General features: G+C 41.2%; 11 protein-coding genes across 17 annotated transcripts; 7 read left to right on the forward strand and 4 right to left on the reverse strand.

Annotated features, from left to right (window-relative positions):
- Positions 1-20,323: 20,323 nt before the first annotated feature.
- Positions 20,324-26,785, reverse strand: snai1a (snail family zinc finger 1a). Its single transcript, XM_034121927.1, has 4 exons — positions 26,641-26,785; positions 23,936-24,379; positions 22,917-23,429; positions 20,324-21,818 (listed from the first exon to the last, which is right to left on the reverse strand). The coding sequence occupies exons 2-4, from the start codon at positions 24,009-24,011 to the stop codon at positions 21,634-21,636; spliced, it is 774 nt and encodes a 257-aa protein (XP_033977818.1). The 5' UTR covers positions 24,012-24,379; positions 26,641-26,785; the 3' UTR covers positions 20,324-21,633.
- Positions 26,786-29,721: 2,936 nt separating this feature from the next.
- On the forward strand, positions 29,722-36,343 carry LOC117475582 (glutathione hydrolase 7-like). The gene is made up of 15 exons (XM_034121875.1): positions 29,722-29,904; positions 30,091-30,299; positions 31,648-31,799; positions 31,883-32,000; positions 32,876-32,943; positions 33,026-33,099; positions 33,202-33,383; positions 33,855-33,942; positions 34,029-34,156; positions 34,264-34,346; positions 34,752-34,895; positions 35,011-35,128; positions 35,634-35,771; positions 35,992-36,067; positions 36,150-36,343. The coding sequence occupies exons 1-15, from the start codon at positions 29,775-29,777 to the stop codon at positions 36,293-36,295; spliced, it is 1,854 nt and encodes a 617-aa protein (XP_033977766.1). The 5' UTR covers positions 29,722-29,774; the 3' UTR covers positions 36,296-36,343.
- A 1,258-nt stretch (positions 36,344-37,601) lies between these two features.
- On the forward strand, positions 37,602-47,771 carry cyldb (cylindromatosis (turban tumor syndrome), b). Of its 3 annotated transcripts, none has more exons than XM_034121622.1 (14): positions 37,602-37,732; positions 39,571-40,072; positions 40,603-40,732; positions 41,121-41,368; positions 41,445-41,613; positions 42,679-42,811; positions 42,979-43,083; positions 43,339-43,418; positions 43,530-43,596; positions 44,553-44,685; positions 44,775-44,883; positions 44,980-45,098; positions 45,594-45,792; positions 46,810-47,771. In XM_034121622.1, exons 2-14 carry the CDS (start codon positions 39,638-39,640, stop codon positions 47,019-47,021), a joined length of 2,139 nt encoding a protein of 712 aa, XP_033977513.1. In that variant the 5' UTR covers positions 37,602-37,732; positions 39,571-39,637; the 3' UTR covers positions 47,022-47,771. The 3 variants fall into 3 exon arrangements, with proteins under 3 accessions (XP_033977513.1, XP_033977514.1, XP_033977512.1); XM_034121623.1 differs by having other exon boundaries at positions 37,615-37,736; XM_034121621.1 differs by lacking the exon at positions 37,602-37,732 and adding an exon at positions 39,349-39,440.
- Positions 47,772-49,856: 2,085 nt separating this feature from the next.
- top1l (DNA topoisomerase I, like) lies at positions 49,857-62,817 on the forward strand. The gene is made up of 21 exons (XM_034121629.1): positions 49,857-49,996; positions 50,475-50,499; positions 52,668-52,752; positions 52,896-53,004; positions 53,887-53,939; positions 54,043-54,132; positions 54,243-54,315; positions 54,468-54,556; positions 54,700-54,815; positions 55,422-55,543; positions 55,635-55,757; positions 56,611-56,798; positions 56,876-57,020; positions 57,583-57,726; positions 57,900-58,085; positions 58,341-58,409; positions 58,548-58,662; positions 58,766-58,893; positions 59,562-59,656; positions 59,743-59,892; positions 61,482-62,817. Exons 1-21 carry the CDS (start codon positions 49,964-49,966, stop codon positions 61,582-61,584), a joined length of 2,241 nt encoding a protein of 746 aa, XP_033977520.1. The 5' UTR covers positions 49,857-49,963; the 3' UTR covers positions 61,585-62,817.
- A 1,169-nt stretch (positions 62,818-63,986) lies between these two features.
- On the reverse strand, positions 63,987-84,244 carry si:ch211-232b12.5 (zinc fingers and homeoboxes protein 3). 4 transcript variants are annotated; one of them, XM_034121626.1, is made up of 4 exons: positions 78,206-78,523; positions 74,180-74,268; positions 66,444-69,284; positions 63,987-65,509 (listed from the first exon to the last, which is right to left on the reverse strand). In XM_034121626.1, exons 3-4 carry the CDS (start codon positions 69,092-69,094, stop codon positions 65,476-65,478), a joined length of 2,685 nt encoding a protein of 894 aa, XP_033977517.1. In that variant the 5' UTR covers positions 69,095-69,284; positions 74,180-74,268; positions 78,206-78,523; the 3' UTR covers positions 63,987-65,475. The 4 variants fall into 4 exon arrangements, with proteins under 4 accessions (XP_033977517.1, XP_033977518.1, XP_033977519.1 ...); XM_034121627.1 differs by lacking the exons at positions 74,180-74,268; positions 78,206-78,523 and adding an exon at positions 84,106-84,244; XM_034121628.1 differs by lacking the exon at positions 74,180-74,268 and having other exon boundaries at positions 78,394-78,523.
- Positions 81,189-87,614, forward strand: fam83d (family with sequence similarity 83 member D). Its single transcript, XM_034121630.1, has 4 exons — positions 81,189-82,035; positions 84,127-84,294; positions 84,957-85,081; positions 86,132-87,614. The coding sequence occupies exons 1-4, from the start codon at positions 81,559-81,561 to the stop codon at positions 86,967-86,969; spliced, it is 1,608 nt and encodes a 535-aa protein (XP_033977521.1). The 5' UTR covers positions 81,189-81,558; the 3' UTR covers positions 86,970-87,614.
- Positions 87,615-109,048: 21,434 nt separating this feature from the next.
- On the reverse strand, positions 109,049-116,713 carry mafbb (v-maf avian musculoaponeurotic fibrosarcoma oncogene homolog Bb). Its single transcript, XM_034121632.1, has 2 exons — positions 116,663-116,713; positions 109,049-110,590 (listed from the first exon to the last, which is right to left on the reverse strand). The coding sequence occupies exons 1-2, from the start codon at positions 116,711-116,713 to the stop codon at positions 109,643-109,645; spliced, it is 999 nt and encodes a 332-aa protein (XP_033977523.1). The 3' UTR covers positions 109,049-109,642.
- On the forward strand, positions 114,445-117,337 carry si:dkeyp-97e7.9 (DEP domain-containing mTOR-interacting protein). Its single transcript, XM_034121631.1, has 9 exons — positions 114,445-114,527; positions 114,637-114,815; positions 115,146-115,269; positions 115,417-115,595; positions 115,782-115,979; positions 116,090-116,215; positions 116,322-116,392; positions 116,670-116,774; positions 116,890-117,337. The coding sequence occupies exons 1-9, from the start codon at positions 114,445-114,447 to the stop codon at positions 117,013-117,015; spliced, it is 1,191 nt and encodes a 396-aa protein (XP_033977522.1). The 3' UTR covers positions 117,016-117,337.
- Positions 117,338-117,488: 151 nt separating this feature from the next.
- Positions 117,489-122,756, forward strand: adnpa (activity-dependent neuroprotector homeobox a). Its single transcript, XM_034121624.1, has 4 exons — positions 117,489-118,300; positions 119,125-119,237; positions 119,451-119,543; positions 119,642-122,756. Exons 2-4 carry the CDS (start codon positions 119,130-119,132, stop codon positions 122,321-122,323), a joined length of 2,883 nt encoding a protein of 960 aa, XP_033977515.1. The 5' UTR covers positions 117,489-118,300; positions 119,125-119,129; the 3' UTR covers positions 122,324-122,756.
- Positions 122,757-123,750: 994 nt separating this feature from the next.
- Positions 123,751-127,216, forward strand: LOC117475611 (bcl-2-like protein 1). 2 transcript variants are annotated; one of them, XM_034121915.1, is made up of 3 exons: positions 123,751-123,896; positions 124,993-125,627; positions 126,594-127,216. In XM_034121915.1, exons 2-3 carry the CDS (start codon positions 125,112-125,114, stop codon positions 126,732-126,734), a joined length of 657 nt encoding a protein of 218 aa, XP_033977806.1. In that variant the 5' UTR covers positions 123,751-123,896; positions 124,993-125,111; the 3' UTR covers positions 126,735-127,216. The 2 variants fall into 2 exon arrangements, with proteins under 2 accessions (XP_033977806.1, XP_033977807.1); XM_034121916.1 differs by having other exon boundaries at positions 123,766-123,847.
- Positions 127,217-131,864: 4,648 nt separating this feature from the next.
- Positions 131,865-137,176, reverse strand: gata1a (GATA binding protein 1a). Its single transcript, XM_034121917.1, has 6 exons — positions 137,089-137,176; positions 134,789-135,028; positions 133,863-134,330; positions 133,236-133,381; positions 132,964-133,089; positions 131,865-132,498 (listed from the first exon to the last, which is right to left on the reverse strand). The coding sequence occupies exons 2-6, from the start codon at positions 134,997-134,999 to the stop codon at positions 132,214-132,216; spliced, it is 1,236 nt and encodes a 411-aa protein (XP_033977808.1). The 5' UTR covers positions 135,000-135,028; positions 137,089-137,176; the 3' UTR covers positions 131,865-132,213.
- Between the last annotated feature and the right edge of the window lie 4,185 nt (positions 137,177-141,361).

The following is a 141,361-nucleotide window of genomic DNA, read 5'->3' on the forward strand; positions in this document are numbered from 1 at the left end:
CTTGTTAAATAAATTAAGATCTGTTCATTTCATTGTTCTACAAATAAGTTATGATCAATGAATTAATTCTAATTTTAATGTTAACAGCCATATCAAGTCAGTAACAAAGTCAGCCTGTCATGACTTAAAAATAAAGCAACACTCGGAGGTTATATCACGGACTGGATCGAGAGAAATGACATGAGGTCTCTGCTCTGACCACCGGTTAGTTATTGAATTGATTTAAAGCGACTGCTGCCACATTTCTGACCTTCTTCGTCTCTCCTATGCACCCGGCAGGCCTCTGAGGTCACCTGGAAAATGTTTTCTGACTGTTCACAGACTCGGAACAAAACACGTTGAAGCTACTTTTAGTTATTATACAAAACAGCCAGAGGAACTTAGATTTGAACCTGTTTGTTTTTACAGGCGGAAGCTTTAACGTTCATGATTACATTTGAACAACAATTTCACTCTATTCTTATCACTATTTTCTCTAAACTTTTTATTTTCATAGAACAATTTAAAGTTTCCTTATATTGTGCACCCTGTTATTCTTTCAACCTGTGGCTTTTTAAATGTCTTTGTCTAGAAAGACGCATCTCTCTTATCTCCTTTCTCCTTTTATTGTATGACTTAAAGCACGTTGAGCTGCTACTGTGCAGTAAGTCTGCTCTATATATCAGCCTGGATTTTCTATCACTAGTTCTCACTCCTGCTTCACGTTTCAAACCAATTGAGAAACATTTCTGGTTAGACGAGTAAGGAACAAAATGTATCACACTTATTATTATTGAAACATATTACTCTATCTGATATCTTTTGTTGAGCTTAACACAAACTCTCCAATAAAATAAATATACCAATATACTTTTTTTATATAAAAATAAATGTTGCTGTAATTGCATAAACTGTTCTTTACGCACTCTCTGTTTTTTTATTTATCTTCATTGCTATTATTATTTTTCTTTCCCTTTTTGTAGAAAAGTTTAAGAGTCAATTATCGTAACATATTTATAATATATAATTTGTATCAAGATATTTTTCATTAAACCTGACACACACTTTAATGAAGGCAAATCAGTGCACATGTTCTAGTTACAGCAGCTTAGAATATGTTGCTGTAAAAAACCCCTAACCCTAATAAAAAGAGCTTTGTGCACTCTCAGTTTTTATCTTGTTCTTTTCATTTATTTATTTTACTTCCTTTTTTCCCTTTCTATTACAAGTTGTATGTAAGTTTGCTTGGTTGCTTATCAGAACAAACATTAAAGGTCCCCTATTATAATAATAACAATATAATCCCCTCTGTTTCAGCCCTGCTTCAAAAGTGCTGATTCTCTGTCTGTTACTTTAGATGAAAATAAGGAGCCCCTCCCCACGCCCCTCTGAGAGATATTTGGTTAAAAAGAACACAATGGTGCTCAAGGAGGAGATTCAGGTGATAAGGTGGGGGGGGGGGGGTTACCTTGGTTGGTGATTGGCTAATGGTTACACAAGCCAAAACATCGTTATGACATCATAAAGTGGCCAAAATCTGATCAGCTCATTTTCAGACAGGTTTTTATAGAAATGGATCAGGACAAAAAGAGAGAGAATCTTTTTTCCTGAAACTTTCAGAGTCTCTTTACACAGAGGGGACACATGTTGATGTAGAAGAGACATGAAGAAGTGGATTTTGCATAATAGGTCCCCTTTAAGACCCCTGTTTCTCTGTGCAGCAGTCACCTAAAAATGGGCGTTGGAGCAGCGTTTCATTTTGGATCAAAGCATTCATCGAGGGTGGATATTTCTGTAATCGCCTCGTGCCTGCCCACAATACCTTGCAGCAACTGTGCAGGCTCAGGTCTTAGGCACCGCTTCATCAGAGTGGAGACGGGCTGACGCGTGGCACCAACACACTCTAAAGCCCCAATTTACCCCCCCCCCACACCCCCCTGACATCCACACTACACTCAGAGAGTTAATCAGTCTTTTAGCGGGCTGCGTGGGGCTCTGATACCTCGGCTATTAGCCTCTGGCTCCAGACAATACCCCGGCTCTCTTTGTGTTTGAGTGGTGGTCTGGGTCGGGGGCCCGGCCCGCCCTGCCCTCAGAATGCATGGCAGCCCTCAGCTGTCTTTCTATTTCAGGAGCCGGAGGCATACCTCGGCCCAGCTGGGGCATCAGAGACAATGGGCGCATGCTGCCTTATCCAAACACAGGCCCGCAGACAATCTGACGCACTCCAGGATCCCAGAGAGCCCGCTGCAGCCCAATAAAGCCCAGCAAAGGGTTAACAAGGCTGCAGAGACACTTTACACATCGCTCAGGAGCCTTTTACTCACCGTGAAGAGGGAAGACACACTACTTTACATTTAGACAACGCTTTTATACAAAACAGCTCACAATTAGTGCAATAAACCATAACGATACAAACTCAGAACAACACAAATATGCAGGTATATAATCAATTCAACAATTAGTTGTGTGCTGGTGCATTAGTTCCAAAACAGGCTAAACCCTTTATGTGCTACTTTGTGTGTGTGTGTGCGTGTGTGTGTGTGTGTCTGTTGGCCAAGGTACAAGTGATGTACACAAATACATTCGTTATGTGATGTATATAACAGACAGGAACGAAGTGAAAAGTTTGTCCACCTTTTTATTTGTCGGCTAGAGTTGGGCAGCTTTTGAGACTGACACAGATTGTTCTGGGCTGATTGTTGGAGCAGGAGATAGAGAAATAGTCAGTAAATGACATGTACAGTAATAAAACTAGTAGTTTAATTACATTTAGAAGTAGCTTCCTGGTAGTCCAACTACATTCCCGTAGTGATTCAAGTAGTTACATTCTTTTTAATTTATTCGTGTTGACTGCAGAAACTGAACAATTTGGGCCTTAAATGAAATGAATAGTTTTTTGTATTGTTAATAAATTGCTAAAATAAATTAAATAATTAATTAATTATCCTGAGCAAATTTTCATTTTCATAGTAACTTGTCATATTATTATTGAATTGACTTTTCTTTATATATTTCTCATGAGCATTTCCTCTTATTTTAAATGTTGGTTACAGTTTTATATTTGCTTGTTTTGTATGCACCGTTATTACTTACTTATTATTATTATTCACCAAAGCATAATGCTATATGAGTAAAGCTACTTGTCTTTAACCCTGATTTTAATTCAGATTATTGCCAGATCTCAATTTGGGCTGATTTTGATCAGAGTTCAGAGTCAGCGCTGGTTTCTCCTCGGTCTGTGTGATTGAAAAGATTGAACTCTCAGTTTGATGTGCGACATGTGCTCGCTGTGTGTCCGAGCAGTTGCCACCGGTGACAGGTGACGAGAGGTGGGAATGATGTGTGTGTGTGTGTGTGGGGGGGGGGGGCTCTGCATGTGTGTATAGAGGAACTATAGGACGCCTGGAGTCTGTGTAAACTGTGAAAGAGCTGCCACGCGTCTCGCTGAAATGCCTCTCATTGTGACAGCAGCTCTGTCTAAACAGCAGTTCTGGTCAGAGGGGCTCTGCACCTGTACCCCTGACCCCCCCCCCCCCCCCCGCCGGGCCCAAAGTAAATTAGGTGGAGCTATGTGTGCCCTGACAGTCAGATTGTGTAGGTCACTAACTGAAGGACTTTCCAACAGGCAGACAGGCTTCCCTTCCAGATCTATTTAAAGTCCCACAGAGCAACATGGCTCCACGCTGGTTTCATAGGAGCTTCAACACCAGAGATTACAAAATAATCTGTGTGTGAACTGAACTGTTTACGGTAGTGACGGTCAGTTCCTACACACAGAGAAAAAGAGAAAACACTGTCAGTGATGTGATGGTTGATGGATGAACTGTCTTTTATCTTTTTAATATACACCCGGCATTTTGTCCTCATAGCATTGTGAAGCACCTTGAGATGACGATGTTTTTAAAGTGTGCTATATAAATGAAATGTATTATTATTATTATTATTATTATTATTATTATTATTACCCGACTGTCCGTCCTTTGAGAGGGATCCTCCTCTGTTGCTCTCCTCAAGGTTTCTTCCATTTTTCCCCGTTAACTGTGGGGTTTCTTTGGGGGTTTTTCTTGTCGGATGTGAGGGTCCAAGGACAGAGGGTGTCGTATTCTCTACAAATTGTGAAGTCCACTGAGACAAATGCACACATTTGGTTATATAAATACACTTTGATTGATTAACTCAACACAATCATTCCTATTTCCAAATCCACATATGGACAACATACATCAACACAAATATACTTTTTTTTGTTTCATAAAAGATTTAAAAAGCATCTTTGAAACAACAGCTTTAGTTACCATTTATATCACATTCGAAAATAAATGTACAGGTTATTTAATCCCCTAAAAAATACTACTACTTAAGAAAAAAGACTAAACATTGACAATGTAACACAGGTTTAATAAGACATATAAATAATTTATGTAAAGGAAGGTTTAAGTACAAAATTGTTTAATTTAATTAAAGTTAACAACTGTTTGCAGTGCAAAGTTAGTGTCAATGAAATATACCAATGACTTTTTAAAACTGCACACATGATGGCTTATTATGAATTTAGAGACTCTCAAACCGTTATAAATTGTTCCCTTTCAAATAAAAAGTACTAATTAATTTCAGGGTTTGTTAAATTGATATTTGTATAAGCAGCCCTTATATTCATTTAAGAAATACAGCCCTGAAGCCCATGTCCAGAGAGTAAGTACATGACATGTTCAGAAATGTGAATCCCATAGTCCCATTGCTCTCTGACTTAACATCAAACAATAATCAGTTTGAATAATAGCATTAATTAACAACAATAGAGACGATATTGGAAAAACATAATTCTGCCACAAAACAAATGTTTTCCTGGCCACAGAAATAGTGTTGAAAACTGAAACTGAATTAAAAGTATCATTTGATTAATTATTTTATGCAAATAAAACTATTATTAAGATAAGAATTGTTAATTTAAAAAATGTACACTGACAGCCTTTGGTCAAACACTAATTCATACATTTTCAAAAGATATTAATGTTCTGCTTTTTTCAAACCAAACAGAGAGAATGCTTTTTTAACAGCAAAATGCTTCTTCTTACATTTCAGTGAACATCTTTCCGTGTTGTCAGTTTTAGTTTGGAGGTGAAATCATGTTTTATCAACACACTGCACTTCAGAGGAGAGGAGTGTTTTGTGGGGACTGTACAGTTAGTGAATGTAGAGCCGACAGAAGAGAGGAATGATTTTTTAGTTCACTGCATGTGTTGGAGGGAGAGAGACCGAAGGACTTAAACAACGTGCTGGTCGTGAGGGTCGAGAAACCGTGGTACTTATATTCTTTGCATAAATGTACCGCCGGGATGTATTATCACTTAAACATAGCTTTCTCTGCTGCTGAATTATTAAATCCAAGCCCTAATTTTCCAGGAAACAGGTTGCTAACACTTTACGCACGTTTTATTTATTTTATTTAATGACATTTCGGGCCATTTCTAAACAGTCCTCGAGCCATGCATTTTATACTTCTGAGATTTGACACAAGGCCCTGACAAATGCAAACTAAAACTTCTGTAAAACTAAATGTGTAAAAGCTATAACCAAACATTTCTGAAAAGCTAACTCCAAACATTTTAGATAAAATCCAAACTAATGTGAAATGTAAAATAATTTAAATTTTCAAATGAATATAACCTACATACATATACAGACACTAGAAACGGGACTACTTCTCTGGGTCCACAAACAACAATAAATGCCGTAACCATATATATATTTTTAAAATGATATTGATGTCTATGCATTTATTTGATTGTTTGGTTGTTTGATGCCACCTAGCCTTACTCTACAGACCACAATGGAAATAGGTTTATTTATAGGTGACTTACTCTGAAGTGTTCTCATGTTTAAACAAACGTGACCTACGTTGTGGCTCATATTGAGACATGAATGTGGGGGGTCTGAAAAATATAAATGTTTGGGAATCCTGGTTTAAGGCGCCAACAGCTGACAGCTAGCAAAGGATTCTGGGTTTAAATCCAGCCAGGAGCGATCGCCATGTGTTCTTCCTTTTACTTCCTCACTTCATTTATTGATTTATTTTTTTGAGCCATTGAGAAAAAGTTTAAAGAGGCCATATTCTGCTTTTTGGGGTTTTCCTTTTCCTGTATTGTGTTATCTGGTGTTTGTGCATGTAAATGGTCTGCAAAGGCTAAAATCGCACAGTTTCCTCCAGATGGAGTTTCTCTCCCCCTACCCTGCCTAAAACGCCTCCATTGGACTCCCTTGTTTACTACCGTAACATAGTGACATCACTACGTCACACACACACTTATACAATACATTACAGCTTTATTTATAGAGCACTTTAAACCTCCAGACCAAAGTGCTGTACAGGCAAATAAACAAAACAAAACATACAAAAAGTAACACAGCTCAGCTCACACACCATAAAACAAGTACAAGTAAAAACAATAGACAATTTAAAAGCAATAAAAGCAACGCTCTAAAAGATGTTAATACGCTAAGGAGAAGAGGTGGGTTTTAAGAAGCGATTTAAAAGCAGGCGGCCTGTCTGATGTGCAGGGGCAGATCGTTGCTTCTATTCTGCTCGAACACATTGGACGTGATAGGCTAAGGGGCGGGACATCTCTGGGCTGTTGACCAATCACAACAGTGCCAGCCAGCTATCTAATCAGAGCAGACTGGGCTCTGGTTTCAGACAGAGGGTGAAAAGAGGTGCTGCAGCACAGGCAGTATGAGGAAAATAAAGAGCTTTTTGAACATTAAAGCCTGGAGACAAGTCAGAGTAGAGGCAGAACAAACAAATATGAACTGAAAGTTAGCATTATTTGTCCCCTTTAATCTACATGTAGTGTTGCTTTCATCAGATTTACTGCTTGGCCCTAGTTTTTTTCAGTACGTTTACCAGCAGAGGGCCTCAGCCTCCAGCCCACACCACAGGCCTCTCAGAGATCCTGCCAACATTTAACAGCTAGTCGCAGCTATGTGGGCCCCGGGATGTTGAGCAGTGAGAAGCTGCAGCAGCAGGTGAACACAGTCCTGAGGGAAAGCTCTCCTCTCCGAGACGCAACAGGAGGATCAGCTTGGCATTCGGAGACACTTCCCGGCATCGGGCCAGACACTCGGACAGCTGGCACTGAGTGTGTGTCTCAATCCTCCTCTTCTCTCACACTGCATTTAGCGCACAATACGACAGTGTGTAAGCAGTCTGTTGTCATCTGCTAATTGGCAGTATCAGAATAGTGTGAACATCAGAAGCTGCAGTCACAAGAGGAGTCTTCTAACCTGCGGCTGATGACAGGATATCTGAATGTGCCATACACACATTGCAGGCGTTTAGTAGAGAGGCAACTGAGGGAGTGATACAGGGCCGTATGTCAAATGTATGTCAGGGAAATTGACCTTTTGGGGAAACTGCTGAGCAATGCTACCCTCTGCTGCCACACAGTAATAATGACATGTACAAGTACCCCCTTCCTCTGAAATGTGCACTTTACATATTTGCCTCTATGATGACATTAGTGCAGATGAGCTTAGTGAGAAAACAACTCTGGTGATCCATTTTTTAAGTCTGAACACAAGTTGTTTTCCTTCCTGTGTCTATGTAAAAAAATGTTTTAAGATAATCTTCCCAAAAGATCCTAAAGTTCCTCCTTCCAATTGTATCTGTGAAACACGTGAAAAAAGATACTCATCCTATACCATTTTCTTTCTTTATTTCACAAGTTAAAGGGGACCTATCATGCAAAATGCACTTTTGTACGTCTTTTATACATGAATATGTGTCCCCGGTGTTCCAGGGAACTCACCAAGTGTCAGAAAACACAACCCTCTCTATTTTCCTCCATACCCAAATCTCTAAAAAAGGGGCTGCAACGGATCTGATACAGACTGATCCAGATTTGAACACTTCTATGTCGTCACAGAAGTTGCGCTACGGCTATTGGGCCAACTCTCCACCTATCAGAGGAATGTGGGGTTGGGCCACGGCCGGCCATTGCCGCTCGAAAGCGCTGGAGACGCTGTAGTACATATGCCAGGCCTGTAAGTGGCGCTGTAGTCTGCCACAAAAGCAGCGAAGAAGACTTCCCGCGCATGGTTACCATGGTTACCCTTCTGTTTATTCTCCGCTGTGGCTTTTTTTCTCCCTCCCCGAGGCAAGCGTTTGCTCCCGCTGCTTTAATTCAATGCAATCCCTCCCCGTCGAGGCAAGCACTGTAATTCTCTCCGGTTAGTCCACCAGCAGATGACAAACACCCACCTCTCCGCCTCTTCCAAGGAACAAGGGGACCGTGCGGCAGAGTTTCAGTTAGGTTTTTTTTTCGCCGGTCAAGATGTCCGTTAAAGTTTAAATCTTCCGGACAAAATTAGGAAAGTGCCGGTCAAAGGTCTTCTTTGTTATTTATTGAGCTTTAAAACAAATGAATAACGACTTTATATAATAATATAATAAAACACGGAGGACGGAGATCTCCCCCCTCCTCTGACAGCCCAGCAGCTGATCAGAGCACGCTCTCCTCTCCTGCAGGGGGGTGTGGTCAGCTGCAGCTCACAGAATCAGCCCCCTGCAAAAACAGTGCTGGAAAGAGCAAATGGAGCGAAATGAGGCATGGCTAAAATGCAGGATCTGTTTGGTATTTTGAAAAAAAAACTATATTTATATACTTTATATAGGTATGGCCCTACAATATATTGTTCAAATATAGCATGATAGGTGTCCTTTAAAATAGGTTTTTATCAAGTTTTGCTGTAATACTATGTTCAGCCACAAGAGGCTGCTGTGTACCACCCATGTACTACATACATCTCAAATCATTCATGTTTTCTATCAGGTGACTTTAATCTCAGCCTTACACTCTGCACACAAAGTACATACATTGTCAGAAAACATAACTTGCTAACATAAATGAATAACACTATGTTTTCACATGGCCTTAATTAATTAACACAGGAGAGAAAATGGACCACCAGAAGCTCAGGGTTTCCAAACATTAGTTTAAAATGTTCTGGCATTAGTTTATTTAAATGTATCATGTATTATGGTACACACACAATGCCCAGTATGCAGTGATGGTGCCCTTTCAGGTAGAGTGGAATTCATTGGAATCATTTCTCACATTATTTGGTCTTTGAGACATAATTTTGATTGAATATTAATGATCCCAAATATATTATCACGTATAATTATAGGTACAAATAGTCTTTATTAATTCATATTCTGAAATGATACATCCATTGTGTAGTAAAATAGAACAAGCCCCTCCTATCTTTAAAGTGTGTCATTAAAACATTTCTCATTTTAGTCTGTAATTCAGTAAAGTAAGTGTTTTACCTGTACTTTTTGTATATTTTGAATGCAGTACTTTCATTTGTAACAGTGTCTTCTACACTGTTGTATTACTTTAAAGGTGGGGTAGGTAATTTTGGAGAAACCAGCTCGAGTGCGCTAGAATTTGAAAATACACAACCGGAAAAAATGTGCCACTTCCTTACAGAGCCCCTCCTCCAACCCACACGAACGCGCACATGACCAATGAGGGCACGAGATAAGTTTGTGCACAGATGGAAGGCTGACAGGCAGGTAGGCCATCCAGTTATTTTAGCCGGGCCGGCTCAGATGATTGGTCGTGCTTTTTACAGTATTACGGCTTCCACAGATGAAATATTTTATGTATTTATTGTCAAAGCATTTCATATATTCATTGCTATCGGGATGTTAACAGCATTCCATGGAATATAACAAAAAGTGTTTCTGAAATAAATTACATACCCCACCTTTAAGATAGCTAGAGTAACACCATTGCCACAAACACACCAACACACAATTACTTTCTGCATCATCATGTGTTTATGCTGCAGAGCCTTCACCAGCAGAGGGAGCCCTGATCCTGTTTGTGATGTTTTGAATCTGTGCACATGTGGTCAGCTCAGTGTGAGAGGAAGCACAAAAGGAACCTTGTGAGTGAACTGCACCTTGCAAGCAGCTGGATTTACGACTTTCACAGAAACAAAAGATAAGTTACATTTATGAAAAGAAAACGTATAGTATATCAGCAGATTATAAACTAGTGTTGGGCTCATGTAGACCCTGATACACTTGCCATGTGTTCACTAATAGAATAAAGGTTATTCCACCTTACAGTCATTAACATGGTGTTTCTCAATGACAGGAAGGGGCTATCTCATAGGAAGTGGAAGTAGGAGCGTCCCTCTCTCTCTCCATCTCTCTCTCTCTCTCTCTCTCTCTCTCTCTCTCTCTCTCTCTCTCTCTCTCTCTCTCTCTCTCTCTCTCTCTCTCTCTCTCTCTCTTTCTCTCACACCCCCACAGTCGTCCACTTGCCTTCCCATCCTGTAGCTGTGAGCGGGTGAGTCAGGAACTCCCCCTCTCTGCAGGGCCATGGCTGCCTGCTAGTATTTTGGTAATCGTCATCCTCCCTGACCTGCTGGCCCGATCCTGGCGCCAGGAGTCTCCACGCCTCCCCTCCACCTCCCAGAGCCGACTACCCCCGACCCCTCGGATAATTCAGACCAGCTGTTGCAAGGTGCCTAGCCTGCTCCCACCCAGTATACTCACACTTGCCTCTTCCACAGTTTGTCTCAAGGAGGGAGGGAGAAATAAAAAAAAGACCTGGCTGAAGGCTTTTTTGGAGGCCTCTCAGTCTTTGCATGGGGTCTCACTAGTGCATAAAATAAATCCAAGTCAGTCACAGGCCTGGTTCCTGCTCTGCAACAAATCAGCACTGTGTCTGGATTTGATGTTGCAATATGGAAACACACAGAGAATCGTGCTGTGGCTGGGAGTCAAACACTGAAATGTGTTTTCCCAAGTTTCTTCACTAGTGTCACTGACCTGAATTTCTCCCATTCCTCGAACCGCTCGGCCTTAATGAGAAGAATGTGTGTCAATGCGAAATGAGAGTCCCGGACAGAATTTAGTTTTGTTTGAGATATGCCTCAGCCATCTCTTCATTGGAGTCACATGAGGAGCATGTGCATCCTCAGCGATCAAGTGATACTGTGAGGGGATCGAGATTTATTGCCAAGGAATGTTTGACAAGAAAAAAGCCTTGATTTGCCACAGATCCTCATTTCCCTCCTGTAGCGAATTTATGTAGGAAGCAGCAGTGGTGGAGAAAGTATTCAGATGCTTTACTTGAGTAAAAGTGCCAATACCTCATCGTAAAAATACTTGATTTCAAGTAAAAGTACTGCATCGAAGTAAAAGTACGATTCGGAAAATGTATTTACAGTTTTACGACTAAAAGTACTGCAGAAAACATTGCAGTAAGAAAATATTTTTTTATATTTTAAAGCAAAAGCAGAAAATCTTCAGATTTAAGAAGCTGAAACTGTGAAATATTCTAAACAAAAAACATATTATCAAACTGATATTTTTGTGTCATTTTCTGTTCATTTTAAGAGTTTTTCGTAAGTATTTTGTGTCAGAATCTGATTTTATAAAGTAAATCTGTGAAATAAACGTAGTGGAGTAAAAAGTACAACATTGCTCCCAAAATGTAGTAAAGTAGAAGTATAAAGTAGTATAAAATGAAAATACTTGGGTAAAGTACTTCAAATGTACACTTCAGTGCAGTACTTGTACTGTAATGTACTTAGTTACTTTCCACCACTGGGAAGCAGTGCACTTTCTTCCATTGTATACATGAGTGTTTTTGGCATTTGGGGTCTCTGTGTAAAGTAAGGTGCCTCTCTGTCTATGGTCTAACCGCAGTGGGACTGAGATGGAGGGGAACCCCAAGCTTTGATCCCGTCTCAACAACCCCAGCACTGCTGAGTAACGGCCCACAACTGAACCGTGTGTGTGTGTGTTTGACAGAGGTTTGGATTGTTTTTTTCACGGTGGTGGTGGTGGTGGTGCGGTTGCCTCGTCGAACAGCAGTGGATGGTTGTCAGAGGCCTGATAGAGGGGGTTGGGGGCAGTGGTACAAAGAGCTGTTCTGGTGAAGGAAAATAGTTCATGCTGCACTGGGATTTCCTGCCTGTGCCCTGGCTAGCCCCCCCCCCCCCCCCACTCCCTCTTCTGTCTACTCTGTTCTCGACGCCCTTCAGCAGTATGGAAACTGTTCGGACAATGTTTCAGCTGGAAGATGGTTGGAGTAATTGATTTAATGAAAAGGGCTGCAGGGATCGAGGGGCGAGAGATTGGGTGTTGATCCAGACTTTTGCAATTTGAGTTTCCATAATACCACCCCCTCCATTAATCTATCCAACTACAGGCGTGAGTGGATAGTTTTGACTGCACACTCTCATTCCCGTCGCTCACATTGACATGTCTGAATGTTATCTGATCTCTTATCATACACATCTGGACAGAGGCTGGATATGTACTCAGATCCTTGTACTTAAGTGGAAGTCCCAAAATGAAGGAATACTGTGTTACAAGTGAAAGTTCTGCCTTCAAAATGTTACTCAAGTAAAAGTACAAACCTATTAGCATCAAAGCATACTTAAAGTACCAAAAGTCAAAGTATTCATTACGCAGATTGGCCCATTTCAGAATAACTTTATTGTATGTTTTGATCATAATTATTGATGTGTTTATCAAAGCTAGTAAAGGTGCAGTTAATTTAAATCCTTTCTATGCTGAAAGGTAGCTTGTGAATTTACTCCAGGTGTAACAAAAGTCTTATTCAAGTGTTGTTTAGATTTCATATCATTAATCAAAATCTGCAAAGTAACAAAAGGTATTAAATGAATGTAGTGGCATAGAAGTACACGATTAACCTTTGAATTGTAGTGGGGTAGAAGTACAAATTAGCAAAACATTCAAATACTCAAGTAAAGTACTTGGATACTTTACATGACTGCATCTGGAATATACATTGCTTCACCCTGACGTTGCCTCTGTGAATAGAAACACAAGGCTGCTGCTCCTGCTTGTATTAAAAGTAAAAAAGGAAGGACAGGTGCGTCACCATTTGGCTTTCCCTCAGACGTATCGCATGGGTGTCAAAGAGGAGGTGGACGGGGATGAGGAGTTTAATGTTTATACCAGCCCCCTTCTCTTCCAGGGGCTTTGATCTTAGGTGTCGGTGGCGGAGCTAGGGGGCATGTGTCACTCATTAGCAGTGTGGTGAGAGTGTGCTGGCTCGCAGCTTTTCCTAGCACACTGTAGAGGATGCTGTGAAAATGGCTGCTCATGGGGTGTTCCTGCTCATAAACCTTGAGGGTGGCGTCAGGGTTTTTTGGGGGGGATGGGGGTGGGGAGCAGAAAGAAAACAAAAACCTTAAAGGGAAGCAGAGCAGTTCACTTTAATAATATGTGTTGAGCACGGCTTTGCCCTGCACACACTTATGCTAAACTGATAGCACAGGAAGTGGAATAGACGATTTCATTGAAAAGCCCCGCTGCCAGCACTCCCTGTCTTAGGAGAGGGGGGGAAATGGAAACCAGATGTCTGAGATCCACCGTGAATATGTCAAAGCCCTCAGACTATGTCAGTTCCTCCACATCCCATTGGTGGACAGAAACGTTTCTGCACTGTCATCAGTAATATCTATAATACTCCGTCCCTGTGGATATCTCCTACAGTTTTGGCTGCAGATACGACCTGGAGACTCCGGGAAAGAAGCCTCACTGTTCCAGAAGATGTTTTTTTTCCTATGTTCCTTAGGTTTCAGACCTCACCACATTCCTCAAATTTCAGGGTAACTTCCCATATCCCAGGGCTCAGTCGGGTGGCAAATCTCTCAGCACTCCTTTGTGGATAGATTGCTTTCTCTTGCTTGAGAAAATAACAAGCTATAGAGTAATGACTTAACAAGCAACGGGATAATGGCTTCAACATGTGCCGGACTGGTTGCATGTGTGCGTGCATAGATTTGGGATTGCGCGAGTGCTTCCTCGCTCGACTGTGTGTGTGTGTCTATTGTTTGACTGTGCAGAATCAACTGGTTCTCTGTTTGGTTGCAGTTGTTTGAAAGCTGGACCGCTGATGAATAGACCAGCTCTCCCCCAGGTCTGGAGCCTCGGAGGCTCTGGGGAACCAGCAGCCCCCCGGTGCGTCACAATGACAGGGACGGCCTGTGGGGTGTCTGTGGGAGTGCAGGGTGTTTTCCATCATAACCAGCTGCTGCATATACTGTGGGCCTCCCACACAGAAGAGCCCTCCTCAGTGTGTACGCCTGTGTCACCTACATCTGTGTGTTTGTATCTGGAGACAGTGTGACAGCATGTGTGGTGATCTATGGCAATATGACAGCTGTCGAATGTGTGAGTGTACATGAAGCAGATTGTTGCTGTTTACTATCCGCATCTGTTCCTGGTGAACACTACCTACAGTCTTTGATCTCCATTGGAACAAATGGGAAGCACTCAACACCTTTATCTCTCATACCGGTGTGGTTTTAAGAATCTGTGAACTTGTGAGGCTACTCATGGGAAATGACACGCAACAGACACTATAGTGACTCAATAAGCAAATCTCTGCCTGGCAGTGATGTGAGCAGCAGAGTTACTCATGGCATGATGCAGCTTGCCCGGGTAGTTGCTTCTCCTTTTTCACACACAACTTTCTACGTTTCAGCAAATCAAAAACCTTTAAACGTTTAGAAATGACGAGCACACCACCTGACACTGTTTACAAACTGCAAAGCCATGACATGTCCTGACAGGTGGGAACAAATCTGCATCACTCTTTCATAATACTCTCAGGGCCTCCGGCAACAGCTTCAACGTCCTTTTGCACCTTGTCTGGGAAAATATGCTCAGGTGCATTCCAGTTTGGCAAACAGGTGATCCATCCTCCACTGACAGGTCAAAGGGAGTCTAAAGTGCTTAACATGTGGGGGTGACTCTCTCTGTTTTTAGCCATGCTAGAGGCGTGGATAGCAATGTCTGTTGTATTTCTGTTCACCACTGCACACACTGAAATATACAGGATTGTCAATACATGTAATAAAGACAGTCATGGTGTCTGGAGGGTAAATCCTACTCATTTTGGTGATCCCCTTCTTTGTTCTGTTATGTGAATTGTTTTAATTGCTACACAACCGTTGTTTGGATTGACATACAAATAAGCATCCATTTCCCCCTCAGGATTGACTAATCCCTTTGTTGATCCCTTAAACGTCCCAATTTGATATTCATAGCTTTGATGAAGCATAAAACAACAATTACTTGCTATTTGAATGTCTAGTGAAGTCATGTTTACCAAAGAAGAAAATTAAGTAACTCTCCCTGTGTGTGTTGTAATCCAAGCCTCTCTTCATAAACATGAGTGTTAGCCAGCTAGCTAATGGTGGTTGCTCTCCTACGGCTAATAGTGTCTTCCAAACTCACAAGGTTGTGAGGCAACCCTCCATATCTCCCTTTAGTTTACACTGTTAGCTCTTGTTAGCAGTGCTGCTGTTGTTGTTACTTTTTGATGCTGTTAGAACCGTTAGCTTCAGGCTACCAACTCAGCCTTGGACATGTTTGACAACCGTGAGGAGACAATTGCTCCTTGGATTTGTGATTGAGAACCTTTAACTATTCATCAAGAACAATCATCAAGTCTATTTTGTCCAGTTCTTTGGTTTATTTCTTTTATTTTTGATGGATTTCCCCATCAGCCTCATAGGCTACTTTGTGTTAAATGTAAGTATACGAACACGCTAAACAGAGATGAAAAGTGACTAAACATTCTGCGTGTAAGCTTTGTCATTGTGAGCATGTTAGCATGCAGACCATTTTCATGATTTAGCTCAAAGCAACACAAAGCTATTGTTAGTAACAGTACAACTATAAGTAATGTACAAAAAGGGCTGTGCTTTGTTCTACTTTTGGAAGGGGTATCAACTTTTACAGACCTTAGTTCCTCTACTATACAGCCTCAGAGCTGCTGGCTTCTAAGTGGACTTTCTTTTTTTAAACAGCAGTCACATAAGATTTAGGATTGTCTTTATTTTGTATTCTGTTGAGGTCAGAGTAATATCCGCTTTGGTTGCTTTTGAGTGCAGCAGACTACTCCTTCGCTAGCTGAGATGCCACACAAGAATTTGGGAGTTGTGTTAGTTAAGAAAGCTGGGTCAGGATACTCTCTGAGAATCCCTTGTTTCCTGTCTCAGGGTAGAAGTCGGGTTTATTTTCTCTCCCTCCTTCTCCTATCGCACCAGCCCCAGTGTGAGGCAATGCCCAGAAGGACACAGAGGAAAAGCAGAGAGCCCCGGCGCCATCCATCCTTCTACCTCTCTCCCCCCCCCCCCCTTCTCCTCTCGCTCGCTATGCTTCTCACTGGCATCGAGTCCGCAGCAACACATGTCTCTGATCAAGTCCAGCCTGCGTCATCAGTTAGTAAACTCCAGGCTCCAGGAAAACCAACAGAGAGCACATTCATAGCCGGCGACCCTGTGACTGAGTGTGTGATTCATTACTCTTTAATACACCCCCTACCCCCATCCCCTAACCCACCCAACCACTTCTCCAATCCAGCCTTTGGGCAACTCCACAGCCTGATCAAATCCATCATTAAGCATACTTGTGGTGTTACCGCTGTTGGCCTTCTTATTTACCAGATGCAGCGGTTGCGTCTCGGGCCTGTTTGCAGCTCAGTGGAAAAGAGTTAGCTCTGCATTCTCACATTAACTTCAGGACTCCACACTTGTGCTTAACTGTCCTGTTGTCTTTAGGATGAATTTGACCTGTTTTCCAGTGTTTGTAATGAGATAATGATCATCAAATTGTCTGTGATTCATTTAAATGAATAGCATCTGGTGTCATTATGTGCTGCCATTAAATATTTGAAGTGGTTTCCAAACAGTATCGCCACTAAACTTTGACAAATAACATGCAGTCTGTGATTATCCATTAAGACATTCTCTTCTGATCTAGTCAAAATATCTCAAATGTTTACCTTTTTTAACTCAAAACTAAGGTTTAACTTTTGCGTTTAATCCATATGATTAAATAAATATTATAAACAGTCAAACCAGGTCAAAAGTTGCAAAGTTAACGGGAAGATAACACAGAAGTTAAGAGTGAGACAGCACTGAAGAAGATCTCAGAGAGATAAGAACCCACTCCAAACTGTAAGCTGACAAAAGTGTTTCACACCAAAACACTAGAGAGTAATGAAGTGTCCTCAAGCAAGGTGACAGACATTGAGAGGTGGTAATCTTGGAAGAGGAGGCCAAGGAAGTAATACACGAGGTGAGAGGTGCTTGGGGAGTACAACTGAGGATAGGATGATAGCTTCATTGATATCAGACCAGTACAGTCTTTCTATTCTTAAGCATAAAGCACGAGGATTGCTCTGCTTCCACATCCGCAGACAGCTGCCTCGTAACACCGATTCCTCTGTGGAGGTTATAACGCAATTCACAAGTTATAAGGCGATGCAGTTACACTTCATGTGAATGGGCCGCCGCTGATAACCATCTTATTATCAAGTGACTGTAACGTGTCAGTAGAAAGACTCAGAGTCTCAGGTGATAGTCACAAGTGTGTTAGGTTCACGCATATCAAGTGTCTGTGTTGAGGTTCTTGTTTAGCAGGTCACTGACTTAACAGCAGCCTGAAGGCTTTTCCTGGGAGAATTCTCTCCAGGTCTTGTGTGTCATGAGTGCAGGATGAGTCCTGTTTACGAGAGGCTGACAGCTCCTTCCTGTCTCCCAGGCCATGAGTCCTAACTGCTGCTGCACTGAAGGCCACTCTCTAGTTCCCGGCCACCCAACTCCACCCCGAAAACTTGGCTAAAAGAGCAGGCATGGGTGGGACAGCTGATGGGGGGATGGGACATGGCGCTGGCCGTGGCAAAGTGAAGCAGCAGGAACAGCAGCAGCAGAAACAGCACTCGAGCTGCAGCGGCTCCTCCACCCAGGCTGCTTTTCTTGGGTAAAGTAGGCCAATGTAAACTCCCACTTCCTGTCGGCCTTGTCTCAGAGGGGGAGAGATGATCCTTCTGTGAAGAGGGAAAGGGCTGCTGCTCTGTAGGGACCGTTTCCACTCACACTCACACACACACACACACACACACACACACACACACACACACACACACACACACACACACACACACACACACACACACACACACACACACACACACACACACACACACACACACACACACACACACACACACACAGAAATAGAAATACAGTCGCAGAGGCAGGCAAGAGAGTGAGTGGGAGAGAGCAAGCGAACGAGGGAGAGAGCGAGGAATACACAAACACAGTGGGGTTCAGGAATGTTAAACACATGCTTTATGGCATAAATAGCAGCCACTTTTGGTAAATTACAGTGAGTGCTCTGGCACTGTAAAGCACACAGCAGGAAAACGCTCTCAGATTTCAGATCCAGGCCCTGTACTCTCCCCGAGGAACAAGTAGGGGAGCATGTTGTGTTTTCATTTCTCTATAAAAAGGCAGACATAAGTACAGCAAGTTGTGATGCAGCAAAGATTTGAATGTAGGAGTTTTTTTAACTGGGACTTTGTAGCTTTTGCGGTTATGGTGAACATGTAAGTCTAGAAAGGAACAAGGCAAGATGTTGATCTAAAAGAATAAAGCAAATTAAAATGCCGCTCATCTATTCCATGGAGAAAAAGCACCTCTTCATAGAAGCTTCTAAAAGGAGGTTGATAGAAGAAATGAGCTGAGGAACAAGCAAAAAAAAACCTCAAAGAACAAGCAAACTTCGAATAAAGTGCAGTTTAAATGAGGGGTTGTCAATCGTCTTTGCTAGCAGAACCTCACCCTAACCTCAGGACATACCAGCTGACATCATCAGAATAGTCCTGAACTAACCTCCAACAGCTGAGATTTTAATAGCCCTTTTATCCAAGAGCATCCTGAGTAAAACAAAAGAGGGCATAACGACCAAAGGAGTCTCACATTAGTTCCATATTGGACCTGGTTCATGTTCGTGCCACATATGTTTGGGAATCTGTTCAAGAGATTTATTATAAAGCAGTGGTTAGGAAAGTATTCAGGAACTGAAGTACTTAAGGATATGGAGGAATATGTGTTTCTATTCAAATTAAAAGTGCTCAAAACTGAACAATTTCCTAGTTTACTGTTATACTATTATGTTATATCATTAGATTCTTATTTCTCAAGCAAGTCTCTGACTTGTTTAACTAATGGTGATTTTGTGATGGATTAATCTGCTGATTGCCGTCCATCCATCCACACTCAAAATTATTAAAAAGGTAAAGCAGTGAGTCTTTATATTTGTGAAGCTGGAACCAGGACATGTATTGGGGTGAACATGACTAAACAATCATATAAATAGTTACGAATACATTTCCTGTATCCATTAAATTACATCACACTTTATTTAGCTGAACGTGGAATGTGCAATCAACCATGAAGAAACAAATAAAAAATAGCAAGACCACTTTAAGTGCATTAGCTTCAAATAAAGTGCTACATACAAGAGTAAGGTGTTTCTTTGGGCCCAAGTGCAGTCAAAGCAAGTAGGTGTTTCAGTCTGCAACGAAAATGTGTGGACTTTCTGCTATGCTGATATGTAGGGAGGTCGTTCCACCATTTTGGAGCCAGGATAGTTAAGAAAAAAGTACAATATTTTCCTCTGGGATGATGTGGAGTGAAGGTAGAAAGGGGCCTCACAAGCAAAGTAAAGTATCTCAAACTTAAGTACAGAACTTGGTTACATTCGCCCACTGGTGTAAAGTACTGAGTGTGCGGGGTGAGTCACTGCTGTATGATGCAGTGGTCGTCCTGGTAGCTGTGAGCTGACTCAGTAGGAAATAAGGAACTGTGGAGTGGAACAGCTTACCTCACTATGATGGGTCTCATCCCACGTACACCAACTAACTCTTTCACTCACTTACTCTTTGATAACTCACTCACTGACTAGTGGCCTGACTTGCTGACTGAAGCAGAGCCGCCATGGGAACCTCCAGCCTGTGCAGACTCTGACTCACTGTCTGGTCGGAGGAAGAGGAGAATGCTATACTGTCCCAGAGGAGGAAAGAAATACACACACAGCCTACTATAGTTCCACCGTAAGGTCACTTCAGAGTGTCGGAAGAAATCATGGTAGATCTTTGGGGTAGATTGAAAACAGAAGTTCAGCGAAGTTATTTTACACGCAAACGTATCCAGCAGTGTTTGCACAGTGACAGTGAGAAGTAGACGGCAGGTGGAAACTGGAAGCAGGTGCAGTCAGTTGTTCCCGTCCATCATCAAAGTGTGTTCACCTGCACATCTGCAACGTCATCACAATGGTCAGGTCACTCGTCACACCTTATATCAAGGTGCTGAACTGACAACCCCCAGTTAATGATCAAACACATCTTTCATAACCGACGTAACGACTGCGCCCAGATTCAACTGTACAGGTGGGGATTTTTTACTCTAATGCAAATGAGAAAGCAAGTTTTAATAAACATAAATTACTTTATTGAATGAAAATTCATCAGTTACAACATACAAGAAATAGGAGTGAACACACAAGCATGGTACAAAAATTGAAATAACAAAGTCATCTGCACATTGCACTATAAAACACTGCCATAAAAAGGTTTAGGAAAGTTTAAAAATTCAGCTTTGTACTGCACCGACAGGCTTCTGATCACATATTAGTCTACCATGTCTCCATGGTGTAAACCTTAAAATCTTTGGTCCCAGCCTTCTTGCATTTTCAAACTGTTTTGGCGCTAATTTCTACTAATACTGCATTCAATTTTATATCGACAAATACTAACTGAGGTAAAAAAAGGCACATTTTTGGTTTCAAAGTAACACAATTTCAAGGCACAAATTCATTTAAGTTACAAAATATGGCTTTTGGCTTGTATTATTAACACTGTGGTAACCTTGAGTGCATGGCTTGCATTGTCTTCCGCGTTGCAGCGGCGCTTGCAAAGTGAAGCTTCTTTGGAAAATAACAGACAGCATGGCTTTTCCTATCTGTGAAAATCATCAGATAAAAGAGAAGGTTTGGATGTAGACAAAATAGAGGCTTAAAGTGATCCTCACCGGCGGAAAAATAAGGACTTAACTGATGCCATTCTTTTGTGATGACATGCTTCCTCTTTTTTTTCTTAAGCAAACCAAGGGCAGTGGAAGTCACCTGCTATCAGCCGCCGAAGGTCATGGCTGTAGCACCTGTTAGCACCTCGTCTATCTACACCACAGTACCAGGGACAGCTGTGTGTGCATTTGCTTTTTGTGTGTGTGACTGTTTGCATGTGTGTGTGTGTGTGTGTGTGTTTTGAGGCACGCTGAGAGATTTATTCCACCCACGCACCCCAACTCTCAGCAGCTGTGTCTAGGCTATGATCCTGAGCTGGCCGGCACCAGGACGGAGACAGGAAAGAGCACCTCTTACCCCGATGAGTTCACTACATATTTGGTCTTTAGGAAACGGGCAGAAAAGCAACAAAGGGGGCTGATATCAAGTGAGTGTCGGCTTTGCTCGGTTTCAAATTTGGTCCGGCCATAAAAACCTGAGTCTAGATTGGAAGGAAAAAATCTGCTCTTCAGATGTTTTAAAAAGTCATTTTGGCTTGCAAAGTCAGATCTTTAATGAGGCTTAATTCCCTCCAGGTCTTTAAAATGAAGTCACTTCATGCTCTTTGTGGCCTCGCAGGTCGTCATCAGGCCAGCTTGTGTGGACACCCTCTCCGTGGCCCTCGAACCCCCTGAGCTCTGACTGTCCCCCTCTTGTCTCTCTCTCTGTGGCGGTCACACGGCGGAGGAGCAGCAACCGGAGGAGCTGTGCTTCTGCAGCAGCGACATGCGGCTGAAGGTGCGAGAGCAGACGCCACATTGGTACTTCTTCACCTCAGCGTGAGTCTGCAGGTGAGCTCGCAGGTTGGAGCGGTCGGCGAAGGCCCGGTTGCAGTGGGTGCAGGAGAACGGACGCTCACCTGGACAGAGAGAAAGGAGAAAACACATCAGAAAATGTCAGATAAGATATACTTTATTGATCCCAATTTGAGACATGTTTTCGTCACAGCAGCATGTTTAAACAAGGCATTGCACATAATGTGAAAATGAAAAAGAGTAAATAATATCTCAAAAATAACTAAAAAGTAAAATATTTAAATATTGACAGAGAAAAATAAAGATCTGTAGACAAATGGACAATTACCGTTAACACAATTTTAAAGCAGGATATTATTTACAATAAGTGTGCATGGAATAGCAAAATAAATTAAATGTAAATGTCAGGTGACTGACAGCCAGAGTTCACAAGATCCCTCCATAAACACCTCACACACACACTCTGCAGATAATGAAGAAGCACATGGTGTGCTGGTGGGGTCAGAGCCTGACTGAATTAGCATGATTCAATCAGAGCCAAATTAGATCAGCACGCTAACAAGTGGCTGCAGTTACAAAGTGCTCAGTGATAGCAGAGCCTTCAGGCATTCCTTTAAACCTTTTGTCCCTCCTGTGTGTCCCCAATCTGCTGTCTTTCCCCAGCAGCCGTGATAAGACAATTAGCTGACGAGTCATTGTTGTTGGGACATTAAAACACAATGAGCGATCAATGAGCACCTGGTCTACAGACGGCTACCCCATGTGATAAAATCTTCTGGTCAAGTGTTGAGCTCATCAAACTGATTGTCATGGATATCCTGCTCTGTGATGATGAAGGAGGGACCTGCTGACTCACATCTAATGTAGATTCACAGCTTCTACACAAGCACACTAATTATTCACTCCTGACTCAACAGTTATTCATATTATTAAAGCTCATCTTATTCCATTTTACATGTATATAGTTTACTTCTCCTGCATTACTTGCACATTGGTCGCTTGCAACATTCTCTTGCAGTATTGTATTTCTATTCTGTTTCTTTGTGCACTATTTATTGTCTTATCTATATCAAGGTTGCTCTGTTGAAGGAGCCTGGGACTTGAGTTTTTCAATGCCATAACTACACTGTAGCTTCTGTGCATATGACAATAAAACCTTTGAATCTTTAAATAGAGCAAATGAAGAAATGTGTTGTTTTTACCTGTGTGTGTGCGGATGTGGCCGCGCAGCAGCCACGGCCTGGAGAAAGCCTTTCCACAGGTGGTGCACACACAGGGGAGTGTGTGTGAGCGGATGTGCATCTTCAGGGCCCCGAGGCTGGTGTACTCCTTGGGGCAGTGTTTGCAGAGGAAGGCCGGCCGGGCTGCTGTGGCGGGGGCCTTCCTCTCCTCCTCCTCCTCTTCCTCAGGGGGGCTGATATGAGGCATGACACCGGTGCATTTCATCCGCTGGCGGGGGGCATATGTGTGGACCGGTTCTGGACTTGGAGGGTCTGATGTGCGACCTTCATCCTCCTCTCCACAGCTGCTGGCACTGCTGCTGAGGCTGGAGGGGGAGCTGAGGTCCAGGGGCCCCGGGGTGGCAGAAGGCTCTGTTTGGGAGATGGGCAGGTAGAGGGCGGGCAGCACGCTCAGGTCCCAAACCAGACCTGTGGTGAAGCAGGTGTTGTCCCCTGAGGGGAGCTCAGCGAGGGGATACCTCTCCAGTGACGTGTCTGAGGCAGAAGGAAGAGGATGGTTTAATCATAATGCACACTATATACATATGACAAGAAGTCATTTAAATGTAAAACAGCACAATGGACAATGTGTCTTAAACACATTCCCCAACTACTCCTATACTGTCTGTTTTCTCTTAGGAGATAAACTCATAATTCCTCAACATTAACTGAGCATAAAGTTGGAGCCATGGGAAGGTTTCATGGGCCGTTTCCTCCCACGTATTCACAAGGGCTTGTAACATGAATGGTGCTCTGTCTGGTTGCAGAAAGGAAGGGGGGAAAGTGCATCTAACGGGCCCCGACTTGAACGGGGAGTAGCTGGGTTTGTTGTTGAACCAGACACAAAAAGCACTGCACTGTTGATTCCCAAAATATAACCACCTTCAACTTAAAAGTCACAACAAAGCTCAACTTCGCGAAAACAGACCTGTGCATTTTACGCATTCAGTTAAAAAACGTTCATAAGTCATACAGAAATATAAAAAAAAGTTTCAACTCACCATTGTGACATACCAGTTCACTGTAGTTTGGCTTTTGTTTCGCGAAGTACTTTTTGACCAAGAAAGATCGAGGCATTGTCCTTGTGAGCGTCAGAGAACTGTGCGTAAAAGTATCCCGTGGTCGCGACGCACAGTTTGTACAAAGAGTAAAAAAAAACACAAATCTTGGTCCTCGGATCCGCAGGAAACGTCTTCCTATAGTCCTCAAGTTGGAGCGGACAAGTGTGTGAGTGTGTGTGTGTGTGTGTGTGCAGCGTTCATGCAGAATGACTAAATACTGGCCTCTGTTCTGAAGTACTGACACAGGCGGTAGGGGTGTGCTCGCCCCGAGGGCCCTCCCCACCTCCCGTGTCACCGATCAAGTGCTCAGCATGAAGCCTCCATGCACTTTGCTACAACAAAAACACCAGCAGCCTTTAGACACGGGACCCCAGTGGTGTTGACCTGCAGACAAGAAAAGGTGAAGAGACAGTAGCGAATTATTACAACTGCGCGAGTGTCATACATTAAAATCACATACTGGGACACTATTAAGCAGATATGTTGTGAAAATATAATTGCAAGCTCAGGTGCACAGTTTAATTACTTTTTAAAACACTGCAACACCAACAGGCAACTGATGTAAGGAATTTAAGCTGTTTCAAATTTGCTGAGAAACTTTATCAAACTTTATTTTAAACGTTATCAAACTACAACTGCAGCCTTAAGGACTGGTCGATAGTCCACCACAGTACATAGCTTAACAGTTATATTCAAACCAATACAAATGTAATTGTAATAATCAAAGTTTCCTACTATGACAGTATATGTCTTTTTAACACTTGGGGTCATTGTCTAGTTATCAGTCACTCACTGTTTCTCCTCATTTGGTGAATTTAGAAGGAAACAATGTCTCAAAGTGATTATATCATGAATGTGCAGACTTCAAAATTGTAATTTGGTATTACTTTAAGGTTAAAATGAATATGAAATCAATATGTCATGAAAGGGTTATTGTTCTCAGGCTGTGATAATGAGGTGGCGTCAGACTGTCATCAGACCTGCCACACTTTATTAAATACATTTAAAAAATAAAGCTACATCTTGATACACAGGTTGTCTGTCTTGAGTACTTCAGTAGAGTACCTGCACCATCTTGTGGAAGAAAGGCAGTGATGACATAGCACGAGATCATTCCAATGAACACTAGGTGGCGCTTTTACAGAGGTTCCTTTACATTTAGAGCATAGACAGGTATCATTTCAAGGGATTTCCAAAACTGTGTCACCTGTGAAATGAGGGATTTAAACACACTGTGACTAATGGCTGTGCTTTGCCTCTGTCCTGCGAAAGACCTTCTTCTTCGCTTGTTCCTCAAACTGCGACAGTAAAAAAAATCAATGAGCTATTTTTGTCCCACTGTCCTGACATTGTACACCCCCCACTATTGACTTTTTAAGACATTCAAATACAGCCTACTGAAGGGCAGTAAGGTGTGGGGGATATACATTTCACAAACCCAACAAGACTATTTAAAATGATACATATTCAAGTTACAATTTGTTAATTAGATATTGTTAATAAGCAGTATAATACTTATGTGCAATATAAATATACACTCAGCACTGCGGGTATCTTGCAGGAATAAAAGGAAAACGGGCATTCTTTGTACAACCTATGAGAAGCTTTAGGTCACTGGCAAAATGAAGTTTGCCAACATCAAATTCATGGCAAACTTCAGGGCAATGCTCAAATCAACAGCCACAATGTTAGCATTATTGGAAAAATATGCTGGAATGCAGATTAAACTGTAAACAATAAAACACCATAAATAAGAAAATCATATGTTGTCCTCCCACAAACATCTTTTCATAAATATTATCATACATAGGCCTATTATAAGTACAAGTGCAGTACATGTGCAGTTGGATTATGGCCTCAGGCTGAGTGAAGGTTTATGTTTCTTGCCTTTTTTGTGGAGTTTGTTTGTGTTGTGTCTAGCAGATAATGAATCCTTCCCCAAAAGCCTTAATACACAAAGGTTACTTTAGATACGTTGCCCACATATCTAAGAGTGAATATGCATCAGTTTAAAAAAAGCGTTTGCTTTCACTTTGCTTTCATGTGTCCTTGCAGTCAAACAAGGACAGGGTCATATTGAAGTTAGATTTGTGTGATGCCAATGTGTGGCCTTACACGTTATAAGACATTTTCCCAGAGCATCACTGATTCTGACTTAAGATTTTTTTTGATTTTACTCAAGTAGGCTTTTAACCTTTACTTAATACACTATAGTAGGCTACAGCAACTAGAGGTAAATATTCCTCCTATCTATATGTGTAAACCTACTGTTAATAAAACCGATTCTGATTCTGAAGCGGTTTGGCCTTATCATTGATCAATCACTAGGGGGAGACAAAGACTGACCAGTTGCATTTGTGTGGCGCCCTGCAGACAGAGCACAATAATCTTATCCAAACCAGCTGTTCTGCTTCTACTCACACACACACACACACACGCACGCACACACAAATACACATCATCGTAGCAAGAGTCCCTTTCTTCTCTTGAACGTTTAGGATTGCAGTGCCATCCTCCGATTAGCACATGGATGAACAGAGCATCTCACTGCCTACTTCCGGGTTCCCTGCGGGTGTTTTATGTTTGTTAAACAGCCAAATATTGAGCAATAACTTAATGTGGCTATCACTGCGGCGAATATTCACCAGTGCTGTAGTTCAGACGGCTGGGCGCTCATGCGAAGAAGAGACGTACAGCAGACATAACAATTCACTGTTTGAATTCACAGTCATTAATTAAAGCGCATGCGCGGTGCCCAGCCTCTGATTGGTTGGTGTCTCCTTCTGGGCGGGGCTTCTGTTGTCTGTGGTCGGTTGCAGATTTGAATTACAGAACAATAACAGGCTGTTAACAGGCAACACTGTGAAAATTAGCAACATTTACACCAAACAATGGTCTGCGAGAGAAACTGAGAAACACTACAGCAGGTAAGGACACAGAAAAGCAAGCCTACTGCAAATGCATTGAATGCATTACGTTAGACAATGCTAAAACAACCATTTACGTTGTTGTTGACATCAGAGACACAATTTGTCCGATTATTATCCTCCCAAAAATGCATTGTACGTGTACTGCAGGCTGTCATTGGTTTTCTCAATTTAATTAATTAGCTATGCAAGGAATACTATATCGTTATTCAGCTGCAAACCACTGAGGACTCTGTAACCCAAATACCCGAAACAATGTCCAAAAATATATTTAAACGGAAGTCAGTGAGCAATACATTGATTGTTTGATTCGGCAGAGACGTGATCTCTCTGTCTGCAGTAGTGTTTTAATAATTCAGTGATATGTACCTTATACAGTCTATTATACCTTGTTGCATGCAAGCAAGATGACATCAGGCAGTTAAAGTGTTTGCACTGCAGAAATGAATGCAATATAGAGCAATGGCTCAACATGGACCCTCCTCAGTCCAAGTTGCAGAGCAGGCATTTTTGCACTGACAAAATGTTCCATAAAAGAAACCCCTCCCCCATATGAGCCAAAACAGATGGACACCAACAATGAAATTCTGGGGAGTGGGCATCATTATTCAAACCACTTTATTTCAAGACATTTCATTGGACATCCTGGTCAGCTGACCCAGATTTCTTGAATTTTGAAATAATAATGAAGCAAGGGTTTCTTGGCATCACTCCCAAACAGTCAAAATAGGATTAGCATCACTGAAGGAAGCATTGAAGATGTGTGATATGATTTGATGAGCCCCTCTTTTCTTGTCTCAAGCAGATATAGACTCTTGCAACGCCTGAGCAAGGAAGACGGGATCAACAGTATAGAGAAACACCCCAAGGGAAGACTAAGATAAAGTTAGAATAAATAGCAATGTTCAAAACCATCACCCGTCTGTTTTTTGGGGGAGAGGAGACCCCTGAAGATGTGAAGTCTGGAGAAGTGGTGGAAGAAGGATGGCTTGTTGTGAATCATCAAGGTCAGTCATTTTTTGAATTTAATTATCTGCAATGTCCCAATATTTAAAGAAATATGGAGTGTAAGTAGGGCACAATCATTTTGGTGGAAGTGTTATCTTAAATCATAACCCAGCATTTATTCAAAATAATTCCCAAAAGTCATGTCGATGTGGACTCATAACCGTGATTGGAGGCTGCATTTAATCCAATGAAGCCAAACCACAAACTCAAATAATGAAATCATATACCAAACGCTGACTACCTCATACTAACCTACTTTAAAATATCTGAAAACATCCATTTTAACACCACTATAGTATTGTTTTCTCCACAGAAAGACCATCAACCTCCTGTATACTGAATTATTTCTCAATTATATGACGTAAATCCTTTCCGTCTCCACAGAGCCAAGCTCATCAGAGAACGAGGTTACAGAGCCGGCTGACACACAGCCATCAAACTCTGCTCTCCATGAAGACATAGCTGTGAACATGGAAAGTGACATTAGGTGAGGAATCCTTTCAAAAAAATCACATTATATTTGAAAGGGAAAAAACGTAAAGGTGGGGTAGGTAAGTTTGAGAAACCGGCTCGAGATACACTTTTTGTTATATTCCCTGGAATGCTCTTAACATCCCGATAGCGATTAATATCTTAAGTGCTTTGACAAAAAATCCATAAAAAAAATTCATCTGTGGAAGCCGTGGCGCTGTAAAAAGCACGACCAATCATTTTAGCCGGCCCGGCTAAAATAACTGGATGGCCTACCTGCCTGTCAGCCTTCCATCTGTGCACAAACTTATCTCGTGCCCTCATTGGTCATGTGCGCGTTCGTGTGTGTTGGAGGAGGGGCTCTGTAAGGAAGTGTCACATTTTTTCCGGCTGTGTATTTTCAAATTCTAGCGCACTCGAGCTGGTTTCTCCAAAATTACCTACCCCACCTTTAAGTGTTTACCAATAATAAACAGGGACCATTTCAAACCCCCAAATATATTACATTTATTTTTAACTTCAGATTGATGAACAATGTCTCAGGCTGTTAGACTCACATTCTTCCTTGTGTTTCTCTCCAGTGTGTTAGATCCAGAGCTTGCAGTTCAGAGCAGCAGCAGCAGTCTAGCCGTCACAGCCCCTCTTCCTCACCCTAAAGATTTGCTTGAAGAGACACAGCTATCTTGCAACAAGAAGACCTGGGTCGATCCACACCACATGTCTCGTAACGCCATTCAACGGCAGAACCGTGTTCGCACAGGAGTCCAACATCACGCCTTTCACCTCCAACAGCCGGCACATCGCAACCTCAGCCACTGAAGCTCTGTTTTTAAATAAACTTACAACATGTATCACGCTAAATACACATAATCAGAATTCCTTTATTCAAAGGGGAAATGTACACACATCTACACTAAATTGTGTCTTGTCATATTTAATCTATACCTCTGATCTTGATGTAACCAATCACTACAACAGGCAGCTACATTATACCTCGTACTGTATGTGAATTGATATGAAGATGTCCACCTGATGAAATGAAATACACCATGTTTTCTTGTATTTGCAAATGTGGATGAGTGCATGTATTTTCTAAGATTTTGGACAAAGTGTTGTAATTTGTGTATTGATTTGCTTTTATTTACCTGTATGTAAAAACACCAAACCTTTTTTATATGCCAAATAAAAATGAGAAATATGCAGCTCATGCTTTGTTTATGAGCTCACAGTTTGACGTGTCCAAATGCTGACATCTCATTGGTTGGGACATGATTGCACCAGCTGTGTTTGATTACAAGCTCACCTGAGGGAAGGTTTCAACTTAAGGGCTTTTTACAATCAGGAGGGTTAGTGCCTGAAGAGCTCTTAAATATATGAGGATGGAGTTATCCCCTATAACAAAACTTAACAAGCAGTTCAAATCTGGTTACAAAAGTTTTGCTGATCCTTCTGAATTGAATGATCGCTCAAGGGACTTCACCTGTGCCTTGAACGGAAGCTGTGGTAAGTAGATACAAATATATGTAAGCCTTTCATAATTGCTAATTTGCAACACTGTGTAAATCACCTTATTAGATGTCAATGGGGGGAAACAGGCAGGATTTATATCACTCATAACCTGACTTGTTTTGTAAAGCAAAATATTCTTTACCTCGGTAAATGTTAACTTTTTCCTTGCTGCTGCCACAGACCTCAACCATCACCCAAAGGACATCCCTCTGAAACAGCTGGTAACTGGAAGCCCATACGTGTTTGACCGAAGCGTGTCCAGCCCCAAAGAGACAGACACGGACCGCTCCGATCAGGTCACACTCCTACATTTCTATGCTGTTTCTATCACCTTCGCCATCGGAGTGACCATTGCCTTGATCCTGCATATATACCTGGGTGAAAGATTGGTAGGTCAAGCACAGGGTTACTTAGAAAATGTATTCTGTTACAATTACTAGTTACCTGTGGATAAATGTAATCAGTAACCTCATCTGAGTATCATAATATAAAAGTAATTTAATCTGATTACGTTCCGTTACTTTTGGTCTGCCTCAATCAATCAAATTCAATGCAAATAAATACAAGAGAAAATAAATATCAATAAAATGTTTTTTACTTAAGCATATTATGTAAGGCAACTGAGCAATGTTATCTTTAGAAAAGAAGAAACTATGATATTAAGGATAAAAAATGTGTCCTCTGCTCAGCATATTCCGTCAGTAGCCTATACTCCACCAATGAAACACATGGGCACATACTACAAGCAGAAATCAAATCTGAGCTGACAGAAAATGCTCAGTTATCATTTAATACATAAACTCACACACAATCTTATTGACATAGGTTCAACTACTGAATTAAAAAAAGAACAAATGACCCAAAGAAAGTGAAAACCATAAAGCAGATTCAGGCAGCAGAGGTGGTCCGGCAGTGGCTCAGTCAGTAGGGGCTTGGACTGTGAGCCGTAGGGGCGCCGGTTCAACTCCCCGACCAGACCTAAATATGGAGTGTGGACTGTGCTACTTGGAGAGGTCCCAGTTCACCTCCTTGGCCCTGCCGTGGTGCCCTTGAGCAAGGCACCGGACACCCCGCCCCCCCACTCCCATTGCTCCCTGGGCGCTGTGCAATAGCTGCCCACTGCTCCTAGTACTAGGATGGGTTAAATGCAGAGGCCACATTTCACTGTGTGTGCTGTGTGCTCTGCATGTGTGACCATTAAAGAGGGGTTCATCCCTCCGATTCTATTCTATTCTATAGATTCACAATTAAAGTATTGGCCAACAGAACAGTTTACAGAGAAGAAATAACATCTGATTCTTTTACAACAAACACTATATGCTCTTGAGTTTTTTAGTCACACTGTAATGCTGCTTTTATTCCCCAATTTGTAGTATTGTAACAGTAATCGGATTATGTCTTTTCTATGGTATTTTGGTATTTCGATTATTTAATCCCATTACATGCAATCTGTTACTTCCCAAGCCTGGTCTAGTGATATTATCAGAAACAGGTTTATTGGCAAGTAGGTTAACACATACGAGGGATTATCCTTGGTGTATATGGTGCACACATAAACACAGTTAAAGAAGATATATTTAAAAATATATAAAAGCAATTATAAAAAAAAATATTTACACGAATAAATATACACAAAAACTATGTACAGTATACTATGACAACATCATCAGAATAATCAAATCAAATATGTGCACTAACAATTATAACCACAAGTTATTTGTTCTCATTATTCCCCAGGTGTTAGTAAAAGGTGCTGTGGTGTCGGATCATGAGCTCTGCTCTGCCCTCGGACACAGAGTCCTCCGTGATGGGGGGTCCAGTGTCGACGCTGCCATCACTGCCGCCCTGTGTCTGGGTGTTGTGCATCCACATGTGTCAGGGGTTGGTGGGTATGTGATTCACCTGATGTTTGTATGCGTAGTTTAAAATGTACATCGATGTATTCGATCACAAATTCATCCTTGTTCTGTAGAGGTGGTGTGATGCTGGTTCATGACATCCGGAAGAATAAAACCAGGGTGATTGATTTCCAGGGATCTGCACCTAAAACCCTGAAAGAGGAGATGCTGCAAAATGTTTCAGAAGTAAAGGTGATTTCGCAAGTATATACAAAAGTCCCTGAAAGGAAAGTAAGAATCAGAAAAAATAAAGGTGGACATTTAAAAAAATCTAATCTTCTGTAAACGGTTTTATCTTCTGGGTTAACCACATAAGAACAGATGACAAAAAAGATTTTGCCAGGATAATATTTTAATGTCCCTTTTTGTTTATCTGTAAATAAGTTTAGTGTATTGTTGTAATTCTCATTTGGACCAGAAGAGGTCAAAGTTCACCCCATGTTCAAAATAGGACTGAAAACCTTAAGGTGAGTTTTCATGTATCCATGCACTTTTAACAGTAGTTACATATATTGTGTATCAGCAAGTTATGTAACACTTTTGTCATGTATTTTAATTGGTGCTAATCTGCCTTCATGAAAAAGCCTGAATGCTTTTAGTCCTATTTAAAATATGGTGGTGCTCTTCAGCGTCCTGTGGAAAGATTATTTTTATTTTGTATTTATTTACTCAAAATGGGACAATGCACATTAACAGGAGCACACTCCATCATGTACTGTGAATGTACCACATTTAGCCATAGAGGGTGCATTTTTACAATATCCCCACTGGTATAGCTCTGGTTGATGGATTTTGGTGGGGCAGACCTTCAAACATTCTATGCACAAGTAAAATGTCTGCAAATAAGATCATGTTTTCTGAGTTTAAGATATAATATTGTGCTAAAATTTGATGACATTAATTTCACATTTTATACGGTTGCCGACAACACGTACAATTTACAACAAACACTTTCTTTCTTTGGAAAAAAAACAAGGCAAACCTTATTTGGAAATAAAATACTTTATATCAGTCTTATAACAAATGGGTTATTAGACAATCTGTAATAATCTACTCCATCCATGCAGGCCGGTCTGCAGGTGGGGGTGCCAGGAATGCTCAGAGGGTTACACCGCGCTCACAGCTTGTACGGGAGGTAAGAGTTCACTCAAAGTGAAAATGATCTGATGTTTTATTTATATCCTTAAGTCAAATGTCTCACCACAAAATCTGTGCAGTCTGCCATGGGAGGATGTGGTCGCCAGAGCTGCTGCTGTGGCCAAAGAAGGTTTCAATGTGTCTTTCAGTCTTGGTGAGTAAAATCAAAATAAAATGTCACTTTACCACATTATAAGATGATGATGTCTCCTCAGGATGTGAAACCAGGATGTGACTCGTTTTTGTTATTCTACAGCTGAGGCTATATCAAAGGTAAAAGGTCAGAGGGTGTCACAACGTTTCAGGGACTTGTTCTTCCCCGATGGCCGAGCTCTGGGTCCTGGTTCATTTCTGATGATGTCCAGTCTGGCTGGAGTCCTAGAGGCTGGTGTGTCTAACTTCTATGATGGAAACGTCTCAAAAGAGATGGAGGATGAGGTGAATGGTGTGAAATGTGTCAAAATTATAGTTTGTAATTTGCTTTTCATTTAAGTTGTAAGAGGACATATTCTGCTCATTCTCAAGTTCTTATTAGTATCCTGTGTCTCTACTCTGACATGTTTCCATGCTTTAATGTTCAAAAAGGTATTTATTTTTCTCATACTGCCTGTACTACAGCACCTCTTTTCACCCTCTGTCTGAAACCAGAGCCCAGTCTGCTATGATTGGTTAGCTGGCCAGCTCTGTTGTGAACTGCTCAGAGACTTTCCACCCCTTAGCCTATCATTAAAATGTGTTGGATCGCTAGCTAATAGAAGCAGGAGGGAAGTTTGGGATTTTAGCCTTTCGAGACCATTTACATGCACAAAAACCTATAACACACTATAGGAAAGGGAATCCCAAAATCGGGTCTCTTTAACAGTTAAAATGATACTGTTTTAACATCTTTTGTTGTGTTCTCATTCAAAGGTGCGAGCTAATGGAGGGGTCCTGAGCAGAGAGGACATCAGTGCTTACAGCGTACAAGTGGAGCAGCCACTGGAAGGCCTGTACAATGGTAATATTCATCAATAATATCCTTAATATATATATTTTTTTATTATTTTTGACACCCTTTTCTATGTTGTGTTACTCTTGTCTTAGAATCCATTATTCAAGTTCCTCCTCAACCTGCTGGTGCAGCGTTGATATCAGCACTCAACATTTTGGAGGGCCTCCACCTCAACGAGAACAATAACACTGAAAATCAAACACACCACTGGGTTGCTGAGGTACTGCATTGCCAAGCTTAAATATCACAATGTTGTTGTTTATTTAACATACCAGCAGTTTTGATGGTAAATCTCCTATAAGAATGATTTATTTCTCCCTTTTTAAGGCTCTGAAAGAAGCTTTGGCCAGTGGTTTGGGTGACCCTAAATATAACTCTTCAGTGACTCAGCTGCTGTCTGACATGCTGAGGTAAACTACATTAGGGACGAACAACTGTGACAATTCATTCAATAATAATCAATAACAATATTTTCTTTATAATTTGATGGTTTATTTCGTCTATGAAACGTATACATTTCACGATAAACCTCGGGCCCATGCCAAATGTATTGTTTTATTTTATTTAAAAACAAATGAAGCGGGGCAGGTTCATTTAAATGGCACATTTCAACACATGACAAAGAAAAACATAAAATCCTCAAGTTCCAAGAGTAAAAGTTAGAGCAAAATGTGTTTTCTGTCGTCATGAATCCTTATATGTTCATGTTTAACTGTTACTTATCTTCTGCCTTAATTGATAGCCACTGTTCTGCAAAAACAAATCAGTTCAAAAGCAGCTAACATCCTTTTAATTCCTCTCTGCTCTTGCAAAAGTAAGAATCAAGCAGAGGTGCTTCGCCAGAGGATCAATTCCTCCCATACCTCTGCACCCGACTCCATCCCCTCCCTGCAGACAGAGCGGATGGCTGGACAAGTTGCAGTCATGGGACCCGACGACCTGATGGTGACGGTTACAAGGTGATTGTTGCGACCTGCAGCGTGACATAAGCGATCACAGGAGGATAGGTGTGGTATGTGCTGCTGGGCACAAGGACATTCTTTCATCTTATCTCTTGTCTTTGTGATCTTACAGTTCTTTGAGCACGCCATTCGGGAGCAGAATCGTCACAGCGTCAGGCGTTATTCTCAACAGCCTCATGCTCAACTCCTCCTGGACATATGAAGCCCGAGGGCAACTCTCAAAGAACCAGGTGCATTGCTTTCTTTAAAAAAATCTCAGCTAAAGAAAATCAGACATCTCCAAAGTTGTTTTTATGAAAGAGGCCCTATTATGCATTTCTGGGTTTTCCCCTTCCTGTAGTGTGCTATAGGTTTTTGTGCAGGTAAATGGTCTGTTAAGAAATCCCCCAGTTTCATCCAGAGGGAGTTTCCCTCCCACACACTCATTAGATTCCCTCATTAGACTCCTTTGTTTTCCTCTGTAACTTGTTGACATCACTATGTAACACTCGCACTTCTATTGGCTAGCGCTCCATCACATTGTACGTAACGTGATAGACTAAGGGGCAGACATCCATAAGAGGTTGACCAAGAGGTGCTGCAGCATAGGCAGTATGAGAAAAATAAACACCTTTTTGAATATTAAAGCATGTAAACAGGTCACAGACGAGTCTGAAAATGCAAATATGAACCTGAAAATGTGCAGAATGGTGTCCCTTAAACTATTGCTCACTGTTTGTCCCTTTTTTTCTTTAGAAAAACAAAGTCCAGCCAGGAAAGAGGACCCTATCCTCTCTCATGCCGGTGATAGTGATGCCTGCGGGGCATAAATGTGGCGTCTACATGGCACTAAGCAGCTCGGGGGGGCAACAGAGTTTGAGTGTGATCACCCAGGTTTGACCAATTAACATGTTTTTGTTTATATCTCTTTTTTATTTAGCTTTGTGTAATTATACTGGGAAAAATATAAAAGATGGATTTTTGTATAGATCGAACATGGCAAACTGTAATATAAATGCTGTGTGACTTCAAATATAGAAACGATTATGGTCTGATTCACTGGAAGTAGGTTTTAATACAAAAACATTGACAATGTACACTCTTTGTGTTTTAGGTGTTGATCAGTGCACTGTCCTCACATAAGGAGAGAAATGACAGCCTCTCCCTGACAAATAAGCCTCTTGTTGACTGTAAGTTTTCTCTATTGCTATTATTTTACATATATATTGTTTGTAATAGTAATGTCCTACTTTTCTAAATCTCCATTATCAGCTGAGTTTCCTGAGGGTGAGCAGTTTTTGGATGAAGAAGGCCACGCACTTCAGAGAGTGAAGACAAACTCTGTTCAGGGGATCCTGAGGAAAAAAGATATAATTACACCCATAAATGTACCTCAATTATCTGAAGGATTCTTATAGTTTTGTTGTTCTTGTGAACTTCATTTTTCAATAAATGTCTTAAAAGAGCTCAATTCAATTATTTAGAAATGTTTGCACTATAAGGTTGACTGTTGTTGTTTCCAGTGATATTGTGATCACAAGTCAACAAGAGGGCAGTACTTTCTATTAAAGAAGGGAACATGGTCTTGAAATGGAATAATCCCATCATACTCGAGCTCCACATTGAAGGTCAATTCTGTATTGGATTAAAAAACAAGACAAAAGCAACTATGCATAATGTCTTTTGAAAAAAAACAACGGTTGTTATGAAAAGCTGACAAGCAGTCAAGATACTGTCAGACATACCAACGTCACAAGGCTACGTGCAAACACGCAGACAAACATGTCACTCGAAATATTGCATCTGAGCCACTGGTTAAACATTTGACCTAACCATCTTTTGAAACTGTTTCTCTGCAGCTTCTGGTAAATAACATTCCAGGGTTGATAAAACATGACCTTCTACCTTTATTTATACAGTCTATGCCTTCTACATGTTTGTTCAGATGTCATTGTCATCTTACAAACAGAACAATTGGACTTTGTCTTCATAAAATAATATTTAAAGGGACTATCTGCACAGGAGGATTTGGGATTATTTTAATTTTAAATCATAAATTGTGCATTTTATGTAAGAAATGACACGGAGCTTAAAACGTCTCTACATTAGTGCAGCTATAGGAAAACAATAATCCAAGTGATACACACATCTGTACTATCAGCAATGATTAATGAATTAATCATATAATCAGTTAATAACTTTTGAATTAAATGTGATAAGACGTCATTGATCCCTTGGTAAAATTGAAAAGCAACCCAGCATTAAATATAATTAAAAGAAATAAGCCACATTTCCCAACTGCAACATGTACATTGAAATGCATAAATAATAATAATTGTAATATACATTACTCTAAAATAGGCCATTCTGTATAACAATGAGAAGGCTCGCTGATCTATGATACTTTGATGCTAACAATTATATTTATTTTAGTAAAATATTGGATTAATGACTTTCACTTGTAACAGTATTTCTGTGGTAGTGGTAGCCTACTTTTAAATAAACACGAGTTTACAGATAGTGTATCAGTGCATGCATCCCAGTGATCATATAATAGTAGCTGCATGTATTAGGAGCCACTTTGAGTTTAAGGATATAGTCAAGAATATCCTCCCTCATTTTATCAGTCCTGTTTTGTTGAGGAAATGTCGTGCAGAGGACAGATTGGGGGCGGAGAAGTTGGGATCTGCCAAGTGGGAGGGTCGGTCACATGCAGGTCAGAATCAAAACGTGCAGGTTCTCACTCCAACACAAGGGAAGAGGGAGAGGTTTCACACGGCAGATACCTGTTGCTTTCTGACGACTTTCTTCATGGTGCTACAGCGAAACCGTTCGCGGAGTAACTCATAAAAACAGTAAGTAAGTCGAGCTAAACTCTGTAATGAATATTATTGATATAAAGCTGTTAGAGCAGCATTACAGGCAAGTTCGGTTTATACATTTAAATGGGTCCAGTTTTCTAGGGACGTGCGTTCGTTTATCAAATTTGACACACTAAAATGAGTTTAATATAATATATACATTATACATTTACAAACAGGTAAGTTGAAATACATGAAAGAACGCCCCTTTATTGATACGTAGAATACAAAATGTAATGCGTCTTGCTTGTCAGTCAGGATGATGCTGTAACATGATTATGATGCGACGTGACAGTCTCTTAACAATATGCCTATTTTTTTCTTTAAGTGACTAAAGCTAACGTTAAGAGTTTAAACAAAGGTAAGCTACTTTGCTAGCTTATAGTGTTATTGAATAGTTTCGCTAAAAAGTAACTTTCACACATTCACTGGTGCTCCGTCTCCTCCTGTGCCAAAGTGTGCTCCGATGTTAGGTCGGGCAGGCAGGAAGTGGAACGTTCAGAGCATATATAGCATATATATATATACAAACTAATTGTGCAGACCCTATCCCTCCGTAGTCTTTCAAGTAGGAGGAGAGAAATGCCAGCGTTCTCCTCCGGTTTACAGGCACTGTGTACATTATATAGAATAATTATGATGAATGCATTTTTTTACCACTAAAATACAGCAACACATCTTTGATTCATGTCGTTTATAACTGGAATATTACAGTTATTATTAACTTCGTCTGTACAAAGTAGCCTGTCCAGGAAATATGCCCAAATCAACAAAAACTGCGAGCCGGCAGGCAAGACGCTCCGCTTCTGAAATGCTTCTGAAACGCGCCTGGTAGGGTATGACGCCGGAGGAGGCCGGACCAAAATCGCGGCGCAGCAACGCGGCGCAGACGGACCCGGTGGAATCTAGGGGTCAGGGTGACAATAAACGAACGCACCCTTAGTTATTACCATGATGATTTGTGCAGGGACTTTTATATTGTAAACAATAATAAAACTGTAGCTGATGTCATCTGAACTGGAAGAAGTACTCTTATATTGTACTTAAGTACCTTCTGCATATTGACCCATTTTCTAATATATTATATGTTTTGATTAACTATTGATACATTAATGTGTTAGTGAAAGTGCAGCTAGTTTGAATGACTGTATACTGCAGGGTAGCTTGTGAATTTACTCCAGGTGTAAATAAAGTCTTATTTAAGAGTTGATCATATTTCACATCATTAATCCAAATCTGTAAGTAACTAAAGTTAGTGGAGTTAAAGTACACCATCAACCTTTAGCGAAAAATGGAAATACTTAAAGGTGGGGTAGGTAAGTTTGAGAAACCGGCTCGAGATACACTTTTTGTTATATTCCATGGAATGCTCTTAACATCCCGATAGCAATGAATATCTTAAGTGCTTTGTCAAAAAATCCATAAAAAAATGTCATCTGTACGACCAATCATTTTAGCCGGCCCGGCTAAAATAACTGGATGGCCTTCCTGCCTGTCAGCCTTCCATCTGTGTTGGAGGAGGGGCTCTGTAAGGAAGTGGCAGATTTTGTCCGGCTGTGTATTTTCAAATGCTAGCGTACTCGAGCTGGTTTCTCCAAAATTACCTACCCCACCTTTAAGTTCAGTACTTGAGTATATATGGTCATCTGGTGGTTGTAGCTGATGTGAGACATGCCATTGTGTTTGTATTTTCCATGACAAAGTGAGTATTGTTTCACAGGAATGTGTTATAATATGTGTTATTCGATATGCTTCTGTAATTCATGTTCTCCTTACTTTGTAATTAACTAGCCTTTTGCTATGAACTAAGTACTCCTGTTTTATTCCTACAGGTTAACAGCTTCTACCAGCACACATCGGCTGCTTCAAAACGGTTTAACAGTTTATTCTAGTGGGAATATGGAGCCCAGAGCTGTAGTGAAGGAGAAGTTTTTCATCGTGATACGAGGGAAGTCAAGGAAAGGCTTCTGCCGGGGATGTATCGGTCGTGTGGAGACGGAGACGCAGTGTGGGGAGCTGACGGGACTGCTGTACTGCGGGGGGAGCAACGCTTTGAATCCCAAGAGTGGAGGCACCGTGAGGAAGGAGGACACCTACTCTCTGACCCGCCACCAGGCCCAGCTGCTGCTCTTCGTTTCCTCCGTGAGCAAACGCCTGGAGCTGCTGTGCAACCCCCAGCTGTTCTCTGCTATCTGCGAGCTGTCTCAGGACGACCTGGTGGTGGTGAAGCACAAGAAAGGACACCTGCCGGGAATGGTGAAGAACCTGATGCAGATCGGGAGGAAGGAGCACAAAGACGACCTGCACATGCTCGGCTTCGAGGTGGAGTTTGTGGTGGGTAAAGTCTGGTTTATTGTTTGCAACATTGGTTAGAGTTATCTAGTTTCTTAGTAGATTTACTCAAGTACACTACTGAGGTGCACATTTGAGGGACTCTACTACAATTCAGAGGTGACAAGTGTACTTTTACTCCACTACATTTATTTTATACCTTTAGTTACTTTGCTAGATTTGGATTCATGCTGTGAAATTAAAGTAACCCTTAAATAAGACTTTAGTTACATATGGAGGAATTCACAAAATATCCTGCAGTATACAAAGTCAATAAAACTAGCTGCACCTTTACCAGCTGTGATATATATTATTATGAAATGGGCCAATCTGGTTTCTCTGGTGCTTATACAGTAAGTGCACACTCACTTGTATAACCTCAAGAAATGTATTGAGACGAGCAGGCCCGTATCAGTTCAGGTGACCTATGTTTCTTAGAATGAAGATTTCCTAGATAGATGCACATGAGACGTTATCTGCGTTCTGTACATAAGGGTGTTGAGTTTCTGTTTTGCCTTTGTCTTCCTTTGTAGGACAGTGATCAGAATTTGTCCTCCAAGAAACCCCCCCCTCTGCCCCTGTTCAGCGCGGCGGACGTTGTGCAGGTGGTCCCGTCGTACTCGGTTCCCCTCGGACTGCACTGGAAGGACGGACAATCTGGGGGTTAGTTAATAAAGCGATCACAGATTAACTACCCCTTTCAAAATGCATTACCTAACCACAAGTTACTTGGTTTCTGAATTCCTTTCAATAAATATGTTTTGTATGAAAAAGAGCATCCATTCCCCTCCAATCAGCTGCGCTTGAGAGTTTTCACAAGACACATGTGATTCCCACAGGGGCGCAGAAGAAGCTTTCCCAGCATAAACAGGAAAAACTGGTCCTGTTTCTCTGGAATTTCAAACATCAGAGTGATCACGTGGTCTGGTATTTAGGCACATAGTGAACTCTGAGCTGTCTGCATACCTCATACGTTTGCCGTGTTAGCCGGAGGTCAATCTGATGAGTGATGAAATGACGTGTGACTTTCATCCTTCATACCTCTCCGCAGGTCTGAACAGAAAAGCGGTGACGCGCATCAACTCCATGCCAAATATTGGATCTCGTGCACGACAAACGAGGGAGAACCTTACGGAGCAGAGTACCGGTCAGGGCCAAAGTCCAAGTGCATCTCATGTGCCTCTGGAGGTGGGGTCCCTGGTGGAGGTGGTGTCCAACTCGGGGGTCACAGTGTACGGAGTCATCCGGTGGTTGGGGGTCCCTGCAGGGAAGACTAATGAATGGGCTGGAATCGAACTGGTACGTTTTTAAGATTGTGTACAGTTTTTTTTTCTGTCATTTCTCTCATTACTGATTGTTTTACGCATTGTTTCAGGATTATGATGTGAGCGGTTGCTCTGATGGAAAGTATGGAAGCCAGCAGTATTTCACCTGCAAAGCGAGCAGGGCTTTGTTTGTTCCCGTCACAAAGTGCAGCCCCGACAGCAGGTTCAGCTGCTCCTCCTCAGGAAGGGGGACCTCCAAACCCAGAGACACACTTCTAGGTAAGACACTTCTTTCAGCTTGTGGGACATGCATACACACAATTCAAATATACCCTCATGTCAGGGATTTTAATATATATTTACATTATTCAACACAGGGAAGCACAACGAAATACAGTTGAAGCTTATGTCATCATGATATACAAGAAAAACATGACAAACTTTGCAAACTGTTATCTTTTGAGGTTACAGTATTACGTGAAGATATTACATAAAGCTTCAGCGATGGATGTTTTGCATTACTCATTATGTGTTCTTTTCTTTTTTTATAATTCACACAGCTTCACAGAGACAGTTTTGAGGGGGTTTTCATCTTTGGAAAATAGTTTAATGTTTGTTCTGTACAAACAAACCTTAGAACCACGATGTGCTCTTAAAAAAAAAGGAGTAACAGCAGGTGGAAAAGCCTTAAATGCAGTGGCTAAATCATAGAACATTTTGTTTTTGTAAGGGCTATTAACAAACCAACATTTATAATAGCAACAGCCAATGGGAGGCAATCTGGATAATAGCATACCAGGTGAAAAAGATTAAAAATAACGAAATGCATAAAAGGTTTTTAAACATCATACATGGAAAATAGGTACCCATATATAGGTTTTATTATAGAGTGTTAGAGAAAAGGAAGCTAAACTTGATCCTGTTGATGTGTCATGCCACACTAGTTAAAAAAAACAGTCTGACTTTATCTTTACACCCTTATGCCTCTGGCAGAAGTTATTAAAGAGAAGTTAAGTCATGCCTGTAACAATGCATGCACTGTCACTAGTCAGTTATGACAGTTCGGTGCACTTCCTACTTTGGGAAACGCAGATTAATGAATAATTATGCACAAATTGTAATTATCGAACCGTGTTTAAGCCAGGTGAGAAGCTGCTGCAGAATACTACCAAGGTTCTTTATTGTCAAACTAACATAGCTAATTAGTAATTATGTCGTTGAAAATCTTATGTCACACCTTCCTCAGATCTAAAACTGCCGGTGAAATGATGATGTGTGTGTTTAATTATCATCCCCTTCATGATAGTGAACATGTGTTTTTGTGTGTTTGCTTGCTGGTTTCAGTTCCTCTGTATGAGGACCCTGAGGAGTATGCCCCTCCTATTCCTGAATCGGAGGCCTTGTCTTTGTTGGTGGGGAAAATGAAGGGGATTCAGGGTCACATCAACTCCTGTTACCTTGATGTCACACTCATCAGGTAAATCCAGTTCACCTCCCTTCAGAGCATGTGACGCTCAAGTAGCGCTCTGTTGCCAGTGCAGCTCAAATGAACTTGAATGTCATTCTTTTAAGTCATTTTAAAAGCATGCTGAACTCTATTTAGATAAGTTGATAAAAATAAAGTGTGTATCTCTTTTCCTTCAGTTTGTTCAGCTCCTCTGTGACCCTGGATAATATCTGCCAGACGCCTGCTGACACAGAGCGACCCATAATGTGCACTTTCAGAGAAATCATCAACCGTTTGCGCAGGTATGAACTCTTTCTTCAAGGTTTTGTTTTTCTAACGCCTTGTTAGTACTTCATGTACTCTGAAAAACAAGAACATAATGACTTTTTACATCGGCTCAAGTGGTAAACAAGGACTCTGTGTCCTAATGATACGGGTACACTAGCTAACGCACAATGTGCTTAAAACTAGGGTGTGTTCGCTCTTGATTGTTATGGTATATTTCATTGTTTTGAGTTTTTGTGTTTGCCTAATGATAGCTAATGAATCTATTGCAGACAAGGATTTGTGCCGGCTCAGAGTGTAATGAACTTCAGACAACAACTTGGCTGTGATACCTTCCGAACAGAGGAGAAAGGTACACACCCTTATCGCGCAACAACATATTTCATTAGAAGGTATTTGATCATTGCAACATAACATACTGAAGCCTATTGTTACAACCTTTGAATGCTTTGCTTCACCGCAGATCCAGAGGAGTTCATCACAGTCCTCTTTCAGAAAGTGCTTCGCATGGGCCCTTTGATCAAGCTCCGGTAAGATTAAAGCCAAACGGTTATAAAGGGTAACTTTTGTGTATTTCTACTTGAACCCTATCTTTCCAATTTGTTATCCCTAAGTGACTTATATCGAAAAATGTCCTTCCTTCCTGATAGTTTTGTCCGAAATTTGAGGCCCAAAACCAAACCGACCCCTACGCACTTCCACTGTGTAGTCACACTCTCGGCTGATTTAGGCTCCCTTCTTTCAGGTGCACGGTGTAAATACAGTAGGAAGCTTTGAGACAAACTCCCCTCTCATGAACACCTCTCGGACAACAAATAATAATTATAATACAACTCCAACACACTTTAGTGACGTTTCTTTTTTGTAAACCTCTTTTTGTTTCCAATCGGGTGTTTATGAGCTGCTTGGTTTTTGCAAAACTAGAATCAAATGCCGTTTTTCTAGACTAGACTTATATGATATGTGATCAAGTCACATGTATGACAATAACAAATGTATTTTCATTTGTTCAGTTGACTAATAAGTGTATGCACAGGAGTAGTTGTAAACAGCGTGTTTCATGACATCAAAAGAAGCATTGCTTCTGGTCAGGTGGTGCAGGTGGTTAGTCAGGACCGATGCACACTCACTGTTGGAGGGCTTGATAACCCACTTACTCCCCACTTGTTGGTTTGGAGCAGCACTTAATATCGCGGACCCTCCAAATTGAAGTGGGTAGGGGGAAGGTGTAGAGGTGGGTTTGGAATTAGGCCTCTCAGTGGCAAAGATAAGCAGTTTTAGTTGAGCTAAAGTGACGTTTTGGAATTTCACTGAGCGATTTGCCTTACAGCGAGGCAGCTTTCCCTCTTCAAACTATTTGAAAAATGGTTGTACCCATTAGTCACATACACAAAACGGTCCAACCTGACAAAACTTTTGAGTTATCTTTTGAAATATGCTTTCCTTTTTTACTGTATCAAGTTACTGAAATTGAGTTTGTTTTTAGATCAGGACAGGACACATGTCAGGGGGCCTACACATTCCAGATCTTTCTAGAAAAAGGACAGATGGGACAGATGCCCTCCGTCCAACAGCTGCTGGACACATCCTGCCTGTCAGGGGACCTCAAGTTTGAAGAGGTGAGTGTGTGTGTGCTGGTCTTAAAGAAACCCTATGGTAATTATCAAGTTATACAGTCATGTTATTTCCATTCCTTTTCGTCCCTCAGGTGCCCTCCTGTCTAATGGTTCAGATGCCCAGATTTGGAAACAAGTACAAGATGTTTTCTCACATAATTCCCTCCACTGAGCTGGACATCACAGATCTCCTTTATAACTGTGAGGAACAGACAGAAGCACTGTGACTGGTTTCTTTTAATCAAGTGTTTTCATAGAGCTGATAGATGTTTACTGATCGCTTTCTTTTCCCAACAGCTCCGAGGGAATGCTTCCTCTGTGGGCATCTGGCTGAGTTCGAGTGTCTTCAGTGTCTCCCAGATCGCAAAATGCAGCCGGGGAGAATCAAACCGTTCTGCTCCACCTGTAACACGCAGGTCAGCAACAAAGCCCTGCATATCTCTGCACAAAACTACCACTTCCAAAAACTTGGATATATGTATTTATTTATTATTTATATATTTTTTCACATAGATTTTTTCTTGAATGTTATTCTTTATAGTAATTTATTTATTTATTTCTATTTTATTGTATTTGTATTCTATTATGTATTATAATTGTTTTATTCATATTGTTTATATATATTTATTTGAATTTTTTATTTATTTCCTATATATTTTATTAGTATTTTCTTTTTTTTATAAATGTATTTATTGTATTCCTCTTATATTATAATAATTTTTCCACCATTTATTGAGCATTGTTTTTCTTTTTCTGCACAAGTTTCTCGATAAATTACATTTTTGTAATTCTTGTTTTTGATTTTTTGACCAGTAAACAAATTCAAAACTTGACAATTCATCGGATTCTGATTCTCATAGATGTCAAGTATCCTACCATCCAAACCTCTACCTTTTTTATTTCTCCTAAAGGTCCACAGCCACCCCTCTCGGCAGGCCCACTCCCCCAGAGCCCTGCCGGCCCCCGCGGCCTCTGATACTCCGGTCCACCGACACACCATGCAGCTGTTTGCCGTGCTCTGCATTCAAACCAGCCACTATGTGTCCTTCCTCAAATACGGCCCTGATCCTCACTCCTGGCTCTTCTTTGACTGCATGGCAGACAGACATGGTAAGACAGATTTCAGCTTATTTTATTTAATATGTTGCGTCTTGGTGTGAGCATCAAATCAATCAAGAGGATTACTGTATTTACACGAAAAATAAATATACAAAAAAACTAAGTACAGTGAAAATACTGTATGACAAAATACAGTATATTACATTTAAAGTGGAGAGCTGTGCAGATTTTAAAGGAGAACAGGTTATAGACAAATGTGCAAAAATATTCAGAGGGATATGGAGGGCTCACAGTATTAATATGAACACAAATAGCACGCATGATGTGCATTAATGTAATGCATAGTGTTTTTTGGGGCTATACATTGATTTGTATTATTCAAAAGTTAAACATCTTGCGGTTTACTGTACATGGATCAATCCTTAGTGTAGTTATTTTCTCAATTTAAATAGTTATTTCTGCTTTTATTTGGAAGGCAGCTTTGGGCACCGGGTGATTAGGTATTAATTGGAGAAAGGTGGAGGTAGTAATGGTGCACCAGAAAAGGAATATGTTTTTTTGACCAGGTAAAGCCTCAGGAAAGGCAGCAGGGCAGTAGAGGTAAAACCATTGTTCGTTGTACTTTTGGATTATTGGAACCTAGAAAATACTCTACACAAAGGATATTCTTTCCTGGACAGTCGTTCATTTCCCGATGTAAGATTTGCTATCTGGTTTTACAGTTTTTTTCTTCTTGATTTTGCCCCTACAGTGTTTTGTGTGGCGGGTAACAGTCAATGTCAATGGGGGTCTCCGGCCTTAGTAGCAGATGGGAAGAAACCATTTTAAAGAACAGATTTGGTTGTGATGGCATGAAACGTTTTCTTCCATTAGTGGCATTGCAGAATAACAAAACAAGTCATTTTATTCTGATGTTCGTGCAGACTTGTTTTGTTTTTCTAATGGACTGCCCTTTTTACTGATAAGGCTCTGCAGTTCTGGATAAAGCCTCTCTCTGACGTCTTTGACTGCCCTTTATCTCTTCTTCAGCTGATGTCTCTAATCTTAAGGCCAATCTTTTCGTAACAGGTGACGATCAACATGGCTACAACATTCCTGAGATCCGAGCTTGTCCGGAGCTGGGTGACTTCCTGTCCCAGCCGGAGGAGGACATGGCCCGCTCACACCCCTCCCAGACTCCTGAGCTGGTGCGCAGGCTGCTGTGTGACTCCTACATGTTTTTATACCAAAACCCAGCCACGCCACTTTCTAGGTCAAACCACGAGGAGCCCTTTAACTGATTTTGACAGCGGGGACAATACGTTCCTATAACAGTGCCTTTATAACCTTGCATTTCTGCTTAATCTGCAAGATTAAGTGTTGGTTATTACATCCAAACAATAGGAGCTAAACGGATGCTTTTAACATCATGGGGGAAGACAATATTATTTTCCTGTTCAGACATTTGACTATGAGTTTAAGATGATATTTAATATATTTTAAATTAAGTTTTTGGCGGTTTTGCCTTTATGTGAAGGAGGACAGGTCCAAATGCCTGATTCTAACCTTGGACGCTATTTGGCGAGTCAAACTTTATGAAAATGTGTAAAGAGGGAGAGCGTTAGCAGTAGATGTATAACACTCTGAACTTTATCTCTTGAATGTCTTGCTGTTGTTACACTGTAATTATCCATTCCAATATTTCTTAAAAGGAAATTATGACATTAGACACACAAATTAATATATTGTAATGTATTTGATTGTTTTATTATTTAGAGTGCATTAAAACACTACGTGACTTGTGTTTCATTATTTAAACTTGGATTGTCATTGTGACTTTAAACACTGAAGCCCACATGCTTCTTTAGTTGCTGTTTAAGGGCTGTCTCTTGAAAAACAGAAGACTAGAGTAAATGTACAGTGTGTACTTTATATGGTTTTTACTGTAAACTAATGCACTGAGTGCAGATTTTAAAAGGGCATTTTAGTAGATATGTAATATATTGTTTTTATCATTAAAGTGTAAATAAATCCAGTTGGATATCGGTGAATCACAGAATGTTATTGTACAAGGAATATACACAGAATCTCCTTAAGGAGAGACCTATCATTGTGTTTTTAGCAGCCGTTTACAGTGAAAATGTGTATTTTGATCCATTCAATCAACCACATCTAAAGCCTTTTTTATGCTAAATCTAATCTAATCTTACGAGGCAATACAAGTGGTGCATTGAACTGTACTTTGAGGACAGGTGAGCCTTTTCAGGATACATTATGGGCTGCAATGCCCTCTTGTGGCAATCATCCTTAACTGTGAAACACTATTTTCTTATCAACACATTGTGTGCAGGCCGATCCAAACAGACCAAAATGAACATTATTCTTATAATCACTGGTGGAATAAATATTCATTCAAAAATAAAAACACAAAAGTACAAGCAACCCTAACATTGTATTATGTTATGACTAGATTAAGGAATATTTTTTAAATACTAGATTTTCATTGCAAAAGCTATGCTGTAGCAGCTATCATGCACATGTCAATAAAGCTTTTTAATCTTGAATAGAGATAGTATTTTGCAGCCCATCAGGACTAAGCACCGGACCTGAGGAGAAAAGGCCTTTCGCTGCATCGCTGCAGTAAAAAGCTATATAAATATTATGTATTATTATTATTGATCGATCCCAAATTGGAAATGTTTGTGTTACAGTGGCAGCAGGTTAAATAGCATTGCACAGGAGTACAAATACAAACAAATAACTTTACAAACAGTATCAATGCTAGAAAGATATATTGTATTTTGGATACACAATATAGTAAACAAATTTTTTTTACGAAAGAGGATGACTTAAACCAGTTGGTATGAGACTGAAATCTACTTTGAAAGACATGTCAGGTGTTTATTATTCTGAACCATACCTTTGAATTTCAGTTTTCCTCGTCAGCTGCAGTCTGAGTCTGTCTGCCTTTGAGTTGTAATGTGAACGGTCCTGTTGGCTCTCAAGGTTGTGCAGGACAGGACGGTCTTCTGTCTGTTATGTGTCAAACACTCTAGCCTACACCATGTGAAATCACTAAGACATATAGCTTAATACGCATATTCACAAGCTGATACAGGGATGGACATACATCTGAAAGGACATACCTCTTTGGACGTGATGTTAATGATGATGTTATTATTTATCATAATACAAAGAGCTAATTTATTTTGCTTTTGGACACAGATCAAGTGATTACAAAGAAAAAACAGATAAACAAGTATGGCCGGAAGCAGCTTGTCCTCCTGATACAAGTACTGTACAGAAGAACAATTTTGAGTGACTTTTACTTTACTTGAGTATTAAAATATGTTGCTACTTTGTACTTCTACCCCACTACAATTCAGAAGTAAATTGCGTACTTTTACTCAACTTCATTTATTTGATACCTTTAGTTACTTTGCATATTTGGATTAATGCTGTGAAATATAGACAACACTTAAATAAGACTTTAGTTACACCTGGAGTTTATTCACAAGCTACCCTGCAGTATACAAAGCAGTTAAAATTAGCTCCATGTTTACCAGTTTAACCACTTTAATGCATTAATAATTATAATCAAAACATATAATAATATTATTTTGAAATGGGCCAATTTGCACAATGGGTACTTTTACTTTGGGTAGGTATATTTTTATGTTGATACTTTTGTACTGTTACTTGAGTAACATTTTGAATGCAGGACTTCTACTTATAACAGAGTATTGCTTCACTCTGGTACTTCTACTTTAACTTAATAAAAGATCTGAGTACTTCTTCCACCTCTGGAAAAGACATAAGTAATTTCCATTTCTGCTTACTTTGTTGTATTAAGGAAGATTGTTTATTATCAAAAGCACAACAAATACAGAGAAGCAGTCAATAGCAATTGCAATGTCAGAGGCTCCCTCCAGCAATGCGTGATACATACTCGGTACTACTTTTACTTGAGTACAATATCTGCGTACTTCTCCCTTCTCTGTACATGTGTTCCTCTCCTGTGTGTGACCATCGTGGGCCTGAAGAAGAACACGTTTTGAGAAGAGGAGGAGCCACACTGCTCCCTACCATTTAAATTGAAACGCATGCGCAGTAGTCTACAATCGGGACTTATAGCTCTTACACAACTGTGCCTTTCTTCATTCTGCCTGCTTCTCCTCGCCGGTGTGTGGAAACCACTACACGTTTACTCATTTTAGATTTTTAACCAAACCACGCCAAGGAAATGAGTGGGGACCATTCCCACAATGAGGACCAGGTAATGCCATTTATGGTGGCTAATGGGCACCCTTTTGTTAGCCTTGATTTGACAAGATAACTTGGCTAACTGAATAGTGCATGCTAGCGCGCGTTAGCCCGAGTGTGTTTGTAACGATAATACAACTTATTGTGATTGTAACAGCATCCTGACACGTCTCATCATGTCTGTATACGTATTGTTAAGGACATGACCTGTCTGGTTAGCTCTCAGCTTTCACTGGCTACGTATGAACTGCCAGACAAAGTGGAGGTAACGCCACATTTGATTTGGCGTTAGCTTTAGCTGCTGCTAGCCCGTAGCGGCTCTGGTTTCAGCCGTTGATCCATGTTAACAGTCAGCGTAGCATGTTAGCATCGCTAGCATAGTTAGCATGGAAGCTAACAAACTCCCTATGCCAATCCAGCAAGTTCAAAGTTAGTTAGCCGGCTAGTTAGCCTCTACCATATTTAACATCAATCTGTTTTTGATTTTTCAGATTGACGGTGGCTCTCGTTTCAATGGTAAGTGTGTGACACGTTGTTAACAAGTTATAAGAGGGGTTTCTGACATGTATCCACTGATTAAATGGTAGTTCTCAGCAGAGGGCAGAAATGGCGTCCAGAGACTAAGTCCTCTGTCTCACTCTCAGGCGCCTATTGTTCAAAAGGGAGGTCTAATAAAAGCATTTCCGCCAGTTATTTTCTCCATTTCAGTCATTATTGGTACACACCTCGAGGTGTTTTATTAGTTTCCCGTGTCAGATTTGTTTGTTGGAAGGGTTTTAATGCCATATTTCCCACCTGAAAGTGAGGGTTTGGGGGTTGAGGACTTAGTCTCTGCGCCATTTTCTTTTTTCAGTGTAGCGGCCTGTCTGCTGCAAGCTGAACCCAGGCTGTGAAGTGTGCAGATGGCTGTGTGCAGGAGAAGTGGGAAGGCACAGTGCTCCGATAAGATCCCACGTAGAGACCAGAAAGGGTCTACAGTTTTTTAATATACGATCGTTAACTCCTTTTTATAGCATAACTTTTTATTATAGCAACTGCGACTTCAAATTCCCACATGCTAGGAGAAAGTGGACCGTTTTAAGTTGGATACTCATTTCAACAGACAGCACATAATTTCATTAACTTTAATGCTTTGTATCTCAAGCTAAACGAGAATATTGGAGGATATGAACATATTTTAGGGTATTAATAGTTTTGGGAGTTTTATTACTAGTATGTTTTTCAACTAATAACCTGTATAAAGCATCACCATATGTCATTCAAAGAAAAAACATTTTATTTGTAGTCCTGTTGATGTTGTCTAATGGTTTTAGGGTATAAACTCTAAATATTGTCCAAGTTAGTTATGTGTTTCAGTAATATTATTCGGGCCCTTTCAAATAAAATGAATCCAGCCACATAGCATGTATTATAAATCACGGGCTAACAAGTCTACTAAGAAATGACCTAAACATCACCAATCCACTTATTTGGTTTTCATTCATCAGCAATGGGAAAACAAACTACTGGGACCTAAATGATTCTGCATTTTCTTCTAATTATCAGAGAGATTGCTGGATAAATTCCACTCTGAAGTTAGAAAGTCCAGTCTGAGTACAATGTTGTGTGTGTGTTTTTAAAGAATATAACACCGACATGTTGAAAAGATAATAACATGTGCATCTGTTAAACGGATTAACTAGCACAAATTGTACTTTTTGCATTCATTTTGGATGGTTTGGGAGAAACGGCTTGCTAGTTTACCACATAAAACATATATTCTGAGATTTAGTTTTTCAGCTGTGAACTGTAGAGTGTAGTGTTGACCAAAAGTCTGTCAGATTTGCTCTTCAGTGTGTAGTAGGAGCGATCAAATGTCCTGTCTTTGAAATTGTCTCTACGTGATTTGGTCTAGTTTTGAGATGACAACACAACTCATCTCTGTCGTCTTCAAAAAAAGGAATAAGGGAACTCCTTTTACAATAATACATGTAATAAACAACGTAGTAAAAGTTTCATCCTTCATTGTGAATGAATGAGTCATTTGTCAAACCACTTTCTTTATAGACTGTTTGTCCTACACTGGCATTCCAGGACAATATGGACATTTTTTGGGACGGTGTTTAGTAAACCAGACTGTTTACATTTCTTGTGACCAAGTGTATTGCCTAATACCCCTGAAGCTGGTAGACTTGATTTGGTGTTTACGTCAAGATTGGGTGTGGGCTCTTTGATTTGGGTAATTGCCTTCTTTTCATACAATAAGAGATTTTTTCTTTGTCCTGTGGTTTACAAATTAAAGAGACTATTTTGTTCATTGGCATGTTTCAACCTGTCAGATGTTTGATGATGTCTCAAACAATTACCCTTATATGGGCAGTAGGTGGTGCTGTACTACTGTGTAATACATTTCTCAGTCTACATTGTGCATGACATTCAGATAGTGGTGCATGTTGAGACCAATTGTAGCAATTTGTTTTCACTTAGAGCGGCTATTTGAGGGGACAGTGTTATTTCGGTTGTCAGTTTTTCAGCCTGTCCACATTAGCATCTGCTTTAGGGGAGTACACTTTGTTCAATGTTTGCCACTTGCTAATAGCTTCATAATGATTTCAGCACGAGGCAGGCGTACCATGTATTCAGTCCATTGTTATTGTCATTATCTTTTCATTTCAAGAAGTTGACGAATGTTTTTCCTCTCATAGACTCCCACAAGCATAAAGACAAGCAACACAAACATAAGGACCACAAGAAGGACAAGGAACGAGAGAAATCGAAGCATGGCAACAGGTACAGGCCGAGCTTCATAAATACATATTTCTGTCGATATCGGCTCAAAGCAAGAAATACTGTCATAACCAAATTCTATGTATTGATTTTCTGAAGGTGAAACGACCTACATTCAATAGTTCTGTGTTTTATTTTTATTTTAGCGATCACAAGGACTCCTCTGACAAAAAGCACCGAGACAAGGAGAAGGAAAAGATGAAGCACAAAGATGGCAGCGCAGACAAACACAAGGACAAGCACAAGGAGAAGAAGGTGAATTGCCATGCACATAATTAATGGAAGAATGCACATGTGGCTGTGCATGTGAAGTTGTGATTTTAGGTTTCATCATTATGAATTATTCTGCGATATTAAGCTCTGTCAAGTCATACACTCATGGTCGTGGCCTGAAGCTATTTAAACTACTAAAAAAATATACAGCATACATTTGTCCGTGCATCTTCTGTTTGAATTATGATCTTGCTAAAGCTGCATTATCGAAAGGACATAGCAATCAGAATCAGAATGCCTTTATCGACACTGGATCACTACATGCGTAAATATTGTTTTTTGGATCATGTAGCTTCATTTGGCTTTAAGCCGCTAAACAGTAATACGATTTGGTAACTGCTTTTGTTTAAGTTTATACTTAATTGGTCTGCAAGTATGGTGAATGTTGAGGAAAACTGTTGAATAGTGGCAGATTCTTTAGTTATTATTATTATTATGGGAGGCTGTGGCGCAGTGGGTTAGTGCGTTGATGTTCGGATCAGGGGAGCACAGGTTCAAACCCCACTGCAGTCAGCATGTCGTTGTGTCCCTGGGCAAGACACTTCACCCCAAATTGCTCCTGTGGGGATTGCCCACAGTATTGAGTATGTAAGTCGCTTTGGATAAAAGCGTCTAACAAGTGACAAGTAATGTAGTTATTATAATGTTTGTCTTATATAGTGACCTGGATTGGCTTGTTGGTCCACTATAGCAAACTGGTAAAGATGCATAAACTGTTACCACTCAGAATGATGTTTATGTATAAGAAGGTTAACTCGTAATTATAAAACTAAATTGGACTGACCAACAAAATAACAACATATGCAAACAGCTAGACTGTTATTATAAAACATTTATTCAAACATCTTTGTGTTGACCTTTCAGATGAAGTCGCTTGACGGTAAAGTGAAAAAGGAAAAGGAGAACGGCTTTGCCAGGTATGCTTAGACATTTCACTTCAGTCCCATATTTATGCTACCAGCTGACGCATTGTAATATGAAGCCATATCAGATTTTCAATGTTTTTTTCTTTTTTTTCAGCCCTCAAGTAAAGACTGAGCCGGAGGAAGATTTTTACCACTCGCCTAAAATTGAGAAGACTCTAAAAAGAGAACGTGATGTTGATATTGAGTGAGTGTTCTTTCAGATTACACTTCCTGGATGTCCATGTTTCTGTTTCAAAAGTGTAGTTTTTTTACTGTGACCGCAACTGTAACATGTGTATATTGTTTCCCCCCCAGTTCTGAATTCAAGCCCAAAAAACTTAAGATTGAAAATGACAAGAAGGTAAAGAAGCGGAAACAGGAGGACGAGGTGAGCAGAAGGCCATCTTGGGTTTTCTTTCTAACTTTAAAACAATGAAATGAATCCCCTTTTTCTCAAAGCACAACATCTTTCGTGCTTTTATTTTTCTCTCAAGATGTGAGAAAAATAACTTGAGTTTCTCTTCCCTTTTTTATTTTAAGGACATCAAGCCCAAAAAAACAAGAAACAAGCCAGGAGTTGCTGATGGTAAAAAGAAAGCAAAGAACGAGCCAGAGGAGAAGTGGAAGTGGTGAGTTGTCTCTGCCAGCTGTACGACAGTTGCACACTCATCAGTATGTGGATGTACTTCGTGTTATTTTTGGATAAAGTAATGTTTTGTTTCTGTGCTATATTCAAATTCCTGATTGGATGTGCTGGTTTGGTTGATCCCAGGTGGGAAGAGGAGAGAGCCACAGACGGCAGCAAATGGAAGTTTCTTGAACACAGAGGGCCCGTGTTCGCTCCGCCTTACGACCCACTTCCTAATAATATCAGATTTTTCTATGATGGTAAGATTGAACTCTAACAGCTGCACTGTTGATGAATGTTATAGCCAGGGTGTCCGCGGGGTTTTCAAAAAGTATTAAAAGTTGATAAATCAATTTAGCGAAAATTAAGGCTATTAAAAAGTATTAAACGGCATTTTCCAAGGTATTACTTTTTGTAGCTTGTTTTCAATAAGTATATAAATTGTCCAAAGAGGTTGTATTCTACAGTCTGCCTGAATGTAATCATTGCGTAGGTGTGTAGTGTGATTCTGTGTAGTTTATTTATGGCATCCCGTTGGATTTGACGTCATCTGAACAGGACATTGCACGCTCACTGCTTGATAGCGCGCGAAGGTCCGTTTACGCCGGTTGTTAAACAACATCGTTATGGGGAAATGCAAGTCTGCGTCCAAATGGTTGGAAGATAAGGAGGAAGGACAATCAATACTGTATATAGTCAATGTGAGGTAAAGTGTGTCTCCAATTGTAACTCAAAGTGGCGATGAGGTCTTAACATGTATGGAAAGGGTCTTAAAAAAGGTCTTAAATTTGACTTCAGGATTCCTGCATATACCCTGTATAGCATGTCAGCGTGGTACCAAACGCACCTATGTTTGCATATTTTAGGTAAGCAAATGAAGCTGAGCCCAGAGGCGGAAGAGGTGGCCACGTTCTTCGGCAAAATGCTCGACCACGATTACACCACAAAGGATATCTTTCGTAAAAACTTCTTTAAAGATTGGAAGAAGGTAGGAATTCAATGGAAGTATAATCTGTATAAAATCTTGGTAAATGAAAAATAAATCTGTTGTTAAAGCGCGTCATGTTTTGCTGATGCAGGAAATGAATGCAGAGGAAAAGGGTAAGATAACAGATTTGAAGAAGTGCAACTTCTCCGAGATAAACGACTACTTCAAGGCTCAGTCTGAAGCCAGGAAGGCCAAGACAAAGGACCAGAAACTGGTAAGCTACTAAATGTTTCAAAGTAGCATTTGTTATATTTGTCAACAGTACAGGTCAATTAAACTGAAAACACAAGGCAGTCTCCTTCGTTACTACTTGTTTAATTACATAGTTGTCTATCTGATTAAATGGGAGTCACACCATCGACCAGTTGAGGGTTGGAGATCTGAAAAAATTAATTGAAATCCTTTCAAACGTCGCCCATTCAAACATGGTACATAACAATAACTACACATAAGTTAAGTTGGCAGACCTCAACATCTGCCACACTTTTTCATGTTTTTTTAATACCAGAGGATTCAGTAAGGGTAGCTTGCCACTAGGGCTGTACCCGAATATTCGTTCGTTGGAGTACTATTCGGCTTTCAATTTCGTTATTCGCTTTTTTTTTTTTTTATTGAATTTATTGAAATCTCAAATATCAACGTAAGAGCTTGTGCCTCTTCGGGGGGTGCTAACACTTAACCATAAACTTTATCGTTTACTTTCTCCGTCTTTATATGTAGATATGACTTTTCTCATTCACGTTGTTTCCATAGCAACAACAACTTTACCCCCAAGTCATGTCTTAGATGTCCATATTAAATTCCCTGTATTTTCACAACTTCAATCCAGTTTAAGTCTTAATTGTCCTACATCAAGGTAAACTCGTTTTTTTAGTCGATGAACAGTCCTTTTATTCTTGTAAAGGACTTTGTGATCTCTCTTTTTGGTCATCAAACATTGCTTATTTATGAAGTCATAAATGGTGTCAAATGTGCTTCTCTAAGTCATTTTTGACCCGTATATGTTCGTCAACATTCTAGTTTTGTCAACAAGATAAAACGATGTTTTTTATGTTTGGTCTTTGTAGAAATTAAAGGAGGAGAACGAGCGCCTCCTGCAGGAGTACGGCTTCTGCATCATGGACAACCACAGGGAGCGCATTGCTAACTTCCGCATCGAGCCCCCGGGTCTGTTCCGAGGCCGTGGAGACCACCCGAAGATGGGCATGCTCAAACGCCGCACCCGGCCCAAAGACATCATCATCAACTGCAGCAAGTGAGTGCAGTGAGTGTTGCTGGTGTACGGATGTTTTACGAGAATTCAACGACTAAATGTTTATTCTTTCCTCCTAGGGACTCAAAGCACCCCGATCCCCCTCCAGGCACCAAGTGGAAAGAGGTTCGCCATGACAACAAGGTGACCTGGCTGGTGTCGTGGACGGAGAACATCCAGGGCTCCATCAAATACATCATGCTGAACCCCAGCTCCAGGATCAAGGTGAGCCGAGTGCTGCACTTTAAGGGCGTTTTCATATTTCATTCCTCTGTGTGCTGAACGGCGTACACTATTCATCTTTAAGTAGCATAGAGTCCTCAGAGTGTAGGAGACAAAATGCTTATTGAGCCTGTTTTTTTATTGTTCATCATCACTTCCAAGAATCCATTTTATGGCCTTTCTTCCATCTGCTAAGGGGTTTGCTAGGCTGAGACAAAGGAAGTGAGCTAGGCTTGGAAATGGTCTGTTGACTATCAGGTCCCTCTTCAGTGATTTCATTATTTTCTTTGATAAATATTGTTAAACAACATCCCTACAGTGCTGACTTATTTGAAATCTGTCCCAGTGTCAACCCTAATTTAGCCCCTTAGCAGCTATATGAAATGTAGTCGCTATAGAGTTTGTTGCTGTTACTCGAGACACTTCAATCTGTAAAAAGTGAGACTACAATGATTACCTGCTGTGCTGTGCAGCAGCTACTAACTACATTTCGTGTTCATATTGTGACTGTCAACACAAACATGGCCCCATCTAATTCATTAGTCACTCATTCGTCTGTCTGCAGGGCGAGAAGGACTGGCAGAAGTATGAGACGGCTCGCAGGCTGAAGAAATGTGTGGAACGCCTCCGAACCCAGTACCGCGAGGACTGGAAGTCTAAGGAGATGAGGATCAGACAGAGAGCCGTGGCACTCTACTTCATCGACAAGGTGAGCGGCATGAGCACTATTAACATTGTCTGTACTGTATGTAGCTTTGGGGAGTTCATTGTCCTGTAATTCCTTTTTAAATACTCGTGAGTGGGGTTTAGCAGGTGCTTAAATGCTGGCCTGCAGTCGGAGGGAATGTCTTTTGTTAATCCGGCTGTCCTGATGTGCTCTAGCTGGCGCTGAGAGCGGGTAACGAGAAGGAGGAAGGAGAGACGGCCGACACCGTGGGCTGCTGCTCTCTGAGAGTCGAGCACATCAAACTTTACCCAGAGAACGACGGACAGGAGTTCGTGGTGGAGTTTGACTTCCTGGGTAAAGACTCCATCCGCTACTACAACAAAGTCCCTGTGGAGAAGAGGGTAAGGACACACTCTGAACCCAGAGACACAACCAGAAGGATTTGAAAAGCATGTTTTCTTTTTAAATAATCAATGTTCTGATGAGGTGAGAAGTTAATGTGTTTATGTTATTAATGCTTATGGAAGTAGAAGATCAAAGCTTGTGTGATGTCTCATTTATAGATGCCATCAAAACTAAACATGTTTCCTAACCAGATTCAGTGTGAAAACCTTGAGTAAAACATGTTGTATTTATGTATTTTCTTCCTCTTTTAGGTGTTCAAGAATCTCCAGCTGTTCATGGAGAACAAGGAGAAGGACGATGACTTGTTTGATCGCCTGAATGTAAGCAAAACAACGTGTGAAATGAAACAACTTCGCTGTATACATTTATTTTTGCCAGTTGATTGCATATAGAAAAAGACAATAACGGTTGTTCTTGTGGGAATTAATAACTATCATTTCTTTAACGTTTCCCTCCAGACTTCTGTTTTGAACAAGCACCTTCAGGAGTTGATGGACGGACTGACCGCCAAAGTCTTCCGTACCTTCAACGCCTCCATCACCCTGCAGCAGCAGCTCGTGCATCTCACCAGCGGTACGGCTCCACCTGCTCCCAGTTTCTCTAAAACCATGTGACTACTCTATGAATCATTGTGCATCCAGTAAACTCCTTATCCTCTCTCTCTCTCTCTCTCCAGCTGATGAGAACCCCACGGCCAAGATCCTGTCCTACAACAGGGCCAACAGGGCCGTGGCCATCCTGTGTAACCATCAGAGGGCTCTACCAAAGACCTTCGAGAAGTCCATGCAGAACCTGCAGGCTAAGGTTAATATGAGTTAGTTTTTTAATACTCTTAAAGACTAATCCTGAGATGGAGCTTAGTTTAGAGTTGGGAGGGATGAAACCCTCTTCAATGGTCACACATGCAGAGCACACAGTGACATGTGTTCTCTGCATTTAACCCATCCTAGTACCAGGAGTCTAGTACGTCTAGTACCAGGAGTCTAGTACCAGGAGTCTAGTACCAGGAGTCTAGTACCAGGAGTCTAGTACCAGGAGTCTAGTACGTCTAGCACCAGGAGTCTAGCACCAGGAGTCTAGCACCAGGAGCAGTGGGGAGCTATTGTACAGCGCCCGGGGAGCAATGGGAGTGAGGGGGGAAGGGGGGTATCACCACGGCAGGGCAGGAGGTGAACTGGGACCTCTCCAAGTAGCAGTCCACACCATACTTTAGGTCTGGTCGGGGGCTTGAACCGGCGACCCTACAGCTCCCAGTCCAAGCCCCTACTGACTGAGCCACTGTCTTTATATACCTGTATTTGTGGGTTCCATTGAAATGTCATCTTGTCAATAGTTTAAAGTTAAAGTAAGGATTTTCCATCTCCAAACGATTAGAAAGTGTATGACTCTTTTTTTATAGAGATATCCTGCTTTTCTGTTTCATCACTTGTTTTAGTTTTCTGTTTGAGACTAATCCCTGTTTGTTTCTTTAGATCGATACTAAAAGGGACCAGCTCGTTGATGCCAAGAGAGACGTTAAGAGCTCCAAGGCAGACGCTAAAGTACGGAGAGATGAGAAATCCAAAAAGTAAGACTCTAAAATGTTTTCTCTGGTGAAAGGTCTTCCTCCCAGCTCAGCCCTGTTCTCCAGTCCTGACCTGTGTTGCTCTGCAGGTCTGTGGAGGCCAAGAAGAAGGCTCTGGAGCGGATAGAGGACCAGCTGATGAAGCTGGAGGTGCAGGCGACCGACCGCGAGGAGAACAAGCAGATCGCTCTCGGCACCTCCAAGCTTAACTACCTGGACCCTCGCATCTCCGTGGCTTGGTAAGATAATGTTGGAAAGTTGTTCTTAAAGAGTCCTTATTATTTTCTCTTCCTGTAGAGCAGGGGTGTCAAATACACAGTGCAGGGTTCTTACGGTCATTAAAAACCTGGAAAAGTCATGGAAATTCAAAATGCTAATTCCAGGCCCTGGAAAAGTTATGGAAAACAATATTTTTCCCAAAGTTTTGGAAAAGTAATGGAAATGTAACTAAAGTTGCATCAAATATAATTTATATTTTATCTAATCGCCGAAATAGTAATACTATAATGATAATACATACTGTACAGTAATGAAACATAAAATGGCATTTAACTGTCGAGGTGTTTTGCTGGTCAGAGATTTTAGTTGCTTTAGCCTGTAGAAGCTAGTAAGCCTACTATTTGATTTGTTTTAGATGGGCACAACATGTTTCATATGCAGACCTTATTTTCCTGTTCCATGTGGTACCGCTGAGAAAGAGTAATTTTTTTGGTCATGGAAAATTTGGTAAAGGTCATGGAGAAGTCGTGGAAAAATCATTGGTGAAAAAGTGTATGAACCCTGACAGTGGGCCAAAATAAAAAAATCGGTACTAGTCAAGGGCAGCACTGGTTCAATGTTTAATGCAGAACTTATTGAAATGAACTTATTGCACATATTAAACCTGGAACTAACAAAGCTTAAATGATTGCCTATGAAAACATTAATCATTAAATATTCAGTTGCATTCATTTCTTATGGCTCTATCTGCAGCTTTTCCAGAGTCATTTCTTATGATTACATTTCTCCACAGGCCAACAACAGCTTCAAAAAAACAATTTCACTCAAAGAAAAAAAACAAACATGCCCTGTTGTCGTGAGAGAAAAAGTGCAGAAGGAAACATCCATTAAACTCAGTGTGCTGCTCTGTGATGCTATCAAGCCAGATACTTGGAATCTCATCTTGGGTGCAAGTTCATCAATGTTTGGGCTTAGGCTCTGAGCTGAGGAGACCCTCAGGATTGAGTGAAGGTGTGCGTGCAATATACCGGCGGGCCAGATCTAATAGTAATTAGAAATTATCCTGCGGGCCGAAATTAAATTCTCCAAGGGCCTGATTTGGCCCCCGGGCCTTGAGTTTGACACGTGTGCTGTAGAGTGTTGTATAGGTTTTTGTGCATGTAAATGGTCTGCAAAGGCTGAAATCTCAAAGTTCGGTGTTGGCTAGCGATCCAACAAATTGTACGTCATCGTCTAAGGGCCAGCTAACCAATCAGAGCAGACTGTGCTCTGGTTTCAGACAAAGGCAGTATGAGAAAGATGAAGCCCTTTTTGAACATTAAAGCATGTAAACATGTCACAGCAGAGGCACAAAATACAAATATGAAGCTGTAAGAGGGTAGTATTATTTCATCTTTAAGATCATATCTGACAAGTTTAGCCTTGAGAGATACATTTGAAAAGGGGAGATGAAGGTGAAAGGTCACACTAGGTTGTCAGGTTGGGGACCAGAGGCGGGATCAAACCCACGTCTGCTGTAGCATGAACTGAGCCCCAGTACAATGACCCAAACTATTCAACCTTACCTGGTTCCTTTTTGAATAATACACCTTTTCTTTTGTCTCCCCAGGTGTAAGAAGTGGGACATTCCCGTGGAGAAGATCTACAACAAAACCCAGCGCGAGAAGTTTGCCTGGGCCATGGACATGGCAGAGGAGGACTACGAATTTTAAAATCCGTTTTAAAATGTGGTTTTATCTATGACACACTCGTTTTTTTTATCGGATACTTGTTTTTTAGCTTAACCGAACTTCGCTCGATGGCCAGACCCCGATCAGGAATTTCCGACAGTTTGAGCAGAGAAAGCAGCGATGGAGGAGGAGGCCATCATGACGTGGCAGAAGGGGGTTGTGGGTAGTCTTAAACGTCTGATCTGAGATCAGGCATAAAGGCTGAACTATACCCTCGACCGAGCATCAAGGCTTTAGCCCCCGTAAGTGGAAGACCTTTGTACCTTCTTGTCTCTCGCCCTCCGCGGGGACGATGCCTGAACTCTGAACTCTGTGGTCCTATAGCTACTGTATTCAGCAAAAAAAACAAAAAAGGCTTTGTATCATTTTTATTTTCTCTGTTCACTTGCTTTGTATTTTAGCCCTCCCATGTATTATTAAGGAATTCTATATTTTGATAGACAAAGTTAAATCAAATGAATTCCTTAACTACACCCACGCGCCTTTCGAGGAAATGGAAATGTGAGCTTGAGTTGTGTGTGTGTGTGCATGAGTGTGTGTATGAGGGGCTCGGCCATGGATTTGTTTGGGTGAATATTTCAAACTGGACTATGTTGTTGTTTAGCATGACAGAGGATGTCTGGGCAGGCAGAGGGGAGGAAATACTGCAACCATGTCAATATTTACTTAAGCAAGCAGAATGTGAATATTTAGTTTTACCACCTCCATCAGGGACTTGTTTTTCAGTGTAAATGTGAACCAATCATTTGTACGCATCCTCCGAATCTATCTGCAGCGCTCTGTCTACATCTGATTTTAACTTAATTTAACAATTCAACATTTTAAAAAACACAAACGCCCACATATGTTACTTGAAGATAATGCTATGATAATGTATTTAAAGTCATTTTAAATGGAAAGTGTTTTTCTTCCCAGAAAAGGGTATGTGAGGGATATCAACTTTGCCAAAAAAAAAAAAAAAATCACCAATCTGTTACAACTTAGGCAGGTTTTTTTTTAATTGTGTAAAAATTGAGGATATAATAATGTAACATTCAATGTGAATTATCAGTTCATTTTATTCCACTTTTATGATAGGAAATGTGATGTTTGTAGCTGTAAAGTCAGAACATCCTATTCCTGTTTTACCTTTTTGTCATAGCCTTTGATCATGTTTTATTTGAGTTTTATGCTCATTGTAGGTTGAAAATGAATAAAATCCTACAATTAAACACACTTTTTTTTATTTACTTTCACACTGCAATTTATCTTAAAGGTAGGGTAGGTAAGTTTGAGAAACCGGCTCGAGATCGCTAGAATTTGAAAATACACAACCGGAGAAAATCTCCCACTTCCTTACAGAGCCCCTCCTCCAACACACACGAACGCGCACATGACCAATGAGGGCACGAGATAAGTTTGTGCCCCGATGGAAGGCTGACAGGCAGGTAGGCCATCCAGTTATTCTAAAAATGATTGGTCGTGCTTTTTACAGTATTACGGCTTCCACAGATGACATTTTTTTTTATGGATTTTTTGTCAAAGCACTTAAGATATTCATTGCTATCGGGATGTTAAGAGCATTCAATGGAATATAACAAAAAGTGTATCTCGAGCCGGTTTCTCAAACTTACTTACCCTACCTTTTAAGTTTGTACATTTATAGAAAGTTGATTCTTAAGTGTTTTTCTCACACAAACACATTTTTATTTCTCACCTTAAGAGGCCCGATTCTGCTTTTTTCAAGTGTTTCCTTTCCTGTACAGTGTTTGGTTTTTGTGCAAGCGGGTCCAGGCCACTGACCAAGTCCAGGACCATTTGGGGCAGGGGAGAAGGGTGGGAGGCAGGGTGGAGATACCCCAATCATTAGCATAATAGGACTTAAAAACATGCATAGAGGACTGAGATGATCAGCCTGTGAGGTGGGTTTAACAACCTTTAAAGGCAAATGAACAGTACCAAGAATAAATGATATCCAATCCTAACAATTTAACTTCTCCTTATGGATGTAGGTATTTAAAAAAATGTCTGGTGTACTTATTCCTGTGATAAGTAGGCTGTAAGTCTGGTACCATCTGGCAGGCTTGAAGCATATTATTTGCCCACTTTATTTAAGACACCATCTGCATTCATACATAAGGCCTTATGCCTAATGATACACCTCACAGACGATAAATAAAGGGTCTTTCGGTCTGTAAACAGTTTAAATATTTCCCCTGTATCTCAGCTCCTGGCACTAACTGTACTGCCAGCTGCTCTCCAGCAGGGGAGGCTGTGTGCATTCCTCCAGTGGATTACCTGCTACTTGCTCAATCAGCACTGAATAATTCGATTGCTATCCATGCACGACATCATTCATATTCACTCCTGGTGCAAGGTGCTGAAACAAAATAATGAGGCGTGACTGCTTGGTGAGTATTCAGTTTATTCTGTAAAGATTCAGAAGTGTAGAAAGGATGATACAACAGTGCTTTATGATCAGACTATTTCATAAAAGTTTTTTTTATTTTATTTTTTTTAAATGATCATAACACCGTAAGTCCAGATTCCATGTATCTCAAACCAAAATAAATGTGTAACATTCGACACAAGTGCATACACTGCTGGTAGGAGATTGACCTCCAATTTCACTTTGGATGGTATAGCACCGTTCTTAGCTATTAGCAGCTTGACAAAGATGCAGCTTCATAGGATTCATGTAGTGACTGTATGTTTATATGAACACAAGAAAATTCAGAGGAGAGCAATCCTCATTTGGCTCTCTAGCTAGCACAATATCTCACTCTGTCAGTGTCTAGGGATCAAATTGATAATTTCGCTTTAAACAACATTTCGCCAGTAACAATATTTGATACAATTACAGCTTAAAGTTAAACATCTCCAAGTGTACAGAAAGCAGCACAAGATTCTTTTCACAGATATAGACAAACAGTGACCATTGATGCACTGGCATATTTTTTTGTCTTTTTCCTTTTTTTTCTGTTTTCAGGACAGCACGATAGCTGGAAAGCAAGTGTATGGACAGACAGGTCATATAAACACATGGACAGAGCTGAGTAAGGCAACGTTAGCGTGGCAGGCTTCTCTCTGTTCAGTTTGCAGGGCAGTGTAGTGTATTGATCTCCAGCGAGCGCTCAATACCTGTGCTGTGGGGCAGTGTGATTTTTAGCATTGCTGTCTTCATTAGTGCATTGTATATAGTCTTTTGCGTGTAGCTGTTCTGCAAAGTGATCACTAACATTTATACAGATCTAAATAAACCATGTTTGATTGCATCTGGACTTACAGTGACTATAGAAGAGTAAATAGAATTGAAAAACCAAATAACGGAAAAAGTAAAATTCAAGGCAGTGCTGAAGTACTGGTTGCTAAAAAAGTAAAAAATATCACAAAGCCAACAATAACATTTCCTTGACACGTCTTTTTGTTTGTCCAGTCAGTACAAACCCTCTTTAGTGCAGTTTCAATCATATATATATATATATATTTTTCCCTCTCACCCAAACACAATATCTCGCGGTCCTACTTATCTTCGCTCATTCAAGTCAGTTTTCCAGTCAGTGTGCGTCTTTTCTCGTTCTTTTCTTTGATCCCTCGTACTGACCTCATTGTGCACCCTCCCCACACAATCACAAAGAAGCATGAAAGGCTTAAACATCACAGGACTCAAAGGTGAGAAGTTCTTTCTTTTGACGATGGCAGGAAGTGATGGCAGATGGAGGAGGAGGAGGAGGCGGCGGAGGAGGAGGAAGAGGAGGGTTGGGGGGTATTCACAGTTACAGTCAGAGTCCATCGGTCCAGCTACAATCACATCTGCTGTCATTATGAACACTCTTGTTTAGACCTCGTCCAGGGGAGCGAGCCTTTTAAAAACCTCTCGTTCCTCCGGCTTCATCACACCTCCAGCAGCTCCATCCTCAGGCGATCCCTGTCAGAAACATGCAACAAATCGTGAGGTCGTGATTGTACACTTCCTGTTTAAGGAGGCTTGTTAAATCGCCTCTTGGAAATCCATCCCATCAAAGACAATTGTCATGATTTATTCACATATATTAGCATGCGCTCTCGATCTATAATTCAGCAGGCCAGACTCCTCCTTATCTAAAAATAGCGTCTTAAACACGGACCTTTGATTGCCTGAAGAAGCAGCTCAGCGTGAGTACCTGTACACTTCTTCTCCTGCCTCCTTTTTACTGTACATCACCGAACCACCACTACAAACAACAAGCTGTCAGGCTTTCATCACGGCATCTGGCTTACATTGTTTTTGTTTTCCTTGATTGATAAATGGCACTACGACTGTAAATTATCAGAAGGCGCTGTGAACGAGAATCTTACTAGAGTTGGAAGAAGTACTCAGATCTTGTACTTAAGTAAAAGCAAAACCATCAAAGAGCAGGAATACTCTGTTACAAGTAAAAGTCCTGCATTCAAAATCGTACCTAAGTAAAAGTACAAAAGTATTAGTATTTGGTACCAAAAGTAATCATTATGCAGATATACCCATTTCATATAATATATATGTTATGTTTTGATTATAATTATTGATGCAATAATGTGTTTATCTAAGCTGGTAAAGGTGCAGATAATTTGAATACTATTGTACACTGCAGGGTAGTTTGTTGATTTTACTCCAAGTGTAACACAAGTCTTATTTAAGTGTTGATTACATTTATCAATAATCAAAATATGCAAAGTAACTAAAGGTATTAAATAAATGTAGTGGATTCAAATTACCCTATTAACCTCTGGATTGTATTGGGGTAGGGGTGGCAAAACATGGAAACACTCAAGTAAAGTACAAGTATCTCGAAATTGAAAGTACTATAGAGAATCTACTGAGTCACTGATGACGGACGTACCTGGCCTGATTGGCGTCACTCTGTTCGATGAGTGCCTGCGTGGCCTCCGGCTGCTGGTGGTCCTCGGCCCTCTGGGCCCAGGGGTCCTGCAGGACTACGGGCTGCGCTGCCTCCTCAGCTCGGCCTCGATCCACGCTCCCCTCGGACCCCATCAGACCCAGCAGCGGGGAGAATGAATCCTGCCACACAACCCGCGCGTTCAGTCCTGCCTCTCCTTCAAGGTGCTTGTTCACGGCGAGCTCAACAAGTTTCTTTTTGGCTGCCGGAGCGTCCTTCTGCGACTCGTCATCCGCTTCTCCGTGGCTCCTCACTTCCTCTGTCACTGGTGGTGGTGGTCGTTGGTAGGTCTCGAGCCACTTCGGCTGCCCGTTCTTGTGGCTGTAGCGGCTGTCGCTGAACCAGCGCACCACCTCCGACTTGGGAAGGCCCGTCTGGCCGCTCAGCTCCTCGTACTGCTGACTGCTGGGCCAGCGCGTGGTGGAGAACACCTGGCGGAGGATGTGCAGCTGCTGGGGGGTCTTGTTGGCCCAGGGCGGTGAGAATGACGGCACCTCGGCTATCTCGGACTTATGATCCCGATGTGCAATCTCAGCCGTAGTATCTGGTTCGTTAATCTTCAGCCTCTTAAGGTTGATCTTGATGGGATTGATCTTCAGCTCCGGGCCGCTTCTGTCTCCAACATATGGGTTCTCGTCGTTGATTAGTTGCTGTAGGATCGACATGCCTTTTATGGGAACGTTCTTGTTGCATTTACCCTCGTCTAAAACAGAGGATTTCGCAATGACACAAGTGCTGGTGCTCTCAGTTGGGGATTTGCTGGCATGGTTCAGGTTAGGGACACTGTCATTACAGGGAGTACTGGGGTGTTCATTGATAATACTGCTGTTGTTGGTCTTGTTGATGCGATAGTCGTTCGGTTCAGCGGCGCTGGCCTGCTCTTGTGGACTGATGATGCCGTTGTTGTGATTGTTACAGGTGATGGTGAATTTGCTGGTGCTGTCGATGATCACTTGACTCTTGGGGCCGTTTGAACCTCCCAATCTGATTGGCGAACTGCTTTGAAGGTTTGCTTTCCTGTTGGAGTTGGCAACACAGTGCTCATCATTATTGCTAATGTTGGTAGGGCCAGTGGCGAAGATGTTATTTGGGCTGCTGTTTTGCACCGGTTTCCTGTTGTGAGTCTCAACCCCATTACTACTGCTGGAATAGCTGCTGATGCTGCTGCTGCTACTGCAGCTACTGTTGCTACTGCTGCTCCGACTGCTGCTGGTGCTACTCACACAAACGCCACCTCCAGCCATATCCAAGCTCAGGCCATTGCTCTTGTGTGGCTCCACAGTGGGTTGAACACTCTTGGTCAGTACCTGCGTTGTTCTGACAACAGATGGGAACCTTGGGGGGAGAATTGGAGTAGAGTACGAGACCCTGGTGACATTGGGGTTGGTTGACATGCTTGTTTGTGTGGCTCCGACAGGCCTTTTCATACCACCGAAGGGAACTTTGGCCATCTGAAAGTTTGGTCCTTTTGAGCCTGCGTGGACAGTGTGGTGGGTTACAATGTGATTGACGTGCCGCTGTACTGCGGGTTGCTTCTGCGGCGCTCCACCCTGGAACACCGTGTTGAACATCTTCCTCCTGGCCTCGTCGATCTCTTCCGGAGACCAGCTGATGCCCTGCTTGAGCCTTTGGGCGGTAAACCACAGTTTGATCTGCTCCTCTGGGAACTCTGAGACCACCGTCAGGTAGCAGAGCTCGGCTTTGGTCGGGTAGGGGAATTTGCCAAAGGATGTCTTGAGAAAACTGCTGGTGTCCATGGCGGCATCGTAGGTGGGGATACTGCTGAGGGGGATCATCACCTTTGGAAGGTCTCTATTGGAATCAGAGGGGGAGGAGTAAAGGGAGGGAGTGTGCTGGTGAAAGACTTGGTTGGGCACTGTCGTCCTCGTCACGTGAGCGACAGTTGTCCTCGGCATAGCTGGAGCGGCAGAAAGACTGAGAGCCCCGTTTTGGAGTTCAGGCACATTTGTCATCATGCTGGGGTCTACATCCTTTCCAGTGTCTATCTTGCGTACCTCCACGGTGTGAGAAACCACAATCTTTTTGTGCTCCCCCTTGCTTTTCATCATCTTTGCAATAGGTGTTTTTGTGAGGGAGATTGAGCATTCTCTGTAGTCCTCTCCGCTCTCGGTGAAGAGGCTCTGCTCCACTGTGGTTACTCCATCCCTCTTGTTGACAGTCAGGGAGGCAGTGACCAAGCCCTCCATTACCTTAGGGTGGGCGGTAGCATTATGGAGCGCCAGAGCCTCAAAGCGGACGACCGACACCTCACAGTTCAGGCAGTAGAAAGTGGGCTGAGCCCTGAAGTCTAAGTGGCAGTTGTGCATGTGATCCAAAAAGTAGTTTAGATCTCTGGACTCGAAACGGCACTTTGGACAGCTGTATGCACCTGCTTTCTGCATCTCGCTGCCACTGTCGGATTTGGAGGAGCTGTGAGAGAAATGGCCAGACTTTTCTCCAGAGATGCTGAGTATGCTGTCTTCTGGGATGGTTGGTAGCAGTTCTGGTAGCGAGCCCAGTATGATTTCCTCACGCACATGTTTGGATTTGGATGGTATCATGCATGGTACCGTGGATTTCCTCTTGCTGGCCATGGTGCAGCTCTGTGTTGATGGAGAGTGAGTGATTGCTTGTCCGGTGTGATGAGAACAGAGGGCGGGTGGAGAGTGGAGAGGGTTTAATGGAGTTTAGTGTCATGGACCAGCCACTATGATATCACAGTGTTGCTTCATGCCCTCTGCAGGACTCCTGTCACATGGACAAGTTTAACAGCTCCAAGGGAACCTGTGGGAAAAGAGGACAACAAAAGAGACATGTGACTCTTTTATCTTGAATCTGGTATAAAAAAGCAGTATATGGCACCAGAGCATCAACACAATTACAGATAAAAAACGGTTTTATATGGAAGGCAGTTTATAATTCTGCTTTAAGAAAATTCCAATATTAAATATTCATGCATGATGTATTTAAGTAAGCAGGATGATGAAAGATAAAACCCCCACACTGTGTGATACGTGTAGGTGGTATTTATCAGCAATTATAGCAGAACATAAAAAGAGTCTAGGGCTTGTATTTGGAAAAAAAACCTTTTACATTATGCCTATAATTATGAAAGTGGATTTCGTTTTCGAGACACATTGTTTTTAAATTTGGCAAAGTGTGTACACCATTAATATTAATATTGGGCATATTAAATATATCAAGTAAATCTACAAAACAATAATCCAGGGCACGAAACTCAGTCAATCAACTCAGCGTGTCAAGGTTCTAGTAATTGTTGTAGATTTAAAGACTCCTGTCTAGCTGTCATTTTTTATGAATTCAGAAAAAACAGCATGTAAATCGACAGAGACAGAAACGACAGTCTAATTCACGGCTGCCGTAGGTTTGGCTCTCCTTATTAGCCATGGCACCAATCCACAGAATACATTTTAGAGCAGCCTCATGATATTAACAAAACATGTAATAAAAATGCCGGTTGGCACCAAGTCTAAAGCTAAAGTTAATATCATATTTATAAACGTGATGTTTGTATCAGTGTTTGTGGATTATTGTCGCCAGATGCCACCTGCCCGCCTCCTGGAAAGAGTTAATATCAGTATATAAATATCATCCGCAGAATACCTTGGGGATTTTGTACCTACTGAGTGGGAGGCACTTCACTCCAAATTGATAAAGCTGGGTGTGTTTAACCTCACCAGCTGCCACACATTGTCTGCAGCAACTGAAAATATGCAAAAATATGCATACAGGTATCTGTTTGTCTACAAAAAAATATTTGGGTAAGCATTTATTTTTCGTGGAAAGAAATCGGGACTTAAATAATATATAAAAAAGTGTCACATGCTCCGAGTTGTGCAGTCTTTGGTTTTATGTTATGAAGAAGACATGTGAAGGTTAAATGACTGCACTGGAGTGTGAGCGTTTAACTGCCACGTTTGGATGGCAGCCAGGTGTTTTACATCGGACGTTACAGTGATCCTTCCCAGCATAATGTAATGTCAAGAGGGGAAATCAGGTGACTAGTGTGTGTGTGTAAGAGTGTGTGTGTCCCAGCAGTCAGCTAACAACAGTTTTCATAGGATCTGAGAAGGTAAAAACATCTGAAGCTTTTTCGCCAGCTGCAGGATCAGCCCATTTCATCCTACACGTGTTCAACACACAGCATGGCGTCGCCCGCATGCATACGAACACAATACACAGATCCCATGGTGCACAAATCCATTAGCAAACCACATTGGCAGGCTTTCACTTTCTATAACACTGCAGTCATGACGATGGATACGGATTGTCTCTGCAGGCTGTTCTTTCTACTCCGCATTATAAAGTGAAAAACAGGCCTCTGTTCTCTCACAGAGCCACAAATACTCAATAAAGTTTCTAGGACAAGACAATGCGAAGACTACAGCCAAGTGTTTCATTAGCGATACGGCTGTTTGTTTTTAGTGGTTTTAATCACTGGAAAGTAGAAAACATGTAATAGAAACAATGAGAGAGAATATCAAAGGGGCGCTCTGCACCCTCTGCCCTCTGCATGAACTTCTGACACCCACACAGCCTCCGAATGCCACTCTTCTTCTTTTCTGAAGCTGGAGAAGCATTGATGTGCGACAGAAAACTAGTCTCACCCTATCATCATCTATCCATATCACCCAGGCTTTAACCTCTCCTGCAAGCCTATCATTCTGGAAATAAAAAGCATCAGCAAACCTTGACATCTTGCATTGCATTCTGTCGCTTACAATGAAAACCATATCTCATACTTTTTTCCAACTCACATTTTTCTTTTGTTATGCTGCCTTTGAACCCAGTGGAACGCACTTTCACAGACTTTCGTCACTGCATCCACGTGCGTGTTCACCGCGGCCGGCTGGACGGTAAATAAAAGATGAACCTGTTCCAGAATTAAAACCCTCAAATGACTGCCCGTCGGTACAAGCTGATCCCAGACAGGCTCACGTCCTCATACCTACCTACCTTTTTTTTGTATTTATACTGACTGGCTGACAGGAAAAATAACAAAACAAACAAACAACAACAAAAAACTAGGTCACCAGCATCTTATGCAGTAATCCCGGTTCACTGCATCCAGACACGTGCGAGTGCTGTATGTTTTGTCGCCAGAGAGGTCATGATATCCTCTGACGGCTCCCTCCATTAACCCCTGTTGAGGACACGGCTTTCATTGAGTTTTTTTCCACTGAACGAGGGATTTAGGAGCCAGCTTTCACACAGCCGAGGGACGCAGTCAGGCACATCTGAACATCTGTGTGAGAGATGTCACTATGCTATGGAACAGAGCAGTGATTCATTGTGTCCCACACAGAGCAGTGGAAAGCGGTGGAAAGTAAGTAAGTACATTTACTCAAGTATTTTACTTTGAGGTACTTTACTTGAGTATTACCATGTTTGCTACTTTGTTCTTCTACCTCACTACAGAGGTAAATCATGTACTTGTACTACATTTATTTAGTACCTTTAGTTACTTGGCAGATTTGGATGAATAATTATACCTCACAAGCTACCTTACAGCATACAAAGCAGTTAAAATGAGCTCCATGGTTACCAGCTTTGATAACACTTTAATGCATCAATAATTATAATCAAAACATATAATATATATTATTCTGAAATGGGCCCATCTGCATAATGAGTACTTTTACTTTTGGTACTTTAAGCATATTTTGATGCTAATACTTTTGTACTTTTACTTGAGTAACATTTTGAATGCATGACTTTCACTTGTAACAGAGTATTCATACACTCTACTTTTACACAAGTACAAGATCTGAGTACTTCTCCTACCCCCGCATGATAACTAAGCGGTGAAATGGTGTAGAAGCCCAGAAGAGGGGATGCCAAATAAAACCCAGGACGAGCCATAAAGGTTACGTAAAGAATCAAGTCACCTATGAAAAGAACGGGCTGCTTTGTCTGGTGAGCGAGACGTGCAAATCTCAAATATCTGCGGTAGAGATGCCACTGTGCTATGGAACAGATCAGTGTTGAATTGATTCATTTTCTTTGTGCCACACACAGCGCGCCGTATGTTGCAGAAAATAAAGTGATAACTGAGCGGTGGAATAGTAAAGAAGCCCCCTACCAAGCAGAGGGGATGCCGGTATGAGCCAAGTACAGATGAACACTTCCTGCATGAAGAAACCCAGGACGAGCCAAATGTTGAGAAAGGTAACGTAAAGAATCAGGTCATCTATGAAAAGAATGGGCTGCTTCATCACTACAAAGCATTATGGTATGGTATCGTATCTGGTGAGCGAGATGTGCACATCTGAAACATCTGCATGAGAGATGCCACTATGCTATGGAACAGATCAGTGTTGAATGTTCTTTGTGCCACACACAGCACGCCGTAAGTTGCAGAAAATAAAGTGATAACGAAGCGGTGAAAGGGTGTAGAAGCCCTCCAACCCAGCAGAGGGGATGCCGGTATGAGAAACCCCGGGACAAGCCAAGAGTTGAGAAAGGTTACGTAAAGAATCAGGTCACCTATGAAAAGAAGGGGCTGCTTTGTCTGGTGAGCGAGACGTGCGATCAGACACAAGACAAGGGCTTCCCAGACAGGGAGCAGTGAATGGTGTCTCTGAAAAGCCGGGCCTTGTGTTTCGAGGTATGATCGCTGTCCCCTGTGTCGTGTGTCCTCGCACTGGCACTGGATCCACGGCACAGGGGGAGGAAACTCTTTTCAGGGGGGTACTGTTTTCATCTCCGCACACCGGGGGAGTCGTATTGGAGGCGAGGAGGGGGAGAACGTGGCAGATCTCTCAGACGTGCTTTTCCGAACACCCACGCTTAGCGGAGGGTCCTTGTTCGCCACGTCTCCGCCATTCAACTTTTCAAAAACAAGCGTTTCAAAACAAATGGGATTAGGCTAGGTTTTAAATTCTGATGGGATTTATACGCTCCGCCTCGTTTAATAGCAGCTTTAAGATTTACAGGAGGGGCCTCCCTTATGCGCTCTTACACTCGTCATTTCCATAACAATATTATATTTACATCTCATTAATATTTAATTATATTCTTTATACTTTTACATGGCAAACAGATGAGTGCGCTGCTCCCATCTCAGCGAAAAACCAATTGAAAGAAAGCAGCGTGTATTCCCTTTCATCACCTCATAAACTGCTGCAGTAATTACAATATTACAACAGGAGAAACACGCTCAATGTGCGGAGAGCTGCTACCAGCGGAAAGGCAGGCGAGGCGGCAAAGTGGTTTGCTAAACATTACAATTTAATTCAAAACAGCCCACTGATTCAGACACTCCCAGATTGTTGGGTCACCTACAGTTGACATTAACAAACAGAGATTGGTGTTTTGTTGTGCCACCTGTCACATGAATGAGAATGCGGAGGCTGGAGGAGGAAGAAGGACAAAGGAAGACAAAACTCATACATTTGGGAGTGAAGTGAGAGGATGACTGATGGTGATGACAGGCTCTGCTGTTTCAATATTCCTCCCCGCTGACACCTCGTACACACACACACACACACACACACACACACACACACACACACACACACACACCACACACACCCACACACACACACACACACACACACACACACCACACACACACACACACACACACACACACACACACACACACACACACACACACACACACACACACACCACACACACACACACCCCCTCCTCACCTCCGCAACATTTAGCACCTGCACCGTGCTGAAAATCTTCCTCTTTGAAATGAATAACTGGCAAGGAGTCTCTTGATGTCGCAGAAGAGCTAAAAAAGAAAAGAAAAAAAGAAGCGGCATAAAATCGTAGTATTAGTTTTGCGTGTAATTTGTTTTGACAGTGATCTGCCGCTGTCTTGAGTTTCCAAAAATATCTGCCAAAAAATGACCTGCCTAGGGGTTTGGGCATAGAGGGGGGAACTCCTGATGGATACATTTGAATGATCAAAAAATAATCTGTTTAGCAGGGACATTTTCTAGCAAATGTCCATTAAATAGATTAACGTCATGTGGGTGGATCAGCTGGACACCCAAATATAAGCCAGTGACAGAGAGCAATTACTGTCCTCCTCAGTGAAGAGATTGGGAACAATGGCGCCTCATTTATAAGGGGGAAACGTGATCCAGCGTGACTGTAAGAATTGTGATTGTTCTGTTTTTTCCTGGGTGTCTCCTGTGTCCATCACGCCGACACAGTGGAGTAGTGTGAGCTTTTATTTTATTTTATTGACAGTAAAGATGGACAGGTTTCAATTATGGGGACATCTCTGTATGTGAATGGCACTGTACGCTTGCCAGAATAAATGAGTGTCAGGCTCTAGTGTTACGTGTGCTGAAAAACAATTCAGACTCATCAGCCTCCTTAGCACGAGGCTCGTACACACACACACACACCGGCGTCTTCAATGTCCAGCTGAAGACACGCCGTTACTTCAGTGTGTTTCCTCCGTCTCCCCGGCGGACTCTTTTTTTTCTTTCTCCATGGGTGTGTTTGTGTCTTATTAGTGTCTGAATGCCTGAGATGCAGGTGTTGTCAGCCACACACACACACACACACACACACACACACTCCCCCCCTTACCTCCATGACTGCAGCCCCGTCCACTGGGAGACCGGTCGGTGGTGCCACTCATGTGTTAACATTGCCATGGCAACCCCTCTCTTCCCCTTGCCCACCACGCCACACACACACAACCGAATCACGCCCATACCCACGACCTCGACACACACACAACCGAATCACGCCCATACCCACGACCTACACACACACACACACACACACACACACACACACACACACACACACACACACACACACACACACACACACACACACACACACACACACACACACACACACACACACACACACACACACACACACACACACACACACACACACACACACACACACACACACACACACACCACACACACACACACACAGTGAATTCCCTGGACTGCATCCGGTGCAGGCCAAACTTAATCCACATGCTGCCATCCCTCAGAAGTCTATTCATGGGTCTCTTTCGGATAACTTCGGGTGAGGTCCGCAACAACAACTTGGCTTTTTCTTCTTTCTCAATCAGCTCCGCCTTTCTCGTGTTCACGACGGAGGTTGATGAAAGAAATATCGCGGGCGTACAGATGACCTCCTGTCACACTGTTTCTGTCTCAGTAAATCAGCGCAGAGGCCTGCAGACGGAGGCGCTTTCACTACATTCACTCTGTCTGATCCTCTTTTTTAGCCAAGTCCTGTTTTGTGTTAGGGCGAACGCTAACTGATGAAATCTTACATTGTTTTATCTGTGGCCCAGATGAATGACAGACAAATAAACCATGGTTCGCACAGAACGAAAGAATAAAATCTGAGTCATGCATCCGTTTAAATCACTTTTGATGAATAACTTCTTCAGTTCTGTAGCCAAGACTACAGGCATTCATTTGGCAACTTAAGGAGAAAAGGAAGAAAGATGGCGGCGCACCGCACATTGTACTGTCCATCCTAAAATGGCTGACATCACAGCCTCCTATAACTGCCAAAGACTGGCAAATGCCAGCTCCTGCTGACCAAACCTTTCTTGCATGGGACAGAGAAAGTGGCAGGGGCTCTTTCCCCGCTAGCCCCAAGGTTCCCCCCCCCCCCCCCCCCCCCCCCTCACGGTGCTCAAGCGTTTCTTTTGCTTGGAACTGTGCAAACATGCTGTTTTAGTGAGGCTTTGAGCGGTCTGGGCTTCGATACGGCATTGGTCCGGTGACAAAAGCAATACCAAAAGGGATGAAAGACCCACATAAAACTGAACCTGTATAGAACGCCGTCCTTTCTGTAGGAGAAAAATAGGACTCTGCATTTTCTGTGAGGATCATGAGGTATGCCGCGGTCTTGAATGCTTGTTTGTGTTAAACAAGAGCGATTTGGAAAATAGATCTGGTTGGTGTTAGATTAGATTTTCTTCTCCTCTGAACTCAAGGAATGTTTTACACTCCATGTCAAGTAATTCTGCAAATCATGACCATATGACCTTCCTCTGTATGCTCTGGCAAGGGATTCACTTTGAGCTGTGGGAGGCACACAGAAACACAACATCCACAGTGTTTTTGGAAGTAAGAACACCAAATCCTGAAGAGTACAGTGTTCCAGGTATACGAGGGGCGGCATGTGCCGAGACGCTGTTCTCGCTGAGGGGAGCAGTGGGCAGTCTTGGCCCGCTACATTGTGTCTGTGTATACAAACACTGCGCTGTGGCCATAACGAAAACTGTGAGCTGTGCCTAATTGCAGGGAGAGACGGATGAAAGGCAATATGCCTGGCCTCATTAGAGCAGTTCCGAGAAGGGAGATGGAAGACTGTTCCCAGGGATCCACAAAGGGAATTGACATTCCCCCAGAGTAAGCGTCCTGCCGGAGTGAAATCCTCCACACACTCTCAACTCACCGGGCCCAGAACCCGATCTGCCCGGATCTGCACAGCAAGAGCTCATTTACCTTTGTATCACACACAACTTTCGGAGAGCAGAAATGTCCCCTGGACTCTACACACACTTTGGAGTCACTCCCCACAGACCGAACACCCACTCTCTCAGGAAAACCTCAAAATGTTACGCAGTCATTTCCATGACCTACATTATATATAAAACAAGCTTTAATGGATAAATAATTAAAAAACATTCCAAAAATTGCCCATGATTCATGCCTGTCTAGCTTGTATAATCTGGGGTTGTTTCTTGTGTTATGGACAGTGCACTCACAGATCCGCAGGCAACATTAGTCAGCACAGAGGTCCTACCGCTGAGGGCAGAGGGAGACACATGGCATTCAAAGCTGGCACAATATTACGTACGGGTAGAAAATGTGACCATACTGAGCTGATATTTTAAATACGATGCCTCAAGGATAATCCACAGTTTGCAAAATATCTCCTGAAATCAGCAGCTTTACTGTTCTGTATGTTTATGTGTGTGTGTGTGTGTGTGTGTGTGTGTGTGTGTGCGTGTGTACGTGTGTGTACGTGTGTTAGTAGGGCAGCAGCACATGTTGGCAGGAGGAAGAGGAGGAAATGAAAGAAAAAGAGTCCTGTGCATAGAGATACAGGCCTACCTTTTCTGCTCAGGCAAGAGGAAGAAATGTGTAGATAGAGTGAGAGCGATCAATAGATGGAAATTGATACTTGGCGTGCAGTTTTGAACATCTATGGACTCTTAAATCAGTCGTACCGCCCGCTATAGCACTGCTTTTGGAAGTCTTTCACAACTAAATAAGCACTCACACTCACACAGCCTAGTGGGGGAAATACAGAGCGTTGTGCAATAAAATAAGCAGATACGCCACATTGTATAGCGCAAGGAGGAGCGCACATTCAGCCAGACGGAGGCTCGGTTTGTTGTAACTGTAACAAACTGACGAGTTAACCCGTTTCTCTCCATTCACAAGGCTGTGGGGCAACACACCGCCTCGGAGTGTACTTGCCAAAGGCGATCTGGCACTCTATATAACCTTATGAATATTCCCAAAAAAACCTCCACCCCCCTCCTCCACCTACTGTCGCCATTTTATACATTGGCGACTTCATATAAACTGCCTTGACTACACAGCACCAGATGAAAATTCAATATTCAATAGCGAGGCTTAATTTCAGTAAACAACTTTTAGAGAACGCGCCCTCGCCAACACAGAGAGGTATTATTTTTGGGAAGAGTAGATCCTTACCTCAACAGTCGGTGGGAAAAAATTGAATCCGACATGAATATATAAATGAATAATATTGGATTAGCTCCGATCGTTGCGTTTGGAGAAGAAGAGGAGGCGAGCAGGGGGTGGGAGCTCTCCTCAAGTGAACCCGGTGAACTGGCGTGAACCCGTCAGTGACCACGGCAAGGTACATTACATTATATTACCTTTCCACCCTTCAGCCACACTGTATGGAGACGGCAAAACAACTACGGTCGGCGGCGCAGGACGAGGCAGCTCCAAAAAATTTATAGCGAGTGTATTTCCTATGGACACGTGATCGGAGCGTCATCCAAAATCCAAAAGCCCTTTCATCTAAAATGTTGGAGAGGGGCGGGGATGAGATGGAGATGTGTGTGCGGGCGTGTGTGTAGAAGGGGAGGAGGGGGGGTACGTATACTGAGCCCCGTGCACATTTGGGTATGTCGTTATAGGGGTAAGGCAGAGCTCTAGCTGCAGATTGGGTTATACATAGCTACAATGGCGCCGCGGAGCAGGCAGAGCAGATGTAATGTATTGTGTACATTTGGAATTGACAGGAGTTTCGTGATCGGCCGTTTCAGTGAGCTTCATCATCCAAAAGCTCCTTTTAATTAGGTCACATGTTGTTGTTTTTTCAAAATACTGCTGACGTTTTGATAAAAGAAAAAAACACTTGATAGGCTACTCCGAATATTAATCGGTGTGGGAATTGCCATTTAAAGCACAGGACTATTAGCCCAAAGGCTTTAAATAGACTTTTACGCACACGCGTAAAAGTGGTAGATTACGCAGGTGCACAGTAAATGAAACCTAGTGGTTCATATCCACTATCGTAGTTGAATATGAGAAGACTATCTTTCCTCGAAATCAAATGACCAATGTTAGTTATGTCTCGTTTTGAAGAATAGGGGCTACTCGGCTGTGACCCTCGTGACCTTGTTGGCCTTCTGTGCGTAAAAGCGCGGACGGGGAAAGCGCAGAGACCCTAAACCAGTTTGCAGTAAGGGTCTAATGAAACATTTAATTAAAGGTGGTAAAATATTTTTAAAACATATGGAGAAAACATATCAACAAGTCATTACAAAAAGAGAAGTGGACTAGTGCAGCAATAGTACACAAAAAGTATAAGTATAAGTGTGATACTTAAAAGTAGAGTAGGCTACTACAGGTTTTTGTAGAGAAGCCTATTAGAGATATCATTGTAATATTATGGATATATAAATATGTGTATATGTGTACACTTGGCTACCTGTATGTGTAACAGGTAGCGGGACTACACAGTAAGAGGCCTACAGCAATTACCACATCCTTAATGCCTTATGTAAATATGGACTTATAGGGCTACTACTACAGGCCTCCATTATTAAGGAAACGCGGATTTGCTCTTCCCTCCCAGTTTGTCCTGACTGGGTTCAGACGTTGCCTGTAGCTGTGTACAGTCAGGACAAACAAAGATTTCTAACAAGAAGATGGATCACTCTATGGTAAAAAAACAAAGTGAGATGTGCAGTATGCATTAACTGGTATCGTACTAGTAGGAATAAAATAAGCGTTGCTAAAATATAAGATTTACTTAATACAGTTATACATTTGTGGCACATATATGCTTGTACTATAGAGTTATGGAAAGGATACCAGTAGTCATGGCTCAATACGATATATATTTGTACTTATTAGCACACAGTTTCCGTATTATATTGTGTACTTTGGGGGAGTGTGTGCGTTCCTTTTCTTTGGCACTATCTCCTGTATTGCAGGCTTCTGTCCCCGTAGGCTTATGCACAGCAGGACATTATCCTTTTTGAATACTGATTAGAGGTTGCCAAGATGGAATGCTTTCCTCTTGATTATCTTCTAATTGTAAAAAATAACATGCTGGTTTGTTTAGGATTTAAGGTGTATAATCATTTTCTACATTTGAATTTTCTGGAAGACCATTTTCTGGAATTCTATTTAGCTGTTCGGGTTTAGATGAAGGCGAGGCTGTTTGCAAATCATAGACCATTTGTATTGTAGTTTGTAGTCAATTCAAGTTCATGCACAGCATCCACCACAAGTAGATACTGTTGCTATGGTTACCCAGTGTGTGCACCTTACTCACTGGTTTACAAAGGAAGTATGTCATCTTAACGTGCACTTTCTCTGACCTTGACATAGCTGAATATTCAAAAGAAAACTCTGTAAAGATGTATTGACTTTGAGTGCTGCTCTGTTCCCACTTTCAGTTTGCCCTTAAAGCTTTATTACATTTTTGTATTTGGTTATGTTAACATTTGTATTATGCTTGAGGGAGCCTCTGATATTTTAGTTTCTATCGACTGCTTCTCTGTTCTTGGTGTGCTTTTGATAATAAAAATCATCCTTACTATGATAGATGACAGCCAAGTGAGCAGATGGGAAATCTACTTTCTATGTGTCTAATTTCGTCTAAAGTGAAAGAGAAACCATGTTTTATATATTTTTAAGTGTAGGAATACTCTGTTACACGTACAGTCCTGCATTAAAATGTTACTCAAGTAAAAGTACAAAAGTATTAGCATCAAAATATACTTAAAGTACCAAAAGTACTTATTCTGCAGATTGGCCCATTTCAGAATAATATATATGATATGTCTTGATTATAATGTTTTGATGCATTAAAGTGTTATCACGCAGCTAGTTTTATTTACTGCAGGGTAGCTTGTGAATTGACTCCAGGTGTAACTTAAGTCTGATTTAAGTGTTGATTATATTTGACATCATTAATTAAAATCTGTAAAGTAACTAAAGGTATTGAATAAATGTTATTGATTGAAAGTACACGATATACCTCTGAATTGTAGTCGGTATAAGTACAAAGTAGTAAATACAAAGTCTCTCAAAATTGAACTTAAGTACACTACTTGAGTAAATCTACTTAGTTGCTTTACACCACTGATATTTAAGTGAACGAGAAACCATTGGCAGAAAGTGGGTGTTTTTAAATGTTCTTTTTTGTTTGTTTTAAACTGAGAATAGAGGATCCTGGTCCCAAGGAATCACAGAGTTCATGGTGCCCGGATAAAGCGTCAGAGTGAAGCCTCCCTGCTCCCAGCTGCTATGTGCTCTGTAACCGGATCAGGGCAGAGAGAGGGCCGGACCGGAGGATTGTTTGCCTCCAAACGAGCCAATGAGACCGGCTTTACATTAGACTGACAGCCCGCCTCATCGAGCCGGGAGACGCCAATCTGGTCTGACAACTTTCAGACAGCCAATACGAAGAGGAACGGAGGGAAAAAATCCAAATACGAATCTGGCTTCCTGTAAGGTCGAAAACGTTACCTGTCACCTCACCTGAGCGTTTGGAGGAGAAAGGGGAACAAATCGTGGCGATGTCGCAGTGCCTTGAAGACTCACCTCTCCGGTTAGGGACCAAACTCACCGGGGGAGACGAGCTGAAGCTGCAGGAGCTGTACAACGAGAGGCACCGGCTGGCTCTGGAGGAGCTGCTGTCGGGAGGAATAGACAACTTTCTGGAGTTCCTCAGGAAAGAGAGGATCCCCAACTTTCTGTCGGACGATGAGATGCAGCGGATCCGCAGCGCTGCTGTTCCTCCTCCGCGGTGTGTGTCCTTCCTCGGGGAGGAGCAGGGCCCGGAGCTCAGCAGCTCGCTGGACTGCTCCTCCGTCACGTATTTCCCCGAGGTGTCGGACGTGGAGCCGCCGGTGCTGGAGCTCGGCTGGCCGGGCTTCACCGCAGGCTCGTACCGGGGAGTGACGCGGGCCGTGGCGCACTTCCAGCCGAGCTACGGGGAGAGCATCTACAGCTGCAAGGAGGCTGCCAGGCGGATGATCCAGAGTGCCAGAGAGGTATGCACAAACACCTATTAAAACCACAGCTGCAGCTTTAAAAAAAATCGAACTACCACGTTTAAAAAATCTTAATTTCCTTTAGAAATATCTGAAGGAACATGCTGTGCAATATGTAGTTATAGTCATTTTGTACTTTCTACTCCCCCATATTTTTACAATTACTTTTCCAAATAGTTCCTGATAGTATTTATTAGGCCTGATTGCTACAGTAATGGCAGCATGGTCTGTGGTATCATCCTAAAACTGGGTTATTGTTTTAATATTTGTCAAATTCAAACATCAAATGCCCCCCTGTCACAAAACGAGTGAGTGTATTGTCAATTATTACACTTTTTTGGAGGGAAAATCTAGTTTCTGTATCTTCATTGTGTTGGAAAAGTGCCAGAGAGGTTTGTAAAAACCGTATTAAAAGCACAGCTGCCCCCTTTAAAAAATACTCTCGATTTGGCAACTGATTATATTATTTCCTTTAGAAATGTCCTGCAGGGACATGAGGGAACATGGTGTGCTATATCCAGTTTTAGTAATTTTTGTATTTTCTACTCATCCATATTTATAATAATAACATTACAATAGTTCCTAATGGTATTTATTAGGCTTAATTGCTTTTTGGTATCATCCTAAAACAGGGTTATTTTTTAAAATATGTGTCAAATTCAAGTATAAAACGCTGTCACAAAATCAGTGAGTGTATATAGTCACTTATTGAACTTGTTTTGGAGGGAAAATCAAGTTTCTACATCTTCTTTGTGTCATCCTTAAAATACATGCCAGATTGTCCCTACGGAGTTCCCTTGATCAGTGAGTAGATTTGGAAGGTTTTTGATGTGTTGATCAGACAGAAAGTAATGGCCAAAAGGATCTAATGAACACAAAAAACTGGCCATGAATATTCATGGTGACGCTTCCTGATGTGAGCTGTCAGTCCGGCATGTTTTTTTTTTTTAAAGAAACATTCCTTTATGGAGGGAGTGTGTGCAGCACCTCGGGCCTGTGGAGGGCCTGCGAGCCAGATGTGCCTCGACTTGCTGTGCTCCCTTCTATCAAAGTTTGCATTCCCTCTTCATTAAGAGCAATTAAAATGCTGGTTTACCTCTCTGGGTTGTGGCTGAAAGGATGGTGTGCTGGCAGACAATTGAAACCAGGGCTGCAGCTAGAGAATACTTTCATTGTAGAGAAATTGGACGATTATTTTCACAAATATTCCATTGGTTTGGATTATAAAATGTCAGAAAAAGGGGAAAATGTAAGTTTTCCAAAGCCCAAGTTGACCTCCTAAAATGTATTTCTGTCACCCACAACTCTTACGTCTACGAAGTCATAGAGGAGTAAAGAGACTGGAAAATATTCACATTTGAGAAGCTAGAATCAGATTTGATTTTTTTTTAAACATGTACTCAAACAGATTACATGATGATCAGAAAGGTTGGCAATTAAAATGAATAGTTGACAACTAATCGATTTACCTTTGCAGCTCAAGTTGAAACCTTAATGCAAATATTCTCGTCCAGGTTTACGGTTGTCTGTCCTTTTGTAATGTCAAACCGCTCACGGCACACACAGGATTTGTTATACGAGGCAGCTGACGAGCAACAGCCTGCTCCTGTATTCCACAAAAATGTGACTATGTTTTTTACACATTTCCCTAAAAATAAGCAGGGAACTCCTGACTAAGCTGCATGTGGAGAACACACCGTTTAACTAAATAAATCTGAGCTATCTAAACATCCATGTCTAATCCTCGACACGTCACACAACCTTTACCACAGCGTGTGAAATTCCTCTCGTCCTTGCTAAAAAACCAGATAAATCTCCATTTGAACCTGAGCTTGTGGAGAACAGAGGCTCGTCTCCTGCATGAAAGTATAACTTGTTTGCTGACCAAGCGTTACCGCCAATCACCATGGTAACAGACCACAGTCAATAGAAAGCTCATCAGCACAAACATTAGGTGACAGATTCACGGCTCTGTTTGAATAAGGCCTTGATCATTTGATAATAATAAAACACAGTCATGTGCTGAGTGCGGCGCTGCTGCAGCTCCTAAAAGGAATTCTATTATATTACCTCTGTAATTTTCCACTGCAGGTGATTGCCATAGTTACAGACTCCCTGACAGACCTGGATATCTTTAAGGATCTTCAGGAGGCTTGCACCCTACGCAAAGTCCCCGTCTACATCCTGCTCGACCAATCGTGTGCTCCGGCTTTCCTCAAGATGTGCAGAAATGTCAACGTTCGCCTGGACGACCTTCGGGTATGTGGTTGGTTCAGTTGAGCTGGGTGTGGCTCTGTGTGCACAATAATAACATCAAGATGGCATCAGATTAAAATGTGCCCTGTAATGGACGAGCCCTGACGTCCTCTTCAGATGGCTTTAAAAAAATCCACCCAAAATGAAATGGGTGAAGCAGCTTTTTATTACATACGCTCCCCAACTGTGTTACACCCTACCAGCAAACATCAGAGGCAGAATCTTTCTGCTCTTTACCTTTCTGTTTCTATTTATTTATTTTAGTTTTATTAGCGATATCCCCTTTTAAATTGGTATCTTATTCACATTTTTGTATTCTTATTTTTTTAATTATTTATTTATTTATTTTATAGGTCTTTATAAATAATAAGAATAATCTTTATTGTTATTTATTACAGAGAAGGATCATTATTTCTTTTATTATCTCTCGTTGTGTCCCTTGAATTGTTATAATATGCTTTTTATGTGTGCATGAGGTTTAAGCGTTGGACCTGCAGTTCTTCTCTTTTTTAATTTGTGATGCCATGTTGTTAAAGCACTTTGAGCTGCAACTAGTTTAAAAAAAATACTATACAAATAAATCTTCAATATTTGATATGTCTGGTCGTGTCTGCACTAATTTCTCCCTTTGCTCTTCCTCTTTTTCCCCTTTATAATCCGTTCAGCAAATGAAAGTGCGAACCATAACTGGTACAACTTATTACATGAGATCAGGAGCCAGGATTACCGGGGAGGTTCACGAGAGGTTCATGCTGATTGACGGCAACAGAGTGGCGACAGGCTCCTACAGGTAACGCCTGCTAAGCATTTTATCTGAAGGCAAATGCTTAAGCTGTGTATTATGCAGCGAGGATATGCCTAAAACCTCCACATCTAATAGAGTAATGTAATACAATTTTTCTGTGAAACTTTCTATGACACCCCAGACTATTTTGTATTTTAAACATACTTATGATGCATTATAATCTGCTTATCGAGCTGTTTAATACAAATCTGAAATGAGCGTTAAGGAATGTTCATAATACTTATTATTATGGATTCATTTTTAAAGTCAGCTTTCATGCAAACACGTCTACAGACTAGAAATATGGAGATATCATGCTTTTCTGTTCTTCTATATCAGTGTGTTTTTATATATTTGTGAATGTATAAAAAAACGGGAACGCAAACGAACCGAATTCAATATCAAAAAAGTTTTCCGTCCACACGGCATCAGCTCAAGAAACTTGTCCGTTCACACGAGACCGCTGGAGACGCTGTAGTACATATGCCGGGCCTGTAAGTGGCGCTGTACTTCCGCCACAAAATACACCAAAAGCAGCGAAGAAGATATTATGATAATTGACCTAAAAAGTCATGATAAAAGCTTTGTAATGTGTTATAACTGCTGTATTGCATTATGAATATTTAAAGGTGGTTTAACTATAATTATACACGGCTATAAGCAGAGTAACACAGGGTTCCTCAGCTGTCTTTAAACAAAGGGCATTAGATTTAGTACAAAAATGTCTTGAATCAATATTCGGTTCCAGAAAGATTACAATTTTGTATTTATGTATTTCGTTTAGTTTTTATTTGAAATATTTATAATTAATAATAATAATTGTAAAAATAAACTCTTATCTAAAAGCCTTGAATTAGCATTATGCAAATCGGATTGGATAAATCGCATAAACAATTTATTCCAAATGTTATAACTTATTGGCTATAAAGGAAGCCTTTTTAAAATGCATTATAAGTTTGTTTATATGAGCCTACTGGAAAGCTTAACCAATTTTTGGTTGATTATTTTGTGTACTTCTGTAATGCATACATGTTTTTAAATCCCGCTCTTGTGCAGGTACAACTGGACCGACGGCAAACTGAACAGCAGCAACCTGATCGAGCTCTCTGGCCAGGTCACAGAGAAATTTGACGAGGAGTTTCGGATCCTGTACGCTCAGTCTCAACCTGTGAACACTCGAGGACCTCCGAGTGTCCGGAACAGCGGCATCTTCGAGCATCTCCTCATCAAAAACCTGGGGGCCTCCTCCCCTCACCTGGCCAGAGAGAGGCCTCTAGAGTCAGCGCGTCTCACCAGCACACCGAGCCGCAGAGCCTTAAATCTCTCTGTCCAGCCCCCGTGTGAAGCCTCGACTCCAGATAACCACAAAAGCAACCCGGTGTCCAACACCTCCACTTTAGATGAGGACTGTACGGAGGGGCCGCACATGCAGGAGGAGATCCTGGCAGGAAGCACAACTCAGCGTTTATCCACAGATCAGCTGACAGAGAAAGAGCCAGCGAGCTCCATCACCTGCCACGCCTCCACTCAGACCGGCCTGTCAGTGACGGACAGCGACACGCAGACTGACCAACAGATCACGCCTCAAACCCAGGCCGCCTCTCTTTCCTCTCCCAGGCAGAGCTCAGCTGCAGACGGCTCCTTAAAGCACTGCTTCAACCAGCTGAAGGAGGAGCGCCAGCACCAGTACTCCAACATCCGCTGCAAGCTGGAGCACATGGTGACCGCCCTGTCCCAGAGGCGCGAGCTGGCGGACGTCACCAACATGACTCAGGGGCCTGGAGCTCACAGCCAGCAGAGGGAACACAAAGACAGCGAGCAGGAACCAAACCCCAGACTGCTTGGTGAAAGTGCGGGCATGGGCACGTGGCCAAGAGCCAGATGTGTGCACTAGTTTGTCCTCGGGGATGTCAGAAGGAGGGTGGTGGGGGAAGAGCTGTGCCAAGGTTTCTGGAGGAATCTCTGTTTTAAATAAAGGGTTCTGGTTTATGCAGTAGATTATTTTGTTCTTAAAGGACTTTATTGTCATACGCACTGCTACAGTGTAGATATGCAAGCAAAGGCTCCTCCAACAATAAAACATGAATATATAGAAGACAAAAAACTAATCCAAATAAAATAGTGCAAGAGAATATTGCAAGACTAGTTTGCAAGTAATGCAGGAGAAGTTAACTAAATGCAACTAAAATAGAATAAGATAAGCTAAAAATAGAATGTAAAATGAATGCTGTATAGTCTGCTTTGCTCACTTTTGTCCTTTTCATTTCGTGTCCTTTCCACGTCTAAAGCTTTATTTGTGTAACGCAGAACTGTAACCAAAGACACAGTGCAATAATACTCTTTTTAAAACATCTCAGTTTAATTCAAAATCATTCACACAGGCGATTAACACTGCATAATATCTGCTGTAGTTTGAGTGAAAAGTGCTGTTTTGGTTGTTTAATCACAGTTGGCTGCTGTTTCTGCTTCTGAACAACATTCCTGGGAGCTGCTGGCTCTCGCTGCGCTTTGCTAATAAACAAAGTAGTGTTTTGCTAGATGAGTGTTTATTGTCTTTTCTAACATTTCCTACTTATCCACCAGTTTAAGCTGCAATTAAATCATTGTGAGGACTATCTCACAGCGAAATGTGTTTAGAAGTTGGAGCACAGTGACAGAGCACCTGTGCTTTATGCACTGCAGTGCCTTCATGCAATTAGCTGAGAGAAGACATCTGTGATACTGGCACCTCTGCTGATGATTCAGCCAATCACTGTTCCTGTCCAGGGTGGGCTTGGAGAAGAGTCTCCATGACAGATTACAAACAAGAGATTAGGATGAATGCTAAGTAAACGCTTCTTTACACACAATAAAACCACTGATTACATGCTGTTGTATTAGGTGCTTTTATTGTTTTACATTCAACACAGATTCTTGTCAATTAGGGCTGCACGATTAATTGAAACCGCAATATGGAGTAAGTGCCAGAGTTGCTAGGAGACAGAATATCTGAAAATATTATATTATCATATTTTAGTATATTCTGATTACGTGTTAAAGGTAGGGTAGGTAACAATGGAGAAACCAGCTCGAGTGCGCTAGAATTTGAAAGTACACAACCGAAAAAGATTCCCTTCCTTCAGTCTTCCTTACAGAGCCCCTCCTCCAACACACACGAACGCGCACATGACCAATAAGTTTGTGCACAGATGGAAGGCTGACAGGCAGGTAGGCCATCCAGTTATTTTAGCCGGGCCGGCTCAGATGATTGGTCGTGCTTTTTACAGTACTACGGCTTCCACAGATGACATTTTTATTTATTTTATTTATATATTTATTGTCAAAGCATTTAATTTATTCATTGCTATCGGGATGTTAAGAGCATTCCATGGAATATAACAAAAAGTGTTTCTGAAGTGAATTACCTACCCCACCTTTAAGTTCAGAAAACAAGAGAAATCAACTATGATCAATAATGTTTCAAAAATGATAATTAACTCTAATACAGCTATTGCAATTTCAGTTAAAATAAACACAATTAGTTATTTTTTCCAAATTGTGCAGCACTATTATCAATGTATATATTTGGAAACTGTGATTTTAGATGGCTACATAGCTATTTTGAATGAAGCAAGTGATTTGGAGAGCATGCAAAGCTGTATATTATTAATAATCTACTTGAGGTGATTCTGTTTCCTGGTTCTACAGGTGCACTATGTGCCGCTGAGCCTGGCACAAGCTGTGTTTACGTCTTCATATCTCACTCTGAAGCACAAAGGTCCTACTGTAGATGGTGAAAACACGTCGTCGCTCTGGTGGGACGTGTGCTCTGAATGACTCGAGTTATAAATGTCACTCCAAGCTTTATTGTGACTAATGTTTAACTGTATCGAGGAGATTAAGGTGTAACTTATATCAAGATGTACAGGTAGCTTTATTAGCAGAGCAGAGACCTGTGTGTGGTTCCAGTATGTGACGCAGAGCAGGGATCCAAAGGTGAATGAAAGATGGTGGTTGAAGTTGGTCGACTGTAAAACGTGATCCTTTGATTATCTTATTCTTCGAGATGAAAAGTTACTTATTAGTAAATGTATTTTTGCAGTCCAGTAGTTTTAAACTAAGCCTACCACACTTTTACCCACATTTCAAAGTATCACAGATAATGAATGATAAACTGCCTAAAACACAATATAAATGTATTTTTTGAAATGTTGATACGTAATTACATTACATGTTACTTGTTAGACGCTTTTATCCAAAGCGACTTACATACTCAATACTGTGGGCAATACCCACAGGAGCAATTTGGGGTGAAGTGTCTTGCCCAGGGACACAACGACATGCTGACTGCAGTGGGGTTTGAACCTGTGACCCCCTGATCCGAACACCAACGCACTAGCTCACTGCACCACACGCCTCCCAGACTACATAGACTATATACTTCATATTACACAAACAATTCAAAAGTAGTATGTTGTATATGAGTACTTTTACTTAGGTTTACATCTCAGAATCAAGTCGGCCATTGTTGTTTTGATTGTTTAGTGAAACAAGTGCTTTTTGTGGTTGCTAGGACTGGTTGAAAGAAACATATTACATTACTTAATGACCTGTAGTTAAGTCACATTTGAGGTGTTGTTCTTTGTATATACAGTCTATGGTTTGTACTTGGAAGTCAATTCATGACAGCTTCTGGCAGACAACACCAATTTGAATACAAGTTTTAAAATAGTTTGAAAAATGTGGAATAATGTAAGTTCACAACTCAACAAAATATATAACATCTAGTTGTTTTTAGACATGTATACTTCATTATTCTGACAACTATTTATTATAGTTTCTTAGACACAAGGGGCTACAACACATCTGTCTATCGCACATTTGATTGATTTATCAGTTTGAAGGAATAGTAAAATCACACATTTTATTGTGGCTAATAATCCTTATCAGAGTAACCTTTATTCGTCCCACAGAGGGGACATTTACATTTGTTATAGCAAGTAAAGATAGCTTGATTATTCATTAAGAAGCATGCATACAAATGTTTAAAAATAAAAGTACAATATTTATAAAATACACATCGAGTACCAGTTTTGAGAAATAGCAGCCAGGTGAAAGTATTAAAGGTGGAAGTATACAGTGTATTGCACAGGCTATAGAGATGGCACACTAATGGACTCAATAGTTGTATTTCACCTGTATTGGTGTTACTATGCTGATAGTCTGTTGAATAACTCTGTGAAGTGTATTCATGTAATCATGTTTATAGCACATACATCTGTTTACAGTCCACATATTTATATATTATTACAATAAGTAGTACTGTATTCCCCTGTACAGTATTTCATTTTACATTCAGTTTTATCTTATGCTATTTAACATGTTCTCAGTTTACAGAATCCTGCATTTGACTTGCACCACTGTGTCTCTTGCACTGTTTTATTGCACTAGTTTACTTCCTTATTTCTGTTTATGTGTTAGAGCACATGTGTCAAACTCAAGGCCCGGGGGCCAAATCAGGCCCGTGGTGGATTTAATTTCGGCCCGCAGGATAATTTCTAATTACTATTAGATCTGGCCCGCCGGTATATTGCACGCACACCTTCACTCAATCCTGAGGGTTTCCTCAGCTCAGAGCCTGAGCCCAAACATTGATGAACTTGCACCCAAGATGAGATGCCAAGTATCTGGCTTGAACTAGCATCACAGAGCAGCACACTGAGTTTAAATGGATGTTTCCTTCTGCACTTTTTTTCTTGCGACAACAGGGCATGTTTGTTTTTTTCTTTGAGGGGAACTGTTTTTTTTAAGCTGTTGTTGGCCTGTGGAAAAATGTAATCATAAGAAATGACTCGGGAAAAGCTGCAGATAGAGCCATAAGAAATTAATACAACTGATTATTTAATGTTGTTTTTATAGGCAATAATTTAAGCTTTGTTAGTTCCAGGTTTAATATGTGCAATAAGTTCATTTCAATAAGTTTTGCAATAAACATTGAACCAGTCCGGCCCTCGACTAGTACCGATTTTTTTATTTTGGCCCACTGTGTATTTGAGTTTGACACCCCTGTGTTAGGTATATTGTACGTCACACTGTTGGAGGAGCCTGGGATTTAACATTGCCAACAACTGCTGCATATGAAATTGAAGCCTTTACTTTGAATATAACCTCTGGTTTGTTTTAAAGAGAAATGTACTAAATGCTCATAATGAACCATGATTGTAACCACTAACTATATTAAAATAATTGCAGTTAACCACAGCTTTAACAAACACCAGTGTTATCAATGTTTTTCATTTACAAGATGCCGCATTGTTACCATGCAGACTTAACATGGCCTGGAGTTTTAACTGCTACTGTACACGGCAATAAGGTGCGAGCAGCAGGCCGCCCTCCTGCGGTGCAAACACATCACCAGCCTCTGCATTCATTATGTGAAATGGTGCAACTAAAGGGAATTGATCCACAAGTAAATACAATGGTGGTGAAATGTGAGAGAACGGTATTTGCTTTTAATTGGCTGCTGCAAAGCAACCACCGTCTGTAATGAAGGAAGCAGTGGGGGATAAAACACAACACCACCAACTGCACCTATTACCCTCACTGTTACACGGGAGAGCTCCATACTCCACTTCACGAGAGACAATTAAAAAAAACATATCTGTGATTTACTTTTTAAATTATTTGATTTGTTTTACCCTGGTTGAAAGTTAATATTTGTACTTTTTTAGCTTTAACTGTAATCTGGGTTAGATCATACATGATTTAATAATCAGAGCACAAAAAATAAGAAAACATTATATTTGAAAGAATGTGAAACTAGATGTTACTAACATAAAATGTTTCATTAGGTCTTTCAAATATTACATTTTTATGGGAAATGTTTTACTGTATATCACTCTTCTAAGATTGCAAGTTTGTAATTGGTGACATTACATACATTTTTAAGGATGCTTTATGGATAATATAGATTAAATGTCGCGCGGGCGCAGGAGTCAAACCGACATGCTGGGCAGTGGATATGTGGCCTTTGATTAAAAAGCAGCAACAACAAACATTCAAACAAAAATAAACCGCATCCCATTTGTCGTAGAATACAACCAGTACACCTGGAGTTTGTACCAATACTATTTTTTGACTGTACATGTACGAAAACAGTACTGGTACAAAGAGTGAATGCTGAATATGCAAAACGCATTTTATTTGCATTTAAAATGTTTTTTATGTGTTAAAAAAAAGATTTCAACGTTTGATTTTAAAACTATCCAAAAGTATTTCGATAAGATTACAATTTGACTTTGTAATCTGATGTATTTTGTTACTAATGACAACAACAGCCATGTAATTTGTACTCAGTTACTGATTACATTTCACAGTAATCTGACTAGCACTAGCAGCACTCAGCCACCAGAGGGAGCTCTGTCCTCAGCTAAACAATTTCACTGCCTCATTTTATTTACTTCCTTTATAATGAACTCCGGAAATACCCTTTAATGTATATCTTAGAATAAAACAGCAACCTATCTGTCTTTTTCATCACAATGATGCTTAATGATCACGAGTAAATACATATTTTAGACTATTTGTTATCATTTGTTTCTGATATTAACTGTGTTCATTTTTAACTTTGCTGAGGCCTCATAGTGAGGAGACAAACAGCCGCCCCCTGATGTCCTCTTCAGGTCACTTGTGATCCCCAGAGATGTAGTGGTGGAACCTCTCCTGCTGCATGCTGGGTAAAATCCTTGTGGATGTCAGCATGTCTGGCAGAAGGTGTAACGTTATATCCTCCCAAATATTGTGTTAACGCCTAATGCAGTTAGTCAGCACGCATATGCTGTTGTGCATAATGACAAATCGCACCCATGCAGATGTGAGCAGCCTTTTCTGTGCAGGTGTAAAACCAGCAGAGGTTAAAGTACAAGCTGAATGTCAAAGGGATGTAGATGGGAATGTATTTGCAAAAACTGTGATTGTCCAGTACACATGCAGATTTGTATGTGGATACGTGTATGCAATGTAGATATGACAACATGTCCAGTATTGGTACAAAGTGTATTTTTTGAAAAGTATTGTACTTATGAACTGTCTTTAATGCTGTTGGGATGTTGGACTATGCTCTGTAGCGGGCATTCATTATCTGTCTTGTGTTCTTGTTTCACGGTGGTTGTTATTTTCCTCGTTTCTTTTGTATGGTGTTTTTATTGTGAGTGTAAGGTATTGATTTAAATTAAATCCTCCTTATCTATAACCCAGAACAATTTGCACAACAGCTACTTTCCACAATTATAGTGTATATAATACCCAATGTATATGTTTCTGTTTTTGTTTCTATATTGTCTATATAGTTCTGTTGCAGGGTGAAACTGTCTAATGTAGAGTATTACAATTGTCCTTTACTGTAAATATGTATATATATTTATCTTTAATCAGATGTGTATCTTATTCTATCTTTTAGATATTTTTTACTAAATGCTTGACAAGATTGCTGCAGTGACAAAAGACAATTCAGAATTTTGGATGAATATAGTATCTATCTATCTCACTATAATCAACCTAAAATGAGCCTCAAGCTTCATCTGGGACAATTTATGTATTGTGTATTGTCCCTGCTAAATGAACAATAACAGCCCCTCAGAGTCCCACAGGACACAATAGATCAGGATCATTCAAACAGACAGCACTCGTCAAACAATTGATTATTGGACTGATATCCATCTCTGTGTACGTTTATGTGCTTGGGTGTTAATGGACAGATTGGACTTCTAACGGTGGCCCAATGAATGTGTTATGGCAGTATATTCCCAAATAAACCAAACAAACAAGCGGTGCATTTTGTGTGAAATGTTCAGATTTTGGCTCGGGCTGCTAAAAAGAGCAAACATCAGGTTTGGCCCTGACACCGACTGACAGTCAAACGGCTCTCCTGGTGCTGAACATAAACCTTTTAATTACTGCAAACATGCTTGATGAGTTTGAAGCTTGATTACTTGGCCTTCATTAGTCAGATTGTGAGCTATAGTGACTCCCAGAGGCGCAATTTTGCATCTCGAAACACTGCCAGCCTCTGTGTTTAGCAATTACATTTACCCTACAGTACACCCAAACAGGTGTGCGCGCCCCAAATACACCCCAACACACACACCCACGCACGAACAGGATCAGGTTTGTACACTCATACTTTTTATTATCACCTTGAACAAGCAGGACTGTATGTAGACCTTTCAGGCTGTGTTTTTAATTCTGACTAAAAGAAAACACTGATAAAATGTGCTTAGTGTGCTGAGTCCTACATTGTTGCCTGTCATAATGATTTTGTGTTTACTGTGCCATCTTGGATTTGTTTTTCCATCGGGGCGGCCGGTGCTTGTCACTACAGCGAAGAGGGAGCGTTCTGCCTCAGGCCACGACGCGCTGATAACGAATGTTCAGCTCATTGGAAAAATAAAGCGTGTCTGAATTATGTGGTCAGGAATCTGTCCGTTGTTTGGGTGTGTGAGTCGGACGAGGACGTTCAGTTTGCAAGGCAGTCAGTCACTTCCTGCGTTTTTATGCTGACGCCAGGCCGCCGTTAGGCTAATGCAGGTGGAAGGTATTGTTGATAGGCTCTTTGTGCTTTATACTGCATGTTGAGCTTTAACACACTGTCCGGCAGCAGCAGCCTTGCCGCTATTTTTAGACGGGTACAGCTGCTCCTTAGCACCCACCCTTAAACCAGCCATTCACCAGAGATTTATGGCACGGGCCCATGAGAAACAGCTGTAGTGTCTTGCCACTTGCTTGTGTAAGGAGTGCGAACTGTGGTTTAATACGAATTGTATTTAGTTTGTTTATGCGTATACACAACAGCTGACGGCAGTATTAAATGTGGCTATCAGTGAGTGGGATGCCTCACGCAATCCAACGTTTTAAAACCACAAGATTGGCGCGTCCGGTGCTGCAGCAATGAGTCAGGCTGTGGTCACAAACGCCACCTGGGTCCAACACAAGTTCAACACTTGTGGCGAGCTGCTCCCCCACAACACCATGTGTCCCTGCATGTTAGCTCAGCATTCTGTACGTGCGCATCTGAAAAACAACATTTTAGTTTGTCCCTGACGAAGATGACGCTGCGTTTTGCTCACACGACCCTGGAGAGGACGGAGGAAAGATTCCTGGGACTTTGTGTTTTGTTCAAAACTCAGATGTGCCCTTTTGTTAATAACTGTTCCCCTGATACTGTATCTACAGAGCAGCTCACAGCCTCGTCACATGATTACAGTCGTGTAAATTGGCCGGAAGCTTCTATGGAGCTACAGTAGGGCAGAGAAATTGGCCTGGTGGTGGTAACCTTTATAAGAGTGTGTGTGTGTGTTGGGGATGGGCGCTAAATACGCAGCTCCCATAGCCTCAGTGTAGCAGCTAAGCTTAAGTTTAGCTTATCACTGTCAGTTTGTTGTCTCCATTATTCAAAAGGACACCTTATCAGTCGGGCCGACTCGTATTTAGCCTTCCCCGCTGTGAGCTCCACACAATGATGTTCTACACTGTTCCACATTAGCTCTGGTGTCTATTTCAGCAGCTCTCTATCCATTTATTGATGCATGTCTTCCATTGATCCAAGCATTGATTTGCCATGCAATCCATTATCCATCTGTCTGTTTCAGCTGGCTTTTAAATGATCCGTCAGATTGAGCTATTAAGGGGAGTAGTGGTGAAGTCCAAAGGTTGGTGATACATTCAGGGAGAGAGGGTGCTCTGAGTGTGTGTGTCTGAGTGTGTGTTTGGGGGTTGGGTAAAGGTATTGTCAGGCATTTATAGGTATTCAATCATTTTTAAATGAACACAGTTTTGGTATTGGTGTGGATCTCATAAGTATAATTTATCATAGAGTAAAATTATCAAGTACAACACAACATTTGTAGGATTAGATAATTACCAAATGATTGGCAATAACCAAAACTCTGTGTTTAACATTTGGGAAGATTGCTTCTTTGTTAAATATGTCTGTTAAGTATTAAGAAGCAACCAAGGAACAGTTAGCTTAGCTAGGTTTAGCATAAAGATAGGGGGAAATAGGGGGAAACAGCTAGCTTAGTTTGGTCCAAAGTTGAAAAATATAATTACCAACCCTTAAACAGCTCATTAATTAACACCTTCTAGATTGTTCTTTTAATCTGTACACACATTGAATAATTAAAACAACAATGTGTAGTTTAACATGATGCTACATGCTGAAACTAGCTTATGGCTAAGGAGATTGAGTTAGCTACAGCTATGCTAATCATCTCATAGTTTCATACTAAACAGAGAGATACGAGAGAACCATAAAGGTGTTTGAATATTTCTACATTTGAAATAGTCCTCAATGTTTTGAAGAAATTCTACGGACCTGAAAGTTATGAAAACTTTCAGATATCAATTGGATAAACTAAAAAAACTGCTTGGTCATCAAGCTAAAAAAAAACGGTCTGTTTGTCTTCGTTTACGAAAAGTTTACATTTTCAAGGTTTTTACCTGACAACAGCAATATTTAGGAAAAACACTTCCTTTATGCATTCTACCTTTACGTTTCTGGGAATTTATTTCACAGGGATTTTCTTTTATACAGTAACGTAGGCTCAAATGTTTGATGTTTTGTACTTTTCTGAATTATCCAGGATTTCCAGGGTAACGCTTTAATCTTCCTGTGAGGACACACTTTGAGGAAACAAAGAAAATGCCACCAGCCAAACATAGATGTGGGGGGCTAAGATGTGGGGGATTCCAGATTGAGATGCAAGATGGATTCATATATATTCATGAATTCAGTCAGAAAAGTCAAACGGAAGCAGTATGATAATCTCGCAGTAATTGCATTTTTCCCTCCAACTGTTTTTGGCAGACTCGAGCGCAACATCCATAGACGTGCGACGGGCAGAGCAAGAGTGTGTTACGGCGCTGAACAGTGGATACACTCTGACCCCGTACCGAAGGCCAGTCAATCCACCGCGGGGTCAAGTGGTGGTTATGCCAAATCCATCGGATTCATGGGTAATGGGATGGCTATCATTACTCTTTAGATAGTCAATTATATGTTTAATTAAGCAAGTGAGACATCAGATAATTGAACTATTGACTGGTCTTTCCGAGTCACATTTGTCTTCTGATTCAGGGAGGGGGGAAATGCGGAAATCATATCAAATTTGTTCGGAGGTATGAGATTGTGATGATCCAGTCCTTTTTTTTCTTTCTAGACAGATGTCCTGACCTCTGACAGAAGAACTTTTTCTGGTTTAATTTTCTGACAGTGCACTCTTTCTCATCCATGCCTCAGGAAATGCCCCCACAAAAAAAACATCCAAAGGGCCATATTTCAAACTATCAAGCTGTTTTTTTCATACATGTCAGTCTGCTGGATACATGTCAGCAGCCGTCGGAAAAGTGCTGACATCGCTGCCCTCCTGTCCGGCAGCCCCGCTCCCTCTGTGTGAACTTGGATTTAGCTCAAGGGTATAGCCACCCTGCTAATGTGATGTAGCTCCGAGAAGGAAACAAATTGGCCTGACGTCTCATACACTGCCTTGTCTTGATTGTGTGATGGCTTCTACTGCTAATGTGTTACGATGGGTAGACCTGCACGGGGAGGGAGACGGGTTTTGTGTGTGTGTGTGTTCGAGAGAGAGAGAGAGCGAAAAAGAGCGAGGGAGGGAGGGAGGGGGGAAGTGAGGGAGGATGGGGGAAGGGCCTCAGTCTGCAAGATCAGCACAAGTGGAATTGCATTGATTCAGTTAACTGCAGAGTTGGAGCGTGATGTGGAATTCTGTTTATCAAGGGTGGAGTTTACACGATAGGCTCCATTTTGATCTTATTTTCTACATCGCATTCATAATCAGTCCCTGCTCCCTTTTTTACTTTCAGCAATAAGATGTAAGCTCATTATTAAACATATAACTGAGCCCCACCTTGAGTTTTACATGCTTTAATAAGATGAGCACATGTGTGTTTTTTTTTACTGAATGACTGTCTTGATTTAAATGGCAACACATTCTTTGTTTCCTCAGTGTTTTTTGCACCAAATTCATCAAAAGGGAAATGCTTGCACAGCTCATGTTTCGATACTGGCAGATACACACTGTAAACAACATTATAATCCGCATTAATCTACAAAATATGATGCAAACATTTGACATCGTGTTCTGTAAATCACCAGGAAATATGCCGCATATTCCGAGTAAATACTGACTTGTGTTGTTATACTCAAGCGGAAAGCCACTGGCCCAGAAACGACATCTGCTGAATCTCCAGAAAAAAATGCAAAATAAACCTCAAACATTGTACTAATTATAGGGAATAGATTGCTGCTTTCTAATTGGCTGCTTATTATTAATAGGGAGTGTTTGAAAATACACAGACGATACTGTAGGCTATTGTCAGACAAAAGGTGATGAATTTACAAGACTGAAAGTAAAAATATAGAAGGCTTATTCTGAAAATGACTAAATCTTGATGAGATCGGCCAATATACTTTTACGACGCGCAGTCTGTCCATGTTTTTGGCATTCAGAGAGAGGATGCACGTATTGTAAATTAACGAGGCCCCCTTTAAAACATGCATTTAAAACGGGCATGTTGCAGATGTATATTTTATTTTCTCCTTTACCTCTCCTCCCTTCTCTTTCCTCTCCTCCGTCTAGCAGTAGGGAATTTGTCTCTAAGGGTTTATCATGACTGCCTCATATTTCCCCCCACCACCCCAGTTTGTCATTTTGCTGATCCAGACGCTTTTCCATATTTCAGTATTCTTATCATCCGCTGGCAGTAAGATGATCCATTTCACTTATTTCTTAGAAGTGTGACTGTAGCCCAAGTCAATATCTGCAGAATGAATTCAGTGAATCACCGAGGAGGGGCAGCTAGTTAGCGTCCGCGAAGGTGGTGGTGGTGGTGGTGGTGGTGGTACTGGTGGCGCAGGACTGTTTTTTTTTATACAGAGTCAGCAAGGGTAAAATGTCAAGCATTTCTTAGGGAAGCGGCTCCATAGGATTCCATTTGAAGCTTTAATCTTAATTGAGAGCATCGCACATTGATATTCCATAGGCCTCTTTGCCCTTCGCCTCTCAGCTACTTTCATTTAGAGGACAGCCGTACTGCACTAGAGCATGGGGATTGCTTTGTCAGACAGCCAAGAGGCCAAAGGCAAGGTCAACTCTCTTTGTAACGGTGGCTCGCTATGGAGTGAAAGGCATCCCCTCTTTGATGCCGTCAGTACTTTTGTAAAACATTTCCGAGTCTTCCTGAAGTGACGCGGAGTCTATTTTGACCTTATTTTGGGAAGAGATATTGCAGATAACTCATTTTTTAGTGCATCATATCAGGTACGCACCTTGACAAATTCCTGACTTGTGGATGTAAACACATTCTCCCCCACAGCTCAAGGCCAAACAAAATGATGATTTAATGCAATGTGGAGTAAAAGAAGACATTTGCATATTGAGCAGTCAGAGAGAGTTCATTTAGGCAGCTGCGAATATTATTCAATTATGCTTGAGATTATCTGAAGTAATCGTTTGATCCTGAGTGTCGACTTCTCAAAGAAGGAAGATATTTGTGCCTCGCAATTTTGGCGTTGCGGAGCTCACAATGGGTGCAGTAGCGTCCCCTAATCCTCAAACAAAGGGGAAGGACTAACTGGCCCTGCAGATGCAGCGATAAGGCCCATGTCATCAAGTAAGGTGAGGAGAGGAGGAAGGTGCGGGACGGCAACGCTCTCGCCGCTCCTGTGGGAAGAGTCGTCATGCCACCTTTCCAGAGGTGATGAAAACAGATGGAAATAAAGACACACACACACACACACACACACACACAGAAACCGTTTACAGCTGAGTGCACAGCCCCTATCCGTGGGACTGAGGACCGAGCTCGCCTCCATTTCTCATGCTCCTGCCTCGGCCCGCTGCTGACACAGATATACTGTAAAGAGATAGCGGCACAGATAGGTATGCATGTGCATGTCAAAGTAGCCCCCGGGGGTAAGCCGCTCGGAAAACACAGGGAGTGAAGGGATAACATGGGATCCACCTGCCACACTTTCCTCATTAATCTCAAACATTTATGTGACACTATTTGGGAACTACGGCTCGAGATAACAAGTCTTTGCTGCAAACACAAGTGTTTCTTCTGCTGATGAAACAATGAATCAGGATTAAGGGATTAGTCCTTCAAAGATGTGTTTTACTAGCACATATGAATAACAGGTTTCCTATGCACGGGGCTGTGGCTTCTGACAGATTTATCAGGTGATCGTGGCTTGATAAAGCTTCAGAGAGGCTGCTCCTATTTCAAAGTCTCCTCCTCGGATTCTGTGGGAAAGCCCGACGCTCCTGCTTTCCACTCCTTCCACCGATCAACCACAACAACAGCATTTACTAAACACCTCTGCTGCCTCAGACGAATCAACGCAGTTAGACTCCAGATCTATTCAGACAACAAAGCAGCTGAACTCCTCAGCGGGGCATTGGGAAAGAATCATTAAAGGGAGGGTTCACTTTATCACGGATCAATTCAATCTATTGTAGCCAGGCAGTGATACTCCTTCCAATAACCTACTTTCTAACTTTTAAAGGGGACATGAAAGGATTTTTGAAAATGCTTTTTCCCCCCCCCCCTTTATGTCAAAGGTTGCTGTTTGACAATATCTGCTAATTTAGCAATACATTACACAATCAGGGTCTTTAGTCATTTAGTCCTATTGATGCTAGGAAACTCAAGGAGATTCATTTTTCTGTCCGGAAAGAGGATGCGCAGGGTCCACACATGAGTCAAAGCTGTTCCTCTCTGCGGGATTTAAATATAGCCCCGCTCACCATTACTGCTGTCACTCACAGACTTATGGTGACCTTTTGACCTGGCCTGTACAAAAGAGACTTGAAGCTGACATGAACACTCTGAAATGTTTTTCACCAGAGCAGCCAAACAGAGGCAGAGACGCATTTGAAGTCTAGATGTTATCAGCTTGATCGTGTGTCATGGTTTTGTTTTCACTCACACATGTCAGATATGTGCCTGATGTTTCATCAGAAGACGGGAGGCAGGCAGATGGGGGGTTCCCACAACAATTGGACAGTTTGAACGGTTTTCAACACCTGATGTGCAGCCTGAGGTCAGAGTTGGTTGGGACACAGCTCAGAGGCCACCTACATGTGTTGTTTTTCAGGCCGGACATGTTGGTGCTGCAGACCAATGCTCAGCCACGTGTGGGCGGTGTGTTGCTTCACACTGTTCACTTTCTCTTCTCTCACAATAGACTGCTTTTTTGCAGTTTTACATTGGTGAAACATCCAGTTACTTTTTGACTTTTGCAGACTATAAAGACTTGTACAGTGAGTTAATAATCAGCTGTGTGATAATATTACAAATAATACAGTATAAAGCAATTCAGCACTAGATTTTCACTTTTTTACAGCAGCTTTGATCAATTATTGGACACTGTGGTAAAAAATATAACAGTTCAACAAAAATGTAATAGAATTACATTTTGTACAGATATTAATGTACCTTTGGTGATTTTCATATTTTTCCTCATCTCTTTGCCACCATGAGGTTGACATTTGTTTGGTTTTGAAAGATATGTCTTAAGGGTTAAAGGATGGATTGTCATGTGACATTGTCCTCTCAGGGTGAAGTGTTAGTTAAACAAAGAGAGTCATTAGTCATTATTATACTTGCTAAGTGTCAACATGTCATTATTGTCCTTACTACCATGATAGCATGCTGATGTTAGCATTCAACTCAAAGCCTTGGTACAGCCTAATAGATTCATGGCATGGCTGAATACACCTAGTCTTATTGTATGGAACACATTTGATATAACAAGCCTTTTTATAAATTAAATCGATCAAATGACAAGGGTTTAAAGATTAAGAGAATTTTCATCCAACTTTGAAAACCCTTCCCAGCTCTATGAAGCCTTTACAATCTATAAGCTATTTTTTTTATGTTTAAGGCATAAACTTACACTCTTACTTTTACTGTGTTGGTTCATTCTTGCTGCTCTCAGCTTTTTTCAACATGAAAAGCTCTGAATAAACAACGGCAGACACACTGTGATAATTAGTGAGCTCTACAGGGGCTGGGAAGAAGATTCCTTTCAACCTTTAGGCGAGCTAGCTAGCTGTTTCCTCCCGTTTCCAGTCTTTTGGTTAAGCTAAGCAAACTGGCTGCTGCTTGTCGGCTCCCAAAACGCAACACTACATCTATTTGGCTTTTATCCGAAGCGACTTACAGCCACTGTATTCTAATATAGTAGGTACAACCCCTACAAATATACAGATATTGATTTTATTTTAGTGTAGTCTTAACAGATGAGATTTCAGTCTGCAACTGAAGATGTGTAGATTTTCTACCGTGCACCATTGTGGAGCCAAGAGAGCAAACAGTAGTGACCAAAAGGTACAATTAATTATTTGAAAAGGTAATGAATCATCAGTTTTTTGTCTACAGTTGGTTTGTGATCCTCCTAAGAGGCCAAATAACAGTTTTGTAAGCAGGTTTTAATTAATATATGATCAATAATATTGGTATTGTATAGCAGGTATAAGCATGTACTGTTTTTGTTAACGTTCATTATTTGCATGTAACCATGAGAATTTTATTTCTGTTGGCAACAATCAAGATTTATGTGACTGGCATTAGGTTCAAAGGACATTTGGTTCACAAACTATCTATCTTAAATTCAGTGGGAAAACGTATCACACCCTCTATAAACGTTGTTGTTTACCCGTAACCTTTCATTTAATTCTTTTGAGAAGTAAGTGTTCTTTTTTTTTCTGCCGTTGAATCCCAGAACAAAGTACTTCCTGTATCTTGACCGCAAAAAGAGCAAACAAGTACATGGGTTCACTTTAGTATAAAAGGCCGGCGTCCCCTTAAATAGACGCCTTATAAGCTCCATCGTGGCCAATAACACGCTTCTCTCCCTGACAGTCCGACCACAGCGCACAGATGGTTGTTACTCTGTTGTTGTAGCGGAGCCTCAACATCGCGCATGATGACAAAGATGGCCAAGAAATCAAAGAATGGGTGTGTGAACAACTGTTGTGCCAAAGACGCAGGGACAGATACTGCTGTGCTAAAATGATCTTAAAGAAAAAAGATTATATGGCTTTAAGTTCAGCACAGTCCTTCTGAGAAACACGAGGGAAGAGTTACGACACAAGGGAGATGTTAACATGACACACTAGTGGGAGCGACACACCCAATTCCAAGGAGGCCTGTGAGACTTTACCAGAACGTATGACAGATTCTCATGTCAGTGACACCCGCAGAAACTTATAAAGAAGGGTGTCGAATGGTACATGGGCAGTGACAGTTTTGATTTCAAACCCTTTCATATGTTCATGTCTACTTCTCTCAGTCTTTATGAGAGAATCTAAACTAACGGTGTGTCAAAAAAAATATCAGTTCACCAACTAAACTTGCTCAAGTTTTTCTGCAGATACCCTCTTGCAGTTCCTGCTTTTTGAAAGCTCCTACAATGTAAGAGCAAGTAACCATGAGGACTTAATTATTACAATTGGGTCTAAAAAAAACGCCAACATATTCCCACCAAAACGTCTTCAAAAGTTATTAGTGCCATACGAAGGTTAAGGTTAGTTTATTTATAAAGCACATTTTCACACACAAATCAATTCAAAGAGCTTTACATAGGCAATAACACATCAAACAATTACAAACAAAATAATACGACACAAGGGAGATGTTAACATGAAACGAAGACCTACTTTGCTCTAAACATGTAGTCCTTTTTATGATTTAACTACTGTAAGTATACATAATATATACTTGCTGTTACATTTTGGAGTGCCTGGATTGCCTTCCTATGTATCCTGTTTTGTTCCAATTGCACCCGACACATCCTTCATCTATCGTTGAGAATACGGGGCAACCAGTTATCTGTGTTTCCTGATTTATCTCCTACATTTAAACCCACCAAAAAAACATGCTTTTCTTCTCTTTAGTTTCCTCAAAGTTAGCAAGAACTGTTTACTTTCTCATCCTCAGGGCTCTTCAGTCCCACCATTACTTTTTCCTGGATGCGAGTTTGTTATATACCAGAGACATTACACGGTCCCTGAGGCCTGGACCTGATTTCCAGGTTGTGTTAAACTCGCCAAGGCGCACATGCTGGCGTCTGAGCAGGAGCTGACCCTTAATCAGCGAAGCGCTGCCAACAGCAACTGAAAGCCACAATTATCTGCCCTATAGATAGGTAGGTTGTATACAGGGGGCCAGGGGCTGTGGAAAGGGAAGAGCCTGTCAGGGGAAAGGGGGAGGTGGGGGGAGAGCCTGAGCTAACCTCTGTGGCTCGTGTTTCTACTGTGCACTAATGGACGCCTGTCATCGTTATGGACAGAAACAGGAGGGCGCCTGCCAGCTGCATGACCCCCATAAAACAGAACAGGAAATCCTAGCAGGGAATGAAAGGAAAAGAGATTCCTTCTTTTTTTTCTAATCTTCTCTTCAGTGAACCTTCCTTTACTCTTTGGCCTCTTGTTTATGCTGCAAAACTGCAGTGTCACTCATAAAACTGGAGAATATGCTCCAAGTATGTAAGCAAGTCGAGGTGTCGAGTGTGCTGTTCCTGAAATGAATCTTAACCGATTAGTCTCTTTGCACAGATTGTGTTACCCTCTGTTTCGTATGCGAGTACAACACCTCTGTTTTTTACCCCAGGCTGTTTTTATATTGTGTCTGTCACGCTGGAAGCAACGTGTATAATCATTACATACAGTGGTTTGCCCTTCGCTCGGTAACCGAAGTCCAGGGTCTGTAATGTGACAGGACTTTGTCACACCTCTGTCAGTGGTGTCCACTGAAACGTGACAAGAACTTTATCAACGGGCCTTCCAATCAGATCCCCAGGAGATCATGCGCAAACACGCTGAACACAACGTCCACAGGAAGCCAGATTCCTTATTACGGCCAATAAGATAGCAAGACAAGCTTTATTGTACTTCTGAGGCTACACATTAATCCACTCTGTTGCAGCCTGCAGAGCCCATCATGTGATAAACTAACTCATTACCAGTAGTACAATCATAATTACAGAGGAATCTTTGAGGATGTGGCTACACTGAAAAAAAGCAACCATAGTCCAAGCAGCAGCTAGGGCAATCAAAAAAGAAGGTGACAAACATTAACGGTCAGGATCACATGATATTTTGAAGAATGTGTGCCTTTGTGCAAGAGAGGAAGAAAGTGCATGATCGTCTGTATTTGCATAGCCATGTCTGCTCGTGTGTGTATGTGTGCCATGTCCATGGAGACGTCTATGTGCGTGTGTGACCGCTGCATGATTCACGGTGTCACAACTGCGCACAGAAACGACTGGACATCCTGAACGGAAACCACAGCCGTCGAAGCTGCGTTTTCCTGCAACACACAACCCAACACTCTCACAAAGAGTCACTTGACTGGACCCTCATATAGGAAGTGAAAGAGGAAGCCCCTCGTCCATCCTGTCCTCCATCCCAATCTCAGCTCTACTCTTCACGTGAAGCTACTCTTGCAGACAATATGAGACTTTAACTGTTGCAAAACATCGGGTGAAAGAACTGGCTGAGGCTGGAAACGTCTTGCTATCGGGGGTCAAATGTCTCGTCAGTTGACATTTAGCCACAGGAGATTAGCGCCAATCATTAATGTGAACGCAGAATTCACTGATTGATCAATGGGGTTTGTTTGAATGAAATGAATATTTGCTCAGCTGATTCCTATTTGACTATTTTCTATCTAATCTCTGATGTTTTCTTCGGACAGTCAGTCAGGTGCTCTGCAACAAGATACTCAGTGTTTAGACAGTGGAGCTGGGCTAAACCAACACTGTCCAAGAAGATGGCTATGATATCACAGATGGAGGAGGTGAGTGGTGTTTGACCATAGGGTGCGCTGGCCCGGTGTTTCCCTCATGGCTCGAGGCCTCTGGCTGTGTTCATTGGTGACAGTGAACGCAGCCTGGCAGCCTGCATTCCTCTGCCTCTCCCCACACAATGGTGAGTATCTGCAGCATTCCTCTGTCTGTGTCCGCTGTCTGAGACGCAGCCAGGCCTTGGCGAACCCCAGCACTCGGCCAAGAGGTTGGCACCACCTTTAACAGATTGTGATGGACACGTTTGAGTGTTTTCACTGAAAGGCCAGTCGACTATCGGCCTTATTTATTGTGTAAGAGCGTGTCATGGTTACATCGAGAGTGGACATCTTAGTCACGATGTAATAAAAAAAGGCCTCTGCAGAAGTGATTTTGAAATAATTTAAGAGATGATGATTCTTCCTCTTTACCCTGCTTCATCATCTCGTTTTTTCCGTGCAATCGTTCCTTCTCTCCATCTGTTTTTAAAAAATGCAAGCACGTCTGTTCTAAATCGTTTTCACTGCTCTTTATCCTTCTCCAGCTCTTTTGCTTTCTCTCTTGTTCCGATGCCACAGCCGTGCAGACACCTTTCCCTCCTGCTGACTCAGTAGCCAGCCTCAGGCGCTGTGGGCTGGGGGTGTTGGTGGCGGGGAGGAGGAGGGAGGGAAGGGGGAGGGAGGCAGAGAGGGAGTGGGGGTAGTGTGAGGCTCCCACATCAGGCCCACCAGCCTATCACATGCGAGGAAAAAGAGCTGGCTAATCGTTTCTACAATGGCACCCTGCACACTGTCACACAGCACCACAAACTGCTCTCCTCGCCAACACTTCTACTGTATTATTCCGCCGTTGCTTAGAAATCCTCATGTGATGTATGTAAGTGCGCAAACGTACCGCACCGAACAAAGAAATGCCCTGTTTGAAAAACCACACCTACGAAAACACATCTGATGCAATGTAAAATATATGCAAGTATACACATATACATGCACACCTTGTACCCAGTTTGTTCCAATTGTGCATTTACTAATATACATTTACACATCAGGTTCGAGCTGGTTTATATGGAAAAAAGCTAATATCTTGGTGTGTTTAAATCAAATACCTGGATATCAGTATTGGGTTGACTATTTGGCCTTTTAGAATAATTACACCATGAGATTTTTGATAAATAATGATCAGTAATGTGGATGTAATGGCTAAGTGGTTAGAGACAAACAATGTGCCAGCTACATCACTCCAAAAATTCCATCACTTTACTAAAATATCAGTGTTTGAAACCAAGAAAGGACAACATTTGTGTCACCTTAAAACATCCAAATTATAAACCAGTATTTAGTCTCATATCCCTATGTCCACATACGATATAGTTTCTATTTATTTAAATCTACTTCAGGAAGCCTTCTTCAATCTCAAATGATGTAGACGTTTTGGAAGGTTTTAATAATTTGCCTGATTGTGTCATTTACAAATTACATAAAGACATGTTCAATTGTATTTATTGAAAACAACAACAAAAATCAACAAAACATGTGAACTAATTGAATAACAAAATTCTTCAATAATAACTGGGAAGAGTTTTCTGCATAGCAGTCATCTGAGTGGGTTTACTGTTAATGAGGATATTTTACGAGTACACTTTTAAACGAGAAGAAAATTGAACTGTGCCTGTAAACAAAGTCTTGTGCCATATATAAGAGCCACTGATTAATGAGCCTGTCCCAATAACATTAAAATATAGAGGAGCATTATTCATTGCCATAACCATCTGGTTTATTTTCTGCTACATCCTTGATGTTCACAAACGCACTCATTTACGTCACGCACTCCCGGTGCAGTGCGCCGACCTTCAGGGATTCGGCCTGTTCTCAGGGAGGAAAGTGTTTTTGCACCTGTGGTTTGATTTTAGAGCTGCTTTGAGGTCAAACCTGTCAGGGGGTCACACATGAAAAGAGAACCTGGTTTCCAGGCTAAAGGGTAGGGCCGTTAACAGAGCCACCTGCCAAACTCTCACTAAGGGTGGGAACAGAGAGAAAGTCTCCTCTGACAGCAAGAAACTGGGAGATTTTTCAGCACAGAGGCTGTAAACTCCATTTACAATGTGACCACTTATCACACATTATTATCACAATGGCCTTGGAGCTATTACGGTTATCCAAATATTATTGTAGTCCTGAACTGAAAACGATCTGTTGTCAGGGAAATGTGCAAGAGGATTTAAAAATGTAGCAGGACAGAAAAAAAAGAGCCTATGAAGTAAAAAAAAAAAAAACGGCAAGACGAGCAGCAGTTTGTGCCGACGTGGTCGTTGTTTCTCTCTTCCTCCGTTAATGAATGCAGAGGTGTTTGTCTGAGGAAGAGAGCGGAGGGGAAGCCTGATTTCCACTCCATTTTATCTGTGCCCCACAGCCCCTGCCAGGCTGCTCTCACATGCAGGGGTCCCACAGGAAGCAGCTCTCCATGAAGGGCAAAGGTCGAGAAGGAGAAGAGAAAGCCACTCTGCCTTTTTATTCTCGGCCAAACCAATAAATACACAACACTGGCACTCCTTCCTCTGGCCGTCCTATTATAATAATATTAATACTTGTGACACGATAATGAAGTAAATCCACTCGGCCTTTCATTCTCCACCAAACTAACAAATACACAACACTGAGGGAGTCCCAGTTCCTCTGGCCGTCTATTTGTAATAATATTAATACTTATGACACGTCGATGAAGTAACGTGACCTCTTCAAACTCACACTGTGAATGTGTGTACAGAGAGAAAATGTTGTTTGAGAAAATGATTTGAGTATAAAGTTGAGCTAATGTTTTTGTGCACCTTGTCTTAGCAGTCACTGCACTCAAATTAGTGAGTTCACTTTTATTTATATAAATTATATATTGTGTTAAAGAGTTTTAAAAGATAACGTTATATAGTGTGCACTTCTTTTAGGGCTTTTAGCATTTATTAATCAGTATATAAGTATTAAAATGTGGATATATATGGATAACACACTATGATACTAATACAGGTGACTGGTGTGGTGTATGTAACATTTGAAAGCGTGTGCACGTCAGTTAAATATTTCACTGTGTGGATGTTTTTATATAGGATAGTAAATCTATCAGCAGATGAGACACAATTTTTAAAAAGTCACGATAGGTTTATTGATCCATAACAAATTAAAAACATAGTGGGTGAAAACAATTTGCATAATCATATATTATCTTAAAAAGAAAAGCAAATGAGGAACATATCTGTCCAGCAGAATCAGCTTCATAAAAAAGAATAGTCATTATCCTAGCGTAATTAACTTCTGTATGTTTTTTCTATTTTAATGAAGCATAAACACAAAATATAATTGAAGCTACAAAAACTAAGCAAAGCAACAAAGAAAATCACCAAAGTATTGAAGAGTAACTAAAGGATTAAGTAGTATATTAATAAAAAGGGAATATTCTCTGATTTCAAGTATCTCCTGTGAGACAAAATACAGATACGCCTGTATAAAATAAAAACATCTCATACATGTCCTGCATGCATGCTTCATTGTGATTTTCCATGTATAACTTGTTGTCTAGTTGTTTCTATTACAATTATTAGAGAGATATCCTTAAGTCCAACATTAATTACAATTTGAAGAATCCATGGGCCTGTTTGTTAAAGAGCAGGGCGATCTGTCAACATAATGCCTCCAATGCCATGGAGATGGGTCAGTTCTGCGGGATGGACAAACTCACATTAAATACTCGGGTGAGGAGGGGTTGTCACTGGTGGACCCGGTTTCGTGGTAACAGTTCGCACCGGACAGTTTCTCGCATTTACTTTTGTATGCATCCCTCTCCCGCATCAGCCTGTTCAGTTCGTGTTTCAGTTGCTCGACCTGTCCCACCAGGCTGGTCTTTTCGTGCTCCAAAACGTGTTTCTGCTGGACGCGCTTGTAGCGGCAGGACTGTGCGTAACCTCTGTTTTTCAGGGTCCGGCGCTTCTGCTTCAGACGCATCACCTCGTCCTTGCCCAGGCCCCTGAGGAGCCGGTTCAGCTCCCTGACGGACATGGACACCAGCTGGTCGTCGGAGAAGTTGCTGTCCGCGTTGGACCGCCGGTCGTAGCGGCTGTGCGGGATGTGCGCACCGAGGTCCGACTCGTCATCCATCGAATCAGGGGAATCGCACCCCATGTCATCTTTCATATATGGGTCTTCGCAGTGACTGCCGGGGATGCCTTGCATGTCGGGGTGACCCGGGAGTCCCGGGTACTGCTGGACCGGCTCGTTGATGTGGCCGTACCCATCGTACTCAGCTTGGAAAGGTGGCTGGTGGTGGCCGTGGGGCACAGATGGGTGTCCCTGCTGTGCCGTGGCTCCGATCAGGGCCTCCATTGCGTCCTCGGGTGTCAGACCGAAAGATTGGGGGTACATTTGCTGAGGGTAACCCCCGTTGTTGGGTAACCAGAACTGGTCGCCCCCGGGGTTATTTCTCGGCTCGCTGGGGTTGAGGTTCGGTGACGAGGGTACCGAGTTGCAAGGTGTGCTGCCGGGGGTGGAGGAGACCGAGTCCGGTCTCTGGAGCTGGCTGCATGGCCCGATAAAGGAGCGGTCCATCCCTTGCATCGATTCTTTCTTAACGCCGAACTTCGCAAAGTCGAAGTCGCCGACGAAATCCATGTTGTTTTTCTGAAGTCCCAAATGTGAATGCGCCTCAGCGGACATGTTAACTGACAAAGCTGGTCTCTTCAAAGAGCTCTGAGTGTCCGACGCTATTTCACGCAGTCAGCAAAAACGCGCTTACTTTCGAAAAATGGCAGTAATTCCAAACTTTGATTTCAGCTCACAAAGGGAAAAGACATGCGTGCGTAAAAAGCGTCCAAAACTCTGAAGTGGAAATTCTGCACCGCGCAGCCTTTTTTGCTTTCACTCGCTACACACTGAGACTCCACACTGATGCCAGCGAGCTGGACGCACCTCTGCCTGCTCAGGAGAAGCGCACTTTCTTCATAAAGCTGCATTGCTGTGATGTCACGCCTTCCAGGCTACACCTCCACGCTGCTCTCCAATGAAAAGACGCTGAGGAGGCAATTTGCATAAAAGCTGCTACGAGTCTGTCCCCACGAGCTTTTCGTGATGATCACTTGACCAAAACCTATAAATGTCTGCACAGCTACACACTATCTTATACAATATGTTTTTGTATATTCTACTTGTCCTCTATTTTATATTTAGGCCTATTTATCTCACAGGAATTTGTACTATACTTGCACTTCTTCTCCTCACTTCTCTTCTTTGATTTCTATTTCTACTTGCACTATTTGTATTTGTTTTAAGTGAAGTATATTTGATGTTGCATTGTTGGAGGAGCCTGTGATTTATATTTCCATTGCCAAAAGTATTCTGTATCTAAATCAAATCAAATGAAAAATGTATTATAGCCCCAAATCACAAGAAATGCCTCAAAGGGCTGTACAAAGCAAACAAAAGCAACGACAAAAACAAAATACAAACGTCATAGCATAACACTTATAAAAACATGATCTATCTAGTATAGATAGTACAATAGTTTCTATTGTGCATATGACAAAAAAGCCTATGAATCTTGAGATGAATCTAGGCATAGTCAAATACCTACACACTGAGTCTAGTCTAGGCAGTGTTTTATCTTCATTAAGCAAATCCAATAAACATAGGTAGTCACTTTTGCCTAAATATTAAACTTGCTTGATATCATTTTTTTCTTTCAACCTTAAGTTGGTTTATATTTATATCTGGATTTGTGGTCATGTACACACGCCTGATTTCACTTAAACTACAACAAAAAGGAGAATGCAGGACACTTTATTTCACACTGTTGTTGTGGCCATGCTCTGTGGTTAGTACACAGGAGAACACTGACACCTTGTGGCCTCTAGTCTACACTGCAGGAGTCCCAATCTTAATATCTACCCTTAGATATGAAGTGTGCACCATCACAGACTTGCATAAGAGGGAACGAGTGTGTTTCTGAGCCAGTAAACTGAGGCTTGTGTTGTAAGAGGAATATTTGTGTTGTCGGATAAAAACATGTTAGAAAACTTTGTCAGAAGGCTGTTTAGCTCTTTTCATCCATCCATCCATCCATCCATCTTCTCCCACTTATCCGTGTTCGGGTCTTTTCATATCATTCTTTCTTTTCTTAATTGTATTTGTTTTCTGGATGTTTTCAGGCTGTATTACTGCTGTTTTGACAGATAAAATGCTAAGAATTATTGGTTAATCTCATGTAGCATTGTGCATGTATTTAATATGTGAATACAGAGATGTTCTCTACCCTAAGCCCCTGACAGACAGGAAAAGGCAAAGCATCTGACAAATCTATTCTTTCTTAATGTATTTTTGAACCGGAGTTGGCTGAAAGGCTCGTATTCATCTGCAGTCCCAGCTCAGCAACATCTCTTACACAATAAAAAAAAAACCTGGCATGTTCCAGGATGTACTGTCTGATTCAGGGAACCTAGCGGTGTCCAGAAGTGACACAGCCGCACAGGAAATCAAAGGGTTAATCGACGTTCCTGCCCTGAGGTGACCCTCTCAGGCACCGCTTCCTCCAAAGATAGCGAAAAGCTTCACTGACAAGATAGAGGACTCGAGCCAAAACCAATAGAAAGTGCTGTCCGAGGACGCAGAGGCATTGTTCCAGTCAGGTTTAGTTGCTGGGAATAAAGGAAAAGAGGAGACAGTGTGACTGAGTGGGGATGGCTCAGGGACACAGAGTAGGATTTATGTCAGCATGGCAGGGGGGAAGTATGTAGTATAAGTTATGCTAATGATAAGATGCTAACAGCCTAAGTGCACTCGGATAATTCACTACAAAAACACATGCTGTAAAACACTAACAATATACATTTGACCCATAAAGCATCAACGGCTCTTGTAAATAGGGTTTCACTTTATTTGGAGTGAGACCATTAAGTGAAAATGGATATTATTTGGATATTAATTGTGCCGACCCACCTACAAACTATACTAATTATGTAGCTTCTTTATAGGCGGTTAAGGTAGGGGCTATATGTAGTACGGGTTTAGATCTGCCAATTTTAGTAAAGTAGGCAGCATTTGTGTGTTGAGAGGCTAAAAGCATGGATGCTGCTTTCACATCCCAAAGACCCACTTTACATAACCTGTGATGTCCTTGATTACAAAACAAATTCAGAAACCACATTACATAGAAGACAACCGCTGTAACTTGCAAATGTTTCTGTCGCAATATGGAAAACTCTTGAAGTGGATGCACCAATACGGATCAGGTCGATACAGACTCAATTAGTTGGATTTTGTCATTTTGACTTAACAGTCAGCAGAAAGCTGCCAACAAAGCCATTTGGCATCTCTTGCTACGTATCAGTGGTTAACTTTCCATGTTAGAAATAATAAAATGTAACCGCATGGTCCTTTTTTGTTTTGTTAGTTTGTTGTGGGATTGGCTGTTAATGACAGGACACAGCAGTGCCTACTGAACATGTATAAAACATTTTAAAGTGAAAAATAAGGCTTGCTTTGCTGGCCCTAAGTGTTAAGTTAAGAGGTTGCTTTGGCTGGTATACTCCAAAAATGGCTGACTTGCTGCTGATGACGTCAAAAATACTATCCCCTGTTGTGTTAAATGGGGCCTATCTATTCAACTATGTTATATACTGAATTTACCAATCCTGACCATTTTTTTCAGAACTTCCTGTTCATTTGGAAGATATTCATTTTCATCAAGTTGTTGGTGCATAAAATATTGTTTTCATATTTAATTGAACAATTCAGTAATACACTTTGTATTTATGTGTTACCTTTAGGTTTGCAAAGTTAGAAAAGCAATGTTTAAGCCAGGCCTGATTTTATTTTAAACATGAAACAATGATCCCAGTCACTTCCACACAGTAAGGCATACAGTTTATTAATCTAACACCGGTATCAGTTTGGTAGTCAAAGCCCAAGTATCAGTATGCAGGCTTAAAAAAAGTTGGATCAGTCCATCCATATTTAAAATGTGACCTACTTCAAGTTCATCCAATGCTAGAAGGCTGACACGTAACAGCAAGTCTTCTAAGAAGCTTTAACATCCATAAAGCACCCTAGATAATCCAGAGTTTTGTTCCATTTCGGGTTGCAACATCACAGCATCCATTAACTGGCTGTCGTCAGTGCATAAGCAGCACGAAGGCAATTAGAAAAGGACTATCATGTGGATATCAACAGTCACTCACTTGTTTCTCTCAAAGTTGAAAAAACGACTCAAAGATGCGCTATGCACCGTCAAAAACAGCCAAGAAGAAAACCAGTTACAGTTCAGCCTTAAGAAACGATAAAAACAAAAGGTTTGACAGGTTTCTGCATTCTGTCTGTGGCATGTCTGACAGAAATGTACCATGTCCTTGTCTTCCTTTCTTTCTGTATACACAACATCTTTCCCACATGGCAATTGGGGTTCTGTGTGATTCTAACTCTATTTTGTAAACACAACAGGGGCCATACTGGAAAGTTAGCTTCATTTACCTTCCAGTCCACATTAAACAAACATGGAGAGAGCAAGCAGCCTTAGGAGAAAAGCCATGGCCCGACAACATAAAGGAGAGGTCATGATTGCTGGAGAACAACTCAGGTATGAAGAGAGAAAGAGGTGGTGCTGGAGTGGATGTATGACATGTCTTTGGTCAGGTTTATGGGGGATTCAAAGTGATAGGTCAAACATATGGCTGATTCATTTCAAGGTTGAGGCTACACGATGGAAAACTGATCAAGGACCGACGCTACCACCTGCGCACGTATCCAAACTGCTTTGTGGCACAGGAACTTATAGACTGGCTGGTGAGCCATAAGGAAGCTCCGGATCGAGCGACAGCCGTCTGCCTCATGCAGCACCTCATGGATCATGACATCATTCACCACGGTAATAATTAAGCAGATTGAAAGGGGATATATGAAGACCTTCTCTGAATTAATGTTTTTCTATTGAAGTTTTATGAAAAGACAGACTTATTTCAAAACGTATCCAATGGAGCAGATGTGGCTCAGGGGAGCTAACCAATTTAGATGGTCAATTGTTTGATCCCCAGCCCCTGCAGCTGACATGTTGAGCTTTCCTTGAGCAAGATACTTAACCCACATTTACTCTCGTAGGCATGTTTATGGTATTAAAGTTTACTTAAATTGCTTTGGATAAAAACATCAGTAAAGTGACATGTAATGTGATTTGAAACTGTATGTTTTATTTTCATAGTTTGTGATAAAAGGTCAGTATTGAAGGATGCCAAACTACTGTACCGTTTCCGGAAGGATGACGGCACCTTTCCCTTCAATACGGAGGTGAAAATCTTCATGCGAGGACAACAACTTTTTGAACAGTAAGAGCTACAGTTCGTTTTGGTGCTGGGATACTTTTCTTTGACCTAAGAGTGTACTAGTTGGGATCCCAAATTGGTCACTTTGAAATGCTATATCTAGCATTTTCATGACGAATCTACTTATGGTTTTTGTGTCTCTTTCTCAAGTCTCATAGGGGACAAGGACTCCATTCTGCAGTTGAGAGTGGAGCATGGCGTTGCCTATCAGCGCTCCTTTCCTGGCTGCCAGTTGATCGACTGGCTCCTTCAGAACATGGAGGCAGAAAGCCGGCGTCAGGCCCTGGATCTGTGCCGCATATTGCAGGAGCATGGCATCATTCAGCACGGTGAGGGGAGTCTTTACTTACCCTTTGATGTATAGCAACAGGACTGTGAGCTGCTGCTGGCAGTGGGGAGGGCTGGCACTTTTTAAAATCTGAAGAAAAAACCCTCATGGAGTTTTATTTTTAAATCCCATACATTTTAAAACGTGTTGTTTTGTGTCTTTCTCTATGTCCCTTTCCCACCACTAGTGGCAAAGAAGTATGATTTCTTTGACAGTGGACTGCTGTATCAGTTCTGCATCAATTTTCGACGCAGACGCCACCTATCTGAACTGTTGAGTGAAAGTGAAGATGTGGTGATATTGACACAAGAGGACAACCATCTTGAAAGTCCATTTGTTTTGCACAAAAGTCATCCTCAAGAGGGCAGTAGTGATTTCCAGTCAGGTAAAAACTGATCTCTTTCCATTTTTGCACTATTTTTTGCCTATTTGATAAACTTTGAATACTAATTATCGAATATAAAAGTCACTACTAATTAACTACGGTGGGGTCAGGTAAATATCTGAAACAGGTTACCAGTGGGCGTCGAGGCAGCTTGAATTCCTCTCAGCTTCACTCTGCTGGATTTCCACCCTTTGTCCAGCTCAATTCAACTTCAGTAATATGTAATCCTAAATCAGGCAAGTGTGTAATTAATATTCATGTGTCAAATAAATGAAATGTTCTATTGAGGTCCAAAACTGGAAATGGTGAATGTTCTTGATTTGTTTGTAAAACTTTTTCCAGTACTTAGAAGAAGTTATACATGTGAAGAGTTATTGGCACCTGGTGCGCCTTTCATGAAGAAAGTGTTGACGGTGAGTTTGTAATAACTTTTTTGATTTTTAAGAGCTAACATTGGAGACATCTCTGGTGTGTAATTATTATACAGCATTATTCCTGTATCAACTTAACAACAATACGCCTAAATTAAGTGGAGAATCAAATCACTTCAAAGTTGCCTATAGGAACAAGACGTAATGCATTTTTTAGAGATTATTCTTCCATGTGGAATAATAATGTTGTTTCTTAACATTGATACAATATAATCCATTTAATTACTGCACAAAGTAATGTCACTCACCTTCATCACAGGTGATAGGAGATGACCTGGCCTGGGGCTTTGTTGTCAGAGGCATGGCTCCCTGTTATGTGCAGGCTGTTGACCCTGGAAGCCCTGCAGCCGCTGCTGGAGTTAAGGTTAGATATATGTTTCACACATGGCACAGAAAATGGTACAATACCCTCAAAGGAATTTGAAAAACATCACATATTTGACTCTTAAGACCTGTGTACTTCACATTAACTTCTTTAGGTGCGGCAGTTTTTGTGCCAGGTGAATGGACAGTGTGTTCTCTACCTGGACTACAGGACAGTCTCCAGGCTGGTGATGACAGGGCCTCGCACCGTTGTACTGGAAGTTATGGAACCACTGGAATGACAACATATTTCTGGTTTCAGACACAACTGCTCTGTTGGAAATGGAGGATCATTTTGTAAAGTTTATTTTTCCCAATTACAGACTAGTACGGGCAGAGTTCTTATCTACATTGTCTGGGGTCGGGGTTGGAATCACTGAACATGGTTATGGTCGCAGCAAGAGTTAAACTCAATGATTGTGTGTCTATAGTGTTCTCATGAATTCATGAGCAATATTACATGTTTGCTTTGTATGACTGAAAATCTGAGGTGGAAAAAGTACTCAGATCTTAAGTATTTAAGTAAAAGTAGAAATACCAGTGTAGAAAAACTCTGTTACAAGTAAAAGTCCTGCAATCAGAATGTTTTCACAAGAAAGTACAAAAGTATTGGCATCAAAATATACTTAAGTACCAAAGGTATAAGTGCTCATTTTGCAGATTGGCCTATATAAAAAATATTTTCTGAATATTGTTATTGATGCATTAAAGTATTATCAAAGCTCGTTAATGTGCAGCTAATTCTAATGACTTTGTATGCTGCAGGGTAGCTTGTGAATTTACTCCAGGTGTAACTAAAGTCTTATTTAATTGTTGTTTACATTTCGCACCCTTATTCCTAATCTGAAAAGTAACTAAAATCATAAAACAAATGCAGTAACAATGCAACAATGCAAGTAAAAGTACACTAAATAGGCCTAGGCCTACCTTTCATTTGTATTGGGGTAGAAGTACAAAGTAGCAAGAAATGGGAAAAAGTGCCTCGAAATTGAACTAAAGTACAGTAGGCCTACTTGAGTAAATCTACGGAGTTACTTTACACCAATGCTGAAAATAAAACATTTTACCAAAACAACCACAATAGACCAACTTTTACCCATCCAACCAGCGCCTGCCCAGCTCCCTGCTACGACTTCCGTCTTTTTATCGTCGCCATTTTCGACTGAGAGTTGGCTTGTTTGTAATGGATAGCGTTAGCTAGCAGGCTAGCCTGACCACCAGATCAAACACAAGACTAACTTGACTTAGTCAGAGAACTGGGTGGTCCTGACAGTTATTCGTGTATATTGTTTTCATTTGATGTGCACCCCTCTGTCCTGCCCTTCCCTCCTCAAGCTAAGTTGGCTAACTGCAGCTGATACAGCTAACAGACTAGCTTAGTGAGCTAGCTGTGGAGCATCAGCACCGGCTCAGAGGAGAGTGAACATCACCCTATACCTGCCCGTCCCGATCAGCCGATCAACTTCTTTGTTGGCCCTTTATGTATTGAGGCAACCGGCGATAGCTAGCCTACAGTCGTATCCTAAGGTGAGTAAATATGTGATTGAATTGACAGTTTAAATGAATAAATAAATAACGCTAGCTTAGCTAAGTAACCCTACGGACATACGCGGGCAATAGAGCTAATGTTGGCTAACCAACTAGCGCTAGCACAGAAAGCTAACAACATGTGGTGTAACTCTGATTACATAATAAATAACGCATCAAATCAGGGACATTTCACTCCTTGTGACTCATTAACGATGTCTTTATACTATGTATAACATCTGTATTTACTATGTATTACATAGGAATGTACAAATGCATAAACCCTGCACCGTATATGTATATGCTTCTAAATCTGCATCCGATACAAATATATTTATTTATTTATACATTATTTACATTACTACAGCATTGTTCTGTTATGTGAATTCATTGGAAACTCATGCACTTTACCACTCTTTGCACTTTCTGGTTGGATGCAAACTGCATTTCTTTGTACTCTGAAATGACAATAAAGTTGAATCTAATGTAATCTACTCCACTTTTGACAAATATAGTTACTAGTTACTTTCCAGATTCAGATTACTAGCTAAAACTAAATATAATAAACAAAAAAATAAACTATGATTATATAATGTTAGGTTTAAATATCCAGCATTAAAAGTAGCTCCACCTTGCCAATACTTTTATACATTTGTACTTTTACTTAAGTAAGATTTTTACTGCAGGGCGTTTTAATTGTAGCAGTACATTTTTTTGCACTGTATTAATTCTACTTTTACTTAACTAAAATATACTAGTACTTCTTCCTCCCTTGAATAAAATAAAATTTGCCTAAAACTAATGAGCTGTTAATTTGATTTCAGGAGAGATGTATCAACTTCCAGTGAATAACCTTGCAAGGCTCAGGAAAGCTAGGAAACATGTGAAAAGAGCTCTTGGCGACATTGGACTAGAGTACTGTAAGGAGGCAGCAGAGGTGAGTCTATTTTATTTGCATTAAAGTTAAAGCTTATTTATCTTTTCCATTCTTGTTTAAACATAGTTATAAATGTGTGTAGGTGTGTATCTAAACCTACCGGTCTGGCTGATAATTAGAAAATATTATATGCAGTCAAATGTGCCTGATTTAATATGAACTAATCCTTATTGTGTACGATAACAATCCAAAATCTTTTAAATCTTTCCACAGGAGTTTAAAGAGTTTTGCCCTGATGAGCAATATGTACAGGCCAGTCTTTGCCTTAATATCTGCTCATGGGATCCATCATATTCTAAAACACAGGTAAAAGTGATTTCTGTGTCCAAGGCCTTTTCACATTCTTATGCACAAATAACTATTTTTGTCTTAATACCATTGTTTTTTCCCCTGATGTTTTATAGGAATACAGATCGAAGCCATTCTGCTGCACGGAGTGCCCGTTTTCCTCCAAGTACTACTCGGGCTACAAAAATCACTTCCGCAATGTACACAGAAAGATCTTTGACGGTAAAATTCAGCTCAACTGTCCTTACTGCTCATTCACTGCAAGCAAAAAGACATTGGAGACTCATGTTAAAATATTCCACATACCCAAAGCAGCACAGCAAAATTATGGGAACCCACAGGGAGCTGTGCTGGGAAAGAACAACAAAGTGCAAATTGATAGGGTGAGACAGGGAGATGGTGTGGAGAAAGCAATGTACTTTTGCAAAAAGTGCACGTTCCGGGACACTCTTTACAATGTAGTGAGACGGCACATCTACAGGGAACATTTTCAGCATATTGTGTCACCATATCTTGGTATGGTTTCTGATTCATCTGTCAAAAAAGGTGCTAATTCTGTCAATGGCAACAACATCCTCTGTAAACGCTGCCCGTTTACCACTCGTAGTTATGAAGCTTTAGTGCAGCATGTTGTAGAGTACCATGAGCGCATTGGTGCTCAAGTAACAACTATGATTGGACATGCTAATGTTATTGTCTCCAGGCCTCAATCCTTGCCAGCTGCTTCTCAGAAGTCCCCTGTGATCATTAGGGGCCAAACACTTAGAATTGAACCAATAGCACAATCAGTGATTGGCTATTTAAAGCCAATAGCCCCTGTTGTTAAAAGTCAGTACTCCATCGCATCCGGTAGGATGCGTATCACACTTCCTGGGAATAGCACTGTGGCTGGAAATAATGCTGGTTCAAACACATCGCAGACACAGAAGTGGAAGATATGTACAGTTTGCAATGAGCTTTTTCCTGAAAACCTCTACAGTGCTCATTTTGAGAATGCACACAAGGCAAAGAAAGTATGGGCACTGGCCAAGTACATCATGAAAATCCACAACTTCACCAGCAAGTGTATGGTTTGCAACCGCTATCTGCCCAGTGACACACTGCTTAACCACATGCTAATCCACGGGCTCACCTGTCCGCAGTGCCACGCTGCTTTCCACAATGTTGAGAAGATCATTGAACACGTCGCCCAGGCTCATTCTGATGACTTTGTTGGACCCCCAGGTGCATCACCTCTAACTTTTGATCTCACCATTAAACAAGATAAGTCCATAAACGTACAGCTTGTTGTGCTCACGTTCAACATGAAGGAATCGAGTCAAGATCAGTCTGCTCAGAAAGTTTCAAGGCTGGCCAAGCTAACTCATCCGAGAATGATTGAAAAGAAAAGTGAACAACTTGTTCGAAACTTTGCCGGACTGAGCAAGAAGACTGAGGTCGGGAAGACTTTGTGTCCGCTCTGTTTCACCATCCTCAAAGGTCCCATCTCCGAGGCTTTGGCCATGCATCTGAGGGAGCGACACCAAGTGCTCCAAACAATGCATCCTGTTGAAAAAAAGATGACATACAAGTGCATTCATTGCCTGGGTGTGTACACCAGTAACATGGTGGCTTCCACAATCACGCTGCATCTTGTGCAGTGCAGAGCTGTTGGTAGGAACCAGGCAAGCCAAGGCTTCAAGTCCGCCTTGACGCTCAACTCCTCCGGGGCTGGCTTCCTCAAGAGGCAGCCACCAACTCAGGCCTCAACCGACCCCAAGAAGATGAAACTGAGCAAGGAGTCAAATATTTCCTCCACAACTGTTGGAAATCAGTCCGTACTTGACGGCCTCGCTCTGGATCCTGGAAGCTACGAGCACAAGACTTACGAGGCCCGGAAAGATTTTCTGACAGCCTACTTCAACCGGCGACCATACCTCTCTACTTGGGAAGAGGAGACGCTGTCTGCAAGTCTGTGGCTCTGGAAATCTGACATTGCTAGTCACTTCGCAAACAAGCGAAGGATGTGCGAAAGACACTGCGAGTCCAAGAAGCTGTCTGTCCTGCTCGGCTTTGACATGCACGCTGTAAAGAAAGTTAAGCATGACTTGGAGTTTGTGGAAAGCACGATTACTGGCACCTTCACGGGGAGATCTGGAGGCCTCAAGTCTGGTACTCCAAGCACAGACCAAAACAAGCAGAGTGAGACCCTAAAATGTACCTTAAAACTCAGTACATGCACAGAGACTATTTCCATTGACTCAGACAGTGAAACAGAAACAGTAGATAAACCTACTGAGAATGGAAATGTTGACACTAACCAAGATGAGAATGGAAATGTTGACACTAACCAAGAAGAGAATGGAGATGTTGACACTAACCAAGAAGAGAATGGAGATGTTGACACTAACCAAGAAGAGAATGGAGATGTTGACACTAACCAAGATGAGAATGGAAATGTTGACACTAACCAAGAAGAGAATGGAGATGTTGACACTAACCAAGATGAGAATGGAGATGTTGACACTAACCAAGATGAGAATGGAAATGTTGACTCTAACCAAGATGAGAATGGAGATGTTGACTCTAACCAAGATGAGAATGGAGATGTTGACTCTAACCAAGATGAGAATGGAGATGTTGACTCTAACCAAGATGAGAATGGAGATGTTGACTCTAACCAAGATGAGAATGTACCATCTGAGGATCCAGCAAACCTGACAGAAGAGGCTGAACCTTTGAACACTGACGACCCCTCTAGTGAAAAGGAAAGCTCTTTGCCAGATGAGAAAGCAAATGCTATGATGACTTTGTGTTAGTGTCGCTGCTTAGAAGTGTGCCTTGTAAACAGTATTCAAGGCAAACAAAAAGAACAGTTCTAAAGATGGTTACTAATCACAAATATTTGGTCAAATGGCATGAGTGACTAAAAGGAAACATTTTGATTTTGGGTGGGGGGGAATGACATATAGTGCATACATATATGGCATATGTAATTGACATTGTATATATTTTAGCCATTATTCTTTTGATAGTTACCTCCTATGTTATTCACCTTAACTGTCCCAAGATTGGTTAAATGATTATTCAAACTTCCCCTCTTACATATTTTCTTTGTTGGGACAGAAAACTGTATCATGTTATTTCACATTTAGAACGTGTAGGATATGCTAAATGCTCATGTACATGTTTTAATAAATATGTTTGTTAAATAAAAACATTTAAAGTCTGTTACAAGTTTTGATTCAGGTCTTATGGAAATAGAAATGTTCTTATGTATAGAACATAATAGAGCTTTACATGTGTAATAGGGCAGCTAAATAGGTATGTATGAAGGTTTAATGTAGTTATGTCTATTCTCAATTGGAAAAAATATATATTATTTGGATTATGTTTAGTGTGTACTTAAATGTAAAGAAAGTGATATAAAAAGGATTGTAAAAAAAAAAGACAATTTGTTGTAAGTAAATGTAGGTTAAGTGCATGTTGTCAACTAGAGGTCATACATTACTGAACTTTTAATTTTACAGCATTAATCATAAATGAACAAGAACACATTTTTTACGACAAGAACTAAGGACATACGGTTTTAATGAAAATATCTCCCCAGCTTTTTTCTTTGTCATGACTTTAATTATAATTGACATGTTTTGGTATGATAACGATGAATCAGGTTTGGGGTCTATCCATGTCTTCTCAGAGGTGGAAGAAGTACTCAGATTGTGTACTTAAGTAAAGTAGAAGTACCAGAGTGTAGGAATACTAAATTACAAGTCAAAGTCCTGCATTCAGAATATTACTCAAGTAAAAGTATTAGCATCAAAATATACTTAAAGTACCAGAAGTAAAAGTACTCATTGCAGGGTAGCTTGTGGATGTACTCCAGGTGTAACTAAAATCTTATTTAAGTGATTGTTTTTGATTATATTTCACATCATTAATCAAAATCTTCAAAGTAACAAAATAAATGTTGAGTAGTCTACACTGGTATTCACCTAGTACAAAGCAGCAAAACATTGAAATACTCAGGTAAAGTACAAGTCTATCAACATTTTAGTTAATTAAAGTACATGAGTAAATGTAGTAAGTTACTTTACACCACTGCTCGTTCTGGAAAAGGAAATGACGAACATTTTCTCCAGGAAAAAAACGTAAATGCTTTTCCGGGCCCCTTCATTTCCGGTCTTTCTCAGACGCTGATTGGTCCAGCGGCCGGAGGAGGCGGGACTTCTGGCTGTACAGTAGCCGAATTGGCCAACCGCCAGCGTGCATCATAGTCCAGGCCATAGTCTGCAGCTGCAAATATGTCCATAGTGTGTTTCTATTCACAACTACAGCTTTTAGTAAGTCCATAGCTGCACTCTGAAAGGGAAAACAACCTTTTTAGCAGTTGTAAGTATAACTGTGAAATGATGATTACCTCATATCCGTCCCGTGAATGTAGTTTGTGGTCGGTTTTAGATGCGTTTACTAAATATAAACAGCTAGTTAGCACGTTAAGCTAAAACTAGTTATATCTACGTGACGTGTAACTAAAGCTGTCAAGGTGGCTTGGCACATATATGTCTTCATGTTCATCGTAATGGTTTAATACTGTTGTATTTCCTAATGTTGAGCTTGTGAGGGTGCTTTGTTTTGATTATTTTTGTTAGCGACAGTATTCGATGTTTCATACATATTTTCTGCCATTCCAGACACCCATTAGTTTGAATTCATATAATAACAAAAGTGAAAGCTATCAGCAGATTGCTTATCCGTGCAGTCAACATGTTCACTTTCTTGTGTGCTAATGCCGAGCAGATACTTTATATTCATCTGCAAGTATTACTCAGACTTGACAATGTGACTGAATGTCATACCTGATGTTTTCTGTGATGAATTACACAAGTCTTGAATGTTTTATGAGTCTCCAGTTACATATTCATGTCGTACAGTAATGAATGGAAACCAACCGGTGCTAAAACACTTGAAAACGTTGCTGAATGTACCTATAGGTGGAAGTTTGTACTTAAGTAAAAGTAGAAGTACCAGAGTCTAAAATACTCTGTTAAAAGTGAAAGTCCTGCATTCAAAATGTTACTCTAGTCAAAGTACAAAAGTATTTTGTAAAAGTGCATGTTTTGATTATATTTATTGATGCATTAATGTGTTTATCAAAGCTGGCTAAGGTGCAGCTAATGTTTACAGTTGTATTTATTCCTGGGTGGTTTGTGAATTGAGTCCAGGTGTAACTAAAGTCTTATTTAAGTGCTGATTATGTTTTATATAATTTATCCTGCAAAGGTTTTAAAAATGTAGTGGAATACAACTACAATATTTGCCTCTGAATTGTAGTGGGGTAGAAGTACAAAGTAACCAAAAAAAACGTTCAATACTCAAGTAAAGTACAAGTACCTCCAAATTGTACTTGAGTGCATTACTTGAATTAAAGTACTTAGTTACTTTGCACCACTGCATGGACTTCACTCTCCTCTCTGTATGCTTCCAGGCTGCACCAAAAGGAGAAGACGCCCTGATGTGACGGCGCACAGACTGAGAGGAATGGCAGGAGAAACCATGGGGTTTGATTAGCCTGTCTGTGTGTTGGACGATCACTCTGTGGAAATCATGTCGCACAGGAACAGAGAGCTGGTGGAGTTCTTTGTGAGCTACAAGCTGTCTCTGAGGAACTACCCATGCTCTCTGCTGAGGACAGAGGATGCTGGCAGGAGGACTGAGGGAGAAAAGGCGAGCTCGGCCGCCAGCAACGGCTCGGCGGTCAACGGGGGCGGCCAGCCTGGGACGGCGTCACCCCCACCGGGTGATATGGAGCTGGTTAAGGAGGCTCTGAGGGACTCGGCCAATGAGTTTGAACTGCGCTTCACGCAAGCGTTTAGTGACCTCTCCTCGCAGCTCGACATCACTCCGGACACAGCCTACCACAGCTTTAAGAGCGTGATGGACGAGGTGTTCAGGGACGGAGTCAACTGGGGACGTGTGGTGGGCCTGTTTGCATTTGGCGGCGTGCTGTGTGTGGAGTGTGTGGAGAAGGGTATGAGCGAGCTGGTGTCCCGCATCGCAGACTGGATGACCATGTACCTGGACGAGAACATCAGTCCGTGGATCCAGAGCCAGGGAGGATGGGTGAGTCAGCAGGGAGGAAGGGAGTCAACATGCAGGTTTATTAATGGCACTGTGACTGAGTCTATCCAAAACAGATAATGAGTGGCACACAGTGAGGTCAAAGTGTGGGAATAAAAACAGCAAATCAATACTCGGTATTAGCAGATCGCCTTTGTAGGCATATCAAGAAAACTACTTTTGTTTGAAGATATATTGTCCAAGAAATCCGTTTACTGAATTCTATTATTTTTATTTTATTCCCAAGTTTAATCAGTGCATCCCTCACTGTGTCTAGTGATTTAAAAGCAATAACACAAGAAAAATAATCAGATTTTGGTATCGGAAACTCTCTGCCTAGAGTCTCTATATCCAGTCAGCTTTGAGTCACAGCAATTATTCCAAGGAGTGGCCAGAACAATATCAATTATCTAAACACTTCTCCAACCACTCCTGCAGCATGGAGCACTTTTGTGCCATTTGTGCACTCATGCTTCATTATATTATTTATTAAAACATCTGAAAGGTACTTTTATTAACCAGTATTTAAAAATATCAACAAACATTTGTTATCATCTCTCTTGTTGTCATCTGCAAACAAAAAAAGGTATATTAAACTCCAACAACTTTCAATGTTTAGCGAATTATGAATGTATTTCTTTCCTCATTAATATATTAGTGACAACACATTAAAATACAACAAATACATGTCTATTAGAAAAACAAACAAATACTCTAAATACACACACACACACACATTTTAAGTAACACTATATACAAAAAAGCACTAAATACAAACATGCACATATGCAAAATGACATGTCTCATTTATTGCAATTTTTAGATCATCAATTTTAAAGTTGCAATTACATACATGTTGTTCATAGGTGCAAAAGTAATATTTTAACCCCAAACTGTAGATTTTCTGTGAAGTAATCCTTGATATGAATAGGTACGAATCTGTTTGTCTGAATCATTTCTGTTTTCCAGGACTGCTTTGCTGAGATTTTTGGGCAGGACGGCGCTGCAGAAGTGAGGCGATCTCAGGAGAGGATGAGAAGATGGCTGCTGGCTGGAGTGGCGCTGCTGATGGGAGTGCTGGTCGGTATAGTCGTCACTAAGAAACGGTGAATGTGCTTCATCGTGGCACCCCCCTGTGTATTGCTACGCCAACAAAAAGTAAAAAACTAAATAGTTGATGTTTACAAAAAGCCCAGTCTGCTTGTGCACTGACAGAATGTGGATTGGCTGAAAGCAGTTTGCGGGAGTCTCTATAAAATGTAGCTTTGTGACCTCTCACCTCGCTTTGTCCTGTAACTTTTATTATTTTTAACACACGGCCAAGATTTTCAGTTGTTAAAGGGTGTTAACGTCCAGACTGGAAGTGCTTTAAATGATAAGCTAAGTGAAACAGATTCAGCTGGTTTGATGAGACTGCTTATTTTATGTTATTTCTCCTTTGTGCGTTTTCCAAGGACCAAACTTTTATTACTTACAAACTGACAGACAGAATATACGTTATACTTGCTCTTCACTGTGTAATGCTCAGCTCCTTTTGTTGGCTGTACTGGAGTGTTAGGCATGCTTTTAAAAATAAATATATTTATGTTTTTCTTGTGTCTTTTATTTTTGTTATGTAGGTGAATTAGTAAACCGTTAGTTGATAGACAGAAAGATAATCCCTATTTTGATAATTGATTAAGTAATAACCTGCAGATTCTTTTCCGTTCAGTTTGATATTAAAATGCCTTTATTTTAGTTTCAGACTGAGAAAAACAACACATTCAAAGACATCACCTCAGACTTTAAGCAACAACTGGGATGGACAATTCTTTGCATTTCCTAAAGACTACAAATCTCACATCTCAGACTTATTCAGCAATTCAAATTTGTAGAAGGAAATAAAACTCTAATGCAACAAAATGACACCGTCATAAACCCAAATAATCTCCTCTTTTGGTGCAGAGAAGGATATTTATATCTACATACATACCAAAAATGTTATGTTTACATTTTCTGTTTCTATGTTTTACATGCCTAGGGGGCTCCAAAGATAATTCTCCTGCTTCGGCCTGACAGGAACATTTATTTTATTCTAATCAGGAACAGATGTGATGTTGTGAATCTTTTAGAAGATTTAACACAATTTATATTCAACATAGTTTAAAAAAATGTAATGCCCGCCCACTGAATACCAACCCATTCAAAATATATACCAATATAATGATAAAGACATCACTGAATAAATTACTTGTATATTAAGTACAGCAATCATAAAATCATTAATTCTTCATAAAAAGTATCCCAAATATTTCTGATCAACATTAAAGGATCGATCAAATATTTTTACTGAGGGAATCCACTTTAAATGTATTTTGCCCATAGCCTGTATAAATAAAGCTTTTACCAGATTAATTCAACACATATTCTTTTTGTATTACGTGACACGGTTGTCGTTGTTGAAGCAAATCAAGGACCTTCACCTAAAGTATGACATTTAGAGCATCTTCAAGAAGTAATGTTATTGTGCACATTCTTGATGTAACCCACTGTGTCTAAAATGTAATCATATTCAGCTCAGTATGCTATCATAATATGAGCCATCAATGAACATGACAACATACGCACACATAAAAGAGTGTGTTATCTCCAAACTGCAGTGTGTGGAGTTGGACATCCTGTGTCAGTTGGTGAGAAAGTGGAGCTGCAGTGTTGTCTCCTTCCCTTCAGGGGGCGCACATGCACCACATGTTTCAAAAGAAGCATGCTGTACAGTAAACTGAGGTAGTTGCATTCAAATCTATATTATAACATAGTAGTGTGTTGACCTGTGTTCTGTTATTCAGACATGCATCTGTTTCCCCTTTCAGAAAGACTGTTGTTGGATATGACTCTCAATCACATCATGATTATATCCAAGGTTCGTTATGATCTATTTAATAGTCTCCCAAAGTATCAAAGATAATAAAAGCTCTTGATAAAAGCATCCATGTTATAGTAGTTTACACAAACAGGCTGAAGGGAGAGCAGTCAGACCCTTCAGCAGCAGAGGAGCGCTAACGGACGGCCTTGTGAGTGAACTTGGCGGCCTGTGGTTCCTAATCTTTCCCCGTCATTTGTTGCCATTTCCCCAGAGCAGAGCTGGCGGTCACAGCAGCAGATAAACAGCAGATAGAGGCAGTTCATTTCATGTATTTTCTTTTACAATGTATTGTGTCTCTTGTGAAGGTTTTACCATTTTTTTTCTTGGGCTCACTATAGTTTGAATGTTTCTCTAGCAAGACACTCAAAGGAGAAACTTCAAATGTATTCATTCACTGGTCAATTTTGCAAGTTTGGGCATTTTTCTTCCATAAGATTAGTGAAAAGTAAACGTCTAAAATGCTAAACAAGAAGTTAGCATGTGCATATTTAAATCTAAAATGTTGGAAAATAGGTTTTATTTTATTTTATTAATACACATTTTACATATTTCTTTTCATATTATTATGAATTACTTGATTTATAAGACATTTGAATCTGAATTATATGCACTTATAACACTAGAAAACGTATAATCCCCCAAAAGTTATCTATAAAAAAAGAAACTAGTTGAAAGAAGACAAACAAAATACAAATGTGTCTATGAGCTTCTGCAGATTTCTCCTAAATTATACAATAACAATATTCAAACCTTAGAACAAATACTTTTCTCTTATCTAATTTTTACGTAGTTTTCTCTTGTGAGTATTGTCCACAGATTCAATATATTACATGTCTAATATATGTAATATGCTAAAATAAATACAATGAATTATTAATAATTATTAAGGTGTGTGGCGCAGTGGGTTAGTGTGCTGATCTTCAAATCAGAGGACAGCAAGTTCGAGTCCCACTGCAGTCAGCATGTCGTTGTGTCCCTGGGCAAGACACTTCACCCCAAATTGCTCCTGTGCGGATTGTCCACAGTATTTTGGATAAAAGCGTCTAACAAGTAACATGTCATGTAATGTAATGTAATTAATAAAATGGAAAAATCAAATAAGTATTTACACTTAAACACTTATTTAGATCAGATAAAGCCTTGTTTAGAAATTAAATAGGACACTTTAGAAAACTAGCAATAGAAAAAGTAATTATCTTAGTGAAAGATATGAACTGGGGAAGTTTCATGATGATGTATCAGTACAATATTCACCTGTAGTGAACTTTGGGCAAATTTGGTAAGTACAACCAAATAGAACACCCCTCGTTTCACCCTGTTACATCACATGACATCAATACATTACATTCCCATCACCACAGTCCTGAGGGAATCATGGGAAATATGCATGACAACACTTATGTTGGTTAGTGGACTGCTCATAAAACTATGCTGCACTAGAAATGATCACAAGTTAGACGTTTGGTAATGAACTCGTACAAATGCTGATCCTCAAGATATTTGGATGATGATTTGGTGTGTGTGTGTGTGTGTGTGTGTGTGTGTGTGTGTGTGTGTGTGTGTGTGTGTGTGTGTGTGTGTGTGGTGTGTGTGTGTGTGTGTGTGTGTGTGTGTGTGTGTGTGTGTGATCAGTGGGTGTCGGGCCCAGGTGTTCGCAGGGCCGTGCATGAATGCAAGTCTTATTTCTTCTTGAGGTCTGCAGTGAAGCGTGTACACATTTGCTGAATATGAAAACACTCTCAGTGTGTGCCCACAGATTATGAAACACGACCGAGAGTTCATCTGACCCGAACATGACTCGTTTATTTTGAAACAGTGAGGGAAAGTACATCTATATGCTTTCTTTTATAACATCTTCCTTAAAACCAATGAAGATAGCTATCTGTAAACGAGTTAATTTGACCTAGCAGTCCTTCATGTGCCTGCAGATAAAACCAAATGATTTATTGCAACTGGTATCATGTCCTAACACCTAAAGAGGACAGGGTGCTCCTTGCTGTCTAACCGTCAGGGAGTGTGAGGGTGGTGTTGCCAGCAGCAGGTGGATGTTTGGGGGTCTGTGGCCTCAGTGATAACCTATCAGTCATCTCGCAGAGCTCAGCGGCAACCCCAGCCCTGCAGCTCAGCACAACACACTGCACTTATGCATTTTAAATACACTACATTACTGAGGAGATGGTATAAAAGGACAAGAAATCTAACATGTTTCTCTGCATTTATGGATTTGCAGTTATTTTATGTTGCAAAATCCTGTGAAAAAGTGTGCACTATGTAGTGTAATCTAATCATACAGTAAGACATGCTCAAGTTTGATCAGTATGATACAGTTATCTCTTTTTATAATAATGGAAACTGGAACCTGAATGTGTCCTCTAATTACTGCAGGACATTTCTTTCTTTTTTTTACTACAGTATGTGGTAAAAGTGATGGTGGTTTTGCTACTTTTACTCAAATAAAGAATCTATAAAACGTCCAATATACTCAAAATCCATGTCTTTGGACTCTAGAAAGTAGCGTTACCACATGATGACAATACTTCCAATCGCACCTAAGTAAAAGTACAAAAAGTTGAGGTACTCATTGTGCAGAGTGGCCATATCATCTCATTCATTAATAATGAGTTCACAATAATGTGTAAGTGTCTGGTGAATGTGGGGCTATTATAATTTAATACGATGCAGTAATGTTATTATTATTATTTTTCTTTTTTTAAATAATTGAATCTGTAACTTTGTATAACTGTTGTGTCGTAAAAGTTAAAATGTTCTTTCCATTTCTGTGAGGAAGAAACAAAAATGGATGTCAGAATCTGTCATGTCATGACACATTGTACTCTCAGTGACCCTCACGAGAGTGGACATTTTACGCATGAAAAATCCCCTAAACAGTAATAGCAAAAGCAAACATGAGAGAGTGTGTGTGTGTGTGTGTGTGTGTGTGTGTGTGTGTGTGTGTGTGTGTGTGTGTGTGTGTGTGTGTGTGTGTGTGTGTGTGTGTGTGTGTGTGTGTGTGTGTGTGTGTGTGTGTGTGTGTGTGTGTGTGTGTGTGTACCTGAAGCTCAGTCACTGATAAACTACATTTAAAACCCAGGTTTAAGTGTTTAAGCATTCTAGTTTAATGTTCTTCCTTTCCACTGAATGGAGAATTTGCATAAACCCGCTACGCACAATCACTCTGTCAAAGTGCAGCGTTCCTGCACAAAGAGACTTTTATCCACCTGAGCAGAGGAGGACAATGCACCCACACAGGAGAACTTTCTGCGGTCGGGTCACCGCGCTAAACGGATAAAGTGAGAATTCAAATGACATCCAAAACAAAAGCCCTCATAACTCCCAGCTGAATAAGTCACACGTTTTTTATTTTCGACTGTAGAGTTCCAATATGAATGTATGGATACAAAACAGACACAAAGCTTAATTTCACATCATGAATAATAGAAGATATCAAGCAGTCAAATGAGTATTTACAGCTGATTTAATTCCCTTATCAGTGTGTTTACATGCGCAGCAACCTCAGCTGAGTGATTGTATCTGACTTCAAACATAACCTACATGATCAGATAAAAACAAATAAAATACAGTGAAAAATAAACAGAAAACTTCACAACCAATGTAGAAACGTATGTACAAATTCACACAAATAACTGGCCAATTGCTCAATATATTACTGCTCCCAGGGGCCTGTTTCTACACCATTGTGGGCATCATACCAGGGTTGAGGTGGTGTGTGTATTGAAATGAGTGTGAGGGATGCATCGGTTGGGGTGTTGGCATGAGGTGGGGTGCGTGGCTGTAGGAGAGGAGGGACCCGGGGCCGAGGGAGTAGGGCCCGCAGCCGTCCATGGAGGGAGGCTGAGGCCCATCGGAGTACGACTCAAACATGGCCACCTTCTTGCTCTTCTTGTTCTTGTTGGACACCTTCCTGTTGCGTGTCTGGATGCCCTCCTTCTTCATGGCGAGGGGCCGGTTCACCTGGGAGGAGAACCAAATCAAAGGGTCTATTTAAAATATATTTAAAAGAAAAATGTAATGCAGCTCTTTAAAGGGGCCCTATTAAACGTTTTGGGTTTTTCCTTTCCTGTAGTTTGGTATACACGTAGGTTTTTGTGCATGTAAATGGTCTGCAAAGGCTAAAATGACAAATTTCCCTCCAGAGGGAGTTTCTCTCCCACACTCCCCCCCCCCCCCTTGCCTGAAACGCCTGCATTGGACTCCTTTGTTTACTTCCTCAACATAGTTACATCACATTGTAACACTCACGCTTCTATTGGCTAGCGCTCCAACACATTGTACGTGATAGGCTAAGGGGCTGGACATCTCTAAGCAGTTGACCAATCAACACAGAGCTGGCAAGCTAACCAATCTGTTATTCAAGTAAGATGTTGTCTGCAGAAAAAGAAGGAACAAGACAGAGTTGTATCCAGATGACTGACTCACATTGTGCAGTTTGAAGTAGAGTCCACAGGCGTTACACACAGGCTCTCCGCTGGCGTTGCGTCTCCACAGTGTTGTTGTGCTTGTGTGACAGTTGGCACACACTGTACCTGCCCGCTTGCTGACAATCTGGAGCACAGAAAATAAAATCAGGGGTTTTAAACTGCTGAGGCAAAGATGAGTAGCCTGTCCGTAGAATGTTCCATAAATCAGATAATGTGAGCGTGTAGTTAGACACACGGAAAGGTGTGTTGGTGCATCCTATTGGGTCGTACCAGTCTCTTCTTGGGGCGGATCAGGGGTCTGTTTTGGCCGTTCATCTTGTGGTACAGTCCACAGGCGTTGCACAGGTAGTGGCCCGTACCATCCCGGCGCCACAGAGGGGTGGCTGTGGCTCCACAGTTAACACACTCTCTGGCCTCTGTTCAAAATCACCAATACTCAGTTATTACTCAATTATGTATTGTAGTAAATGAAAGGGTTAACACAAAATGCTTCACACACATTTAAGAGATAAACCATGCTTAAAGTGAATCAGGCAGTGTTTGGAAGCAGATTCTCCCATATTAATTTACCAAGTCTCATAATACAGTATGGGATCATTCATCACATTTAGTCCATTTGTTTTCTTTCTGAAGCTTTCAATCATATCACATGATCTCCATTAGCAGATGGATGTACCCAGTTGTTACCGAAGAGTAGAGTAGTACAAATATTTTATTCAATTAGTCTATTTTGTTTAAAGAATTTTGTCAATGGCACCAGAACAACTAGATTTCTGGAGGTGGGCCACGTGACTTGATGTCAAGTTCGAGAGAAGCCAATTTTCTTTTTTCAAACGTTTTAAAGAAGACAAACACACCAAGAAATGCTCTCTCCAAAAAACATAAGTGCATTCTCACCTGGAGTGGATATCCTCATCTTGTTGCGGAGTTTCGGGGAGAAGGAGGGGTTGATCCAGGCTCCTGGTCCGGGGTAGTTGTAGTCCTGCGGACCCGTCATGTACGAGCTGAAGGGGCTCAGCATGTGTGGGTGTGACGATGAGGTGTACACACTCCCAGCAGCAGGAGTCAGATTCAGAAAGCTGCTGCTGACCCCCGACCCCCCCAGCGGGCTCAGCCTCTCGGCCTTCAGGGCCTCTTGGAGCCGGGGGCTTTCCCTGCCCGGAGACCCATATCCATCCCTGGAGGAGGTGAAGGAGGAGGTGAGGCAGGGGGTGTAGAGGGAGGTGGGGGTGTGGGAGTGCATCTTAGAGAGGGGGCTGCTGCTCCAGGAGGATCCAGGGGGGGTGTAGGGGGAGTGGCTGCTGCCTGCCCCGTCCAGCAGCTGCAGGTTACCCAGGAGGCTCGGGGAGGAGAACACCTGTCGGACTTTGGGACAACAGATTTACTCAGATTAGATTCAGAATTCAGATTCGGAGTACTTAATTAACCATTCAATTGACATATAATGGAAATGTATCTTTGGCAATGGCAATTTATCATAATAAAAGTGCAGAGTGTTTTTTCTTTCACTGGCTTGGGTCCGGTTAAAATATCAGTTGTATTAAAATTGTAGAATTGACTATACATTAATATACAACTGTACAAGTTTGGGTTAGGTGATGATGACAGTGTGAAGGATCCTCGAGGCTTGGATACACACGTGGTGTGTGTGTGTGTGTGTGTGTGTGTGTGTGTGTGTGTGTGTGTGTGTGTGTGTGTGTGTGTGTGTGTGTGTGTGTGTGTGTGTGTGTGTGTGTGTGTGTGTGTGTGTGTGTGTGTGTGTGTGTGTGTGTGTGTTTGAGCAGGTATGATATTTGATGGGCGACAGTGAAAGGAGTACTGACCCGAGCTGTGTCTGTAGGTGGGAGGCGCTCGGCTGTGGCTCGGGGTGGAGAAGAAGGAATGGAGGCCGGAGTAGTCCGGTTCCTGGCCGGAGAAGAAGGCCTCCGCCTCGTCTCCGGGAGGCAAGAGGCCCGGCTCAGAGGAGAAACCGGCCAGAGGATCTGAGCTGAGCAGAGCCGGCGAAACCCAGTGAGACTGCTCTGAATCCTCCATGATCACAGATAAAACCTCAACCTAAAGCACTACAAGAAATAAATAATAATGTGAATAATGCAAAGGCTCTACGTGCAACAGCTTTTAAGGTTACTATTCTAATGGAGCTCAACATGTATTAAATGCATGTATTTATACAAATTAAACAACAGTTAGATGTTAACAAAAGACCAAAAAGAATCCTAAAGCACAACCAGAGCAGGGATAGGAACTATATTTAATTTAACTTTAACTACATTTACTGCATTTTCTTCGTTACATAACATATCTTTGAGTTTAATGGAAATAAAGTGCATGTTTTTCTATATTAAAGCTACTGGAACCACATATAGTTGGATAGAAAACACATAAGATGACACATGAAGTCTGAAGAAAGGAAAATAAATCGTTGTCACTTAAAGGCAAAATCTTCCCACACCAAAAATCTAAAGTGTTGAACTCTCCTTTACTGTTTGTACGTTTCTTGATTGCCAGACCATGCAGCAATCCATCAATCTTTGCATGCTTGGTACATAAACTAATTTTCCTTTTATTAGTTTTAAGTTAACACGCACATATTGTATTGTTGAGTTAACTGCAAACAGGGTATGTGAGATTTCTGCCAAATGAATCCTCTCAAAAACTAAAAGCCTTTATCAGACATTATTTTTTTTGCAGTGCCTCAATTAACTGTATTTGATTTACTGTCACTTTGATTGCATTATCTGCACTTCATAACAACCAATGCAACTTGAAGTTATCAGGGATCGCGATCTCTCGACAGCAGGCTTCTTCAAACTTCCTTTTCTAGGATCCTCATTTCACTGTGGCTGAAAGTAAAAACACTTAAAATAGCCGAGTCTATAAAAGTAGTGATGCAGCCAGTGACCAAACAGTTTCTCAGCGGCCTTTCTACTGTAGGTGTGCCAGTTAGAAGAATGCAAAAGACATGTCCTCTGGGACACCCCATCGCAGTACAGGGTGGACAAACAGACTAAAAAAAGAGTTGTTTTGGTGGTTACTTCTGTCACACTGCTTTAGATGATCAGATGTTTTCACACCAGTTCTCTCTATTTGTGAGGGTGCTCTTACCAAGTAATGCTGAATTACTCACAAATAAACACAATTTATGACACAATTATCTGTCCTAGAGATGAAAAGCTACCCTTTAAAAATATAAAAAATGACTGCTTAACTAAAGAAATTATGAAAAAACGCGGAAATGTCAAAGTAGTAGGCCAGAGCGAGGCCGCTGTTGCTCCATATCTTTAGAGGAAAGAGAAGAGGAAAGACAGAGAGGCTGATAGAGGCTGATAAAGTCTGATAACATCTGATAGACAGCATTTATTATAATGCTAAATATATCCACTGATACTACAGTATCATCATCTCATCTGATTCATAGAAATCACTTATACTAGAAATGCGACCAATGTTAAAAAACAGCAAGGTGAGCATGGAGAAATTGTAGACAAACACAAAAAATAGGCACTTTTTAAAATAAGTAATAGGTTTAAAATCATTAGCAAAAACAGGAACAATTGATTCCCATGTAAATGTAAAACAACAACATTTGTTTGATTAAATACCTGGATTGCATACACACACAATATATCATATTTCAAATGAATACAAAATACCTGTTTTAATGTATTTCCGCAAATGAAGCATTCATTAATGCTCACACAAGAACTTAATGATAATTGGGAAGAACCTAGTTGTTACAGTTATTACTTATAACATAATTGATATGATTTTTAATCTGATATTTAATTAATTTAACTCTCTTTAAGTCAACTTAACGCATGATGAAGAAGGTCAATGTTGATGTTAATTGTTTCCATTACTAGTTTACACAGACCCCAGAAAAATGCTGAAAAAATATACAAAATAGTAATAATTGTTGCTAGAAATAATGTCACCCTACTGCAAAGACCTCATCGCTCATATTTCTAGAAGTCAGAGTCAATCAAGCGATAAATGCCCTGAGTTGCAAATCCAGAAAGCTGGTTAAAGTTTTAAATGCATTTGTTTGATCAAACTCTTTAATATATAATCTGGATTATATGCTGGTGTCTCCGAGGAGTCAAAGAGCCGAGGGGTCGCCTACCTGAGGGTCTCAGAGGAGCGTCAGTGGAGAACGAGTGGAGCTCCTCACTAAAGGCTGAAGGCAACAAGAACACAAACTTCTCCAACCAGCAGACAAACTTTAGGGCTCAGAGACCGTGGGAGGGGTCGGGGGGGGACAACTTTTTAAAAGACACACCTCTTTGGTCCAGAGAGAAATGTGAGGGTTGGATGAAACATGACTGTGTGACTGTGTAATTTATTCCACAAATAATGTTTGTCTTATCAGAGACTTTTGGCTCTTACAGGAAGTGTGAAAGGCGAAGGTGTCCCCTTTAAATCCTTCCTCTAATCCGTGAACCAATCCCAATTTAATGTACTTTTGTTCTTTTACTCAGTTATTTAATTTTGTATTCATATATAAAACTGCAGGTGGTTTTTGTTATTTTAACGTTATTTCCTTACACATGTATTTTCAAAGTTTTGTGTTGTGAACCAAACCTAAGTTATTACTATGAATGAATCATTTGTTTACTTATTTTTTACACTGTCATTTTATTTTGTAATCAAATGTAAAACGACATATTATTTAATTGTATTTTCGTAAACACCTTTTTAGAGAGCACTTGTTGGGGCCCTGTAGTGGGATTGGATGTTTGAATACTTTACAGCATTTCAACATGTTATGGGGATATAAAGTATAACACTTTTGGATACTTCTTTTTGTGTCTTTTCTGAGAAGCAGCTCCAGTAAGGGATGTCCTTTAAGAAAGACAATCTTCTGCTCTGTCTATGAATGTGTGTGCAGGTAGTACCGATAACATGTTGTACTCTCTGATAATGTCCAAGAAGAACGTATCTCAACATCAGCTCCAAACTACAACCATTATCAAACAGCAGACTGAGCTACATGTAATGCATGTGTAAGATGTGTAAGGAGGTGTGTGGCGCAGTGGGTTGTGTGTAGGTGTTCGGATCAGGGGGTCACAGGTTCAAACCCCACTGCAGTCAGCATGTCGTTGTGTCCCTGGGCAAGACACTTCACCCCAAATTGCTCCTGTAGGGATTGTCCCTAGTACTGAGTATGTAAGTCGCTTTGGATAAAAGCGTCTAACAAGCAGGGGCACCGTAAGGGGGTGAAAAATTAGGACGATTCTAAGGGCCCGTGACTGACAGGGGCCCAGAACATTAAGTAACCAATGTGATATCTTTTCATGGGGCCCAAAATCCCTGGCGGCGCCCCTGCTAACAAGTAACATGTAATGTTAGTGTTTGCACAGATCATACACACAGTAATGTAATATTTAGGACACCATGCAGTCGGTGCAGGATGGGAGTTTTTGGTCTGTTGATGAAATGTGCATACAGCTCCTGATAAGAGCGAGCCCACATGGAAAAGAGTTGCGCAGACATTTGAACAAAGCGACTATAAAATGCAAAGCCTCAATTTCTTTGTGGTACGGCAAAGCTTAGAGTGGAACACAGTAATGCAAATCGGGTGAGGAGCTGCAATCATGGGGGGTGGGGTGGGGGGGAGATATGGCCTGGGCTCTATGTCTGCACACAGGCTGACACTGTGCCGGCATTTGGTAGTCAAAGCAGCTTCCCAACTCTCCTCTCTCTTTGTCCATTTACAGTTTTCAGGGAAATCAGGGGACGAAAAACAGTTGGGAAGAATTGAGACAGAATTGTTTTAATACATGCAACGCTGGATGCATTTTATGCCATTTATAAAACCTGCAGCAGTTAAATTCTAATGATATCCTGATACGGCGGTGAGCTGGGCCGAGTAACTGTATCATTTGTGTCTGATGCAAATAGGTGATAACTGTGAAAGAGAATAGTTTATTGAGCCATTTGTTCCTTAAACTTGTCACACTTTCTAAAGCTACTTGTATAGAGGTGTAGAGGTCACGATACACAACACATTTATTACATTTAATCTCCTCTTCATCAGTGCGTCAGGAGGATTTAGAAATATGTATTAACATATCACAGAAACAAGCTGTATTTATAGAGCTAAACCAGGCTATCTTTCGACATGTAGCTCCCTTATGTCCAATCCCTATATACTCTCATTTACTTGTGTCATGTTTAGGAGGTTATCTTGCTTCATCTTTTGCATTATTTACAAAAGAAAAGGCATTCAGTGTATTTTTAAAATGTGACATTGTATAATCGGAAGACTTCAGAATAATCTTTAAAAAAGGTTAGACGGAAATCAAATGGTTGCAATGATTGAACTTTTACTTTTGAACAACCAGTGATGAAACACCCCCAATGCATGCTAGGTAGGCTCCATCTGACCAGGATTAGCAATATTTGTTTCACTTGTGTTTGTGTCCCTGGGAACATTTAGGATTTTTTGTAATACCTTGTTGTCTTGGAATTTAATGTCTATGAAAGTGCATGAAAGATAAATACAGTATACAATGTAAGGTACTTGTATTATGTTGCATATTTATTTGTAGTAGAAGTGGGTTTTTCATGTGTAATAATGGTTGAAAGGATGATGACCCGTCCTTGATTGTTAATAACATGACAGGAGTTGATTTTTGTTGTGTCTATGTTACTATAGTGTGTAAGTGTGTTTGACTGATCTGTGTGGACCCTAGGAAGAATAGCCACGCTCATGCCAGTGCTGATGGGGATCCCCATAAAGACAAGACACAGACATATGAAGCCTGTGTGTGAATGAGCTCCATCAGTGTGTGTGTGTGTGTGTGTGTGTGTGTGTGTGTGTGTGTGTGTGTGTGTGTGTGTGTGTGTGTGTGTGTGTGTGTGTGTGTGTGTGTGTGTGTGTGTGTGTGTGTGTGTGTGTGTGTGTGTGTGTGTGTGTGAATGACAGTGATATTATGAGTGCATTGTGGACAGCTGGGCAGGGATGTGGCCGTGCCTCTATGCGAGCATGTGAGTGTGTGAGTGTGTGTGTGTGTGTGTGTGTGTGTGTGTGTGTGTGTGTGTGTGTGTGTGTGTGTGTGTGTCTGTGTGTGTGTGTGTGTGTGTGTGTATGTGTGTGTGTGTGTGTGTGTGTGTGTGTGTGTGTGTGTGTGTGTGTGTGTGTGTGTGTGTGTGTGTGTGTGTGTGTGTGTGGGCTGCTCTGCTCTGATAAGAGGTTATCAAGATGAAAGGAGGAGGGCAGGAATTACAGGCCCTCAGCTCTCTGTCGTGCAGCAGCACAGACACACACAGACCTGCAGCGAGCTCGTGTAGCGTAACTCAGGCAGTCACTGATTACATGTAACAGGATCACATAAAAAAAGATCACTGTATTCCGTTACAGTTACAGTTATATTATACTTGCAGGATGTTACTTTCAAAGAAAGAACAATGCATTAAGAAGCTCCTGCACACACCTTTACGTAGGCATGGCAAGGCTTACCTTAAATTGTTAAAATACAATGCAATACGTTACTTTGTGATGCGCTACATTTTGGTACGGTACGGTCAGTTCGATACTATACGATACAATACGATACAATACGGTACATTACGGTGCGATACGATATGATACGATACAGAACATGCTATACATTACTGTAAAGTAAGGTACAATACGATATAGTAACACAATACTTTGCTGTCAGGTGAAGTGCATTACAGCAGCAAGGACAAGATATTTAAGAAAGAAAACTGACTTTTAACAAAACATCAAGACCCGCTAACTCTGTATTTAATTTGAAGATTGACTGGTGCGCAAAAGAGTGCTTCATGTCAAACCGCCCTGATTGGACGGTTGTTCGGCTGGCTGACGGATGGTGTTGTGTGTCAGCAGTGGACTTCGGGGACAGCTTTTCTAAATTCCCAAGAAACCGGCTTCTGTGTAGGCGGGGGTCTTATCTCTGCCATGCAGAGATGCAGCCACATACCCAGGAGAGCTCACACACACACACACACACACACACACACACACACACACACACACACACACACACACACACACACACACACACACACACACACACATACATGTTTACTCATTTAAGAATTACTAGAATCCATGTGCTTTTCCCTAAACGTGATGTTTTGTGTGATATGAGTCGCCTGCACTGACTAATACAGTAGATGCTTCAGTAGCCAGAGGTTTGCATCATCAGAGCTTTTGTATTGCTGATTTTGTGTAATCTCAGTATTTTGATGCACCTCTGGCAGTATATACATGACACACACACCATGACAAATCATTACATTTCATTTAGCTGATGCTTTACATCTTACAATAAGAATAAACCATGAAGATACAAACTCAGAACAGCAAGAAGCATGCAGCTACATTAGCTTCAAATGGCTAATAGTGAATCATTCAAATGAGCTAA

This window comes from Trematomus bernacchii, unplaced genomic scaffold (assembly GCF_902827165.1).
Source record: "Trematomus bernacchii unplaced genomic scaffold, fTreBer1.1, whole genome shotgun sequence".
Classification (NCBI taxonomy): domain Eukaryota; kingdom Metazoa; phylum Chordata; class Actinopteri; order Perciformes; family Nototheniidae; genus Trematomus; species Trematomus bernacchii.

What these genes read in the sequence shown, in the direction of transcription:
- gata1a (XM_034121917.1), bottom strand. Translation starts at nt 134,999, where the DNA reads ATGGAGGATTCAGAGCAGTCTCACTGGGTTTCGCCGGCTCTGCTCAGC. An exon ending in GATGAGGATATCCACTCCAG is followed by an intron (nt 133,382 to 133,862) that starts GTGAGAATGCAC and finishes GATTTTGAACAG; the next exon opens with AGGCCAGAGAGTGTGTTAAC. An exon ending in TCTACTTCAAACTGCACAAT is followed by an intron (nt 132,499 to 132,963) that starts GTGAGTCAGTCA and finishes TTCTCCTCCCAG; the next exon opens with GTGAACCGGCCCCTCGCCAT.
- si:ch211-232b12.5 (XM_034121627.1), bottom strand. Translation starts at nt 69,094, where the DNA reads ATGGCCAGCAAGAGGAAATCCACGGTACCATGCATGATACCATCCAAA. An exon ending in AGTGACGCCAATCAGGCCAG is followed by an intron (nt 65,510 to 66,443) that starts GTACGTCCGTCA and finishes TGTTTCTGACAG; the next exon opens with GGATCGCCTGAGGATGGAGC.
- snai1a (XM_034121927.1), bottom strand. Translation starts at nt 24,011, where the DNA reads ATGCCTCGATCTTTCTTGGTCAAAAAGTACTTCGCGAAACAAAAGCCA. An exon ending in TGAACTGGTATGTCACAATG is followed by an intron (nt 23,430 to 23,935) that starts GTGAGTTGAAAC and finishes CTTCTGCCTCAG; the next exon opens with ACACGTCACTGGAGAGGTAT. An exon ending in CCACATCCGCACACACACAG is followed by an intron (nt 21,819 to 22,916) that starts GTAAAAACAACA and finishes CTCTCTGTCCAG; the next exon opens with GTGAGCGTCCGTTCTCCTGC.
- top1l (XM_034121629.1), top strand. Translation starts at nt 49,964, where the DNA reads ATGAGTGGGGACCATTCCCACAATGAGGACCAG. An exon ending in TGCAGAACCTGCAGGCTAAG is followed by an intron (nt 58,894 to 59,561) that starts GTTAATATGAGT and finishes TTGTTTCTTTAG; the next exon opens with ATCGATACTAAAAGGGACCA. An exon ending in CCTCGCATCTCCGTGGCTTG is followed by an intron (nt 59,893 to 61,481) that starts GTAAGATAATGT and finishes TTGTCTCCCCAG; the next exon opens with GTGTAAGAAGTGGGACATTC.
- cyldb (XM_034121621.1), top strand. An exon ending in ACCCAGAGACACACTTCTAG is followed by an intron (nt 41,614 to 42,678) that starts GTAAGACACTTC and finishes TGCTGGTTTCAG; the next exon opens with TTCCTCTGTATGAGGACCCT. An exon ending in CTTCCGAACAGAGGAGAAAG is followed by an intron (nt 43,419 to 43,529) that starts GTACACACCCTT and finishes GCTTCACCGCAG; the next exon opens with ATCCAGAGGAGTTCATCACA.
- mafbb (XM_034121632.1), bottom strand. Translation starts at nt 116,713, where the DNA reads ATGCCTCTGACAACAAAGCCCCAGGCCAGGTCATCTCCTATCACCTGT. An exon ending in CATCTCCTATCACCTGTGAT is followed by an intron (nt 110,591 to 116,662) that starts GAAGGTGAGTGA and finishes CATTCACATTTG; the next exon opens with GGACTTCAGAAAAACAACAT.
- LOC117475611 (XM_034121915.1), top strand. Translation starts at nt 125,112, where the DNA reads ATGTCGCACAGGAACAGAGAGCTGGTGGAGTTCTTTGTGAGCTACAAG. An exon ending in TCCAGAGCCAGGGAGGATGG is followed by an intron (nt 125,628 to 126,593) that starts GTGAGTCAGCAG and finishes TCTGTTTTCCAG; the next exon opens with GACTGCTTTGCTGAGATTTT.
- fam83d (XM_034121630.1), top strand. Translation starts at nt 81,559, where the DNA reads ATGTCGCAGTGCCTTGAAGACTCACCTCTCCGGTTAGGGACCAAACTC. An exon ending in TGATCCAGAGTGCCAGAGAG is followed by an intron (nt 82,036 to 84,126) that starts GTATGCACAAAC and finishes TTTCCACTGCAG; the next exon opens with GTGATTGCCATAGTTACAGA. An exon ending in GTGGCGACAGGCTCCTACAG is followed by an intron (nt 85,082 to 86,131) that starts GTAACGCCTGCT and finishes GCTCTTGTGCAG; the next exon opens with GTACAACTGGACCGACGGCA.
- adnpa (XM_034121624.1), top strand. Translation starts at nt 119,130, where the DNA reads ATGTATCAACTTCCAGTGAATAACCTTGCAAGGCTCAGGAAAGCTAGG. An exon ending in ACTGTAAGGAGGCAGCAGAG is followed by an intron (nt 119,238 to 119,450) that starts GTGAGTCTATTT and finishes ATCTTTCCACAG; the next exon opens with GAGTTTAAAGAGTTTTGCCC. An exon ending in CATCATATTCTAAAACACAG is followed by an intron (nt 119,544 to 119,641) that starts GTAAAAGTGATT and finishes GATGTTTTATAG; the next exon opens with GAATACAGATCGAAGCCATT.
- LOC117475582 (XM_034121875.1), top strand. Translation starts at nt 29,775, where the DNA reads ATGAGGATGGAGTTATCCCCTATAACAAAACTTAACAAGCAGTTCAAA. An exon ending in CATGTGTCAGGGGTTGGTGG is followed by an intron (nt 31,800 to 31,882) that starts GTATGTGATTCA and finishes CTTGTTCTGTAG; the next exon opens with AGGTGGTGTGATGCTGGTTC. An exon ending in ACTGGAAGGCCTGTACAATG is followed by an intron (nt 33,943 to 34,028) that starts GTAATATTCATC and finishes CTCTTGTCTTAG; the next exon opens with AATCCATTATTCAAGTTCCT.
- si:dkeyp-97e7.9 (XM_034121631.1), top strand. Translation starts at nt 114,445, where the DNA reads ATGGAGAGAGCAAGCAGCCTTAGGAGAAAAGCCATGGCCCGACAACAT. An exon ending in TCATGACATCATTCACCACG is followed by an intron (nt 114,816 to 115,145) that starts GTAATAATTAAG and finishes TTATTTTCATAG; the next exon opens with TTTGTGATAAAAGGTCAGTA. An exon ending in TCATGAAGAAAGTGTTGACG is followed by an intron (nt 116,393 to 116,669) that starts GTGAGTTTGTAA and finishes CCTTCATCACAG; the next exon opens with GTGATAGGAGATGACCTGGC.